Source organism: Ammodytes marinus (genome assembly GCF_949987685.1).
Source record: "Ammodytes marinus genome assembly, chromosome: 16".
Classification (NCBI taxonomy): domain Eukaryota; kingdom Metazoa; phylum Chordata; class Actinopteri; order Uranoscopiformes; family Ammodytidae; genus Ammodytes; species Ammodytes marinus.
In genome coordinates, this window is record NC_137220.1 from 15,670,710 (window position 1) to 15,787,981 (window position 117,272).

At 41.0% G+C, this 117,272-nt stretch overlaps 2 protein-coding genes across 2 annotated transcripts; both read right to left on the reverse strand.

The window, feature by feature from the left end:
• Positions 1-4,430: 4,430 nt before the first annotated feature.
• On the reverse strand, positions 4,431-18,744 carry sec14l1 (SEC14-like lipid binding 1). The gene is made up of 16 exons (XM_080043368.1): positions 18,606-18,744; positions 18,153-18,261; positions 15,655-15,804; positions 15,314-15,445; positions 14,907-15,035; positions 13,162-13,381; positions 11,526-11,635; positions 11,078-11,267; positions 9,774-9,862; positions 9,613-9,683; positions 9,349-9,520; positions 8,393-8,527; positions 8,076-8,210; positions 7,586-7,837; positions 6,508-6,686; positions 4,431-5,482 (listed from the first exon to the last, which is right to left on the reverse strand). Exons 2-16 carry the CDS (start codon positions 18,213-18,215, stop codon positions 5,377-5,379), a joined length of 2,133 nt encoding a protein of 710 aa, XP_079899494.1. The 5' UTR covers positions 18,216-18,261; positions 18,606-18,744; the 3' UTR covers positions 4,431-5,376.
• Positions 18,745-38,198: 19,454 nt separating this feature from the next.
• Positions 38,199-98,140, reverse strand: mgat5b (alpha-1,6-mannosylglycoprotein 6-beta-N-acetylglucosaminyltransferase B; the record flags this gene model as incomplete). Its single annotated transcript, XM_080044497.1, has 17 exons — positions 38,199-38,397; positions 39,796-40,058; positions 44,784-44,858; positions 48,496-48,612; positions 48,739-48,885; positions 49,044-49,199; positions 52,176-52,306; positions 53,387-53,520; positions 55,595-55,729; positions 66,572-66,735; positions 69,967-70,131; positions 73,652-73,819; positions 75,215-75,288; positions 76,685-76,806; positions 80,274-80,418; positions 96,203-96,306; positions 98,103-98,140. 17 exons carry the CDS (start codon positions 98,138-98,140, stop codon positions 38,199-38,201), a joined length of 2,337 nt encoding a protein of 778 aa, XP_079900623.1.
• Between the last annotated feature and the right edge of the window lie 19,132 nt (positions 98,141-117,272).

Below are 117,272 nucleotides of genomic sequence, written 5' to 3' on the forward strand. Positions count from 1 at the left end.
CTGTGCACAAAGAAGCTAATTCAAAACCCACTCTCTCTGTCTGCTGGCTTTCATAACTATGTTGACTTAGATGCATGCAATGTTTTTTTTCGAATTAATTGGTCAAACTTGTCTTCAAATAATTAATCTTGTGAGATCACCGAAAATAGCCTATACTCTTTGAAGTTGGCAAAGCTTGCATGGTGTTCCGTCCAAAATAAGGCATGGATAAATGTGTTTCCACTGTAACATTTAAGGAGGGCAGGTCAATACTGACCCGCACACTTCTGTGCTCATTCGGAGGGAGAGCAATGTAAATGTCAAGCGTGCAAGTCAGCGAGCCAAGTAAACACCAGAGAAATAATACCACGCCTGATGTCCGGAAACCGATGAAAACAAAGGAACGACTTAAACGGAGCCTTGCCAGTTGGCTGTGCAAATGAGGGCAGTGCTTCGAAATTGGCCCAAATTGAAGATAGATTGATGGTCTTGTTGCGGGTAAAATCAATATTAGAAGATATAAGGGCTATAGTGTGAAGCATCAGAGATAAATAGACGTGACTGCATCTATTTGTTTGTGGACACATTAATCAGGCCCTGTAGTACATCAAGTCAGAAAATGAATTTCAACCAAGCCGATATGAGATTAGTTAAATAGACAGGTCCACAACTCAGATGGAGGAGGTGGAGGAGGAGGCATTAAAAACATCTACTGTTATTCCAGGGTTTCACACATCTAACATGGTACACGCAGACTATGCCGCGGACAAAGTTTCTCTGATACAGTGGGTCAAGCCTCCTAAAAATAATTTAGTGCACACTAATCTTGAGCTCTCCTTTTCAATTAGTGGGAAGGTCAGCATTGTCAGAAGGAAGCAAATGAAACACAGGCTCCGGTTTTAATGAGGATTTCCACTCCAGCGAGACTCTCTTCAACCTTATGCCTGATAAGATTTTCTCACTGTGTTCAAATCAAGTTAGGGAACAAAAAAAGGAAAAAAGTAAATTAAGCACAAGGGGGTTTGATAGTCTGAGTGCATGGATGGAAAGATATAATTTGGCTTTGACCCTTACTATTTTTGGGTGATTTAACCATGGCCTTTGAGAAAGGGCTCCATTTCTCAACTCATTCAATTGGATGCAAAGGAGCAGACAAGGGAAAGTGGCACCTCACTGATATCTTTCGCCATTTACGAGATGTCAATACACAAATAGAATGCCAACGAGCCCCATGCCTGCCTTTGGTATTTCTGAGAAGGTGAATCATCATATTCCCCAGTGAAGGCCGGGATGTTTCTATCTGTATTTGAGATGTCTGAGAATACTCCAACAGCATATTATTATCAATGCACTATAGTCCCCCTTTGCCTCTTTCACCGGAAGAATTATGAGATCAAAGTGTTCCCAGTTGCAGTTGTATTGAATTTCAATTTGACTGCGTCTCAAGACTCGAGGCACATCAGCGGTCAGCCCAGCCGCTCGTGGGGGGAGGGGGGCTTAAAGAGAGAGCAGTTTCGTACGGGGAAATAACTTTGATTCAATCTTCAGGCCTGTTTCTATGGGGAGACAAGTTCCGGATCATTTTGGCCGTAATAATACTGTATCTGTGATGCTCACCAAAGAGCAACAGTGACAAGTTATCAAGATGTTACAAATGCAGGGGAAAGATGATAGCCTCTCTTCTCCTGAGAGATTGCCTCATGAATGACTTAACATGAACGATAGCGGTGCAAATGTTGAGTCCATAAACAAGTCATTTCTCTTTCATTATAGGTACTTCATAACAGAACTTTGACTGTTCAGATAGTTGGAGATATTATCCATACAATTAAGAACCAAATGGGATCCCAAAACGCTTTCATTAAACTGAGAAACATTGAGTGTTCAGGTTTAAAGGGGTTTGTTTTCCATTTTGTTTGTCAAAAAAAAAGTGGAGACAAAGAACATCCCATAGAAAGAGGTCGCTAAAGAATCATAACAATGTCGGCCTTTCATCAAGCTCTATAACAAGGTCACAATTTCAAATAACTCAAAATGTTTGTTAAACATTATACCTGCCCCATGCTAATGTGAGCATTTACCTTAAAACATCTTCAGGCACTGCAGTAGTAGCAAGGGGCCAAGCTCAGTTTCAGTTTATTTCGATCAAAACATATTCACAACATTACTTACATAAGTTAAAAAAATAAAATAATAAAAAACACACAAAATAACACAAAGTTGTCATCTTAATTTATATATTAATTTCTTATAAATAGTATTGATCAAAAAGGTGTAGGCTGAAGCCTTAGCTTATTGCGCCTACCCTTTTTACATTATGTTTATTTATTCATTTTTCGTTGGTCCCTCAGGATCTTATTTAATTATTATATATATATACAGTACAGGCCAAAAGTTTGGACACGCTCAATGCGTTTCCTTTATTTTTATGACTAGTTACAATGTAGATTCTCACTGAAGGCATCAAAACTTTGAATGAACACATGTGGAATTCTTTGCTAAACCATTTCAGGTGACTCCCTAATGAAGTTCATTGAGAGAGCACCAAGGGTTTGTAGCGCTGTCAAAAAAGCAAAGGGTGCCTACTTTGAGGAATCTAAAATATAAGACCTATTTAAGAGTCATTTCACACTTTTTTGTTAAGTACATAATTCCATATGTCCCTTCAAAGTTTTGATGCCTTCAGTGAGAATCTACAACGTAAATAGTCGTGAAAATAAAGAAAACGCATTGAATGAAAAGGTGTGTCCAAACTTTTGGCCTGTACTGTATATATATATATATATTATATATTTGTTTTTAATAATTTGTTTGATAGTTATTGTAAATATTATTGCTATAATGAATTCCTGTATATGTTAAACATATTACATGTAAAGTTATGACACAAGACAAAATACATCCACAATACATATTCACAGTGCCATTCATGCCTCACTTTTATATTTGTTAAGTATCTTCTTTTTCAATATTTTTTTTAAATCTTTGTACCGTGTCACACGTTTTAATTTCTTCATCCAAGACATTCCACATGTTAACGCCTTTTACCAATATACATCTTTGTTTTACATTTGTTCTTATATTTATCTTGGTAAACATGCACATTCCCCTTAGTTCATACTTGCTCTGTCTAATCTGAAACAACTTCTGGATACAGTCTGGAACTATCCTGCTTTTGACTTTGTACATTATTTGCATTGTTTTGAACTCCACTAAGTCTCTAAATTTTAGTGCGTTTGAGTTTATAAATAATGTATTGGTTGTTTCAAGATATTCTGCTCTATTAATGATTCTGATTGCCCTCTTTTGTAAAATAAAAATAGGGTTGGTAACAGTTTTATACGCGTTTCCCCATATTTCCACACAGTATGTAATGTATGGTAATACATTACATACTGTGTGGAAATATGGGGAAACACGTACAAGCTGGCTTTGTTTAGACCAATTATGTTGTCAATGTTTCGGCCAATGCAATATCCATACCAATCGCAAATGCCAAACTCACCCATATATTTCTATATACAGTGTATCACAATATAAAGTACACTTTTAATGAAACCAAAACTCCTCTTGGTGGCTGTGGGTCAACTAGCTGTTGTAGCCATCATAAATTGGTCTTCCCAACAGATGGATACATTATATTGAGATTCATTATTCAGGAGTATTGGATTAACTTTCCTACTATGTTACCTGTATAGTAGACCTTGTTTTTCAAGTACTGTGAATGCCAGTCAAATAATTCAGCCTTAAATCCCATATCTGCTCAAGAAGAAGCAGTTTAATTGGCAAATTAGGTGTAACTGGAGAAAGAATTGCTGCTATTTATGTGGACAATATGTGTGTCTTAGGAGGCCAAGTTGAGTAATTCAGTTAATCAGCTTCAGGCAAAGTCAGTGCATTTCCTCAGGCCTGAAATGCCAGCATGAAGTCAGGCTCCCCATACTCAATCCACCTGACTTCAAATTGTCCTGGGTTGAGCAGCAACATGAAACAAGTATGCAAACCAAAAAAAAAATAGATAAATAAATAATAGAGAATTAAATTAAGCTTCTGCTGAAGGCATCTGATAAGTTGATGGAAATTAAAGTTTTATGTAAATCAGTTTGTCTGCCTGGCACCGTTCCAGATCACAGGGGAGCGGAGATATATATGCATTCAAATGAGTTGCCTCTGAATACTCAGCAGCTATGGCTAACAAACCCCAAAAAACAAACATTAACATGAAATCTGGAGAGAGTGCCCTGCATATTATGATGGAGATTTACGACTATCTGCTCAGTCCTATAACATTCCTCCCATTGCTGTAAAAATGAGTCCAAAACCCAATCTCTACAAATATTCTAAACCACTACCCCATATTGTTTTCCTCGAAATTCAGAACAAAGAAACACACTGAAGTTACATCAATATTAATTTCTTGTGATAAATCCTTTATTATAACAATTCTCCATTTCGATTTTCGGGGAGCGTACAAAGTGTGGATGTGAATACTACATGCCGAGTGCACTGCAGGGCAGAGAGCAGCTCCACTCACAGAGCACACTGACATCTTGTGGACAAAAGGAGCCACATCGGGGACAGAGGGGCACTGTGCAAAATACTGCTGTACTTTCAGTCTCATTACAGATTTTGTTTGAGGGGGTCTGTCTGCATTTATTGATCCAGTTGATGCTACGCTTTGCTGTCACTTATGGACACACATCTGCCGTAAGTAAAAGTCATACATATTTGACATGTGTTTAACTGTACAGTACAGTATCATTATTTAAACAAACAAAAAAAACAAACAACAACTTATAACTCAGTCATCTTTCACACACATGAAACAATGTCAATCATTCACTAGAAACAATTAATTAAACTTTACTTATCCACTTAAATAATAACAATGACCATTATCTCCTTGCCATCCATTTTCAGATCAAATTGTACTTGAAATGTGTGAGCAAAAGAACCCTCTTTTTGAAGACCTAAGGCATGGGCTGTGTTTGGAAAGCCATACTAACGTCCTACTCATACTCATTTTGACGTCAATTTAAGTATGTGAAGGTTGTGTATGCGAGTTTGCGTAGGCAAGAGATTCCCGGATGAGTACTAACTTCCATGAATATTTTGTGTATGGATGGACAGGTTACTTTTCTTACTCAACCACCCCACAATGCATTGTATCCTTTCAAACGGCATGGAAGTTTTTTTTTTTAATTTTTTATTGCTTCTGTATACTTCAGTGTAAACAGTCAGACGAACCTCGCATACACAATCGATCGTTAAGTAGACAGTATGGAGTATATACATGTTGAGTATGTAGGTGGGAGGACGTCAGTATGGCTTTTCGAACACAGCCATGGTCTAAGTAAAATGTCATGGTCACTGCCTTTTACATGTGCTGGGCAGATGCTACCTTGATATAGTAGAGCTGGCTTGTGATTGGCTAGAGGTATTGGTGGCAGAGCTGAGCTGGGAGAAACCGCTATGACTAGACTCCAGACTGGTCATGGAGCCCCTAGAAATGACAGAAAAGAAGAAGACAGTAAGGAAAAAGCTTATTCTCAGACACGATTCTAGCTCTAGAATATAAACATAATGTACAAGATAATGGCATAAAAAGGACAAATATGTAAAACAAAAAGGAGACTTATTCAGATATTTCCCAACATTGGTTTTTCAAGGTAAGACATGACAGGCAAAACAAACCCTGCTTTCTGAATCGCATACTTTCTACTATATACAGTAGTATGTAGAAAAAAGATTTAGGATGTCCCGATTCTTGTGGCCAGATTTAGGATGGTTAGAAGTACCCGGATGTCCTACTTCATCCGGCCAAGATTGTTAGTGTTGAAAACTGCATCCTATTTGGGCGATTCTGACCCACAATCCGGTGCGCACGTGAAGTGACGTCACATCGACGAAGCCTCCATATGAAAACAAACGGGGATGCGCCGGATATAAAAGCAACAGGCAAGATCAAGGCGCAATGTTATGATGAAATAAAAGAGTAAAAGTATGTCACAATAGTATGCCTACTGGCTACTGCATCCTAACTAGATTATTTTTATCGTCAGATGTAGTATGTAGAATAGAAAAAAGAAAGAGTATGCGATTCGGAACGCAGGGTAAATCCCAACACCAATCTACATCAACTAAATTTCCCATAATAATTTTTTGCACTATTCTGAAGGTAATTACAGAAGGATTAGTTCATATCTTGTTGTCTAATTTATGATACATTTTGTTCTTAAAAACCATGCCAAAAATGCTATTTTAATACCTAAATATATCTAGTATTTCTGAAAAAAAAATTGTACTACAAAAAGAAATTGTGTTTCAATGTAAGCAAATCAACTGGCAATGTTTCATTAAGAAATCTATAAGTTAAACATTTTACTGCATTCAACCTGCAGTGTCTTGGCTTCAGTAAACCCACACAAGAGCGGTGCTAAAGACTGCTGCAGCATCATAGAGCAAAAACAAGACACAACCAAAAGAAAACCAAAAAAAAAAAAAGCTCAGTGGAATAAATGTACTGACCTGAAGTCGTGGGAGGCCAGCACCTCGGTGTAGTACATGATCTTACACTTGTGTGAGGGGACCTGCAGCGAGGCCAGCACGTCATCCACACGGGGCAGGCTGGAGGCGGTGCAGGCTGGGGAGCTGTGGAAGCGCCACTGGAGGATGTAGAAGCCGGGCCAGCGCGTCACATGGGAGCCCTGTTTGAACAACGGGTAATACAAAGCTGCAGGGTTAATATTAGGCTGGGGGGATTATGGACAATGGAGCCGCTTCAATTACAATTTAAGTTAAAGGTGCCCTATGTCATTTTGGGAAATTGGACATTTTGTGAGGTATATTAATGTTACTGAATCAACAAACTTTGTTCACGGGAAAATCGGATTCCCGGAACACTCTTTGAAGGTAGAAAGCTACCTTAAACGTTACCGTTTCACTGTCATTGTTTACAGCAGTAGGGCCCACAGTGTGGTTTACAAACACATTGTAGTTGTACATTGGGTTCCAGGTGCCTCAAAATAATGTTATTTTGATTTCTGATTATAGAGTTATTACTAAGAATTCCACATGGAGAAAATGTGTTTTGTTAACTAACTGCAGGCTTTGCAAATGTAAACAAATCCAACTCACCTGAAATGGCATAATGCACTTTTAATTTATAAAAAATATTTTACTAAACATGTCATTCTTAGTATTGAACAGTTAAATCACTGTAAATCAAAACTTAGTTATCTTGAATGCACCTGGAACCAAAAGTTAGACTAGAATGTTTGTAAACAAAACTGTGGGCCTTGCTGTTGTAGCAGCAACAACAACAACAACATCATCAACAACAACAACAACAACAACAACAACAACAACAACAACAACAACAACAACAACAACAACAACAACAACAACAACAACAACAACAGTAACTTCTCAGCTTAGTTTTGTACTTCAAACTGTTTCAACAGGGATCCAATTTTCCTGTGAAGAAAGTTTGTTTATTACTTTATGAGAATATACGTTGGAAAACTGTAGTCGTCATATTACACAGTGCACCTTTAAGTTGAAAAAAAAATCAATAGAAAACCTTGGCAATCTATTCTTCTCTAACCTGTACGCTCTCTCCCTCCCTGCAGGTGAAGGCTTTCTCCACCATGCTGTAGTCCTGGCCCAGCGTCCAGTTCCTGTCTATCAGCTGTGCGTTGACGGCCCCTGGGGAAGGGATTCCGTGGGCTCCCAGAGTGTCTTTCCTAGGGAGCGACGGTGCCCTCTTGGAATGGTAGAGGTTGAAAATCACATCTCCTTTGGACACGTCAAAGTCCCAGGTGATGACGGAGGACGCCTCTGGGATTTCTATCAGCATCTGAAAAAAGGACGTTATATATAACAATGTGAGACACGGGAAAAGCAGACAGTCGACAATTCATTTAACATTTCTATTTTGCAGTATAGATATCTTCCAGCTGGTGGCGCCCAAATCCAAAGTATAATGTCCAGCATAAAATGAAAATGAAAAAAAAAAATAATAATAAAAAAAAGCTTCTTTGTTCTCTCATTGTTTGACCAATTGGGATGCTTTTTGAGAAGCTTATACCGCGCACCTCATAGGGGGCTCCCTTGAAGATACTGGCGCTCTTATAGATGGAGTCCGTCAACAGGCGGTTTTCCTCACTCTCCAGCTCCTCTGCTGTCCTGTACAGAGATTTGGGCACCGTGCCTCCCTCGGGGACCTCACACTGGAGAGCGCAGGGAAAGAAAAACATCAAACTCAAACCAATGTCAACAAGATATATCTCACATTTATATGCATTATTATAGGTTAATGTCTCATTGGAATTGTATGGGAGCATGAGGTGGCCATTGCACAGTTTCCAATTCCATTATTTTCTCAGAATTCAATGAACATGTAGGTCATCACCATGCAGTTCCCTCCCAAGAAGTCAGGAATGATTTCTCTGTCGATGTAGTCCACCAGTCCCCCTGGACCCTGGTAGTCGTTCCCAGCATAAACCAGGAACTTCTTACGAGTGTTCTCATCAATCAGTGGGCTGATCTAAAAAACAAAAAGGCACAGAGAGTCCTCAGAGAGCACCCAGGCATCAAAGAGCAGGTTCAAATATATTAGAAACTCTGAAAAAATAATAATAAAAAAAAAGAAGTCACTTCATGAATATCTGAATTATTCATGTTTGAGAAAAATAAACAGGTCTGGCTTGTTAATGAATGCATCTGTATTTGTACTCTTATTTACATTTTATGGTCTATCTAATTTAATTTTAATTGTGGTCATTAAACCGATCACATCTAAAAAACAGCCCATCATTAAAATCTAATCTAATTAATGGTGTGCTGCTTTTATTACTTTTATCACAAAGTAAACCAATGTATATTGCTGAAGCAATAATCCAATGTCCCTCATGAGGGTCTACATACTGCATGGCTATAATCATCTTTGTTCTTAATTTCTTCTTTATTATTTGCTCATATTCACTTACGTTGCACACACCTAATAGGAATTGATACCAGTGGGACTCTATCTCATGTAATTTCCCAATTGCACTTAAGGTGTATTTTCATCTTGTATTTTATCTTGAGGTTGTTATGTGGTAACTATAACTGTGTACCGCTGTCCTGTCTTGGCCAGGTCTCTCTTGCAAAAGAGATTTTGTATCTCAATGGTAAATGTTAAATGGACTCCACTTACATAGCGCTTTCCCTGGTTTTGCACAGACCCAAAGTGCTTTACATTGTTTTGTACACATTCAGCTATTCATTTCACACACAAATGTATACATCGATAGCAGCAGCTACCAAGCTAACAATCGGGAGCAATTTGAGGTTAATAATGGCGTCCCTGCTTGTGTTTATCCTCACCAGAGTCCAGAGCACTGGGAAGACTCTGGGCGCCCTCAGTATGAGCAGACGTCCCAGTGTCTCAGGGTAGTTGGCCTCCACCACCTCAATGATTCTCAGCAGAGCCTTAACGCCCGGCCTCCATAGGTGACGCATGGTCAGGCCCTCCAGATCCACCAGGCAAGTCCAGCAACTGACGGACACACATTACCATAGGCGTTACATGACATGTATTATATGTGAACTTTCATTGCGTCAATCCTTATTGGTTAATAGTTAAGGCACCTTATGGGTCGACCGAAGACTCTGGTGTTTTCTTCACAGCGCCTCAGTCCCTCCTCGTTGATTGACAGGACCTGTGTCACGATCATAAAGTTGTAACATTACCGTGACTGATGATATTAAAAAAAAGGCATACATTTTGTGCGTGTATTTATTTATCTAACCTGTTTCAGTAGCGTCTCTTCTCCGGAGGCTCGCACCAAGCCCTTAGTGTCCATTTGCCCCAGACGCAAGACATAAAGAGGACGGCCAGCTAAACCATACGTCACACACAGATACAGAACACACACACACACACACACACACACACACACACACAAAGGGACCGTTACTACACTTAGGACCCCCCGGTGATATGTGCAATGCTGGTTATTTACCGCTCCAGCAGGTATTCATTTAGCATGGGTTGGTTTCCTGTGTTCAGTTCCTTACTCTTAGCTTGCAGATCAGCTGAGCAGTAAAAAGCGATGACTCAATTTTTAACATGACATGGGAGCTACCCAGACTTCAGAGTCAATCATTAACAGAACATCTCAACCTGTGTAGACTACTAAAGGAGAAAACTTGAAAATAGTTCAGACAACATTTCTCGCTTCACATTTATTAAAAGGTCATGCAAAAATACCTTTACTAATACTTTTTTATGGTGTTAACCCATTGATGACTATGGCCATCTAGGATGCATGTCCTTAATGCCTGAGGGCTTTCTGAAAAACTACAACGAATTGTCAACATCTACCAAAACCTTAATATCTAAGCCTGTGTAGCACATAGAAACATGAAATAAAATACATTTAAAAGGTAAGGTTCACAGGATTTATTTGAACATGCTCCCTTAGCGCTTAAAAACTAACACATTTTTCTAAAAATCATCAAAATTAGATGGAAAAAATTAATATAAAATATTTAAAAATAATGTGCTAAATGAGGTTATAATCCTGCTTCCTTTAAGCATGGATTGTAGTGACTGAGTGTGCAGTGGAAAGAGAAAGATAGAGGAAGGAAGAGATTTATTTTATAATTTAGTTCAGTTATCACTGGCACCATAAATCCGACTTCCCAGTACAACTGGAACGCAGACTGACTCCCGCTGTCGGGAGCAGATCAGCTGGTCCAAACGGCTGTATACTACGGAGATGAAAATGAAACTGAAACTTAACTATCGCCTGGCTGGGCTGAATTTGAGTCGGAGCAGCAAAATATAGCCTTTTAGGCAGGAAAAGAGGCGATGTAGCCATGGCACTGTGAGAAATATAAAGAACTTTCTGGACACTACACCATGGAAAACAGTTTCTAAAAGAAACCCAAATAAAGAAAAAATGTATCTGAAAATTAGCTTAATATGTGACCTTTAATAATAGTACACTTTTGCTATGGACCAATCGAAGCACAGCATCAGCACACTGTGGTATACAGTGAAAATGATATATGTAAAAGAGGTTGCTAGCTGGTGTTATCACCACGGTACCTCGGTCGTGATGGTGCCAGCCTCCAGTGTAATAGTCCTGAAGCAGTTGAGGGCACTCCCATGTGTCTAACAGGAAGTCCACCTGGTGCTGCTTCCTCCAGGTTAGAGACTGACACAGCAGCTCCTTGGCCTTGTCTAGGTTGAAATCTCTGGCCCTCAGGAAGCGCAGCACGTGCTGATCCTTTGGAATCTGCATTGAAAAGCATTGGGTCAACACTCTGACGCAACGCTCAGAGTTAAAGCATCCAATAAATGCAAAGACAATTCTTAACCTTTTAGCCAAAGGGATGCTTAGTGTTGTAATCTACAGTAGATGTGAGCGGCTAAACTGACTTCAGGTGTAAAATAGGATCAGTGCCGTTAAGTTGTTTCGTTAATCAATGTATATATTTTTACATAATTGCACAAACTGCTTTTATCAAACAAAGTGTGATTGTATACATGCTACCTTTCCCTTGTGGTTTTCTTGGAGCCACTGGCGCAGTCGAATGAGACAGCTCTCCTGCATAGGCGTTAAATCTCCTAGGTAACGCCTGATGTAGTCAGCATCCAACTTGTCTACAAGCCAAAAAGACATGTAAAGATAGCACATTTTGTATCAGACATAAGGAGCTGCACACGATAGAGCATTTTCAACATGAGCAAAAATAATAAGAATAATGTTGTTTCTGCCATTAAGTTTCAACATTTGGAGCCATTGTTCTTATAAAGAGTGGCAAAGAGGGGATTGAAGAATGGCTGGTGTGAAACACAATAGTGGTGCAAGAAAGAAACAGTATTTTCAATTGCTGGGGACATGCTTTTGAAATACTACCGTATTGTCCGCACTATAAGCCGCATTGGACTATAAGCCACAGGTGTTATAATGTTTAATTACCATATGTAAGAGTTCGTGCACAGAGGGGATTGTCGGGAAAGAGATGGTTGCTTGAGGAAGCTCCCATTTATTAACATTTCAACAAACAAGTTGCATAACGTATTCAAGTGTTACCATTTAGTGCAATAGTAGCTACTAGGGATGGGCACGAGTGTTTTCGCTACTTGTGTGATCGCTTGCATTCCTCGAGTATCAAGGGCAGAAAATAATATAAAATGATTGTCCTACAATTTAAATACGTACATATAAATAACTCACCAAAGCAGATAGTTGTATATCCATCCTATATCCAATGCTCACTCCGTGTCCGTGAATAATTAACACGACTAATTCCTCATTAACGGAACGTTACACCGGTCGGTTTTTTAATCTTATCCCCATATTCCCTATTGAAGGCGTCTTAACTGTTGTTGGCTCGGAGCGAATGTGCCTGAAGCAAGCCTTGCTTCTTCTTTACTTTTCTTTCCAAGCGGAGAGCACCTTGTATGCTCACCTGGAGTCTACTCAATACTAACTGAGAGTAACAGGTGTCATCTCCCCTTTTTATAAACGTAACTTTATCATCTGCTGTGAAATAATTGGACAGTTATATTCTTGAAAATGTTCTGGAGAAGAAAGGAGAGACCGTGTTCAGCTCTGCTGTGCTGTGGAGAACACAGGCTGCGCTGCGGTGGCAAGGAGGTGGCAGTTATTTGCAGTTGCTGTTTGACACAACGCTCAGTTTATTGCACTTGCATAAAAATATTTAATTTTGTTTAACTTTATTTTATCCGTTTTGTACACGAATATAACATTTTAAGATAGGGGAAAAAAACGATTTTCCTCATCCACCAATCAAGTTCATTTGAAACGAGGAGTACTCGAGTACTCCATTACTAACGCCCATCCCTAGTAGCTACAGAACATATACTGTGCTGTGTAATAACAGGGTCAAAAAATGGGGAAAAAGTTGCGGCTTATAGTCCGAAAATTACGGTACATGTAGAACCTTTATATCAATACTGACTTTACTGTTATTTGCATTTTTAAAAAAAGGGCATAACTGGAAAGCCTGAGCTTATTTTTCACGCTCTTTACAGTGAATGTATCTACTATGAACGAGTCAACATATCAGGAATAGTACTCAATGACACACATCTTCGAATTTAATCCCTGCACACTTTTGTATCTTGTGTTTGCTGACATTGACTAAAGAGTAAGCACTGACCATCAGGAGAGCCAGCCACTAGCTCCGTTGGAGAGGCCGGTTCTTTGTCGTCCAGCCCGTTTTTAGGAGCATTCACTGGGATGGCTCTGGCAGGAGAGGTGGGTAGCTGGCGGAGCCTGGCCGGGGCACTGCCACAGACAACAGGGGGGGTCCAACGAGGTAGGTAAGTTACTCCTTCATCCTCCAGCTCTTGCAGGTAAAACTCAATAAGTTCTTTACCCTGCAACACGGGGAGTGAGACAAGACCAAGCGGTCAATGTGATCGTCCAGTACTCCACATGGCAAATACATGTGAGAGCTACTAATCACTAAAAAGGAGCACTATTTAGTTTCAGGGGAGGGTCATTTGTTTACTAGGGCTGTCAAGCGATTAAAAAAATCAATCTAATTAATTACAGGCTCTGTGATTAATTAATATAAATTAATCGCATACTTATATGACACTTGTATGCCTGTTTATAAACAACTGTATAGGCTCTCTCTCTCTCTCTCTCTCAACTACTAGCGCCGGAAAAAAAACAAGGAGGCTAAATGACGACACAGGTGTGCATAGCCTATGCCGACTCATTCAACATCGTCCTACTCATAGCCAAAAATATTGACCGACACTGACACTGACACACACACACACACACACACACAAAGGAGGAAAAAAGACAGGCATATGCTAGGAAGAGTGATAGGGGGCGGGTGTCCGTTTGCTGTAGACGATCGCAGCTAGCAAACAAAATTGAGACACAGAGGAAGATTGAGAGTTGTTTTGAACCTACATTGTTAATTAGGCACCCACTAAATCAATGCACAGACACTGCGGAGAATAACACAAGACGTATTCCTATACCTTCTTGCTTATTTGCCCAGAGCAGCCCATAAAACGTCCATAGAGCCCTCTCTATGCTTCTTTCTTCACTCTTTAATCCCGTGCGGGCCGTGTCCGCAAACTACAGGTGCAGCTCCACTATCGTCTCACCTCTTTTGCACCGGGTCAAAGGGCAATATAGAAGTGCGATTAATCTGCGTTAATTTTTTTAATCGCGTACATTTTTCTGTGATTAATTAATTGAAATGAACGCGTTAATTTGACAGCCTTATTGTTTACATCTGCAGATCCTGGAGTAAGTTTACAAAACACATTTTCTCGACATGCCTCTTGTATTGAATAATTATATAATCATGAATCAAAACAACATTATGTGAGGCATCATATGTCAGCCTGGCATTTGAAAGAACACATTGTTCTTCTGACTTGGGGCTTAACCATTACAAAACCTTGAGCAGCTTTCTCACACTGAAGATGAGAAAATAGGCCTACAATACCTGTACTTTATCCAGTCTGTATCAATGGTAAGTGTACTGTATACAAAGAGTGACACGGATGACCTTGCGAGGCAGACAAGGCTGCAGACATTTTCCAGAGGCCTTTCAAAGTGTCTGGTCTCCTGGAATCTACAGTAAATGTGAGCGGCTAAACTGACTTCCTCCTGTAAACAAAACTGTGGGCCCTGCTGCTGTAAACAACAACATTGAAACAGTAACTATCCAGGTAGCTTTCTAACTTCCAACTGTGTTTCAGGGATCCTATTTTTCCTGTGAGTATGAGTTTGTTTATTCAGTTATGGGAATATACCTTAGAAAATGTTCACTTCTCTGACACACAAAAAGTTACACAGTGATCCTTTAACTAAACAATTCTAGGTCGATTTGTCTTCTAATATACGAGTAAAAGTTAACTGAAAGATGCAAACCTTTTTAATGCTGCTAGCATACTGTTTCATGGCTATCTTCTCTGCACTGCTCTCAAAGCCAAAAAAGGACTTAATATCCAGACTGGCTGTCTGTTCGAAGCACGTCCAGTCCTCATTCTCTGGATGAACCTATGAAAAAAAACAACTGTTAAAAAATTATCATAATCACATGTTCAGAGTACATTGTAATTATCTAACTACAGAGACCAGTTTTAACCAAGTGGTACACTATGAGTGGATCACACATGGAATCAACAATTCATGCACTCGTGAGTTTTTTTACTGGTACTGTATGTCTTCTATTTTTCTATTGCAAAAGACATTGTAAAAGTGTTTTTACAGAAACAATAAAGCAAGGACAACCACACGGACACAACAACACTCTCACTTCAGGCCTGTCTGCTCACCGTGTAATAGCAACACTCATTGACAATGACTCTGCTGGAGAAGGTCTCGTTGCGGACTTCAATGCGGAGCGTCCTGTCTCTGCGATTCAGAGTGTTCTTGTGGATAAAGTACAGGTAGTCCACACCAGCCATCTACACACAGGAGAACACAATAAAAAAAATCTGACGGAATATACACAAATATTTCACGTCAATCATAATATAGTCTCTAAAAATCATGCAACGGAACCTAATCCAGCATCAACACAAAATACCATATAAAAAGTTGCTGCTCTCTGCAAACATTCCTTATGTTGTTCCTTAAACACATGATTATGACTATGATTGTTTGGAGAGGTTACCCGCTTAAGAAGCCGCGGGGCATCGACGTCGATGGTGCAGCGTCTCTCAGTAAACAGCATGGAGCCGTCCTTGCTTTGGCTCTCGCTGACGATCTCACTGTCCACAAACACTGGGATGAGATGGCACTTTGGGAACCTCCTCTGATAGGCCTGAGAAAATAAGGAAATAAATCACATGGGAAAGAAAGAAATGTATTAAAGAAAATCCTTGAAAAATAGATGCAATTGCCCATTCTCTAGGTTCAAAAGGAGCTGTACTGTTTTAGTCCTTTTATGATGATTTTCTAATTTCTTTTGTACAACATTGGTATTCCTGGCTCGGCTCGTTCTGTTCAAACTCAAGGTTTTACTTTGCGTTTGTCATTCCCACAGTGGAGCTGCTCTCACATTTGACAAGAAAGCTGATTTGAAAAAGGACCCATTACAACCAAGGTCACCTGTACTTTCTGCACAAGTAAACAGTGCTGTATGATTAAGTTAAAAAAAAAGTTGAATAAAAAAAGTACAGCATGTGATTTACAGCTAAACATCTTTTATGTGCCAGGTTAGGATGCACTAAACAGTTGGCGGCCATAACACTTCACTTTATAGAATAAATCATTAAATGTGATTTTGTTTTTCTTCACAGCAGCAGGCTGTGTGCATGGCCAGCTTTTTACAGTCACTGATTGCTTTGGGTTTTACTGGCCACTGCACGAAGGCGTGAACATCTGCCCCAGCCGCTTTCTACTGGGCCTCACCTGTCAATATTGATTGAGTTGGCTGTTTCAGGATGTTCTAAAATAACCCTCAGTTTATGTAACTAGGAGGAGCATTGTCTGCTATTACGTGTTGTTGTGGAGTTGAATGGCCCCAAATACTTAATTTAAATTCAGAAAACAATATTTTCCACCATTATACTTTGCATTATCAAGGCCATAACAGTTTAAGGACTGTGGCCTCGGAGCGAAAAACATGCTTTATTTCCTTAGTCGCTACTGAGTAAGTCTGATTCAACTGTTGTCAGAGGTTTACAGGTGGCTTAGTTTATCTACTTTTTGCATTTCTATTACATAAAGATGCTAGAAAGCCACAAAGACATGTCAGTTAAACATTCGGTAATATCCGCGACACTGTAATAATACTGTCAGCTGGAGTAATAACCTGCAGTAAGTCAATGGCAGGATCAGCCATGGAGACCTAATGAGAAAGCCCAGCGATAAATGTTAAGCAGAGGAGATGGCAGACTATGCACACTGGATCCTGTCCTTTAGTTTATGTGACCGAAGCCAGCATCTTTCCATGGGAGCAGTAATTTACTCTACACCAAAAAAAGGCTTATTTTTGAGACCCTTTTCAATAGTGTGCAGTGGTGCGAGAGGGGTTTTAGAAAAATGTCTCATGGTAAAATTAAGCTTGTTTAAGTGTTTCATATGTGACACTGGAGTTTGTAGTCCGCAAACTACAGCAGCGTCAAGGACTTTAACCCAATGCAGCCCTTAGGATATTGCGTAAGTCTTTGGCTTAATATGTAACTGCAGAAAACAAGACAAAGGGGGAAACATGTTTATCATAAGGTGAATAAATCATCTGAAAACTGGGTTCTCTGTTACTAATTGTAAGGCATTTGAAACTCTTTAAAAACCAAAAATCTAGATGTTGGATAAATCATAAGAACCGATCATTCTGTAATAACTTTCAGATCGTGCTAACAGGTTTAGTAAAATAAGCACCTGAATATAAATGTTGGAAGAAGACATTATTATGGAAGCAAACTGTAAAACAAATATCCTCATCCACCATATTATAATGGCATTTGCAATAACAGGATGCTACACAAGAGGACTTATAAAGAGCTGCAGTGATGTGTGCATCTTTTTCAAAAATATGTTCTTCAAAATGATATCCAACATTTAGGTCAGTTGAAGAGGCAAAACATGTAAAAGGGGTCAGCCTGGCCGTGGAAAGAACACATTGTTCTTCTGACTAGGGGCTTAGCAATTATAAAACCTTGATTGAGCAGCTTTCTCGCACTGAATAAGATGACTGTCTTTACTGCAGCATTAAGAGAAAATAGGCCTATAATAGCGGCCCTGTACCTGTAGGCTACTTCATCCAGTCTGTATCAATGGTAAGTGTACTGTATACACAGAGTGACACGGATGACCCTGCGAGGCAGACAAGGCTGCAGACTTGTTTCAGAGGCCTTTCAAAGTGTCTGGTCTCCTGTGAATCGCCATAAGTGAGAGACCTCGCAGCTGTTTGTTTGCTCTTTTCTTAACTGTTTCCACTTCTAACATACAGAATAGGCTATAATGTAAAGAGTGCAGGAGTCAATAGGCTACAGCATTGGCTGGCTGGAGAGGAGCATAACACTACAGTTATGCAACATCCAGTAATCACGCTCACGTCCACAGCTGTCTTATATCTTCTCACGTGACGTAACACAAACTCTGGATCACCTCTTGTCTCCAAAAGAACATTGGGTACAAAACACACTAAAAAGCTAGGCTACTTACCGCCATGATTATCTCAAAGGAATGCTTGTAGACCCGAACGGGGGACTGGTATTCCTGCACCATGGCTGACACTCAGTCAGGACACACACACACTAACAGCTGACAATCTCTGTTGGATAACAACAAAATACACTGACATGACACGGCTATATCAAAGGTTGAAACAGGCATGACAGCACTTTACATGGGCTATTGTGCTGCGTGATTGTATCAGCTTAGTAGCATTTATGGAGGGGGGGTCAGGGTGAGGACAAAAACTTTCGCACGAGATTATGTGGTGTGGGGTGAAAGTGCATATCCCATAACTATAGCTAAGTAAGCTACAGCAAAGAAGAACAACAATAACTTTAAAGTAGCATTATGTCACAATATCGAGTATTTAGAGGGATACAATCAGGCCCAAGTTGGTGACAAACGGCCTGAACAGCGGAACAGAAAGAAAAAGACACGAACCTGATTTATAGCCGTCTTAAATCCCGGTCAGTCAGTCTACAACGTGTGACTGAAGCTGTCAAAGTATCGGTGTATCACCCATATACATGAGCGGGGAAAGTAAGCTATAGTTTGGAGAATTGTAAAACGACAAAACCAAAAAAACTTCGGCTGTCGACAGTCTGTTAACTCCGCCTCTTTCGGACAAACAGGAAGTCCGTTTTTCATACAGTCAATTGGTTCTGTCATCGGACGTTTTATTTTGAAAGGGTCAAGCACACTACTTTGTAACATTTTCTGTCCCAGAAGTGTATCCTACAGCAATTGTAAGCTAAGTAAATTAGCTTTTAAAAGTAGGCTCATATATGGCGTGAATGACAATACAATTTTAGAGTTTTAATATTGGCTAATTAGCCTACTGTTTACATTATAGGCTAAATTGACAACATTGGTAGGCTATATCAGACCTCCAAGGTGACCATGCAACCTCACTAATCCAGAATAAATTGTTAACCATTAAATACATTATCATTTTTAGGTTCCTGAAAGTAATCCCTTAATATAGAATATTATTTATAATATTATTGTGGTACCAATCATGTTATTTTATTTTCAATAATTTGTCCCAGCAGCATTTTACATGGGCAGAGGACATAGTTTAGCTACATTCAAATAAAAAAAAAAGTAGTCATAAAAAATATCTGTGAAAACGGAATAACTCTTTTAAATCAAGATTTTCTGTTATAGTTAATATGCTGTTGTAGGTCGTTGGTTTACAGTGCCCTTCAAAAAAATAAAGTAGACTATGCAGCAAGGTTTAGCTTTCCATGTTTACAATTCACTGAAGATAGAAGTCTTCTTTGTTTTTGGACACTACACCCTAAAAACAGTTTGTGGTATAAACCTAAATGATATAACTTTGAAACTGAAAATGATTATAGTATGGGATCTTTAATCCTGGCTTTTATAATGTCTCTTCACTGCATAACATAAGCAGTTTCAGGGAGATGCAGCTGGTCCTGCATTGAGACTCCTGAAGCAGCATCTGGAGAGTGAAACATCTGGCATCCTACAAATGGTACTGGAGTCTAGCAGGGGACATCTTGAGATTGAGGGGGGGGGGGGGGCAGTGGAGTTCAGATAAGCACTTTTCTTCACTAAGAATAATGCTGCCTTGAAACAATTAACAACTGTCTATGCACAATTTGGGGATAAGAAATTGCGGCACCTTTATGGAACTATACTACACAGTCATGATGGCCCACCACAATCAAATTCAAACACCTTGGATATTATAGTTGCAGAAAAGGAATGTGTTATATTGGACTGTGGGTCAAAATGTCTGCCTTTTTTTTGTCGTTTGGTTGTTTTCACCCAGGCTACAAAAATGTTGGGCTGTCATTTTCCATTTCATACACTAATACTGATCAAGGAACTAAACAAGCCTTACTTGACTCTTTTATGGCATGATGATAGCAGGGCTTGCTTGCTTTGAAATTCATATCCCGATTCCTGACATACGTATACCCCACACTGCTGCTGCCTAGTCGAAAAGGATACCACAGTGACTCATCTATTTTGTCCTGATTCAAATAATCACCTATACACTCTCAATTGTAAGTGGTAATTGTAGTCCGGCCAAGGGAAATGGGAACATTGCAGCTTACTACGCCTTCATCCCTTAGAGAAAGCCTTCTAGGGCACTAATTAGCCCTGAGTAATGACTGAAGCATCATTGGATGCATTTTTATCTCCCGAACGCTGGCCTAGGCTTCACGCACACCTCAGGTACTGTTTGGCCAGAAGCCTTATGCAGCCATAGAGCTTTTTGTATTCATGCATAGAGAGCATAAATGAATCTCATTTTCATCAGCTGTGTATAAAGTTATGAAAGAATAATGTGCACAGAACGTAGGATCGGCTAAATTAAATTCCACAACATTACAAGCAAACAAATAAAAAATAACTACTTCCAGTTAATCGTCTTTATAGATAAAATGTCCATGAATATTAACCAAAATCTAGAAGTATTCGTATTGACCCTTAAAATGAATTGGAGAAAAGGGAGGAAGCAATACAGATGAGGTTGCTTGTTGTGGCCGTGTAGCCTGACTCATTACCGTCTCATTTGGCTCCATTTTTTGCTGCACTCCTCTGCTTCTCTAGGGAATTCACCTGAGGGACGAAGTCAATTTAAATTCCAACAGAGGCCATCCATGAGAGAAAAAAATAAGAAAAAAATAGACTGAGCTTTGGGGCATTTTGAAAGGATATGCAGGCGAAATCTGAATATATTCACAAGGTGCAGAGTTCAGCACAATGTATGAGAGCATTTCAAATTCAGATAAATTGCCCTGTGACCCATTCATACCCAACTTTTCCTCACCCTGTAAAATTGAATTGTGTGTGCGTGTGTGTGTGTGTGTTTGACTACTGAATACATTTTAGGAAAGATCCTTACCAGAGGTACTTTTACTCCTTTTGCAAAGGAAAGTATGATTCATTATCAAATTAATATATTTTTTTATAAAAAAAAGGATATTTATATATAGAAAATAGAAATTGTGATTGGATTCAAACTGTAGTCACATGTTTCAAATAAACAACCACATATGATAGCAAATTCTTTTGATGCTGTTCTTCGGTAAATCAGCAATAACCAATGAACCGCCCTGAGTCAGCTATAGCAGTAAAAACAAGCAAATGAAATAGTTAGCTAATAGATAAATGTTCTAAACTATCAAAGTATATGAACAAAAAGGTACGAATACAGGTAGCTTGACATAAGAATTGAAACAAAGTTGAAATATTTAGCTAAATCAAAACACGACAAAGGAAAGTTTTACACATATTTTATTGATGACAAATCAAAGACAATATTTTTTCATGGGGACAGGGCATTTAAAACTTGAAGTAATCTGTCACTCAATTGCAAAAGCGGTTCAACTCAATTTCACTGAGGCCCCGACTGCTTGATTATGTTTTCAATCAATTTGAACTAGTGCAACATTCTCAGGGCACTTTTCCTTCTATGTCTTAACCTTCCTCTCGTGTTAGGGTCGCCACCGACCCGTTTTGGTTTTCAAATGCATAAAAGAACCACTTGCATTTTGTTTATTGCATCAAAATTTCTTGACTTTGTCAGGAACCTCTATTTCAACAAAATAAATTTTTTTTAAAATGTTTCACTTAATTATAAAATGCTCTGATGGAAATTATAACACTGGTGGTGTTAGGGTCGTTTTCGACCCGGTTATAGAATAAGATGTAAAAAACAATAACTAGAGCCAAAACTGAAATCATAAGTGCACTGTCAGCCAACACAATGACAGTCAGCTCCTCTCCCAATCATGTGAGCTCTGGGGGGGGGTTCTCATTTTGACTTTGTTTGCCCTTATACCTGCATAAAAGCGAAACAAACAGACGGGCATATCCAGACATGTGAGGTCAATTCAGTATAGAGTTGGTGACTTGCAGAATGCACATCTCCAATTTGCAGTATTAAAAAATTAGGAGATATACAGTGAGCCAAGTTCTGGATCATGTTTTTGGTGAAAATGGCCACCTGATTCTAAAAATAAGAGGTGTCAGGTCTGCCGAAGCACTAAGGACAGAAAGATAAACGGATTGTGCTTTACCTGCAATAAATATCTCTGCAAAGAACACTTAAAGTGTTGCTTTTTGTCACACATATGTACACACACACATACACATGCACACAGAGACTTTTACTCTGTTTCTTTTTACTAGTTTTGGAGCTGGTAATTGATTTCGATTGGTTTGATTTGTTGATTGGTTGTTGTTTATTTGACCTTACAAATCTATATGTTGTGTTGTGACTTGTTCTGGTTTTCATTGTGTGTTTGTATAATGCTGAAATAAAAGTTTTTTTGCTCTTTTCTGAAATAAATATTTATGGGTCGTAATTGACCGGTAACACCATAGATGTTAAAAAGGTCAATAATATTAATATGAAAAAAGAAATAAAACAAATTTTGTTAAGAAATGTGTTCTCATACCCCTCAGTAATAATCAGGTAACACAACAACCAAATATTTATATATATGATTCTCTTAAGGTTCATTTTACCATTTTCTAAACTGAAATTGAGGCGCATACTGACAAAAAAAAGGCCCAGCCGCCTACACCAAAAATATTAAAAACAATATTTTCATGGATACGGGATCCTAACAAGGTAACCAAGAGATGAGAAACAAAAAGGATGATAGATAATTGTTTTTAGTGTTTTTCACAGCTGATTTCAGACACGGGTCGAAACCGACCCGCTAACACCATGGATGGTCGCAGAAAGTTAACACAGGAGGAAGGTTAAAGTGACATCTTTCACTGTGTTATTGTTGGATTATAGGCTAACATTTACTCATGAACAGATGTATGATCAAAATGCTGAAGGCGTCCTCCATGCAAATTATAGCAAAACACGCATTTACCCACTATTTATTCACTATTTCATTTTCTCTCTCACAAAGGGGGTGTGTTGTTCGTCAACAGTCCACTTGGGGTCCTCAGTCTGTTACCAATAACGGGCCAATATAAAACACATCAACAGGACATTGACTGTAATGTCAAAGCAGCTTAGGGGTTGAAATGTCGGTGAAAGGGGATTTCACAAAATAAAATGACATTGGCACATGAACATCATTTCAGAAAGCCATGCACTGCAGTGTAAGTATACCAAAGAGCTATTCTGGATCTCAGCTGGTGTGAAGGCTAAAGTAACCAAAATGAATATATGTGTACAATGTATATGTTTGACTAACCCCATTGAAATCGAATCGAAAGCTTTTTAATTGCAGGGTTCAGAAAGCAGAACGGGGCTCCTTTCAGTTTAACAAGCGTTCTGTGCGAGCATACCTGCACCTGAGGGATTTGTTATTGGAGTGGGAAGAAATAGTGCAACTGTTAAATGCAATTGGTGTAATACAAATGTAATGGCTGGGATATCATCTTTGTATTTTGATTTTATTCTTTTTAACCGCAAAATCATTTTGTGCCCTGGCTTTCTCCACCCACACTAACCCGGGGAATAAGCACTATTCCTTTTGCTCAGCACGTTCTTATCTTCAAGCAGAGGGAAACAAGCAAGGAAGGGCTAAACATACCAACAACAGGAGGGGAGTTTTGGCTTGGATTGATAAAAATAGATGTTATTGTTGTTTCCCCATTAAGACTGGATCTGCTGCATAGATTGAAGTCCGTCCTAGATCAATGTACTGATATTTATATATTTTATATTATGTTCATTATAAAAATAAGTACTTTGTAAAAAATAATCGGTGTTACTTAATCAGTATGCGTATGTATCTTGAAAAAATAAGCATTAGTGCCACCTCGTGTTGACACCTTTAAGTCTTTTTTTCAGCGCCAAGCCCTTTGTATATCAGCACGGTCACACTTTGACCAATAACTGTGGCTCTCAAGTGCACATGCAAGGGGTAATGAAATACATCTCATCCATCCACTGTATAAAATAATGAAAAAATAAATAAACCCACATCAAACCGAGTAAGGATAAAATTACAAACAGGGAAGCGAAATGAGATGTAATTTATGAAATGCCATGCCTCTCATCTTAGAAGAGAGAGATATTCTTGAAGTGCAAACTCGTTCAAAGAAACATCAAGCAGAGTGGGGAGAATTAGCCTTCTGAAAAATCACTGCAAGACAGAGAATCACATTATTGCCTGGGAGCTGCACGGGTAAAATAATTATATCTGAGGGGCGACACATTTCAACATTGAATTGAAAAGGATATGGAAGACAGGGAACAAGACAGTGAAACAAGATGAAGGAGGAAACCAGCTATCCCACAATACTGTCCTGACAAAAAAATACAGCAAAAGCCATGTTCATGCTACTTCCAGTTAGGCAGGCATTTTTGCCTGGGATTTCATTTTTTTGCAGAAAGGATTTCAGAGCATGCCAAAACTGTCAAGGTGTAGGAAAATATACAAATAAAGCTCCCCAGTTTTTCCACACAGAGATAATGTGCTATAATAGGCACATGGCTATCAGAGCAATGTTGTCAGAGTTGGAAGCTTGGAAAGCTGTTAGCAATATCTATCTATTATGGTTCTGTCTACTGTTAAGAAGACGTATTGCAATGCTACCCACTTTGAGGCACAATGTGACAAATTGGTCTCCCCACAATCTGCTCTGAATCAATCATAATGAGTCATGCTTCCATTGCCCTTTTCGTATTCAAATGAGGGAGGATGTGAGCGTGCAGAGTACTGACTGGGCAGCTGGAGAAAGAAGAACCAATTCAAGCTATTCTTAAAAGGACTCGTTTGGTAGCATCATCTTGGCTAGACTCTGTTGCTACATACTTTATTCAGTGTATGACAGTTATTTGATGCAGGTTTTCAGCTCGTTATGATGGGATATGCCGTGTATGCATGTTGGATTTACCAGGTGTCTAGGTTTTTTTCGGGATCCCAAGAGTTATATTATAAACTGAAAAAAATTACCTTTGTTTGGAAGTTGTGGAAAGGAAATAAGAATCGTTATAAGACAACTACATGTACACTGTTTCAACATTAATTCTTTTGTATGAACAGATGCCAGAGAGTATGGAATCCGATTCGATGCGATTCCAGCTGTTGACTGTCTCAGCGTATATGCCAAGCTTGGCAGGTGAAGATAAGATATTTCAGTCGAGGTTTTTTCTTTTGTTGTGATGGAGGTGACATGTAATTAGTGAGCTCTGACAAGCCAAGCAACACCCGTGTCCGTCTGTTCAAATGAGATCAATTAAGGCCATTCTAAATGGGAGACTACTGCAGGGGGATGTGACAGTTAAATGCCTAACCGCTTTATTTGTTCAACCCGAGGCCATATGAGCACCAAGCTCTGTTTGATATCACACACAAAAACACACCTCTGCTCCATTTTACCAAGTGGTGGACAATCATGACAACATGTGATGTTGTCATGATTGTACATTTATGCGATTTAATATTATTAAGATGTCATTTTATAAACATTATTTTTTGTGAAATAAGTGTCACTTCAAAATGTGTTCCCTTTGTCTTGTTGGAACCCGAGTCCTACGTTCATCATTTGCCTTTATTTAGCAAAAGTGTACTTTTGAATACTTAAATACTTTTTAAAAAAGCAAATCCTCTGGTACTTTAACTTGAGTAAATATTTGACTGTGCAACATTCACTTGTAGTTGAGTAATATTTGACCAGGAGTATCTACACCTTGACTGGGTTTGAGTACTTTGTCCAACACTGATTTTACCTTCACCCTCTTTTCCAATAATTATACAACCATTACGAGGATCTAGCAGCATGTGGAAACAATTCCACTTAATTACAACCTGCTCATGCATATGGCTTAAGTGAAAAAATAACTGTGGCAGCCACATTTAATTTTTTTCTAAATAGCTGATTTATGCCCAGCACGCAGATCATTCCAACAATCAGTAGGTCAGATAATTAATTCTCACAGAAAACAGAGACAAGTCAGACTGGCAAAGTTTCCCCTTAAATACCTACTTCACCAGTGGGAATATGAAGGTGTATTGAACTCTGAGATCCTATGTAGTATAAATGTGCAAACATTTTTGAAATCGGTTCATCCTAGCCTGAGAAAAGGCAGAAAGAATGTTTTATGGTATCACTGTCTAACCCTACATTTTACTAATGTGACATCACTTCAGTAAAAATGTAGGGTTAGGATTAACAGGAAAGCTGGGCCAAGGGAAGACTGAGGAAAAACTGAGGGAAGAAAAACCTCATTCATTACATTATAATAGCGATTTTATAATGATAGAACGCAGGGTCTGGGTACTATCGTATAATTCCTTTTTTCATTGATATCAAAATTAAAAAAATGTAAAACTTCTGTTGGTTTCAAACCAATTACGGACTGAATTGTTTTTTGTCTGAATCGAAAAACGAACATAACTGCCCAAAGTGCTCCGTTTTTCGTTTTTGCCGATACCTTTGATCGATTTTCGATTTGAATTGAAGAAGGAAATTACTGCCAGCTGATTCCTTTTTTGATTTTGTGCTCAAAACGAAAAACCAAGTCACGTGGTGTCAAACAGGAAGGAGGTCCTGTGTCGATACCGTGGTCAAATTGTGTCCGTCAAAATAAAAGTCTTTGCAACGCTAGCTGATGTCGGAAAAGATGTTGTTTAAAATAAAATAAAGCATAACTAAAAATACAGTTTTATATATAAATATTTTGATATAGATAGGCTTCTGTTATAAATAGTTATAAAATTTTATTTTGTTGGCTTTAGTCTATTCATTTTAATTGTTTAAAAAAATTAGAGGAGAGGAGAGGATTTTTTTTTTATTATTATAGGCCTACTGCAGTGCTTACCTTTGTGCATATAGGCTATATGTTGACCCTGACTGACAGAAAAGTATTCAATTGAACACACACACAAACACAATTATGCCTAAACATTTACAGTCATATGAAAAAGTTTGGGAACCCCTCTCAGCCGGCATTATAATTGACTCTGCTTTCACAAAAAAAATATAAAAGTGGTATGTCTTTAATTTACCAGGAACCGCTAAGTACTGGGATGTTTTCCAAACAAAGATTTTTTGAAAGGCAGTATTTGGTTGTATGAAATAAAATAAAATGTGAAAAACTGGCTGCGCAAAAATGTGGGTACCCTTGTGGTTTTGTTGATTTTAATGCCTGTAACAGCATGTAAAACTGATGACTTTAAACACAAAGTTGGTTGGATTATGTTGTTAAGCCTTGAACCTCATAGAAATGTCTGTTTAATCATGAGAAAATGTATTTTAGGTGCCTAAATGCAAGTTGCACTTCTCTTTGACTCTCTGCTGAAGTGAGACAGAATGGGATCATCAAAACAGCTCCCAAAAGATCTGAAAAACAAAGATTGTTCATTGTCATGGTTTAGGGGAAGGCTACAAGAAGCTTTCCCAAAGGTTTCAATTGTCAATTTCGACTGTAGGGAAATAAAACACGTCTCATTTGCAGTTATTGTCGGTTTAGAAACTAAAAAATTACAAATGTTCCAACTCAAATAATATTTGAATAATAGCCTCCACTTTCAGTATGATCATCTATAACACTGTCCATGATGTGTTTATACTAGGGCTGTCAAGCGATTAAAAAAAATAATCTAATTAATTACAGGCTCTGTGATTAATTAATCTAAATTAATCACATACTTATATGACACTTTATGCCTGTTTATAAACAGCTGTATAGCCTACTACTGTTTGTTTCTCTCTCTCTTTCTCTCTCTCTCTCTCTCTCTCTCGCGCGAGCTCGCTCTCCGTCTCTCGTAACTTCTGTCTCCTCCCCTCAGCCAGCTTTATAGGCTACATGAACTAGCGCCGAATTTTCTCAAAAAAACAAGCAGACAAATGACGACTTTCCATCTCCCACAACAGACAGCGCTGCACTGCCACCATTGCGTAGCCTACTTATAGGCAAAAATATTGACACACACACACATACACACACACACTCGTTTAAGTGCGAGACAGCTAGCAAACAAAATTGGAGGAAGATTGAGAGATAGGCCTACTGTTTTGAACCTATAGCCTACATTGTTGCACCCACTAAATCAATAATGCACGGACACTGCGGAGAATTAAGTAAGATGTCTTCCTACCTTCATGTTTATTTGCCGAAGCATCCCATAAACCGTCCATAGAGCCCTCGAGTCGGCCCCTTTCCCCTGCTTCACTCTTTACATTTCTCCCTTTTACCCGCGCGCCCGGCCCGGCAACATGGACATATAAAAGCTACAGGTGCAGCGCCGCACCACTTTTGCACCGGATCAAAGGGCATTATAGAAGTGCGATTAATCTGCGTTAATTTTTTTAATCGCGTTAATTTTTCTGTGATTAATTAATCGAAATTAACGCGTTAATTTGACAGCCCTAGTTTATACATTATAAATAAAGAGCGAATATAACAAATATTTTTACACCACTAATAAAAACATTTTTATATAGGGGCCAGTAAAAATTTACTTCGGGCAAGTAGAATTCAGACCCACTTGCCCGGTCGGGCAAAAAAACCTTAGCGTTGAGCCCTGAAAATTCTGTCTCTTTTAAGCGTAGAATTACTTCTTTAAACGCAAGTAAAGATAAGCATAAATGCATCAACTCAAATGACATAGAGCATCAAAATAACATTTCAGTAACACCATATTACTCCAGACTGAATAATTGTATAACCTGGTGAACTACTCATTGTATTCACTGTATATCATTACTGCTTTACTGTTGTTAAACCATTATGAATTATACCTAGGCCTGCCTTAACCAAATATAACTCTTCTTTAACCCATAGTCAGCACCAGACCTGTATTATTCTCACAATACTCTCAAAGAAACTAAAGCAAAAGCATTTAATTAAACATGGGCTCTTGTACAATTCTCAAAACACCTCTACTGCTCCTTTACTGTCGTGACGGGGAGGGATCATGGGAGGGATGCGTCAACGACTATGGGCATTAGCATGCTAGCGGGGATTAGCTCGGCCGTTCGTCAATATAATAATTTTTTCTACATACTATATAGTAGAAAGTATGCGATTCGGAACGCAACCATGGTTTTCTGCACAAACAACAAACAGGAAGTCAGGGGAATTGATTAGCCGAGCGATGAATCATTCATCAAAGATCGTCTCTCCCCTTCTAACAAGTGAGCGGTGGCACTCGTCTCAAGCGTTTCGGGGGGGGGAAGAAAAAACATCTTTAATGGTGGATAAACATCTTAATGATTTACCACACAGGATGTTCATTTTTGGCAAAGGGCCATGTGCCGCCTACGGGACGTCAACATGTGAAGAAGCCGGGCGATAAGCTGTCAGAGAAAACATCTTCCCAAACGCTCCAGAATGAATGAATGCAAACATACTGTGTACAGGCTGCTCATTTCTAGATTTACATGTAATCATTTTGATGATCAAGAGCTAAAACATTCCACTTTGAGTCATCGTCCTCCAAATGGCAATGACGAGTGACTTTATAGCTACAGAGTGGGTCAGTGCCCCAAACCAAATAAAGAGAAGGATAGATTGACATTTTTAGTCCCAAAAAGGTATTTTTTTTCTTAATATGACCTTAATAACATAGTCAGATGGTGGCATGCCCATTTCCTTTTTTTGGTTTCTACTGTTAAAAGCAAGTTATTAGTTAGCCGGGCACGCTGGCATTTGCAGCTTTTGTTTAGAGCAGATGAATTCCATCAATTCCGTACACCTTTTTCCTTTTATTTCTGATCTTGTAAATGTTAAACGAAAAAGCCTATAGAACGGGAAAGCCCAATCTTGATAGGATTGCTTTGCCAAGTAACCGTTCTTAAAGGTGAAGTAAGCGGAATGGTCAGTTTACCTAACTTCCTGTCACTGACTGCAGTTAGCAGTCCCCTCCCTCGTCCCTACGTCACCACATTAATGCCCTGCGGTCTTCAAGCAGCGAGTTATCTAGCATCATCTCAGATCCGTACGATGTACGATAAAACATGATAAAAACCATCAAAACAGACATTGGGAAGGATATTTACATGCTCTGCCATCATAGGCGCATAAACCATCACCCATCTGTCGCCCTGCGCGTGCACCGGCAGTGAGACGTGCCAGTTTGTAGCATTCTCTCTTCCGATTGGATATTAGTTGTGGGATCCCAGAAAAGTTTATTTGCCAATTACATGCAGAGCGGGCGACAGAGATCGGAGTTATGAAACACGCACAATATATAAGTGATCACTGTATGAATATAGAGCGATTCAACACATACGTATATTAACATAATGTATAATTTACTTCACCTTTAAGCTACGATTGGATCTCCGTTTGAGAAAGGGGTTGGGTCGAATGGTCAGAACTTGAAGACTGATTTTCGGAGCAAATTTAACCGTGGCTTCCAATAAAGCAACAATAAGTAACTTTTCCACCTTAATAAAACATTGTCAAGGTTAGTCTAATAATCCAATATGAGTGAACAGGGAGAAGGCTGTCTGAGCCATTCGCACAGAGCGGCCTGCTTTTAGCAGTAACTTTGGCAGCGGGATGCGGCCTGAGAATGTGCGGTGCTTTATGGCACTACCAGCCTTCGTTCACACGCCAGCCTTCAAAATTCCTACCCAGTGTCTCTTTAAACGTATAGGTATTTCAGTTGTCGCTCCAGTGTGACCTTCGAAGTGTAAGAAGAATACTCAATACAATTTTTCATTACTTAATCTGCAGTTGATCGTCGAGAACCATACTGTAGAGAAACCTGCACACACACATTCCGTGCCCCCCCCCAACCCCCAACCAGTCTTCCTCCCCTTTGCAGCCCCCTCGCCTCCTGCATCAATCAATCCATACTCCACTAAATAACTCATAAGAATACGCTGTCGAAAAAAAAGAACTGCACAGTGCCTTTGATCTCTCCCCAAAACTTTTTACATCAGGGCCCTAACGACACTGATCCAAGAAAACATGTTTCTTTATGAATCCTGTTTGAGAGCTTTTGTACTGTATACCCTCAGTATGGCGTTTGTAGAGGCTCCCTTTGAAGTTGCCCGCGAAAGCCCTTGATAAAAAATGTCATACACACAACATCCTTTTCCCTTTTCCATCATCTCTCTCTCCCACTTCACCCTAACCATTCTTTAAAAAGCCTCAGCTCCTCACTTCCTGATCCATGTGCATTGATTCTTTTTTTCCTTCTTCTCTACTTTCCAATCATTTGTCTTCTCATCTCTAACCTCCCCTACCTCCATTTTTCATCGCAGAACGGCTGGCCTTTTTCCCCACTTCTCTCCCCCGTGTGACCAATTCATCTCGGTCCTTCTGGATCACTTCTATAACGGCTTCACATTCCGCTCCGACAACAGGGTCACCAGGGCGGATGGACTGATAAGGGATGTGGCTATCTCTCTCTCTCTCTCATCCCCCTCTACTACCTTATTTGTCAGGACTGAAGCTATGCAGTCACCGAGCCTCTCTCCCTAGCTGCCAGTACTTTCCTTGGATTGGTTCGTATATACTGTATATATATATATATATTTCTGTGCTTCAGTAATGGAGTGGCCTTTTTCAGTTGTACTGAGGGGCTGACAGTGAGACAGCTGTGACAGATGCAGCCTGGATTGTCTGAGGCTCCAGCTGGCAGTGGGAGCCATGGGATGACTCAGTAAATGAGAATAAGTTCAGAGTGGCATCCCATGGCTATACGCATTACTGAGGGAAATACAGATATGTCCAATATGAAGCACTATGGAGGCAGTGCATTGAGGCCATATGTGTGCGGAAGGCAGCCAATATACACTGTGTATATGAACCTGAACACATGTGAAAATGGATTCCCCAGGACTCATAAGAACATTGAGAATGTTTCATAAACATTTCAAAGTATGTGGGACGTTTAAAGTAGAAAGAATCTGCTTCTAATTCAATATTCTACAAGATATGTACAACACTGACCAGTGGGTGTTTGTGTACGGCGGTTTAATTGTTGAAAATAAGCCTACAGCCTTATTTTCAACAATTACACAGATAGTGGTATCATCCTTCCATCTAATTTTATGTTTGAAAGGAAATAGGTGTGTTTCAGAAATATCAAACTATTCTTTAGCTCTGCATTAACTGAACAGGTGGATAAAACCTCCATTGAGTTAAAAAAAAAAGTATGCCTATAATGCCCAACAAAGATAGATTGAGTTAATAATTTGATTTTGAGCAATCTATGAATTGGCACATATAAGAATGACAGAGCGAGCAGAAGTGTGTGTGTGTGTGTGTGTGTGTGTGTGTGTGTGTGTGTGTGTGTGTGTGTGTGTGTGTGTGTCTGTGTGTATGTATTGGTTATTTTCTGAGGGTGTACAGCTGAGATATCAATGTGCGATAAGATACATGCTCTGTTTGCGCTGCCCCCTCACACCAACCTAGCTGTGATGCCTCTGGTTCTGTTAAACTGAAGCAGCATTCACAGCGGTCGACTGGAGAGCCCTATCGTACGGCGGCAGAGATCTCTGTGAGTGGTGAGCAATGTGTTACCTCAGGTGCTACATACAACTTACAAATAACACATACAAAAAGAAATAAAAAAAGAGCAAGCACACGAACATCTTGTAAGTTTCTATGTCACTTATTCACTTTGTTTAGGCCAATCAAAGTATTACAAACAGTGAATGTTATAGATAAAGTATTAAAGGCCTACTTCACTGGTGGGAATATGAAGGTGTATTAAATTCTGAGATCCTATGTAGTATAAATGTGCAAAACAAATTTAAATTGGTTCATCCTAGCCTGAGAAAAGGCAGAGTGTTTTATGGTCTCACTGTAACCCTACATTTCAAATGTAGGGTTAGACAGTGAGACCATAAAACACTCTATCTGCCTTTTCTCAGGCTAGGATGAACCAATTTATTTATTCTTTGCACATTTATACTAGCCTGGCATTCCCAGACCTGCCACTAGGCGCTGGCAAATTAAATTTGCTGCGCGTGTTGGTCTGGACACGCTCCGTTGAAGCTTCATCAAGAAAACCAGAAATCTGGCTATGGTTTCAATTGGTTCTATCTAATATGGGCGCGCCAGAGCCCTTTATATGGTATTCTGGGGAGGACATAACCGGATGACGACAGTGACGTGCATGCGACGTCGAAGCCGTGATAGTAAACATCAAAGATGGCTGCGGATATGTTGTGTGAGTTTGTGACTGCTTTGGCCTCGACACTTTACTTAACAATTTGGAAGACGGCACTCAAATCTTTCATTAGCAAGTAAGTGGAATGTTCTGTTTTGCCGACCGACAACGGCAAACGTTTAATTTAACAGTTTAACAGCTGTTCGCTAAACGAAAGGGGCTTACGTCACCTTGTGCATCGCTCTGATTGGTTGTAGTGCTATCCAACTGCGTGCAGTGGCATTTGAAATGCACGAGTAGGAGCCGCCCCTTGAGTTGGAAATTACTATTGATCGTGGCCAGACCCTCTATCGTTCAAGATATCAGGGTCTGGATTTCCAGGCTACATTTATACTACATAGGATCTCAGAATTCAATACACCTTCATATTCCCACCGGTGAAGTAGGCCTTTAAGCCTCAAATTGACTTGCAAACACTAAAGAAGAGTGAAAAGAGAAAAAATGGATTCTGCATAATGAGCTATTGTAATGAAGTGTTTTAAAGTGACACGAAAAACAAGAGTAATCAGTTATCTTGAACAGGTAGAGGAAAAGGAGGAATGAAATAGAGAATCATCTTCTCTTCATTATTTCTGATAAATAAACGATTTTTATTAGATTGCATAGTTTCAAAAAAATAAAATAAAAAGTATCCTGGATACACATCACTAGCCTGGTGCACCACAGTTCACGCATTAAAAGGTCCCTCAAATTGAGGGACTTATACGTCTTCCACTCATAACCGCTTCCAGTCATAACTGGCACACTCCATTAAATAAAGGCTACTCGAGTGTTGGTTTTTCAGACACCTATTATTATGGAGAAAAAGCAAGGCAATACAGTATGCATACACCCGCACGAACACACACAGAGCAGGGCACAGAGTCATTACGTGTGATGTATTTATCTTTGTGGGAGGCAGCGTCGGGGGGGCAGTGAGTGTGAAGGCAGAAGGCTATAGTCTCCACTCTGTCAGCCATAACAAAGAGGCACATACACAAGAGCGAGCGGAAGAGAGAATTGAAAAGATTAGAAAGTTGTATCAAATATACTGCATTATTAAAATGTAAAGAGAAGTTCTCAGTTAAAAAAAAAGAATAAAAGAGAGAGAGAGAGAGAGAGAGAGAGAGAGAGAGAGAAAGACAGAGAAAGAAAGAGAGAGAGAGCACCAGAATGTAAGGGAGAGGTGAGGGCATTGGAGAGGAGGCGATTGTGAGGCAGGAGGAATGAAGATTCCTGCGGTGACGAGAGAAAAGTAATTAATCTTAGTCGGCATGACCCCTCTCTTTAGAAAAGGCGGCCCGCCATGCCATATATCACAGTGTCATTGCCACCGTCTCTTTCACCTGCAACGGAAACAAACTTTAACTTATTAACGGGTTAAAGTGTTCTTAGAAACAAATAACAGATGCAGGTGAACTCGGTCTACCTACCCCTCCCTCCCTCCCTCCCTCCCTCCATCCCTTGAGGGACTACTTCTTGTTGTGTATGTTCTTTATCCCCAAAGTTAGTTCACTAAAAAAAACTGTAGCAAACCAGTTTGTAGTCTGCATGTCTCTCGGTCAAGTCTTACACAAGTCAAAGTCAAAAATATATTTGGTAGTCTGAATCCAGCATAATGGATTCCAGCCAAATGTTCACCAAAGGGAACATGAATGTCTGTAGCAAATTTCATGGTGATACATCCAGAAGTTACCAAGACACTTAACTGCCAACTACAAAAGCGGCAGAGTAAAAGTCATGGGCTCAACACAGGTATATGGATTCATCTTCTGGGAACCACAAAAGTCCCTAGCTATACAATTTCATGGAAACCCATCCAATAAGACTGTCCCATCTGCATGTGTATGCACTGGACCGACTTAGCAACAATGCTATCATGCCTGAAACAAATCTATTGGTACACTCCTCCCTACAGTAAGACAGGAGAGAGACATCTCAGAGAATAAGTGTAAAACTAATTTGATGATAATTGCTTAATCTGCCTACCGAGAGAGGGATCCTATTGGCACATCGTAAAACAAAGGACTTTTGCACATATCCCAATAAGTAGTAATAAGGCAACTGTTTTCTTTTGCCAAGCAACTTTTGCCACAGCTAATTACATAGAAAGGGGTTGTTTAAGAAACTTCTCTTCCACTTAAATTCACTCTTGCTACCTGCTAAAATAGTCACCACTGAGCAGTTTCTCTGGAACAAAGAGTCCCAAGGTATCCGTCTTGTAAGGACCAAATCCACAGACTGCCATTAAAAAACACTTCTAACTGCAGGATTTGAACCATCCTTGAGGGGTACATACCAGCAGAATCTCCCACTTTGTTACTTTTGAAGTGTTTTGCCATAAAAAAAGGAAACGAATGATACTTAGAAAGTGGTTAAAGCAGAACAAGTTTTATAAAAAATTCAAAAAACTGAAGATATGTATTATTCTTGTTCTTTATAACTATAAGTCTGAGAGGTTATTGTTCTGCAATTGAACTCTTTCCATAAAAGCCTCAAATCCTTTGTGACTGACGCGCTATACCCCATTAAAAAAAAAAAATCCTTTGGTTTCAGAGGAACACGTGAAAGTTCAATATTAATTCAGAGATTATAATAATATATTTATTTAATTAGGAGAAGAGACATAGGCATAGTGTGCAGTGCTCCTCACTATCAGCCAGAGACAAGAGCACCATCATTAAATGAAAAATAGAAAATTCCAACTTTCCTTTTGAGGATGTCTCATTAAATTTGGTCTTATCTGTATAGTGAAGGGCTTTCGGCTTCAGTGGAGCAGCAGCTCTCATATTAATGCCTTTGGAGACATTGCAGACAGTTCTGCGCCGATGCCGATATGTAAAGGTGTTTTAAAATAGCTCTGAATAGTCAGCTTAACTAAATGTTTTCATTCATGAGACCCACGCAAATACAACCAAATTAGTTCATATAACATGGGAAATGTAACTGTAAAGGTTTTGATCATTAAATGTATCTGAATATTACAAATAGCTCAGACAATGTGATGAAACACAACGCAAACTTCGATATGTGTGTCCATCTGCAGTGAGCAGAGTCAGTACTGGGCTTAATGTTGAGGAGGAAAGCAATAATTAATTGGGTACATGCATAGGTCATGAAGGAAATGCTTTAGCTTGGCACATTAAAAACCACAATGCAGATTTCATGCACTCCCTCTATGTTTCAAATATCTGTACACCATGCTGCGAGGCTTTAAAATGAACCCATTGTGCTCTACATCTATAGGACTAAAGATGTCAAGTCTGCTGTCCTTTTACCCTGATGCAGTTCCCATTTTCTTTCAATTCTATCTCATTACAACGCTCGAATGCACGATTGTACAGTGACAGTTCATGTTTTTTTTGTTTTGCCTCTCATTACTGGCCATGGAGATATATCTTTCTTATAGTTTTATTTTATGAGATGGGGGGGGGGGCACAGTTTCTAAAAGGACAACCAGGGCTGATGTGAGGCTTCAGCAGTCTGGTTTAGAAAATGTACTAGGATTAATGGTATCTCATGCATGATTTAACACAATCCATTCATTAATACATCAGCTATTTCTATCATCATAATCTTTGAGTTATTACTGATGATCATGTCTTATTCATTGGGTAAGTCAGTTAAAGACACAGGCCAAACAACTGACCAGTCACACCAATACACGTGTGTTTTGTTAAATACCAAGTGTTGAAATCATGATGAACTAAGCACAATTTTTTTCATGACCAAAAAAAATATGAATATGCGATTTGTAACGCATTGTAAGTTTTGAAAGTGTCCTCTCTCCTTTATTTAACTTGCCTAAGCCTCATATTAGCTCAAGCTAAAGTTTTGAAGAGGACTGTGGATTTTATTCCCCCATAACTAACAGTACAAGTTGTATGGAAGAGGAACAATAACATAAACCAATAATGTTTCAATATACATGTGGGCATGTGAGTTTTGTCGTAAGTTGTAATTTAAACCCTTTCGCCCATACAATGCCACTTCATTGATAAGCGATTTACAAAAATAGTGCTGTGACTTTATCTGCTGCTGCCACGCATCAGTCACTGTGCAGTTATTGCAATGTATACAATTATCTGCTTTAGTTAGAGCTAAACAAGAGCCAAATGAATTAAAACAAAACATAGTACCTTACACACTTCTGGAAACACAAACACTACTTTTAGACTGCTTAAAAAGTAATGAGTCTGAGCCAGCACTGTTTGCATATAAATCACAGAAGTAATTAGGATATTTCCCCACACTTAGCTTTGTGAAATTGACCATTAAAGATTGATGGTATTTTAAAGTTGAAAAGTCCTATTTAAAAAAGGAAAGAAAATCATTTAGAATAATTTCAACACACTCCCAGTCATACATAATAGCACCATCTTTTCCCCCTCTGTGTTTTATTAAACATGTGTACAAATATATTCATTACAGGACATGTAAAATTGTACATCTCAAACTGGCTTTTGGTGCATCTAGTACAAATATCCAAACTCCACTATGATACAGTGGGTATTCACACAACACAGAGTAAACACACTTTGTGATTTCCAAGCATTTGCAACTGTTTTCATAATCAAGCTTTTGATTGCTCGGAGTTCTTCACCAAGCTCACACATTCGTCAAATGATCATACTCACCATCAAATTTCCACAGAACTTTTGTAAAGCATTGTCGCCCCCAATGCAGCTATGTAAACCTTCAGAGTGAGGCCTTCAAACCCACCTGATTCAAAGTACAATCATGCAGTTCCCTGAGAGGTAATACCATCTTACCTACTTTTTTGGCAGCCAGTCCTTGGTCAGAAGTAAGGGAGGCAAAGTCACTGTTTACGTATTAAAGAACTGTTCACCACACACACACACACACACACACACACACACACACACACACCCTCTCTCCCTTTAGAAAAATAAGTCTTGTGGGAACTTGCCAAGTATTAGAAAAATAGTCTCTTTTCTTCAGGTCATAGGCAATCCTTGCACAGTGCCACTTGGCCTTTACGATAGTCCCTACAGGGGCAAAGGCGCTGGTGTTTGCCACTGGAGCCGGCACAGCTGAACAGCAGTGGATCCTGCTGCAGGCCGCATTCAGCATGCTCTGCTGAGAAGGCCGGGAAGAGGTGGTTCACCTCAGACTCCAGGCCCACACACTGGAAGTCCAGCCTGGAAACACAAGGACAGAGGAGGAGGAGACATGGTTAAAGGAATAATTCAAAATGTTTTCATTTTCAAGCTTTTTGCCTCACTTTCCGGCACAAGACAAAGCGACAGAAACTGTTCCTGTAAGTGTGTGTGCACTTTTAATATAGAAATAGGCAAAGATCGCTCATCCAGGCTAGCTTAGCTCAAACACTGGTAGTCAAGGGGAGCAAGTCAAAAGATGAACTTTGCAACCTCACTAAATGCTCCAGGGTACTTGTCGAGACTTGTCTAGTTACCATACTATATTTTTTACACGTTTTGTCATTTTAGAATTAAATACATACTGCAAAGAAACCAGGAACTGCCGTGATGGCTAGTTTCCTTCCAGTATGTTTTTGATTCTAAAATGACAAAGTGTAAACATATATAGCGCAACATAACGTGGTCAATAAACAAGTCCCAACAAGCACACAGGAGAGTCAAGTGATGTTGTAAAGTTTATCTTTTGACTTCCATGTTTTGAGTTAAGCTAACTTAGATGATTGACCTACGCCCAGTGCTAAATCGCACAGTTACAGGAATGGTTTGTCACCTTTTCTTGAGACGTAGAGTGATTCAAAAAGCTAGACATTTAAAATGTTGAACTATTCCCTTTAAGCAGGAAACTACAATGACTGTTTAGTTATATGCACATATCAATTATCATCCAACCAACATAACACTTACATATTTGATACGACTGTTGGCAAGAGTGCAAAAGGGTATTAACAATTATTCCACTCATATATTTAATATTCTTGCTTCAGTGCCCCACAGCTTCTGGGACCTTGAGGAATTAAAGATAAATATTACAGGAAAATGGTGAGCGCGTGCCTCCTTTACTTTTTGCTGCTGCATGATTTCAAAAGTAAAAGTGCAAATGAGACATGACATATGACAGTCAGTCACAGTTATGTTGCTGCAGGATAAGCTCCTCTTATTTTTCCAAGATGGTCCTGACAAGAAATTTCACATAATCATCAATAGTGAGGATGGTGCATTGGGTAGGAACCCAAGTGGTTTTATTTTGTTTAAAAGGTATTATCCTTAAAAGGTTGAGTCAGCGATTCTGGAGAATGCTTGTTCAGTGAATATATCCTCACAATCTGCTACCTGTCCGTAAGGGGCCCAACATAGCTATAGCAACCTGCCCATTTACTGTATATAGTAGGCTGTGTATTAAGAATGGAGATTTTTTTTTCAGTTCGCACACTGTACTGTTCAGGCCGATTACTTTTTTTTGACAACAAGCATTCCTCTAGAATCACTGACTCCACCTTTAAATAAAATAAAAACAGCATATGTTTTATCAGGTTGTTATTAGGAGACACACTGCATCTTCACTAAACACATTATCCCCAGAGAAGGAACCAATCTTACGCGCTGAAGGCCTCCTTTATATTGATGAAACGATACAAGGCGGGTTCACAGACTAGCCCCGCCTTCTGACACGCCCCTACACAGGACTGGCCCTCCCTGGAAGCCAGCAGCCGCAGTGCGCTGAGCGGGGGCCAGGAGGTGGGGGCGCTGCTGGCGTTGGAGGCCCAGCCCAGGAGGGTGGAGTTAGGCAGGAGGACGAAAGGGTTGAGCCAGGTGCCAGACGAGTTGGCCGGAGGAAATGGAGCTTCGGGGGAACAAAAGTCCTGCAGGTGGTGAAGATAGTTTTCAAAGTTCAAGGTTCTTCATTGTTATCTTTGTAAAAAAAAATACTGTTTCTACCATTAGACATACTGTATGGAGCAACATTAAAAAGTTATAGTAGTATCAAAGTAAAAAAAAGTTTTGTTTTTGTTTTTCGACATCAGACTAAAATGAAAAGACCAACAAAAACCCAACCAGTTATGAATAATAAATATATATGTGTGTGTGTGTGTGTGTGTGTGTGTGTGTGTGTGTGTGTGTGTGTGTGTTCAGATTCCGATGGCCTGGGGGAAGAAGCTGTTGCATTGAATGACCCAGATCAGAATTTATTATCTGCGTTATATTTGAAAACACTTTGAGCCGTCAGCATAAATAAAAAACACCACACTCCCAATGACAAATTACACATTTTACGCTCCAGCACATACAGCTTCTTGAAGAATGATTCAGGATACAATGAAATCACCATTACGACATAAAGGTTGCTCATCACAACTGACAAGTCGTTGTCAATCATCCAGGAAATAATATTACGAATGCAGTTATGCCACCCAACCAATAATAAATGAGGTGTGGAGGCAGAGGTACTGTATAGGCTCCGGTGAAAGCCCTGATTAGATTGCCCCTCCAGCTGGGGCTATTCATAAGACCTAGGTAATAACATTTCTCCTGACATGTCCCACTGGCCTCCAGACCGGTTTATTAAAACAGGCGGCTAGTGCCCGCAGGCAATAACCAGGCTGAGAATGTGTCCCTTTCTGCCACACTACCATTCGCACAAACACACACAGACACAGGCAAGCTTATCAGGAATACACAGAGGTATGTAATAAGGGCAGAGAGGTGAGTGGAGATGCTTCTATCTGTACTATTTTATTTTATCCATGTGCATGTATTTGGTTTTGCATGTAGGGCTTGTGAGAAAGTCCCACATTCTTATTCTCATTCACACTAGGTTTGAATTCCCTTTATAAATCATTGCATGTTTTTAAATATTGCATGTGATGCATGACTATACCAGAATGGATTTTTTGAATGTGTTGGCTTAAACTTGACTCCCTTTTAGTGAAGTTGCTGCATTCCCAGATCTACATTTTCTTTTTTGAAATCCACAAATCTTCTTTAATGCAGACACACGCACACACACACACACACACACACACACACACACACACACACACACACACACACACACACACACACACACACACACACACACACACACACACACACACACACACACACACACACACACACACACACACACACACACACACACACACACACACATTAAATAAATCATAGGTGGCAAAGTCTGGTTTTGTTTATGTGTTTGTTTTTGATGCGTTGTGGCAGTGACCCACTGGGAGAGATGAGTTACTCCCAGTAAGCCAAAACAGTGTGACAGAGAGCCAGCATGCACCATGCCAAAAGCAAAGGCTTTTTCTACTGCGACTTGTCAACATATCTTCTGTGGCTTCAAATGTTTTTTACACACAGACATTCCTTTGATGGTGACAACAGTAGGTTTAATGTCTATCCATCCAATCAAATGCCTCCCATTTATCTTGTCAAGTTGGATCATATATGTTATTGTTGTTCCACTTCTATACGCCGAACCCACAACCTCTTGCAGATGACTGTCCTCACTAATTGTCTAATAAAAAAATAATACAAACGAATGACTGCACCACTGTGTTTTGTTTGTTTGAAAAAAAGCAATACATTCCACCTGTATTATCTCTGGAGTTAAATGAGAAATGCCAGCCACATTCTCAAATTTTTTTAGTTGAATGTTTTATCTCCAATTGCAGGTACACAATAAATCAAATGGAACAGGTAAAAGTTTAGAATGTGTTGAATGCATTATTGGTGTTTTTTCTGTGGCTATCATATAGTCACCCAGACAATGGTTGAAGGGGAAGTGACTGCATTTCTAAAAAGTATATTGTATGCGCTGCGGGTCACAAAGGAACTAGATCTCTGCCAGAGGATCGATGTGAGGGAAAGTTGGGAAAGTTAAGAGAGACTCGAGAAGTTAGAAATAAAAATTGTAGAGGTCTGAAAGCAGGAAAGAGAAAGGTGGAAGAGAAAAAGGAAAAGGAAGCAGAGTCTGACCCTGTACAGCCGGGCAGTCATGTGTTTGCAAGTGTTTGTGTGTGTGTCTGACAGCGGGAGAAGAGATGGTGTCAGAGCAAAGCAAGCACAGGATCATACGATTCCTTTCCTTTATATACTATATACATTATCTCACACACACACACACACACACGCACACACACACCATAGGATGATAACATATATCTAAAAATTACTGCAATTATTACTGAATAATAATTCCCATTTTAATTTGAGAAAAAGGTTGGACATCAAGTCTAAGTCTTTATGTATGAGCGTTATTTTTCTTTCATCACTGTCCTCGAGGACCATCGTTGACAATAAATGAGTCACCGTGCTAGTCTACTAAACTTGCAGCTGGCGCCTGGTGCAGAGAATGTAATGGCTGACACTGGCAGCGAAGCCGAGGAATAAATAGTGTGGCCAAGCAAACTAAGAAACCCCTGAAAAGGGAAGTTCTTAAATAGAAGTTCGGTATACTTGTTGAATTTAGAAGATAAGGAACTTGTGCTGTTCTAAAAATCAAATGGCATTTTAATTAAGTTATATAATCTCAGTAATTTATTTATCAAACATGTCAGGGTAGACAAAAACCAGACGTTTAGCTGTGGCTGAAAGAATTCCTTCAGTAACTTGATCACAAAAAAATCATTGATACAAATTCTTTGATTCAAGGCTACGTTTCCACACAATCATATACAGTGGCTGCCAGGCATGTGCACACTACATACAAGGTTTGGCCTCCTGTAAAGAAGCTTTTATTTATGGTGTTTTTGCGCACCGCCTGTCCAGCAAAACAACAGATATATTGATTGAATCAACATCAGTAGATTGTTGCTTCCAGGAGATGCCCTCGACTCTCCATCCCGGCTTCCTGACGCAGCGGCACACACAGTGTGGAAGAATGCACACACGGCCAATTGAACAAACATGCACGCAAAAGTCAGAGGGAAGATTTTACTTTGAGTCAGGCATCAGGTATGTGGCCAAACAAAGTATAAAGATAGTTTAATGTTGGTATATGATGCCTTTACAAATTGCTTGAGACAATTCAGCAGCTAGAGGCCATATGCTTTAACTGCTTGATGATTATTACTGTGGGATAACCTGCTTATGCTGTGCACACACCTGACTCTCGTTGGCCATTGTAGGCCGTGGACAGAACATTGACACTCCTTTTGGCTCAAGTGAGGTGTCAATTAAAAAGTAAGGTTTTAGCAGACATTTACAAACAGAGATTCCGTCGATGTTTACTTGAGACCGTGAGTTATGAGGGAAATATGTTAAATAATCAACACATTTGCAATCTCATTTACTGTCTGTGGGGTTTTATGGACGTGATAACATGTTTTGGACTAAAAGTATTATTCTGGATTGTATAGCGAAGACCATTTTTGTGTTAATATTATCGATCTGTGGATTTCTATGAGACTTCATGGGCGACTTACTTCAACTTTGTGACCTTTTGTTTCTTGGTTGGTGGGTCTGACAGAAGTGTTGAACATAGCAGTTGTATGAACAGCATACTTGCATATTAAACCAGCTAGACGGGCCGCAGGCTGATTGGCCGACTAATCAATAGAGCACTCGAGTACTAAAATAAACGATAGTTGCAGCCCTACTTTGAGCAAGGGGACATTAAGTATCTGTATGGGTTGACTGATACAGTGTGGTTTAGATGATGTGTATCTGTTGCTAGGGATGGACAAATGACAAATGCTTTTGAATCAATTGAGCGAATGCAGAGGGTTGGTTCAGGAACAAGGATCCAAAATGCAACAACAAGCTCCTCCAAAATCTGTTCAGGCTTCAAAGCAGACAATTAATTTCCCCTCCTGTCAGCAAACAAGCCAAGATGCCTCACAATGAAGGCTAGGCTAATGAGCAGAGGTGAACACGCGCATCCTTTTGTCTTCCTTTCTAGTGCTCCCATGTATTGCTTCAGGACCTCATTCAAATATTGTGTTCACTGCCTTCAAGACACATTCTGACAGATTAAGTGGTTGGAAAAAGTTGATGTTTGTCAGGTGTTGTTACACCTGAGGTAGCATGGTCCAGACTAGAAATAGCCCAAGGAAGCAAACCAGTAGGCCGAGAACGGCTATGCATTTACTGGTTGCAAACAAAACGCAGTAACACTGTATACAGCTTAATGGGAATTACTTTAACTTAGAAGCAAATTAAAGGTGGAGTCAGCAATTCTGGATTTGGTATGTAAACAAAGGATATGTAAACAAAGGGGGCCCTTAGCTAGCAACATGCCTGTTTACAGAACCTATAGGCTGTGTATTAACACAGGAGTTTTTTTTCAGGGCAAACACAGTACGGACAGGTAGCGCATCATGATATTCACTGATTTTAACAAAAAAAAAAGTTCTTGACAACAAGTATTCTCCATGATGCCTGACTACACCTTTACGTATCTTTCTTAAGGAAATTTATTTTGGCACTTCGATTGATACAAGAAATACTTCACTTCAAGAAACATCACAAACCCTGTCCAACCTAATCGGCAGGGAGTCAACATAATGCATGTTCAAATAACTTCCATCCCCTTATTATAACCCTTACCAGCATTCCTGCTGATGCAATGCAGTGTTAAGACCCACCTGGTTCTGAATGTAGGCATGAACTCTTTCAAGCATCCCCTCGCAGGTGTACTCGAAGGGCAGGTACGGCTCCACCTGCAAGCACAGATGTGCACACAGATGAAGAAACAGTGGGTTAGCTGCAGAGAGCGTGTGTTTGTGTGTGTGAGTGTGAGCGTCCACAGAACCAAACCATTGTAATTACAGGAACTGAGCATTTGATGGTAAATCAAAGTTGACATATTCATTAGCGTAATTGTGAAAGGCTCATGCCACAAGCCCCCACATTAAAATCAATTACCTAATACATCACAGGTGACAACTTTGAAAAATTGATTTCATTATTTTTAGTGATAACTACATCAATATGTCAAACAATGGATTAAGCAGACGCCGGATCACTGGTCATCCGGGGCCAAGGAGGCGGATTGTCTGAGCGCATTCGGGGTCCCTTGGGTGCAGTTATCAGTGTCACCTTACAGGCTTGTCACCAAATTGTCTGACTTCTGATGGTGGCCAATGGATTTTAATTCACAGAGAGAGCACTGAATCAATAGCTTCTCGTCTTCTTTCGAGTGTTTTATGCAAACAGCACAGCTGATGTGCGAACAGCAGCGTAGAGGAAAACACACTTTGGCCGCCAGTGAAGAAAGATTAATGCAGGTTCTGCCTTTGGAGTTCCATATTAAATCACTGCACTTACAGAGCTATTGTGTTTTGATTATATCAATGAATTGGAAAAATATTAGCATATAGGATAAATTTTTTCAGGATTCATAATGCAGAATCCTCCTCTGAATATCTCCCATGGAAGCTCAAGTGAGATCTCATTGTTTACTATCAGGCCAATGAAGCACTCGGGCTTTTCAAATGATGAATGGTTCCTTTTATCATTGTGTTCCTTTTAGCTCTCTTTTTATTACTTTATTTCATTGGAGTTTAATGAAATGTATCTGGCACTTCATCAGCTATTCTGCAATGCAATTTGCCTTTTAGGCATCTTAATATGATAGAATCGGAGAGAGAGATAGAAAGAAAAAAAACCCTGCTATGTAGAGGGTGATTTGAATTCAGAAGCTGAATTTTTTTTTTAAATGAATGTGAAATTTATATACCTAAAGAGATTGATTTGCTTGGCCATAAAAACATGTGAGCAACACTCATTATTTGCTGCCTTTATCGATGATATACAATGAAACTTCATCCGCGGTCCTGTGTTGAGTTATGCTGGGGGCAGCCTTGTCCAAAAAGTGGCCAACCAAACAACCCAGCTGGCGGGTAAGATCGGGCAGGTGTTAGACATTTTAGTGCGTCTCTATCAGTTGCCTATTTACCCTCATTTCCATCCTGCACTGTTGCCATGGTGCCATTAAAATATGAGGCAGAATGTGTCTAACACTGCAGGCTGCCAGCTCTCCAGCTCACCGACAACAACATTTTACATGTCTGTAAAGTTTATGAAATAATGCTCAACAAAAGACTTGACTCTGTAATAACTTCTGAACCCACTTGTTTTACTAGTTCACTCCCTGAACCCAATGCCTCCAACTTAACTTGGCGGCGTTCCCTAGTGAGTAATGTAAATTATTAAATAACATAATTTGAGAAATTGGTAACACCTCACAATAAGGGTACATTTCCTAATTGATAGTTAATTATTTGTTAATGCTATTAAGTTAGTCAATGCTTAATTAATGCTTATTAAGCATTGACTCAGCATTAACTAACAGTTAATGAACCCTCACTGTGTTACTGAGAAATTTGAATGATTCAAGGACATAAGAAATCACATTATAACAAACTATGGACATTACAATGTCCACCTGTGTGTAGGGGAGAACTGGGTTATATGTCACATGAGTTGGTTGTCACAATTGTTATATCTCGGAACCAGAAGGCGCTGTCTGTGAAATTTTGGTATTTAAATATCCAGAATTGGGATCAGAGGTCACCGTCTTCCTTGGAGTTAGACTGATGAATTTGAGGTGAGAGGACTGTTTGTGTTTTTCATGTCAAATTGAAAATATTTAGCTCGTCAGTATTTTTTCTAAAAAAGTGTGAAGGGTAAGCTATAGTTTAGATTGTTGTGAGCAAGCTAATTAGTTGTCAGATGGCTGTTGGCCTTGATGCTAGCAAGAAATTCAAGTTGGGGTTGGTCGTCACATTTTTTGGCAGGTTGGTTGTCACATGTTTTCCAAAGGCTGCAGCCAGAAAAGGAACCCAATAACTAAAGAAATTGTGACACCCCAGAGAAGGAAAGAATAGAGCAGGAAAAGGCAGCTAACATGCAAAAGAAAAAAGGGCAACAAAATCAAAACAACCCAGTGCATCCCAAACTAGACCAGCTGCCAAGGCTACTGCACCCCAGTGCACTCCACTGATGATTAATTTATTCTTTATTACAATAAGTAAGAAAAAGTGAGGGGTACACATTTCAAGCCAACACTTAAGCTTCAATGTAATGTAGGAATGACTATTGAAAGATGTATAGGTGATGAGCAATTCTCACTAGAGTAAAAAGTGTGCCAACTAGCCCCGGTCAAACGTCCACGTTGATCCTAGTAATGGACGACAGAAGAGGACAGTCCTTCAAAGGTTTTCATACAGACCAAACTGAGCCACGGATGATACTATCACTTCGGCAAAACACACAATGCACTCAACCACTTAGATGTGAGAATGCCTTAATTGATTACGGCGTTGTGTTTATTACCATCATTCCATCAAAACGTGTCACTAGACTCGGCGATATCGGACCACATAGGGTCTATCCATTCAATGTCGGTTCATCCTGGCTGCTTCCACCTGCGTCCACACTTTCTGCTAAGCTAAGCTAACCGGCTGCTAGAGATAGCTTCATACTGACATACGTTCAGAAATAAGAGTGGTATAAATCTTCTCATCATACTCTTAGTATTGAAGCAAATAATTGCATTTTCAAAAATGCCACTTTGTCTCTTAAAACAGAGTCTACACATCCTGAGTGTTTCAGAACTACGAACAAGCCATGTGAGCTTGTGGCAAAATGAATTAATTTCAACCACTATTTCAAACGACTCATGATAAGTACATTTTAGAAACTGTCTGAATCAAATACGCGTCACATGACCAAATCTTTTAAATGTAAGGGTAAACTTGCCCAGTCAGCCTAGTTGATCAGTATGGTTTTTCATTCCCTCAGGATCTGCACATTTTAATTTGAGTAAGTACCAGTGCCACAACAGGTCATTCATTTAGTCTCTGTCAGCAGGAAACATAATGTCTATTTAACACACCTGGCAGGTAGAAGGCCCAATGCATCACAGCGCTGTGAGGCTTGGCAGCAGCTAGTTGTTGTCCTGTGACAGATTGAGCTCAGCGTGATTGATTAATATGATCTGCGGACAGATAATGCATCCTGCCAGTGGGCCTGGCCTCTGGAAGGCCGCCATGTAAACCCAGGTGTGGGCACAGTTTACCAAGTGAGCCGCTCAATATCACAAGCAATTAGCAGCGCACAGAGCAGAGAGGGGTGCCAGCTAAGCCTTTTCTCTGTTATGTCAGATGGCATGATTAAGAGCTCTATTCAAAAAAGGGAGAGAGCTTTTAAAGTGGGTCAAACCAGACTATGAAGTGTGTAAGACCAAATGATTTCTATTATTATGCAGTGTCAAGTCAAGTGTACTGTGGTAGACTATAATATCAGAAGGTCATTTTTTTGAATGACTGGGTAAACACCATAAACATAACGTACATTAGTCTCCATGATCTCACGGATGGTTGCATTAAACTCTTCAGGGTTGTTGAAGTCAACGGTGAAGACATGCGGCCTGCCAATATACTGCTCTGCATACGGATGCTGAGAGGTCACCTGAGGGATTTCAAGAGTTGATACTAGAGTTAGTCTTGTGTGCTCAGTGCAAAATGTTTTGTGTATCATGCAAAGCCTAAAAGGTCGATCAACCTCATGGCTGAGACAAAAGACAAGTGCATGTACCTCCCTGGAGGTGGGCTTCCCTTTAAAGAAGTCATGATTGAGAGAGCTGTGAGGGGGATTAAACTTGGGTTGTAGGAAAATGCAGCCATTGGCTATGGCCTCCAAAGGGGCGGGACCTTCGTAGGGGAAGCCAAATCCAATGAACAGCTGAAAAAGAAAAGAAAGGGGAGGAATTCAGTGTATATGCTGAACTGCTCACATCCAGGTCAACACTTGTAGAATACATATTTAAACAATTCAGAAGCTTAAATATTTTCACACTTGAACACTTTCTAAGCTCATGACAACCTCAGTAATGTTCCCACCTTGGCCTTTCTGAGGAGCTGCTGCAGCTCGTGCTGAGGCAGCAGGCCGTGGTTCTTCACAAAGGCAGGGACCTCCGGGGGACGCTGCGTGGCATAGTACACCGTCCCGTGGATCTCCATGTAGTGATGCAGAATGGCCAGGAACTTTTCCTTTCCCTTTGAGACATGCAGGCAAAATGGGTTAAGCACACACTTTGATCATTTATCACATTACATTACATGTCATATAGAAGACATTTTTATCCAAAGCAATTTACAACTGGAGCACACATACATACACAGATAGCAGCAGCTACCACACAGGGTGCAAGTTCAGTACTGGTAGGCACACATTCATACACCGATAGCAAAAACGGCTAAACCTTGGGTTGTCTTCATTTGAATTCAAATGCAAATTTTTATTCAGCCTATCACATATCCTTATTGGCTAGTTACAGCCTCTGACTGTTCACTTTGACCCTGTTTCCACCTGGGATTACGATGTGGTTTTAGTGATCCGAACACAAGTGGACAGCAGCAGTCCGTGTGATCACACTTGGCAGTACACATGTGTCTTCTGTGTCTCGTTGTAATCTGATTCCATTTACCGGCTCTATATATAAATCAACACGTAAATCATTTCCGTTTGTGTTTCAGAATCAGAACAAGGTTTATTGCAGAATTGGTGTTTTAAAACAGGTATTGCCTTGGTAATATAACTGGTCATACCATTCACAGAGCAATAATGCCACACATTGTGATAGTCTTCAAGGACATTTCTTTTGAACATTATTTTTAGTTCATTTTACCAACACAGGTAAAAACATTTTCCATAATCGACAATAATTACACAAACAAATATATACATACAGGATATACATACATACGTACTCATACCTATAGGTACACACATACATGCATACTGCATATAGCCTACGTACAAATGTATATACTGTACACATACATGCATACACATACAGTACATGCATCCTTCCAGAGCTGTCGCGTTCGTCACATATTTAAAGTGCACACAATAGTATTATGGACATATGCTGCCAGTACCAATTCAACTAAATATGAGCCAACATTGAAGCAGCATGGTGATTTAATTCAAAGTTCAGTTCTTAGGAGCGGACTGCATTTCCATTAACCTAATTCTCTCATTCGCCTGCACAGACAGCATATCTCAGGATGCCAGCAAGGCTTTTATTAGCTTCTTTCTTGTGTCACTTTGAACTATATTTACCTGACTCATTGAGGTTTCTCATGGTGCACCGAAACCCTTTCAGCCAGTAGAATGAAGTGAATAGATTCATCTGTATTACAAAAGAACCGGTCGTGCATGGGCAGAGGAGAAAAGCCCAAAGGTGTCAAAGGGAAAGCAAAAGTATCACCTCAGAGTAAAAGTATTGGTTAGTGGAAATGAGGCCAGCAGAAAAAATAAGCTCTGTCTGCTCTTCTCAGAAGTGACTGATTTTTTTTAGTTACTGGAAACTATCCCGTACCTGTGAAGTTATGACAGATTTAAATGATATACGATTGATATGATTCTGTGGAATTTTCATAAATCATTCATTAACATTAGGACTTTAAGGCATAAATAATGTATAAATGCCATCCGAGTGCTATTCCTCTTTTTTTTATTATCTTGGGACATTTTAATGTCTTCATGTAAAATATTTGACGGACTCTTCCAAAAAATCTCTGTTGAGAATTACCGGATTGGAAAGTTTGAAAAACTAACTTTGTTTCATTTATTTGAATCTTGATAGCATCATATTGTTATTTAATATATTGTTATTGCAGTGTAAGATTGTCAGTTATGGACCAACATCTAGTGTTGGGAAATATTTCACATATTTGGAGTCACTATAGACAAGTTATCGATATCTTCAAATGTAGAATCATATTTGCAGTTTATACAGTATATACTGTATATAAGCATTCCAACATAACTGAAGTGAAATATATTTTTCTAGGCAAGAAAAAGTTTTGAGAAAAGTTTTGGTTTCAAGGTTTGGAGAATGGATAATGCCAGTGAGGCAGGTATACTCACTTGAAGCTGTGTGGATCCATCAATGATGCATCATGAGGAATACAGAATAGTGCAGGGTGAGGAGAGAAGTATGAGGAAGAGGAAAGTTGGCAGAGAAAGTTAGCAGAGAACGTCAGATGCAGAGGAAAAGAGAGACTGAGGTTTTATTCATTTTTTTCTCTCATAGGACCTTTACAGCCCCAACAACACCTCTCATATAAACCTCAAAACCGAGGTGAAAGAAGAGACTATACTCCCACCGGGGGGAGGTTATTCCTTGTCTGTGGAGACCCCAGCGTTCCAAACTGAAATCTTTACAAGTTCAGAAATGTTGTTCTGAGTAACAGTCAATGTTACGGCAGTGTAAGAACAAAGCTGCAGTCATACATCAAAATTGAACCAAAACCTTTGGGGGAGGCAAGCACACTTCAAAGTTACAGCTGGAGTGAGAAACCTCGCCAGTTAGCTGGAGGGGGAAAATATTCTCTAAACAACAGCAATTGTTTTCTCTGCCTTCACACTTCAGGCCGATTTCCCTTAAGGAACAACTTGTTTGTAGGCGTTTCACAGGGTATATGCTTTGATGTGATGTTATGCAAAAAAGAACAAGTAAGGTTCAAATGTTCCCCGAAGTTCATATTTGTTGTAGATCCCGAGTAAAAGATGGACAGATGCAGAAAGGACTTGATGATAAAATTCATTCAATAATTCTATGTGTCAGCCATCTGTCATGTGCAGTCTGACACTGTGAGCCGTCCAGATGTAGCTTTTGCATGATTTGTGAATGTTTCCAAGAAAACAAAGCAAGTCCTGTCACTCTGGTTAAACAGATATGTAATAACATTCTTAAAAATAAATAAAAAACAACCATAAAGTGAAATCAACAAAACAATGTAAATGATAACCTTTATCATGGTCTGATTTATTGCAGGCTGTTTAGTAGTAAGTTGGTTAAACCAATAACTTACTTTATTAATTTGCAGCTTCATGTATGTAGCTGAAATGATGCTTATCTAAGATGGCTGAGATGCTTTTTAGAAAAACTTCAGAACTTTCAGTCATTTTACTATGGATAAAGCTGTTGAGTTTTGAACGGAGCCTTATTGTGCCATACTGACCTTCCACATGCTGGTCTCTTTGCCGTACACCACAGCCATATCGGAAACCTTGTTCCTCTGAATTTTGAGCTTCACCGTCTCATTCAGCTCCTCCGTCACAAAGCCCATAAAAGAGTTGTCTGGAGTGTGGGCTGCACAAGCAAGGACAAATAAAAGGAAGTGGTGATAAAACATTATAATTACAACAGCATGTCTCGTGAAAAGAGAAAAAAAGAAAAATGTGATTAAACGCAAAAGTAGCTTCTCTGAAAATGCAGACTGCTTTACATGTATTGCATATTGTATGTACATTAGACAACAACAGAACACAATGAGCACTGTGGGAATTGTGTTGAGCGGAAATTCATCAAATTATTATTCCAGTCATTGATTGGGCACAGTATGGTGAAACACATTTTGCTCTGCTGGTAAGTAGGCCACTGCCAGCTTCATCATTTAAATAAACAATGTAATGTATTAGCATTCATACCGGCTTATTGGTTGACTTTAATTGCTTACCAATCAGGTGAAGCAACACTGCCTTCTTAGTCATTATCACTTTGAATGCACAACCAGTCGATTCAACGTTTAAAACACCTGCTGACTCACTAGCTGGCACCAAAAAGTACTATCGATTACTTAGTAATTTATTGCCCGCAGCACGTGGAAAAATAGCACTTGCACTTGGACATGTGTGAGAATGCACACGTGCAGTATCTATATAGGCTTACCTTAGTAGCACTTAAGTTTGCTGTCATTTTTTATAATGCACAATCTTCATTAGGTATTCATTTTCTTTACATTTGTGAATTCTTTCTTCATGTTATGTGTTGTTGTTCATAATAAATGGCTGAATGTTGCACATCTGTCAGCGGAAATGTATTTTCTTTTAAATGGTATTTCTTTACCTTTAATCATTCAGTTATCATGTTTTCTTATCTGCACAGTCGTAATACTATTTTGCATGGTGCACATTAAAGTGGCATTTACATTAACATTAGCTTGGTAATTTTCAAGAAGAATGATAGGCTAAACCTTATTGTTTACTTTTGGGCTTGTTTTCTTGCTTATAGACTTGTCGAAATGAACACTTCCATTTAAAAGTTGTGGAAATGAGTCGCTACGTGCATCGCTAATCATTACTATGGTTTTGATCAGTCACAGACACAGGTTTACACATGCCCACACATACTTGGTGAAGGGGGCTAAAAGAGAAATGAAAGGCCACATACGGAACATGGTCATGTACTGCTGGCCGTGGAGGTTCCAGAAGCCCCAGTTTGTCATGTAGCCGTGGGTTGTGGCGTACTGCTCGTGGTTGTAAGCAGGCTCGGTGCCAAATGTGTCAATCACTCGAATGAGGCACCTGGGACAGAACAATAAGCTGATGTTAGAACAAAGTGGTTCTTCAAATACTGTTGTACAGTCTCTCCTGAATAAGTGGGAAATGGAAAAAGAAATGTGGGGGGGGGGGGGGAAACTCTCGACAGCGATGGGAAAAGCTTAGTCTCTGTCAATTTGAGTCATGAAAGCGCATCTCGGCACCATAACTATCTTGTTGTGAGACTCTTTGGTTTGTAAAGCTGTCAGTGGTGACTGATAACCACGTTCCTCTGCCAGTCCCCCCCCCCCCCCCTCCCCCGCTCACTGAGAACAGTTTACACACAGGCCTCAGGGTGACACGTCTGAGGCTAACATCACAGCATCCATTCTATCCGGGCTTCCTCTTCCTGAAGTTCATTCCTTCGTTCCAATACCAATACTTCCCTGCAATTTAGTATGCTAGAAAAATATTTAGGATGTCCCAATTCTTGTGGTCGGATTAAGCATGCTCAAAAATACCCGGATGCCCTACTACATCCGGTCGAGATTTTTAGTGTTGAAATCAGCATGCTCTGACCCACAATCTACTGTGTGCCGGAAGTGACGTCACATCAACGGAGCCTCCATATAAAAGCAACCATGGATGCGACGGATATATAAGCAAGAGACAAAATCAAGGCGCCATGTTGTGGTGATATAAACAAGTTAAAGTATGTCCCAATTGTGTGCATACTGCATGCTTACTACATAATTTTTATGATCAGCTGTAGTATGTGGAATAGAAAAAAGAGAGTATGCGATTTGGAATGCAGCCCATGACACAATCTGTACAGGCTGCAAAGAATTTGAGCTAAAAACATAGACCAACCACTGTTCTCCCAAACACATTTCAAGGAGATGCCATCTCTATTGCCGTGTGTGAGTCCCTTTGGATGAACCGGGGAACGCTTCAAATTCTCTCTGATAAACATGAAGGCAACACGTCAATAGGGAAAATAGCAAATTCCTTCTAACGGCATCAACATTTAAACATCTTGGAACATGTTTAAATGTCCTTTTAGATCAGACTCAGACAGAAGACTATGGTGGAAAGGGCAGTATTATTTAGCTGCTTGAGAGAAGACAAAGACAAGGACATCAGCAGTTTATCAGTTGTTATTTACACAGGGAAGTCAAAAATCAATTGATGTAATCCAATTTGAAAAGATTTATCTGGGTGGAGAAAGGAAATCAAAGTATTGGTTTGTCACTTTGTGGCAGCCGAGGAGCGCTGGTTTCGGTCAGCTGACCTAGCTTGGCCCAACGCCGACTGGAAACAGTGGAGGCGCTCAACCGCTCCACTGACAAAGGGGCTTGTTTTAGACAATTCAAAATGTAGGAAAATTGGGGATGGATCAGTGTGAAACGTGTGCGCCTGCTGCTGCTCAATTATATTTAATGAATTGTTAAATAAAGAACAGCTGGCGCACAGACGGACACGCTTTAACAGCATCACACTGCTAAAATGGGAAGATTTTGCTCTATTTTAATCTTTTCCTTTTTTCCCCAGATATCTCAGATATTCTCTTAATGCATTGTTTTATTTGTTTGGGGGTGGGGGGGGGAGTACCAAATGCATTCCCACAAAAACAACAGCACTTAGAGACACCCTTAACATTGGATCATAGTTGGTACCTTGAGCAATTACAAATACATGAGTTGCATTTTTATCATAGCACATAGCTATGCCCTTGTGTAGTGTGACCCATTTTAAACATACAATCTACTCCAATGCTCCTCATGTTAATGTATGATGCAGAGTTGTGATGCTGCGAGAAAAAAAAAAAAAGTGACCCAGAGGCCTGTACCAGCTTGATTGATCACTGTGTGTAAAGAAGGCCAAATTGGATGTCAGCAAAGGGAGAATTTAGCTGATGCACAGTGAAGTTACCCACCCGTTACATCAGCCAGGTCAATATAGCCAATAGTGAAGTATTTAATAAGAAAGGCAAATTAGCGTTAACAAAAAAACAAAACACTGCATTTAGAGCTTGGTAAAGAATCAGACATGACACATTTTGACCAGCGAGCGAGCAAGCGAGACAGAGAGCCAGAGACAGACAGAGATGAAGACTGACTTGTGTTGCGTCCTCAGTGATAGACCCATGTGCTGCTTCATCTGCTGCAGGCCGTGGTAGTCGGTGTAGATGATGTCAAAGGGCAGAGGTCCCGTCAGAGGGCAGCTTCCTCTTCCCGATGGGACACCCAGAAACCTGTTGGCAAAAGGGCAAAGTGTGTTGAGTTAGCATCAAACTGAGTCATACAGTGTGCATGATGGCATCCCAAATTCATTGTAAGCCTTTTGAGGAGATCAGGCACAAAAACCTAAAAAAAGGTATATAGAGTCAGCGAATCAGTGAATATCTCCTCTTGATCCGCTACCTGCCCATAAGTTGTATGCGCTATACATACCCTTTTGTGTACATACCAGTGTACAGAGCCTTAACACAGAACATTTTCAGCATGCAAACGGTACAGGATCAGGAGGGAATATTCACTGATTTTGACAAAATAATTTAGACAACAAGCGTTGACTTCGCTTTTGTGAATACAAATATTTGAATAACCATCTCACAAAATATGATTCATGTGTGTAATGTTATGGGTTCCTGAACAGCATCTCAGGTATGCGCGTGTACTGTTCACCTGAAAGCTTGGTAGACAGACCTTCAGTCCAATAGAATTAAAACGGCATGTGATATGATGAGTCTACAAACTTTTTAACACATTATGACAGTGACGCAGCAGTTCTGAAGTGTTACGTTGTACTAAAGAAAATATCATTTAAAGGCCACAAATGTACAGTATAGGGGTCCAGCAGAACCAAGCTTCAATACAAATCCCAGAAATATGGGGGGGGGGGGGGGGGATATGAGTAGAGACTGTTGCCAGAGTCATGAGCCGTGACCCTTGTACTTGCAGGGTTGCAGTCAACTAAAAGTCTCAGCTTTTTTTCCATTGTTGCTGCACTATTGTTGCCTCTGATCGGACAGATGGGCTTTCCGAGAGGAATCCTCTCACTGCAGCACTAATTCATATGTGTGACCATCATTGTCGTCACTGAGATAACAGATCTTTCACTGTAACTTTAAAAAACTAAAAGTCTACCGAAACGCTTTCTTTCAGTAGTACTTTATAGTACATGCCTGCCTACATTTCATAGCTGTCCTGTGCAATAATTCCCATTTCTCTGAAGATGTGTGTAAGCATGTGTAACTGGTTGCATTTATGGGTTGAGTAATGTTGGGAGAGAGACAGGGAGTGCAGACAGGGAGAAAGTAGAGAGCCCAATTGCACTGTGAAGCACATCAGTTCTTTCTTTGCGTAAGCGACCGCAGAGCCATTCAACAGAACAATACAGACACATCTCGCAATGGGTAGTCGAACAATTTGTCTGCACATCTTGCTTCGTCTCAACCAGGAAACACACACATTATCTGAGACAGGCAGCATGTTCGCTTTAACCACACATCTTTGGCAGACACAGACGGATGGATGCTTCCAAGCTTTATTTCTGCTGAATCTATCTCCGTCATGTTATCCATCCAGGCAATGGAGAAATGATGGCTTGAAGAGTGACACGATTTCCCTTTGCATTTGCTTTTCTCTTTTCAGGGTTTTTTGCTTGTAGCAGAGGTGCTACAAGCATGGATCAAATAAAATGTCCGCCTGTCTCTCAGTTGGTAAACATTACCATACTACACCTGCTTAACATCAACATAGTAGCATTATCATAGTGATATTTGTAATTATGTCAGGTAGAGCCAGAATGAATAGGTAAATTTAAATAAAGTGAGAGAGGAAATGTGGCTATGTCCACATATCACTCCATTGCTCACTTTTGTGTCTCTAAAAGGTAAAGCCCTGCATTGAGGGAATTAGTATACGGTGTAAATGCCATGGACACTACTTATTTTGTTCCATTGTGTAATGTCACCTATAGATTACAACAAGGCTGTTGTTTGTATTAATCCAGATAGTGTTTTTCTTGTATCGTTTTCCATAAACAATTATTCTTTATATATTGTAATGAGATTTCAAGGCAGTGTTACATTGAGAGAATAATTTGCCCCTTGTTTCTTTGTTCGGCGTAACCAAAGCCAAGCCTGGCTCAATCAGTTTTAATAAAGAATCATCAGACTGAAAAAATAAGACATTAGTAAATCCAGACAAGCGCAGTTCCAGAAGAACCGTATGATACCAGAAACAGCAAAGACAGTAGAAAAGGTGTTGTCTGCTTTGACAAAAGCACAGTGCAGCTTCAGAGTAAAATACCTTCCGTTGGGATCAAGGTAGAGCTTTGTGATTCTGATTTCATTACAAGATAAATAGTTTCAAACTTCAGCTGTTCTTAGAATCAAAACAGTCTTAGTATGTCCAGATGTGTAACATACTCTTGTCTATTCGTATACTAAATACAGTTTGCTGTATATCAGTATAATGTGACGTTCAGGACATTATATTCAGCACAGAGGGGCCAATGACACATCTATTGGCAACTTAAAACCATCCAATCTACCAGTCATTTTAAGATGTTAGGTTTTTCTATGGCTTTGACAGAAAATGTAATTAAGACGTGGTGAATGTAACCTGAGTTTTCAGTTCAATTCCCACCTTCATTTACTGCTTACTCGTGCATTTTGAAAGCGATAACATTAACGGAGCAATTACCCATAATAGGATATGGACTGGATATTAAATATCTATGAATTACAAAATTAAATGTTTCAGTGAAAAAAGGTAGTTTGGGTTAAACAAGAGCACTGCCTTGAAGGTTCCCTTTCAATATGAAGGACGGCATCATACATTTAAAAGAACAGTGACAACAAAAGAATCTCTGTATAACTTGGTGGAGAAAATACTTTCTTCTCTCTGCCATAATTGGTTGGAAAATATGAGAGCTTTTTGTTTTGTTTTTTTAATTGCAGCTGTAGTCACTGACCCATAACCTTACACTCTCAGCCTCTCTGCTTATACCTGGTTAAGAAACACCTCGAGCACAACAACACAACCATCCACGCACGCACGCACGCACGCACGCACGCACACACACACGCACACACACACGCGCACACGCGCACACGCGCACACGCGCAACAAAAGCCAATCGATCTGTCTTTGGACAGTGAACGCTTTTAGTGAGCAGCACTGCAAACACACACGGCGGTTTGGGATAATGAGCGTGTCCGCCCACGGTGCTGCGATCACTGAAAAGCTAAACACACCCATTCACTGCTCACACAAATAAGGGCGCTGTTCACCTTGGCTGCATTTCAGTGAGAGTCAGTGATTCTAGAGAAAGCGTGTTATCAAAATATTTTTTACATACTACATACAAGGTTTACATTTATTTTTTTCACAGCACATAGTACTGACCGGTAGTGGATTTTGAGGAGGAATTCCCTGATTTTTTTGACAAAGTGATTCTCCAGCATTCTCCAGAATCGCTGATCTCAACTTCAAATACTGGCAAGCAATACTTTAAAAGACATTAAACGGGATTTATACATATTACGAAATAGTTTTAAAGTAGAGAAGAACATAAAGGCAGTAAGATAAAAAAAATTAAAAAACTCACCTAGAAATATTAGAATTCACCCTATTTTATGGACATGCCATATTTTACACCATACATTTTCCCTACAATCTATCCAAGATTTATTGAGATGTTTCTGTCTGAACCAACTGACCAGTATTGCACACCACCAGCAAGGCTAAACAGTACATTTCATATTAGAACAGCTCTCATGAGGGGTGTATGTGTGCGTTGAAGTTATGGCCCTTATTGGACCACACAGTTTAATGCTGACGTGCATGAATGTGAGAGCAGATGTATATACGGGGACTGAGTGCAGGATGTGTACGTGACTGCGCTCCTCACAGACCCTCTGAGGCTCATGCTGTTCGGCGGCCTAATTAGATATATGCAAATGTAGGCAAACTTTAAAAGAAAGAGTAAAAGGATTAAAGTGCATTAAAGAGCGTGCAGTGTGCAAATAGAAGTAGACACATACAGTACGGTAACACGCAAGCGCACACACACACACACACACACACACACACACACACACACACACACACACACACACACACACACACACACACACACACACACACACACACACACACACACACACACACACACACACACACACACACACACACACACACACACACACACACACACACACACACACACACACACACACACACACACACACAGGATAAGGCTGTCATTATTGTATCTTTTCATCAATAAGTGAAGCCAATGCCTGATTTAGCTCACTTGATTTTCAATTCCATTGTCATCAATAAATGTCTAGAAAACACGGAGAATAATCATACTCCTGTGAAATGGTGACAGCAAATTTAGTTTAGTTTACTCCTCTCTGCAGCAGAAACAGGCATCCATGTCCATGCTACGACACACAGAGCTACTCAGATATTCAAAGTGCAGTTGTTCCACAATCTATCACAAAAGGCCATAGTCAGAATGTGTCACTTTGTACAACTTTGTGTTTCGAAATGTATTTTTAAAAGCTTTTTTAGATGACACTGGAGTTGGCACAGAGGCATACGCTACATCAGGCTCTGTCTACACAGACAAGATGAATTCATCTTTTATTCAATGAAAAGATTAAAATCAGGTCAGCCTTATCGTCTTCGACACACTTGTGCAAACACATTATGAAAGTGAGCCCTGCAGAAGAAAAAAAAATCATCTGTGCCTTAATGACCTGCATCAAGAAATAAGTTGCAGTCTGCATATAAAGATAGACTGCTAATGGACAACTGAAGGTGCAAAACTTGTGTTTATTTTCAATAACCACCATTGGTTGCTATTGTTGTACTTTCACAGCCTGTGGCACCATGGCATCTCACCAGTTTGGGGAGAGGGTGAGATAAAGCCAGAGATAAAAAAAAGAAAGAAAACGAGTGTAGAGACTCAGTAGTCACACTGCACTACCTTTTTCTTAAAGGAAAGGCGTATATGTCCAGTGGTGAGGGGAATGGGCTGAGGTAGATTTCCAGGCATATATGGGGTGGGGGGGGGGGGGCTGGGTTCATAGAGTTTACAGAGGGCACGCAGCATGAGGGGAATGACATGGGCAGGGAGGAGAGATGAGCTGCCACTGTTGTAAAGCAGAGGGAGCAGGGTCTGGCATAGTAATGGACCACTTGAGACTGCAGGGTAGCAGGAGGAGACAAAAACCTCAGATGTTGGCACAGTAACGATCAGATACAGCCCATGCGTGCCCCTTTGATGTGCAGAATTCACCTCAAATTCCACGTTGAGATAGCAGGGGAAAATGATCCCCTTTCACAAAAGGCAAAACACTCCTACTACTTTTTGTTGAACAGCTGTTTTAAATGCATAAGGAGTAACCAGGGCTAATTATGTTCAGCTTTTATTAATAAAAAAAAAAAAATCAAATCTGGTCAAAACTGTAGTTCTGGTACTGGTTTGTGGGAATGTTCAGCATACAAACCTTCTAAGAACCAAACTGCGATGGAATACATCACATTTTATAATAGTGTTGCTACTGGCTTTACTTTGCGAGCATACTACATGGCATCCAAGCACGACTGGTGCAGCGTATTTATTCAGCTCGTCATGGGGATTATGTTTCCATTATGTCTCATGAAGCCGTTTTTATTTTTTAAATGGCAGTCACAAAATTTGAGTTGGTGTGTTTGGCCACGGTAACCCTTGGTTCTGGACCAGCAAAGAGTCAGTGCAGCTCTGGGACCAGTTTTCTGTTCTTTGCTCATTTTACTAAACTGTGGTAAACACAGTCCTGATGCTGCAGAAGATATGACACTTTTGGGTTTGTGAGGAAATCAAATTTGAGTGAAAATCGCAAAAGAAAATGGCTCTCAGGATCAAAATTAAGGGATAGCACAATGCAAAACAAACGCACTACAATGTTAGTGAATGTCAACAAACAGCTCTAGTAAACAAAAGGAATACAAACAGCAAAGGACCCTAAACGTGCCCGTAGCATTAGCCTCAGTTTCAATACACACCTTATTTTTAACTATGTTGCCGTTTTGCTTTTCATCTTAAAAAGCATAGGAATATGGCACATCAATCAGAAGGCTGCAGGGTGAGACACTGCATTAGCACAGCCTGAGACTGGCAGTGTAATAAGGCTCTTTGTTGGAGCTTTCAAGTGTATTATTTGCACTGTTCACAATGTCCTTTCCCTGCACGTGCCTGTCATAACTCCCATGGCTGTACGTTTGTAGGGACAGAGAGGTTGAAATGACCTGGTGACTGTGTCAATGTGCTCTGTCAAGTGCTCCACGGAGGCCCCGCAACACATGATTGGTATAGAACGGCCATCGGCAAAGTGTCTGCGCATGGCAGCACTGACTTCCTGCATGTCAAACCAGAGACTAGAGAAAGAGTGAGAGCCTGAGGGACGGTACTATGTTACAAACTGTGAGATTATATCAGAGACATGCAAAGAGACTGTGAATGGAGTGTAGAATGTATTGGCATTTTTCATAGCAGACTTGGTAGAAATGGAATATAATATTCAAAAGTGTGTTATAATTAGTGTACGATTGATTGGGAATAAAAGTTGTGTTTCTTTAATTTCCTTAGAATGAGCCTTTTGTATCTTCATAGGAGCAGGGTGCCATGTTGCACTGTCATGTTTCAACAGTAGCACAGAATGGATAAAAGGGCTACACGCGTTTTTATATATAGTGGGTGTCCTGAGGAAATGCACCTTTTGAAAGTTCTATAGAACAAATAAATACCTAAATACATCTTCACCTCATCACTTGATATTGTGGAATGACTAGAGGCAGTGGTAGATGATGCCATCTTTAGTAACTAGCTTCTTGTCCTTGAAAGAGCCTATGTGCCTAATAGTTTGAAAGGGAGGGGTTACCAAGGGGAGCGTTATAGTCTAGAACTTTCACCACTAGATGTCAAGAAATATTCTGATATTACACACAGCAAAATCTACTACCACATCCCTCTCACACTGCTGACAGAGCGTTACCCCTCTTTATCATCTGCTCCTCAGGTGTTGAGACGCCATGCACTGTTGTTGACTAATTCCCCGTGCCATGCTGGGCGGAGATCAGGGGAGATCCCCGAGCGCAAGTGACAGCTGTCTTTGGCGCTCTGCTAAGTGCCTAGGGCGCTCCCAGCCTCGGTGCAAACAAGTGCCTGTGTGACTGTCATGAGATGGTGTCACAACAGATTCAGTCTTCAACTCAGTTACAGTGAACCCAGATAGAAGGCGCGCCAGAGACTGCTTATTTTTTTCGATTATTTATGTCTTTCCCTAAACATGGATCTGCCTTTTACCCTTCATGACTGAGCGTCCTGTCGACAAGGATCAGGTCTGAAATACATATTTCAATGTCTGCTCTGCCTTTTTATTAACACCATATCTAGACAACCATTGTTCAACCATTTGCATGATCAAGATTATGTAGAAAACCTACAATTCTGAAGCTCTTGTCCACTCTTTGTGCAATGGATCAGTTCCTTGTGCCGTGACGCGTGATGCCTCATATGTAGAGGTTGTAAAATGTAAATAGCTTTTTGTGTATAGGATGTACAGCCATCCTTTTCCCCCCTTTTCCTTTTCCCGTATTTTAAATGTGTGCACTATTTTTGCAATAATTATCTAAATTAGTTCAACATTTGTTTTTTCTTTGTTTATGGTTTATGCCATTATAACTTTGTTATACTAACTATACAGGCTCGCAAAGTAAAAACAGTAGCAACACTATTATAAAATGTGATTATATATTGTATATGTGTATTCCATCGCAGTTTGGTTCTTAGCAGGTTTGTATGCTGAACATTCCCACAAACCAGTACTAGAAGATACATTTAGGAGCTATTCTTACTTCTAGCCATGGTTGTGCTTAGAGATGCAAGACTTGCAAAGTATGTAAGAAATTAAGCCCATAGTGAGAAAAAATGCAAAAAATAAAATGCAGACAGAGTTGACAGGGTTAAAAGATGCGAACCAATTAAGGAGTTGTGGTGTAGTGAATTTCACAGCCTGTGATCATAGATTAACAAGAGCCTCCAGCCATGCTAGAGGCTTTGTGAGGCTGTACTAAGGCACAGCGGCGCATTGAGCTGCATGCCAATGTCAGCATGCAGACATGCTGATGCTGGGCAGGAGGAATGTTTAGCATGTTCACCATGTTTAGCACACCAACATTTGCCAATTTGCAGCTAGCACAGTGTCAGAGAGATGTATATAGGTTCCAAATGTAATGGCAATACATCCAGAAGTTGAGATATTTAAAAAAGAAACACAGATGTGAACGGCAAAATAGGTCAAATCTAAATCATTATATACATTGTATGGAAACCTTAAGTGTCTGCACAACATGTTGTGCCATTCCTGGTAGTCTGGTAATCTGGTAGGCATTTCAATGTGCTGCTGTTGGCATTAAAAGAAACATCAATGGACGACCAAAGTCAGCAAGCTTCATCCTCTAGGGACCATGATTGTGGTGAAAAGAACGTATGGCTATTCATGCAAAAGTTGACATGTTTCAGTGCGGACCAAACAACCAGCAACATCTAAAATAAGACCAAATATAAGACCAAAATCCAGAGCTGCTGCTGCCACAATGAAAAACTACACCCATGTTACTGTAACATCTGTTTCATCTGCTGTGTTTCAATGTGCCTGTTATTTGTAAAACACTTGATACACCTTGTTTGAGCAATACATAAACAGCACCTACATTTATTTAAATGTTCCATCTTGGTTAAAGTTGAGGGACGAATACTTGCAATTGTATAATGATCACAACTACAACACGCCCAGGCATGTGTTATCAGTGCAACTCTTAAGAATATTTTGCAGTGTGGCGAGAGAGACAAAAATAACAGGGATGTCTTTGTTCAGCGACAGGGCCTCGAGAGGAAGAATAACCTGGACAACTTGCTGTAAAGAGAAAAAGACTGAAGTCTGGAGGAGGCATGTGTGAGCATACCTGACTGGTGAAAGCGCCGGGACAGCAGAGTGAAGGCACCAGCCAAAGCGACTTCTCAACACAGCCACCAGAGAGCGTAAATGTTGCCAATTAAGAGGCAATCATAATGACGCAAATGCAACAGCTTGACTCTAAAGCTCCCGGTGAGACTAATGGGTCCATCGCAGGAAGAGGCTAAACATATCAACAATCCGGTCCACATAAGGAAACACAGCAGGGCCAATCAAGTGGTATTATCTGGGGTCCTTTCAAAAAAGCCCCAGTGTGAATGTCAAGATTAAGAAATGTTAACAGACACAAGCCTGTGGGCAATCTGTAGGAGCCACACACAAGACACATACAAAGCTTTCAATTTAACAGCGTGTGGGAGGTTTAGAGTGGGAGAGAAATATTCCCCTTTTTTGTTGGTCATTAACAGTCATAGAAAAGGGAATTTATGAACATGTTATGTTTGGCATTGGTCATCAAATGGCCAATTCAAAACAGCCATGAAAAAGACAGTAATATGTACACTCGGCTGTGTATATTGGAGCTGCAGGCAAAGACGGGATGCGGTCGGAACCACTTGTCCTCAATTTCAGTCTCCCGTTGTATTTTTTCTCTGAGCCTGAACAATTACTAAACGGAGAACAACATCAGCCCTAAGGGAACACAGGTGCACATATATAAATCTACAGATACTGAAAATATATTTACTGTGTCTCTCCATTCAAGCACAAACACGTGGAACATATTCAGCTGTCTAAAAGATTTCTAACGGTGTTCCCAATGGAGACGGACTCCCAGCGATTCAATACACCGTGACACCAATTACCGGGCTAAATAATAGCGGGGCCAGTCCAAGCATTCCCATAATGCGGCAGCCTCCCCACCTCACCGATCTCCCCTAGTTCTGCTCTTATCAAAAGCAGCTTTTCTTCACAGCCTGAAAACTAAGATCAAAGGGGGCAGCGCTGCTAACCCATCAATGCCCTCACATATTCCACGTCGGCAATGGATGCAGAGCTCAAAACAGCAATTGCACGTCGTCATCATCATGGCACATCAGTTTGTCTAATGCTACGGCCCCACACCAGCCCCGGTGGCAGAAAAGAAAATATCGACAGCAAATCTAATATTGACTTGTACACGGTAATTTTCCTGACCAGCCAGCTTGAAGCATAGAGAAGATCACAGTGCAAAGGAAAGAGAACTCTTCTGCCGGCGAGACAATAATCTTATAGTTTTTTTACAGATTTAACCATCTCGCCCGTCTGACTGGAAGGCACGCTCTGTGTTTCAATGTGTACATGATAACGTGTGTGTGTGTGTGTGTGTGTGTGTGTGTGTCCACTTATTATAGTGATAACAAGCACAGAGCCCGTTATCACTCTAGAGTTAGTGAGCTGTGGCAGGAGGTGCACAAACTGTGGAGATTCTGTCAAGCCCTCAGGCTGATACGGCACTCAGCAGCAAGGACAGATAGCTTATATCTGTGTGTGTGGGCAAAGGTGATCGAAAACAGTGTGTGGGCAACTGGCGCTGCCAATGGACTGCTCATCACTCGTGGGAGCATGCGGAATGGACAACAACAAAGAATTTTCAGTCAACAAATTTGCTGGAAAAGAACGGTTAAAAGGTTTGCAGACCCAAAGAAATCTCCCATTAGAGTCAGTTATTTTGGAGAACGCTTGTTGGCAAAATCACTTTTTTCAAATCAGTGAATCATGATCGGCTACCAGTTCATACTTTGTGTGCGTTTAAAAGAAATGCAGTGTTAATACACAACATAGGCTCTGTAAACGGGTATGTTGCTAGCTATGGTGGGCCCCAATTGGTTAAAATACCCTTTGACACAACCTAGACTGTGTATTAACACCAGATAATTATTTCAGCGCACACACAGTACACAGACAGGTAGCAGAATCGCTGACTCCACCTTTAAATGTGGGTGGAAGCAACGACATCACCACAAAAAAGCTGAGAAATTACACAATGACGTATGCAGCAGCTCTGCCCACAGCTTGAAAAATAAAAACAACAGGATAACATTGAGTGCAATGAGTGAGTCACCTTCCTGAACTTACCCGTGCAGCCCTTTGAGAGACATGGTGATCTGGAGGTTGTGTCCCAGCACATGGAGGGTCGTGAGGATGTCAGCCCACTGCACCATCTCACCCAGAGGCCCCCCCTTCAGCACCTTGCCACTAAAGACGTCGTTGTCTGTCAGAAAGCCCACGTGAACTAGAATCTGAACGCAGATAAGGAAAAATAAAAAAAAAAGAGTACAAGAGTCAAGGCAGGGGAAGAGCAATTCTGTGATAGTGATTCTGGAGAATGCTTGTTGTCAATATCATTTTGTGTGCTCAACAACAATGAAAAATCCAGTGTTAATACACAGCCTAGGCCTTCAGCCTGCTAGCTAAAGTGGACCCCTTTGTTTACATACCATTTGTTTACACATCCATTTACAGAGTCTAGGCTGTGTATAACAACACCATGTTTTTTTCTCTCCATCGCATACACAGTAGAAGATTGTGAGTGGATATTCACAGATTTTGACCAAAAGTTATTTTTGACAACAATGGCTCCCCAGAATCGCTGACTCAACCTTTAATCCCTGTCTGGTGAATAATTTCGATTTAATTTTGTGAGAGCAATTTTCACCAAGGCTTCAAAAGGGACCCATACGTGAATACATTTGGATATTTTGACACGGCTCGTAACATTTTTCAAACGTAATCGAGCACATTCGCACTAGAGCAACTCCACGTTTGCACAATATACTGTGTGGGGAGTTGAAATGAAAATTGACCTGCTGAGGGGCTAATTGATATGCAGATTGATACACAAGCGCTATAATTGCTGATGGGGAAGAAAGGATGGAAAGGCATTTTTGAGGCTATGAAATATGTAATGAAATTAGTCTTTTCAGCAGATGGCAGCATTAGTTTTTTTTCTAAATTACTTTGTCTTGGGAAAAAAAAATCAACTGGACCACACGTTTATTATTTCTGCCCAGGGCTGTGAAAGATGCCATCTCTCCAACTCTTACAGTGGAGAGATCTTTTGGACGGATAAAACTGACAAGAATCAATTTACATTTGCATATTCATGGCCTCGGAATACATTTCTAAATAACATTGATGAGATTAATAGACCGTACAGAAGCAGATAAATGTTTCATTTCATATCGACAGGGTCTAGTTTAAAAAGATGTGTTGAGATGGAAAGCCTAAGTAGCTGTTTCTCACTTCTGAGACCAATCGATTCAAAAGTGCATCTCCCACACTGTTGACACAATGGATGTCCCCCACTATGTGTGTGAGCCAGAAAGCAGTTTAGTCTGCAGCACTATCCATCCATTACCCCGCATGGCAGATGTTAAACTCACCGCCCCAACGACAATGCCATATTGTGTGGAGGAGGGGGAAGGCTTAATTCACGGAGTAAAGTTTTGAATTTGGACTTTTGTTGTGCACACACTTTGACAGGTTTAAAGAGCAAAGTAAAGAAGTGTTGAAATTGTTGAAACAGTATCTTAAAACAAGTAGAGGAAAGGGAAAGGCTCAAATGAAATGTTTGTATAGTCAAATTATTCTTGGAATGAATAAAAAAAGGAAGTTTTGTTCTCTGGAATAGCCTGTCCCTATTTGTGTGTGATGGACAGCAGTTGGCAGGCCGCGTATCCGAGTCACAAAAGGTGACATTACTGCTTCATGCAAATATGACAAAGGACATGTGATTTACAGGGAAAAACAAACAAACATAAAATTTAATTTGGACTGAGGTGGAGGTGCATGCAGCATATTGCCCTCATAATGACATCCTAGACACAATTCATGTTCAAACAGATTGAATATGTCCATCACAATTCTTATGATTCATAACTTAAACATCACATAGATACCAACTAGCAAAACAAGAGAAAGTCAAGATGTTCTATGAAACATCTGTATTCTGTACAATGATGCTAATTTCCATTTTCAAAGCAAGACTTAGTGTTTGAGCGACGGAAGCCGAGCCTGCAGGGTCTATTTAATGGACCGCAAGCATTGCTGTCAAACACACCAATACAATAAACAAAGCCCTTTCCCCAGTGGGGAAGAAGCAAGCAGGTGTAGGAGTGTAATGCTATTTACAGAACGCGCTCAGATTTATCTTGCTGAAAAAAACTGGCCGATGAAAGAAAAACTGTTTAATCCACAGGGCAAAACGCCAGGTAACTGTCAGCTCGTTTACGTAAGGCAAAACACTACAAATGAATTGATTCAATTCCTATGGTTTCATGAGACCATGAGTCGCTTTTGAAGTGTCAAGCGTCTTTTCAGCCACAGAGGGAGATCTGGAACACTGTCCACATCTTCTGAAAAAATGTAAACGGTTAAATGGTGTAGTGAAACTGAGTTCTACAATACAACTCTCAGCCACTCCACTATGTGAAGAAAAAAAACATACATATAGTAGCTCTGTGATATTTTGATTCAATACTTCATATGGACATCATCATACATACAAACAACATACATTTTTCTTTTTACCAATGATTAACACCAGCAATTTGGAATTATACTATACTATAGTGAAGAAGATACCAACACTAAAACCACCATAGACTCATAATCTCTGGGGTTCTGAAACAAAGGGAATCCACTGATTGCTTGCATTACCGACTGTGCCGACCACAACACAAGGGGATGGAAGTGTGACAGGAACACCGAGTTGGCATAATGGAGGATAAAGGATGTTCCGCAAGATAGTTAGTTATGGCGTATTTTAAAAGGTTTAACATATACGTTAGGAGGGATCTAATGTAGTTCCATCAGACTATTGTTCCAGCAGGGAACGCTCCTTGGCACGTTTGGTTAATGACCCTGTTAATGTCTGCGGCACAACTGCACTAAAGCCAATCAATGCATGCCTAGGGGTATACCTCCATCATTATCTGCTTATTGCTCTTAATTGACATGTGTAGCCAAAGTCAAATGGGTAGCACTTGACACTAAGTCTACATTAGCTAAGCGTAACAGTTAGTTCATGCTTCGTTAATGTTTATTAAGCATTAACTAAGCATAAATTAATAGTTAATGTACCATTGATGAAGTGTTACCGGGTCTGATAAAATGTCACAGCTGTTCTGTTGAGATGGCAGCCTCACATGGGGGGCATCTAACAATTATCCAAACAATTATGTGCCTAAAGTTTTCCCTTTGATTCCCCTAACAGATGGATTTACATCACATCTGAGGAATTTGTTTTCCAGAGTTTGAGAAAAACACAAACAAAAAAGGAAAAAATGTGTTGAAACTGAGAAAAGTATTTTTTTTCCTGTCTATCATCTGCATTCAGTCACTTCAGAAAGATGAATCCACACCACAGACTTGTTCCCTTGAGCTACACTTTTATCGTCCTGTGCGTGTGTGTGTGTGTGCGTGTGTGTATGCGTGTGTGTGTCTGTGTTGTGTGCATGCCTCATATTCACCCTTTTCTGCTCTCTCCAGTGTTTGCGGAGCTTGTCATCCAGCCGTCGTGCAGCGGTGGCCCACTGCGCTGCCAGCATGCGCATGCGTTTCTTCATGAAGTCCAGCGACTCCTTCCCGCTGCCCATCTGCTCCAACAGGGGCCCAATGTCAGACTGGAAAACAGCCTGGACAGGACAACGGGAGCAAAGAAAAAATGTCACATACTCAGTTCAGGAATATTTCAGCTTTACACCTGATGCAAAAGGCGAATATCTGGATATCGCAAAGGAGATTTGCAAACTTTGCAGGAGAGTTGTATCGGTGAAGGAATCACAAACCACAAACCTGCATGAACTATTGCGTTTCCACCACCGCCACCCAACAAATTATTTTCTTAAGTCAGTGTTTGCAAGAGCTGCTTTTGACGTTCATCAGACTGATAGTTGTCTTGTTTATATTTAATAGCAATGTCTACTCTTTTCAAGCAATGGCTCCCCTTTAAAAGTCATGTGCTGCTTTTAAAGTAACATTAGGCAGAGACCGATTTCATGTTCTTGTCCTGTTCAGAAGAGTAGCACAATGTGCACCACAGTGTTAGATATAGTCTGCTTAACAAAGTTAGTGATGATCACGAAGTTGACATGGAAAACTATTTTTTTTTAAACCCGTCTCTCTCTGTTCGCGTGTCTTTGTCTCTTTACTGCACACTCCCTATGCAAAACACACCACGATAGAATCAGCTATACAACATGTAAATAAAAACTACTGTCGACCGTCCCTTCAATCACAACCCTAGTGGAATACTTGAAAAGGTTATAAAGAACAGATGTAAGGCCTTTGTTGCAAATGCAGCTATTGTGGTTGGTTGAGACCGTAGGGAAAACACATTATGTCATATGCTGTTATCGGCTAGTGCCCTGGGGCAAGGGCTCTCAGACGTGTTGCCCAAAGGAATTCCTGGATTATCCTCATAAAGATTTTACTAGGGCTGTCAAATTAACGCGTTAATTTCGATTAATTAATCACAGTTAATTAACGCGATTAAAAAAATTAACGCAGATTAATCGCACTTCTATAATGCCCTTTGACCCGGTGCAAAAGTGGTGCGCAGCTTGCTTACACGGCCCGCACGGGTAAAAGGGAGAAAAGTAAAGAGAGAAGGGGCCCGAGGGCTCTATGGACGGTTTATGGGATGCTTTGGGCAAATAAGTATGAAGGTAGGAAGACATCTTACTTTATTCTCCGCAGTGTCTGTGCATTATTGATTTAGTGGGTGCAACAATAGGTTCAAAACAGTATCTCTCAATTTTCCTCCGTGTGTCTCAATTTTGTTTGCTAGCTGTCTCGTCTCCGCATAAACGGACACCCGCCGTGCGTGTGTATGTGTGTGTGTGTGTGTGTGTGTGTGTGTGTGTGTGTGTGTGTGTGTGTGTGTGTGTCAATATTTTTGCCTACGAGTACGACGATGGTGAATGAATCGGCTCAGTTGTGGGAGATAGAAAGTCGTCATTTAGTCTTCTTGTTTTTTTGAGAAAATTCGGCGCTAGTTCCTAATTTTTTTCATGTAGAAACCTGACTGAGGGGAGGAGACAGAAGTTACGAGAGACGGAGAGCAAGAGAGAGAGAGAGAGAGAGAGAGAGAGAGAGAAACAAACTGTAGTAGGCTATACAGCTGTTTATAAACAGGCATAAAAGTGTCATAAAAGAATGCGATTAATTTAGATTAATTAATCACAGAGCCTGTAATTAATTAGATTAATTGTTTTAATCGCTTGACAGCCCTAGATTTTACATCTCCTCCTCTAACTCTAATCACATCATCAGCTCAATATCAGTGTGAGAGGATGAATCAATGGAGTAACTGCATGGGGGGGCACAGAGGACTTGTTCTAATACAGTAGAGAAACTGATGCACACAAACTATCAAACCAATATGCACTATAAAAAGGAGCTGGGATTCCCTCTGATCCTCCCAAAGACAAGAATCAATATGCAGCGCCCGCACTGTATACTCTCAAGAATGCAGGTGAATTATTTCTCTCAAGAGCAACTTGTGTACAGCACAGCAAAATGCAGAGTACCCATGGGATATGTCTTGGTGAGAACAGGATGGCAATTAGAGCAGAAGGTAAGATGAGTCTTGCTGGCACTGCAGTACTTTGCTGTGGAGGACACCGACTGGGAGGAGGTGACAGGTGTGGTAGACCTTGAGGAGTTATTGTAAGCACAGTGCATCATATGTCGGAGATTGAATTATAATAATGATACAGGAAGGCAAACAGAAATGGCACATGGGAAAGAACCAACGACCCTGTGAGACAAGGTGTAGCCTTAAAGGCCTACTTCACCGGTTGGAACATGAAGGTGTATTGAACTCGGAGATCCTATTTAGTATAAATGTGCAAAAAAAATTAAATCGGATCATCTTAGCCTGAGAAAAGACAGAAAGAGTGTTTTATGGTCTCACTGTCTAACCCTACAGTTTCCTTCTTGTGACATCACAGTAAGGGTTAGGATTAACAGGACAGCTGGGCCAAGGGAAGACTAAGGGAAGACTGAGGGAAGAAAAACCTCATTCATTATATTATAATAGTTATTTTATAATGATAGAACGCTGGTTCCGTATGGGTGAAGTATTCCTTTAAAGATCTCTCTCTTTTTTTCTGGGTTCCTTTGTTATGATCCTGCTTGGGCCTCAAGCCCTTGTGTTGTTTTTCCCTTTTACCCTTGTCTATGTGCTGGTCTAATTGCAGGGTTGGAGTCAGGTGTGCTGGAGTCAATCACCAGCATTCACAGCTGCCATCAATCATCAATCAACTGCTCTTCATATACCCGGCCCTACCTTCCAGACACTGCCAGATGGTAGATTCTGTTTCCACACAGTCAGTCCTCTCTCTAAGCTAACCTGTTTGCAGCTCCGCTTTTTGCATTTTTCCTGGCTAACTCCTGTTTTTTCTGCCACAGCTCTCCCGGCCTGACTCCAACCACCAGCTCCAGCCCTCGCCCGCCAGCACTTCCTCCCGGACCCCTCTGCCTGCCTGTTCTAGCCTGCTCACACTCAGCTCCCTGGACTTGCCCCGTTGCTCTCTCCCTGGAGCCCCATGACAGCCAGCCTCCCCCCAGATCACGGTCCTAACCCCCTGCTGGTTACTTCCAAAATAAATCTTCTTAAAACTGATACTGTCTCCGCGCCTGTGTCCTCCTGATCCTGCCGTTACATCCTTGTCATTGCTAAATAGATTGAAAACCTTTGTTGATATGTGAACAAACTGTTTTATATACATATTTTTTTTAACAAAATCCTGTCACACTCAGGTATGAAACCAAACAGAAATCTCAAGTGATGCGACAATGACACGCTCCTTCAGCCTCAGTACTATGACAGTGGCAATGGTTTTACCTCTGTTAAACTGTCACCCTTCTTTCCATTTATATTGATTGATTTACATTATTTTGTCATGAATAAACAATATGCCCTTGCCCAAAAAGGCTTGCATGACACTATTATTAACACAAAAAAGAGCAGACACCGGAAGTAGTGGACAATACTAACAAAATAAACCATCATGACACTTCTTCCAGGACTTTCTTCCGCAACAAAAAGACAAAAACTTTTCCTAAATCAAAAAGTATCAAAGTAGTATCTATTTCCCCCCTTTGTTTGGAATTTTAAACGAAATAAACTATACAAAAAAGTGGTGTTACCCGTCTCTTGGGCGGAGGTATGAGGGAGGGTGTAGCAGTCAGGTTCCTCCAGGGCAGTGGGGGGCAGAACCACTCCACCTCACTCAGGTAGACCAGGAAGGAGCAATCAGAGCCGTTCACGCCATAAAAGGCGTAGCAGGGGTCCGAGGTCCAACGGTCCCGCATCCACTGGAAGGCAAAGAAGAAAAAAAAGCCTTCAGGGAAATACTTAGTTATTAGCAAACTATTGCATTTACAAAAGGTGGAGTCAAGCAATTCTGGAGATTGCTTCATGTCAAAATCATTGACAAAAGCAGTGAAAAACTCCTCACGATCTAGTCTCTGTAAACAGGCAAGTTTCTAGCTGTGGTGGGCCCCTTTATCTACATAACCTTTGTTTACATACCGGTTTTCAGAGCCGAGGCTATGTATTAACACCAGATTTTTTTTCTTTAGGGCACACGCAGTAAGGACACCAACTCTACCTTTAAAAAGGAGGTGTAATTACAGGCTGGATTAAAGGTTATCCCATGTGTCCACTCATCATTGGAACAGCCAATTGGGCACTTGGCTGTCATTCTTATTCAATCAACTTCAATTTGATGTCCCTGGTCCTCTATTATAAAGACACAGACATAGATAAAAAAAACTTTTAAAAAGCCAATTATTCTACTAGTGCAGTGTCGGTCAGACGTGCTCTGTTACGGTAGCCGCTGGCTTGACTAGGAGTTTGCGGTTTTTCTACAGAACCGCTGATACAAGCAACTTCACACTGCAAGGCACTCCCTTGGTTCCTCAGCAACACACCCACCAGGTGTGAAGACAATACAATGAGAGGTTGACAATATAATCAATGTACAGACACATATACAAACAGAGACGTCTTCCTCTGGTCAGATGTCTTTTGGCTTAAGCTGACTAAATGAACGTTTGTTGCACTGAGGCCAAGTTCCCCACATAATTGACAGAGTTATGGGTTTCTTCCAAGAGGATAGAGTGGAGTGTCTTCTATGTTTTTGCTGACAGCACTTAAAGTACACTGTTTTCTATTAAAAAGTGCCTGAAGTTGTTCAGTAATGGCAAAACAGGTGGCCTGTTCAGCCCTCACTTACCCAAACTTACTCCAATTACAAATGTGTACTGTGCATTGATATTGTGTGACTCACTTGCATATTTATGGAGGCTTACATAAACATGATAGAACAAACCACAGCGCACCTTGCACATGTGTGCGAAGTGAAAGTGCATATTTCTTGCACATTGTATCTTAAAGCCTTGAAGGTTTCTGACATTTCAGCACACTTTGCAGTACAGACTGTTATTGGCTACAGCTACTAAAGGCTGTAATTCATACAAGCTATGGACACATTGTGTTTTTAAATCCCTACTTTGTTGCTTTGTTGTTTTCTTTGCTTTCAACCTTGAACAATATGTTGCCCCAAACAACCAAATTATCCACCAGGAGCCTTCATGCATTCTCTTATCTTATTATATAAAATGCATGTGATTTACCCAGGGAGGAGAAAGGATTATTTTCTCTCCAAGGGGAAATTATTTGGACTTAAGTGAGAGACGAAGACTTACATCCATCTTGCTGGCACAGTTGGGATAACGGGGATCTTTAGGAATCTCGCACTGTCCTAATGTTCCATCCCTAACTGGAGAAAAAGAAAAATACAGGGTATTTACCAATTCAAAGTATCAACGTTTTTTAGTGTATGTACTCAGTGTGTGTAGTGTAAAAAGTAGCCTTTTTTATTTCTCTCCATGTGTAGTACATGCAATGGCAATAACAATAAGGCTATCTTGAATTCTTGAACCAGTTTTGTATTTAAAATTGGCGAATATATCAGATTGTATGTAAGGTTGCATTTTGAAATTCTACACCCAGCATTCACTTTGTGTATAAATAGACTACAGTGGATCTTGTAGGTCTTAATAGCATTCCGCCTGTGCACGCAGACTGTTTGTCTTCTGCATTAAAAGCATATATCCTGTTGCCTTTGGGAAGAGCAGAAATAAATTAGAGAGGAGAGGTAGCTAACAAGCTCCTCTAAAAGCTTGCCCTCCCCTGCTGATTGGCCCAGTCTTTGTTCCTCTTCATCAGATGTACTATAGATAGATTGCATTAGTGTGATTCATAAAAATCATACTCCCCTCCCCTCTCTCCCATCTTCCCCTTCTTGACTGAATCCCTCTCTCTTCTTTTCCTCTCTTTCTGCCCTGTACTTCCTTCCTTCCTTTCTCCCTCCGCTTCTCCTTGACGCGTGGCACTAGCCTAGCCAATTAATAAAGGAGCAGTTGAAGTGCCTCGACCAGCATCCTTGCAAGTGTTTAAAGAGCACAATCACAGACTAAATTATTGCCAGCCATTGTAGTCTGATTAGCATGATAACGGAACTCTCACGATTTGGAAACGTGCTACTGCATTCCACTGTCAAAACTAAGCCACGTCAAGATTAGCCCTTATTTGAACCAGCAGACATCATGACAACATACAAATGGTCCGACACGTTTTAATGAGACAGTGAGTTGAATAAGCTTTCAGTGCAACGCAGCGGATACAGGCTGGGAGGAATTGAATTGCGAATTAAATCGTGCTTGCCAATACAGAAATTGAGAATGAAGGCTAATACAAGAGAGCCGACAGGCCTGGATCTAACTATAGATCATACTGTTTTAAACATTCTGTCGTTATGTGGTTATTATGATATGGCTGCAACAATGGAACAATGGTGCTGCCCCCCACGACCCCCCACACACAAACAGTGGCATGCTATTTGAACGGTTAACGTGCCATGGATAATGTCTGTCATGTTCTATATGATCAACCAGAAAGTGCAGCCGAAGTAAAAATACACGAATTGTGCATTCAAGTGTTGGACTGCATCAAGGCTTTCGGGGGCAGAGAGGAAAAGTGTTTTGAGATTGGATGGATTTAAAATGGATAGAAGGGGGCAGGTTGGTTTGAACAGGTATATTCAGTATTCTCCAGGTGTGTGTGGTTGGTGTGTGTGTGTGTGTGTGCGTGTGTGCGTGTGTTTGTGTTCGTACCTCTGGTGTTGGCCACTGGTTCAGTTTTCAAAGTTTTTAGGATCTGCTCCACCCTCACTGCCATGTCAGACATGTTCTGGGCGATGGCCTGAATCCGCTCCACAAGCCCAATAGGCTGTATCCTGATCATGCACCACACACACACACACACACACACACACACACACACACACACACACACACACACACACACACACACACACACACACACACACACACACACACACACACACACACACACACACACACACACACACACACACACACACACACACACACACACACACACACACACACACACACACACACACGAGAAGATACATTTCTAAAAATATTGCAGGAACAACCGTCCTGCAATGACCCAAATTCCATCTAAACTGAAATCAGGTGCCTTCAAAATAAAGAGGACACTATATTAATTTGATAGCTTTCTCCCATCCAGCAGTATTTGTTGTTTTTCCACCCTTCACAGCTCTAATTTGTGGAAGAAAGGCTAATTGTCTAGAACTTGAGGCATGAAATCAAAATATCTTCTAAAACACCGACAGATCATTTATTGGTTGAGATAGAAAAAAAAAGATAAAGAAAAGGTTACTCAGAATATTAAAGAGCTTCTCCAGGGGAAAAACAAAAGACAATCAGGGTTGTTAAGCAAATGTGTTTGACTGCACTCGACCTCTGTGACCTAAAAGCTGTCGGCAGAATAAGCTGGAACCAAAATTAAAAATACAACGGAGAAGAAGAATAAAAAACAGGGGAGATGAAGACAGTAGGGTTTGCAGCTTATATTATAGTGCAGTGTTATACTGCCAATATACTTTGAAAATCTGTAACATCTCTGGAGAATTATTTGATCAACTTATTTTCAAACTGTTTGTTGTCGAACAGTATTTTGATTATTTTACACGAGGAAAGCTTGTAAATGCTTACTTATACTGAGCACTTCTGGTAAAACTAACTACTGTATGTTTGCAGTAACTGCCGGATCCCATTAAACCGATAGAAGGCAGGCCAACGCCACACGTTAGCAGATCCAAAGTAAATCTCTGAATGACTTCAGTGGTGTGTGTGCTGCCTATGTAACAACCCACCAAACAGATACTGATGGACCGGCTGTATCATTGCCCTGTTTTGCACGAAAACAAACACTCAAATTAATAATTCTAATGAGTTTCTCTTGTTATGAGGATTCATACTGCTCATTATATTGAATATGTAATCTCAGGGAACAAATGATTAGAGCAGTAACCCAGATTTTTCCTTGAGGCAGCATGTATTTCTACGTGTGTGCCTGTAGAAAAGCAATTTAACTGAGCTCATATGCATAAGTTAACATAACCCCAATATAATTTTTTTCCACGTAGTGCTTAGGAGGCAAGTGGTAGGCAAACCTTAACGTCTATCCTTCAGATTGACGGTCAGGTCCTTTTATAGCCAATTACACAAAAGAGACTGACCTACAACGAGTACAACAAACACACACACACACACACACACACACACACACTGCAATGGCACAAAAGCTTTTACTTATTCAAGCAGACAGTTGTGGTCTCTCACAGCCATTTTTACACTGCAGGGACCCCAGATATAGCCTGGCTCCGCACCGGCTACCTACTTCCGCCCAAATTTAATTTTCCCTTCAGTAGTCAGTCTGGGGCTGGGGTGTATTAGTGGGATCCTGCTCGAACAGATTTCTGAGTGTCCAATCAGCGAACAGACGAAGTGGCTGAGAACAATGACGTCGAAGTCGCGCTCCAGTTTTAGTTGAATGCTGCGTTCTTTATACTCGGAACTCGGAAATGTCCGACTTGGTAGTTCCGAGTTCCGACCTGTCTGTGTTCCAGCGCATCTGCTCGGGAAAGTATGGATGCCTACAACCTTTCTCATCCAAATACGTCACGACCAAATGTTATGCGATTGGTTGGCTGATCCAGAGTGGCACTGGGCAGATCCAATAGTTTTAAACTTCAACAGACACCCGCCTCCAAGTGAGTAAACGTTTGCCAAATAGAGCAGTTCCAGACCTTCTGTACAAATGAAATGAAGTACGATGGTCAGGTAGCACCAGGCTACCCCATATATGCTCCAAGCTGTTGAAGAGCAAGATGACAACCTAATTGCTTTTACCAGTATACCAGTTGGGCAAAGTTGTTCCTGCTTGTTGATCACACGCTATCCTCCCCGACACTGCGCCATACAGATCGAGTCAGGTAAAATGAAGCCAAGAAGTATAAAATTAGATATTTATTTTTTATTAAACTATTTGGCCGTTGTCATTGTAACATTTTCAGTTTAGTCCTAGCGAGGCCAATTAAATGATTGTTAGAGCTATATGACCGAGCATATCCACAGGGCAGCTTGTAGGGAGTATTTAATTCTGTACGAAGGTGCAGATAAAATAATTATATGCCGAGTTTTGGCCAGAGTACAATAAATATTTTCCCTCCTGGCCATTAAAATCAGGAATCAGGTCAGATGGGGTGATATTCCTATTCTGTCATTGTTCATTATTTGCAGTCCGTAGCAGTTAGGGGTGGCCAGACATATTGCAAATTGCTTATACTGTTACCATGCCTTTTAATATATTTTCAGAGGGGATATCATTATTGTGTGTGGCAGTGCAGGCTCTACTGAGCTCTTTAAGAAGAGATATTTCCTGGGCTGTAGAGAAGAGAGAGATGAGCATCCCCTCCTCAAACCCTGAGCAGGTGCGGCCGGGTATGAGAAAAGGTCTGTTGCCAGGCAACCGCAGAGCACCCCCAACCTCGGCTTGCTAGTTTAACTTGTCCAGGAAGACTATGTATCTATAGTATTTCATTTCTCGAGCTGCCTAGGGAGAGGGATTAGCTTTGTTCTAACACATATCTTCTTTCACACCAGGTTTCCAGGGCACAAGTCCCTTCTCACAGTGTGGGCCTGCTCTACTGGAATGCCCCACGGGCTCTACACTTGGCACCCTTATTTTATTCACACTATCTCTCCGGTCCTTTACAGCCTCTAGGTTTTTATATATGCCAATGAAATTCACCTTCGGCAAACAAGTTGAGCAGAAGAATGAGTAGTTCTGCCAACCACCTCAAGTTAAGACGCTGCGTCTTTGAGCTGCTGCTTTCGCCCAGCTTACTTTCAGTATCTTTCTAGGAGTATGCATTTAATCCACAGCAGTAAACACCTCCAACACAATACCAAACATTTTGTAATTTCATCAGCAAAATTAAAATGTTCTACCGGAGTCATATGGCTCAAACTCAACTTTTAAATCACTGCGGTAGTAGAAACATCATGTTTTGCTCCATGGCCCCATACACAGACATTATTGACATAGAAATGTCCTCCGAATACACACCAACTTGACTTCCAGTACAATAAATTACATAACATTTATGGCAGAAACTTTTTTTCCAAAGCAACTTCCAATAGGTGCATTAAACCATAAGCCTTATGTAAGTTACTTTCTGAGTTTTTTTTATTTTACAATGATTTAAGAAAGAGAGGAACACACTCCTTTCCTAATGTTTCTGCTGGTGATGTGCTTTATCAAATATAAAAACACACATGATATGCCTTAAAAACCAAGAGTGTGTACCTGTCCAGGGCTGAGCTGAGCTCATCCAGTCTGTGGCTGTCTGTGGTGTTACCCAGTTTGGACATAGCATCCATCCTCTTCATGATGACCTCCAGCGTGTCACTGATTTTCCTCAGCACCCAACGAGTGTCTTGGTCACCGATCACTAAAAAACACACAGCCATGGGCAGATATAGCTTGGAAAATATTACTAAAGTAAATCATGGAGACAGAATAAAGAATTAAGGAGGGAGAAAGTCAGTGGTAAATTAGAAATAAGTGCTCAATTGTGAATTTGACATTTTTATGACATGGTACGTAAAGTCACTTTTTCTACAGTACAATCATTTTATATTCACCGCTGTATTACAGACTTAAGCACTGAGTCACAGATTAACCCACTTACTTCATGTCCCATTTTACTGTCGGTCTACTTTAAAAACATCCCTTCAGGTCTACCTTCCATTTCCTTTTGCCCTTCATTACTAAAGCAGCAGTTTGCCGGTGGGGGGGGGGGGGGGGGGGGGGGGTTCACAGCAAATCCAAGAAACGGGCAAATGAGTCAAGACAGTATTGGTTTTGTCTTTCTGCTTGGCTCAAATCATAACGACCTGACTGGGGCTAAACCAGAATGATACAGTAAGCGAAAACCTGGTCAGTTAACGAGCTCGAAGCTTCAGACAAATAGGTCAAGGCGGGCCGCAGACTGCATCTCTCCAGTGAATCCAAGTCCTGACCTGCACCGTTTCCTTTGATCACACCTAAGCAGTGCGCTCAATACCAGGGCTCCATTAATAACATGTACTTGCATAACAGTTTTTAAAATCACCAAAGCTTTCACCTGCCATGAATATAAAACACTATTTTTGGCAGCAGAAAAATACGTTGTTTTGATGATCAAAGACTTGGGAGTGAATTTTTTGGTTTGAACCACTGAGAGAGAAATAATGGAACACCAACAGCAGCCTCATATTGTTCTAGGGGACCGTGAGTGAAAACAAAGCCTCACCTCTAGGCGTTCCCATATCACTTACATTAGGTTTGAGAAACTGCAATGTGTGCATACTCACTTCTCCTTGCAGAGTTTATGTATGGCTGCCCAGGCCAAAGTCACCAAGATGTGATTAGATTGTATTACATCACAAGTAAATACAATAAGGACCAAGAAAGAAATCTTCCCCTTCTCTCGTTCTGTGTGAATTTTTGGTGTGTGTGTGTGTGTGTGTGTGTGTGTGTGTGTGTGTGTGTGTGTGTGTGTGTGTGTGTGTGTGTGTGTGTGTGTGTGTGTGTGTGTGTGTGTGTGTGTGTGTGTGTGTGTGTGTGTGTGTGTGTGTGTGTGTGTGTGTGTGTGTGTGTGTGTATATATATATATATATTAGGGCTGTCAAATTAACGCGTTAATTTCGATTAATTAATCACAGAAAAATTAACGCGATTAAAAGAATTTACGCAGATTAATCGCACTTCTATAATGCCCTTTGACCTGGTGCAAAAGTGATGCGGAGCTGCACCTGTAGCTTGCCTGGCCGGGCGCGGGGGTTAAACGGAGAAAGGTAAAGAGAGAAGCAGGGGAAAGGGGCCGACTCGAGGGCTCTATGGACGGTTTATGGGATGCATGAAGGTAGGAAGACATCTTACTTAATTCTCCGCAGTGTCCGTGCATTATTGATTTAGTGGGTGCAACAATGTTCAAAACAGTAGGCCTATCTCTCAATCTTCCTCCAATTTTGTTTGCTAGCTGTCTAGCACCCGCCCCGTGTGTGTGTGTGTGTGTGTGTGTGTGTGTCAATATTTTTTCCTATGAGTAGGCTACAAAATGGTGGCAGTGCAGCGCTGTCTGTTGTGGGAGATGGAAAGTCGTAATTTTGTCTGCTTGTTTTTTTGAGAAAATTCGGCGCTAGTTCATGTATAAAGCTGGCTGAGGGGAGGAGACAGAAGTTACGAGAGACGGAGAGTGAGCGCGCGCGAGAGAGACAGAGAAACAAACTGTAGTAGGCTATACAGCTGTTTACAAACAGGTATAAAAGTGTCATATAAGTATGCAATTAATTTAGATTAATTAATCACAGAGCCTGTAATTAATTAGATTATTTTTTTTAATCGCTTGACAGCCCTAATATATATATAAAGGAAGGGGAGTACGTATCTGAAACAAGAATTACAGAAATTGTATTAATGACAACCCAGATATTCCCTTTAATCCCTCCCGCTTATTTACCTGTACATACTTTTCTGTTTTGCACAGTTTCAGTCATTTGTTGGAAATAGGCCTATATTCAGCCAAAGTGGCCTAAAGAGATTTTCCTCTGAATAATTCAGCAGTTGGACAACAAATGTTCCTTCCAGAGACTAAATGAATTGTCATTCAGACTTGCAGTTTTATAGAAACAGTTTATCAATAGGTCCGAGGACAGGATAGGGATGTAGGAAGGACTGCAGAGCGCGTAACAGCAGGGAAATACAACTATTTTGTTAGTGAATCACACATAATCTGCCAACTATATGAAGCATGTTGCATGACCAAAACCTAGGGCACCAAAATATATATACATATATAATATATATACATATATACTATTCGATGTACATTTGTGAGTTTGGGTCAGAATTTTTGTTAAGTTGAAGAGACTCTTTGAGCTGCAGTGCACTGACTGGACTAAATCTAAACGAAGCCTCCTGGCTAACGTGGGAAGAACTCCCATTTCTTCACAGTGGCTCCTGGCTCACATTGTGCACGTTAATCACCATTACTGAGCAGTGAACGCTCCTCCTACACAGTACATTTATAGGCCGTGAGTCTTATATATGTTTGCAATCAACTGTTCATCAGGCTGCTTTTTACTTTTGCTTCCTGCTGCCTCTTGGGAAACGTTGGGCTAATGTGTTTTATGCAAAGCACAGGCCGTTGTGCCAACAGTGCTCCAACTGCAGTTGATGGTATCTGTTTTGCTAATGTAGGGCCTCCTCGGTGTCGTTCCTCATCCTCTGGTTAATAAAGGGGCCGATTTAGCAGCAGCTAATCTCCTTTAACGACTCAATTGCGGAAGTGCCACTACACAAAATCGATTAGGGCTGCAACTAACGATTATTTTGATAATCGATTAATCTGTCGATTATTTTCTCGATTAATCGATTATTAATCGATTAGTGTTTTGGTCCGTAAAATGTCAGAAAATGGTGAAAAATGTTGAACAATTTTCCAAAGCCCATGTTGACGTCCTCAAATGTATTGTTATGTCCAAAACACACAGATATTTCAGTTTACTGTCATAATAGGATTAAAGAAACCAGAAAATATTCACATTTGAGAAGCTGTAATCAGAGAATTTGGAAATGTTTTATTAAAAAATTACTTGAAACGATTAATCGATTATCAAAATAGTTGTCGATTATTTTAATAATCGATTAATAATCGATTTGTCGATTAATCGTTGCAGCTCTAAAATCGATATTATGAACAAATTCCAAATTAGATCACCATTTGTACTGTAGCCGGCTGTGTGCGCGCTGTGTAACACTAGCAGAGCAGCTATAAACAACAGCCCTTAGAGGGAATAGCTGGCTTAATGGCATTGCCATGCAGAAAACAGCCCACTGAAATCTTACAACTGAAGTTCTCTAACCAAAAGGAAGAATGCAAAATAATGTTGGATACAGCTGTATTGAGGACCTAATGTCCTCTCACACTGGGTTTTTGGGAAGACGACACACTGCTTGGTCAACTTCAAAACAGCTGTTTAGTCACCGCGCCTCTACCTGTCGTATTGTCTATTGTGTTATTGCAGTGTATTGTTACACGGCTTTTGTCTTTTAATCTTGACTGCTTGTTTCTGAATTCCCCGTTTTACTGAGCCAAAGAACTTTACGTGACTGCCTGATTAGCCTCAAAAAGGTTCACAGAGAACGCTTTCATGCATACCGTACAGGTCATCCTTCAGGTTAGAGTCCCCTCACCTCAACCAATTACGTGTCGACATGTCAAAGAAATGATGACAGGTCGAAGGCAAAACGTGTTAGATGCCATTAACTGCGGATATGGCATTTCTCAAAACTGAATTCACTGACACTTCTCAAACAACACAACTGACTGGATATCTTTTGGAGTAATCCTAGATTCAGAATCAGCGAGTCCCTTCAGTTGTAGCCAAAGATTTACATGTTTAAACAGCGATTCTCTATCCTACCGATTTAAATATGGCCCCAGACGAGTCATTATACAAGCAAGATAGAGAGCCAGTGCATCTCAGTGTGTGGTTATAGAAACTGTTCGACATTATCTCAGAGGGAAGGGCTCTGAACATCGTGTCTCACAACACTGGGCTAATTTTACCTCCCGCAACTCCAGTATTCAGATGCTTTGGTCTAGGCACAAAGTATGTCGCATCACTTCAATGGAAGATGGCAGGAAGTGATTTCTGGAGAATGCTTGTTGTCAAAATCACTTTGTCTGAAATAAGTGAATATCTCCTCTTGATCCGCTACCTCTAAAAAACATCCTGTGTTAATACTAGGCTCTGTAAACAGGCATGTTGCAAGCTACAGGGGCCCCTTTTATTTTCATAATAGTTTACAGAGCCTAGGCTGAGTATAAACACCAGATTTTACTTTAATAACCTCTTACCTTTTGTTGCTTGAATTAACCTTTTTATTCATATTAAAAGGACAATGGAGGCAGAAGTTGTCAGGAAGGCGAGCTCATGAGCCCTCAGCCACAAATGCAGATGCATGTATAAAAATGCCAAATGCACAACATAATGATGGGTGCAAGAAAGAAAGAAAGAAAGAAAGTTGCCAGCATTTCTGCAGGAAAGGTAATAATTGACCCAAGTGCACCAGAACCTAAAGCTCCCACGCTAAAGTGAACATACGACAATCTACTCCTCAGCATGGCCATTCCCAATACAACAAACACTGCATGTTGTCGCTCTCCACTGTTAGACATGTTTTGGAAACATTTCATTGTTGGCTTAGGAGGGATACATGTGGATAGCACAACATTTAACACAATTAAAACCTTTAATTGAAGTGTTGTTGTTTTCTATCCTCATCTTGTTCCCTACCACAGGTGGATATCAAAAAGTACAACATTTGAAGGAAGGTGTTGGTCAAGTGGGACATTTTTTTCCAATGCTAACATTTGCAAAAATCAGCAGATACATCAGCTGCCGCTTCATAGCATCACATAACGTTATTTCCCAACACAATGGAAATAGTGTTTGCCCATTTAATCATTTATGCATTAAAACAAAATTGATTGTAGCATTGCATCATGTTTGATTTATGAAATAAAAAAAATGTATATTTTGCCTCCCAATTGGCAAAGTTGAGGGCTAAATAAAAAAGGTATCCTATCATGTCTGATATGCATGCTAGCTGGCTACTTCTCTAGTGAAGGAGCTCAGGGTCAGACCTCTCCATCTCATTTGTCACCAGGAGAAACTCAGACACACACACACACACACACACACAGACACACACACACACACACTTCCCAGTCCTCCGACCCCTAATTCAAATATTCATTATCATTACAGAAAAAGGCTGATTGAGATCGAGTTTCTCTCTTCTCTTTGGCACCTGTGGGAGAGCTGCCAGATCCAAAAGCTATTAGAGCTGAACACCTCTGTCACTCTTCCTCTGTGCAGCTCCAGCCTCTCAACAGCCTGGAAAAGGGAAAAAGTACCTGCACCATTTCATATTACTTTTTTAATAAAACGTCGCTCTCTGTTGCCTCAATTAGAACCAGTATCCGTCTCTTTTCCTAGTTATCTCCTCTGACTTTCCCCACAGTATATGCAATGGTAAAGGCACACGTTTAGTTAGAAGCATGGTGATGTTTTTTCCCCATACTTCACACACCGAAACACTGCAGCCTTATGTTCGATGATTTAGGACAGATCAGTTGAACGAGTTTGGCAGTGTACCTTAACAACTGTAAGCAGCTTTGTTGTGTTTACTTTAATTGTGGCCGTAACCACCAACTTTCTCATTTCTGTGATCATAAAAAAGACCTAAGAAGGTATAAATGCAAAGAAATATCAAATACACAGGAAAGGAATTTTAAAGTTAAGTAAGATATATAATTTCAGTTAAGTTGCTGTATTTTTGCCCATTTCCCCAATATAAAATGTGTGTTTTTTCAAGTAAAATTTACAAAATGAGGGGGAGGGGAGAGCTGAACTAAGCCTACATGTTGCAACAAAACATATGGAGGGTAGGTTTTCTTATTTATGTAGAGAACAGCCGTTTTCAGTTTTGTGTGAATAATAATGTGATAATCCTCAGAAATGTGCTACTATTTTGAAACATGATCCCTGATAGGTGGTGCTTCTTATTTCAGCGAAAACAACGAAGGCACACCTGACAAATTAAAATGTGAGGAAAGGCCGACTCAGACAAAGCTCAGCGACTGCTAACATAACCTTTTCAAAATAAATAACAAAACCAACAAGGCTGTCGCAGCATATAATACCTTTCCAGGAAGGCAGCAAATTCTATTCTCTTTCATGCTCTCACGACTCGGATTGTGCTGAAACATAAAAACATGTCGAGCATTTGCATAAACACATTTTCTGTTTTCACACAGAGAAAATTCTTGCATGAATGCAAAAGAAAGAACAAGAATAGAAAATGCTGTCTACACCAAGCCTGGAAGTGAACTTTCTGACCCAGTTTGCAGCTCTTCCTACATAGCTGACAACACCTGAACACTGCACATCTGCATCCAGAACAGGCAAATTAAACTTGGCCGAATGTTATACAATGGTGGTGGAGCACAGGATGTCGTTAAATGTGTTTCTGTGCATTAAATAAGTTGAAAAATTATAGTTTTTCTGTGTGCACGGGTAAGTCGAAGGCCACACTCAAGATAAAAATAAAGCTTGTAATGTTGCTGCAGCTTATCAACAGAAACTGTCGCAATCAAAACTGTGGTACTTCATCTCCCCCCCGCCTCTTCCCCCAGGAGACGATTTAATCAACTAATCTGTTTACACTACACCAACACTTCTTCAAAACAAAATTAAACCAACATATTCTCAACAGTCCATTCCATAACAGACTAATAAACTGCAGTGGTGACAACATTTTATCCAAAAAATTACATATTTTTTATACACTAATACACTATACTATAATATAGAATAATATGCCAAAAACAACAAGACCACAACAAGTGCCATGTATCACAAAGTGCCATGCTCGGCCTCATAGTAATACCTATCAAATAGGGGTGTAACGGTACACTAAAGTCACGGTTCGGTACGTACCTCGGTTTTGAAGTCACGGTACGGTACAGTACGGTACGGTTCATAGTTAACGGAGAATGAACAGCTTTAGCTGTCAGTAACTAGCTGACAGTAACATATATTTATTTTGAATTGTTTTAGTTTTACAGTCTCTAGTGTTTTCTCTCTGATGATGGCGTTTCCTCAGCGCACTTCCTGTTTTTAATGAATTTCTTATTTTGGGGTATGGATGGGTGGGAGGGGGAATGTTTTTGCATGTATGCATATCTCTGGGTGGGGGGTGTGGGGGGGAGTTGTATTAAGCACTTTGTGTTACATTTGATTCTATGAAAAGTGCTATATAAATAAAGTTTGATTGATTGATATAAATAAAATGCATAACAAATATAAAAATACTGCTGCAATTCTCCAATAAATAAAATACTTATTAAATACTAGTGTAGGTGCAGCATAAACTAAAATTGCAATGAAAAAAATATAGTGTTAATGCTCAGCAGGCTCTGTAAGCTGGTGTAAACAAAGGGTATGTCATATTTAAGGGTCTTTTTGACTTAAAAAAAATAAAATATTGCTGCAGCTCTCTTAAACTCTAAAGAGCTCTTATATATAAAAATTATAAAATAAAAGTGCTACTGCAGCATTAATTAAATGACAGATTGTTTATATTCAGTATAAAAAAGAAAATAATGTCTGGGTTTTGCCCAGCTCGTTTTTCTTCACAGTAATGGTGAGAGTAGCCAAACACCTGATGGTGCCTTTTCAAATGCGCATGCATGTTCGACGTGTTGCCTCCTACATAAGCGATTGCGGTGAAACAATAACCTGTGTGCCGACATTGTTCCACACGTCTATCACTGTTTTCATAATTCACCTGGAATCCGAAGTTATCCCTCAAACGGGATTTGAATGACAGGGGGGCGCCAGCGCGCTCCGGTTTCCTGTTGTCTTTCGCCATGCCCATGCAGTTCGCTCTGTTTGATAGCACTGTATAACATTTTGATTTGCACTACTCATAGACAGTAAAAGAGGGGGAACGCTGCTACTACAACTGCTAAAGGCTGTAACATACTCCGCGAGAAGAAAGAACAAAGTTCTCGGTGACAGAGCTGCGAGAAGAAAATGACGTCATTTTCTTCTCTCAGCTCTTGTTTAGCTGTTCTCGCAGCTTGTTCTCGACACATCACCCGTGCCGAACTTTCTTCTCGCAGCTTGTCCGAAAACTATTGTGTGATTGGTCAGTCTGAAGTCAATGAGGAAAGCGAAGTGAAATCAGCTGGCGCTACTGAGTCAAATTTCCATGGTAACAATGCGCCGCGGTGAGGAGTTCGGCAGTTGAGTTCTCGTGAAGTATGTAATGTCAGACCAGAAAGAACTTCTCGCAGCTCTGTCACCGAGAACTTTGTTCTTTCTTCTCGCGGAGTATGTTACAGCCTTAATAGTGATGCAAACGGAACACTAGAGCGGAGAGGTGTGTATCTCTTGCTCTGACTGCAGTTGGGAGGGACTGCTGCGTGAGGACTCGGCCGCCTGTCAGTGCTCTGGGAACGGGGGAGTGGCCGTTGAGCACCCGCTGCTCGTTTAGAAGTGTTAAGAGCAATACATGCTTTAGCGACAGCACAGGGTCTCCAAAAGTCACCAATAACACCAGAAAAAGTAGCAAGATTGGTCGCTGGTCGCTTTAAAAAAAAAGAGTCGCCAGAGGGATCTGAAAAGTCGCTGAATATTGCGGCTAAGTTGCTAACACTGCCTGACCCTCATGCTCACCATGGAGCTAATAGACTCAATCGCTGGCTGCTACTGCGCACGTGCGAGCCGAGCCGGAGGCTAAATGGTCCGGGGGGAACTCCGACGACAAGTTTTAAGTTCCACACCGCAAAACAAGCCTGTACATTCGCCATATAATAACGTTATGTACGCCACGAACGGACCGCGGTCCACCTCTGTAACACCAAATACGTGCCTGTACCGTCACGGTACGGTACAAATACGTGTACCGTTACACCCCTACTATCAAATCATGCATCAGATAAAAAAAATGCTGAACGCCACAAAGCCATAAACAAAAGCAAATCGAGATGCAGAAAAGGTGTTTATTACATTTTCAGAATTACAACTATTCTATGACTATGCGCCAAATGTTAGAGCTTTTAATGAGAGTATTATCACTCTGTCACTTCCGGTTGTGTCATTTCTGCGCACTGTATTGCATAAAAAGCATGCCGATTTCAACAATAAAAGTCCAGACTGGATGTAGCAGGGCAGGGTTTTTTTTAAGCATGCTGCACTTGACCACAAGTTGGGACATCCTAAATCTTTTTCTACAATACGAAATAGCAGGTAAGTATGGGTATTGGAACACAGGGTGAGCTTTGTAAACTCTTAGTCACACCGATATATTGACAGACAAATCACCAAAACATTAAGTCCCAGTTAATCTTAACTACCGGTGAAGCTTTTGTCAAGCAGTGTTACATTCCCATGTATTTTCTAATGTGCTCTTGTGTATGCTGCCTCTAGATCCTTGGCTCCACCCTCAAGGGGCTGCATGCTTAAAAGAGGAGCTGCATGGCAGTTGCTCTCCTCTCTCTGCTCTCGGCTCTGCTACCAGTTCCATGTGCTGCTCTCCACTGAACGCTGTCTGCTGTGGCCCGCTGTCGTCAGCCACCTGGTTATATTACTGCTGTCAACTGCTTAGCAGTTCTGTCCTGTCAAATCTTGATTTGGTGTTGAGCCGGTAAGCCATGTAGGGGAGGCCTGCCATTTTGTTTATCCCCACTTTTTCTCCTGTTTTTGAGGGCGGTGAGCATTTGTATTTTTATTTACATTTGGAGAGAACCTTTTTTGTTTGAAGCCAGGGAACCCTTTTTTTGTTTGTTTTATTGGCCTATGGTCTCCCTGAAGAAAGAGTGCTTGGCAATAAACACCTTTACTTTTGAACACCTGACTCCTCTATTTCTGTGATCTAGTATATGTTACTCCCCTTACCTCTAGACCATTTAGGGGACGTAACATAATTGGGGGCTCGTCCGGGATATTAACAACTTTCCCACTACCAGATCCATTTGTTTTGGAGTAAAAAAAAAAATGGTAAAAATGGCCACCGGTATTTTTGATGTATATACCTTTCTGAGCAGTCCTACTTGGGAGGAACTTGACACTTTAAGAAAGGATGATTTGTTGTGTATAGCAGCCCACTTTCAGTTAAATGCCACCAAACAAATGCTTAAAGAAGAGTTGAAATCTTTGGTAGCAACCACATTGGTGGAGGAGGGATTGCTGTTTTACCATGTTCTCCAGTTCCCTCTGACAGATCCAGCGCAGCTGACCCACTCAAATCTGCTGGAGGTGAGGGAGAAGTGGGTGGCGAGAGTGGAAGTCCAAAAAAGGTTGTAACGTCTGGTATCTCTCCACTCAGTCCCAGTGCTTTTTGGCTCGCTTAAAAATGGAGACTGAGGATAGACGGCAGGCTCGCCAAGCAGAGTTTGAGCTTCGTAGATTAGAGCTTAATGCTGAGACTGAGAAAGCTCTTAGACTTAGGGAGCTAGAATGTGACGAGAAGGTTAAACTGCGGGAGCTGGAGCTTCACGGCAGACTGGCTCTGCCCCATTAGCTGCTGATTCATCATTTTCCGCTGCAGAACCATGTTCATTTGATGTGAGTAAAAACATTAAGGTGGTACCTTCATTCAGAGAGTCAGAAGTAGATACTTACTTTAATGTGTTTGAGCGTAATGCTGCTGCGTTGCACTGGCCCAAAGAAGTCTGGCCTTTGCTGCTTCAATGTGAGCTTGTCGGAAAAGCTCAGAAGGTTTGCTCAACCTTATCTTTAGAGGATAGCCTACAGTATGATATTGTTTAAAGTACTATCCTGCGTGCCTATGAACTTGTGCCTGAGGCATATAGGCAACGTTTTCGAAGCCACAAGAGAACCACAAATCAGACCTTTGTTGAGTTTGCTAGAGAGAAGACAACACTCTTTGATAGATGGTGTGCATCAACTAAAGTTTCGGACTTTGGACTGTTGGAAGAGTTCAAAAATGGTTTGCCTGACAGAATCTCTGTGCACCTGAATGAGCAGAAGGTGTCCACTCTGAAGGATGCAGGAGTAGTAGCTGACGAGTTTGCCATAACCCATAAAAGTAACTTCATTGTCAAGCGTGAGTTCTCATCAGCCCAAGAGTCCTTCAAGCGAAATGATGATTCACCTACTCCGTCTAGAAACACATTCTCCACTACACAGTCGCCAAGACCACATTCCTTGGGGCCAAAGGCTGAGTGGGAATGCTTTTACTGTCACAAGCCTGGTCATGGTATTGCTGAATGCAGAGCAAAACGCAGGTCTGAGGAAAGAAAACCAAAAAGGATGGGGTTGATCAAAACTGTCCAGCCTCAAGGTCTGGAAGGAAGGCTCTCAAAAAGAGGAACCTGACCCATGCTTTGAACCTTTCATATTTGATGGCATTGTCTCTTTAACAGGAAAGCGGGAAGATGAGCGGCCGGTGAAGATTCTGAGAGATACTGGTGGATCCCGGTCATTGCTCTTGTCAGACGTCCTACCCTTGAGTAAAAAGTCTTCCTGCCGGGCCAGAAGCCTGGTACAGGGGGTTGGAATGGGCTCTGTTTCAGCTCCATTACATAATGTGCACGTAAGGTCAAAGTTGGTCAGTGGTGTTTTTGCTGTGGTTGCATGGCCCTCCCTCCCCATCAAAGGTATAGATTTCATTATGGGAAATGACATTGCTGGGGGGAAAGTGAGTCCTGTGCCTGAAATGATAGAGGTTCCTGAGTCCAAAGTGGATGAACGGTTTGAGATCTGTCCAAATGTTTTCTCCGCTAGTGTGCCAACCTGGGCTCAATCTCGCCGGATGCAGGAGGAACTGGACCTGAGTGATACGATAATGGCATCTGTTCTGGCTGGTGAGGAAGAGGACCCCATCGATCCTAAGGAGGCTCCAGTGGTGGAAAAGGCCACCCGAAAAGAGGATGCCCCCATGATGGCTGCTTTGAAGCGCCCGCTGACACGCTGAGGCGCTTGTGGTAGCTAAAAAATCAGACAGCTCTCTTGTTATATACTTCTCATCCATTTCTACAGCAGGGGAACTGCAGAGCCCATATTTCCTAGCGGATGAGGTTCTGATGCGAAAGTGGAGTCCCCATACAGCGAAATCTGTAAGTGGAACAGATGGTTTAACTGGGGAGTGGAGCACCGTCACGCAAATTGTCATCCCTTCTGCTTATCGGCAACATGTACTGTCCCTGGCACACGACCACCCATGGTCTGGACACTTAGGTGTTACAAAAACCTATGACAGGGTCCGTAGACACTTCTTCTGGTCGAGTTTAAAAGGGGACGTGGCCCAGGCCCAGTGCCTGCAAAATCTGTCAGATTGCAGAGAAACCAAACCAGCCAGATCATTACCCAGGATGAAACTCACCCCTTTCCTTTCCAGGGGTTGGTAATGTAGATTTGTGTCGCAATTAATTTGATTACCGGTGGGGGGTTATTTTTCTGTGTGGGGGTGTTACATTCCCATGTATTTTCTAATGTGCTCTTGTGTATGCTGCCTCTAGATCCCTGGCTCCACCCTCCTCTGCTCCACTACCTCTGCTGCTCCTAAACGAGGCACACCTGGAGACCTAATCAAGGGGCTGCATGCTTAAAAGAGGAGCTGCATGGCAGTTGCTCTCCTCTCTCTGCTCTGCTACCAGTTCCATGTGCTGCTCTCCACTGAACGCTGTCTGCTGTGGCCCGCTGTCGTCTGCCACCTGGTTATATTACTGCTGTCAACTGCTTAGCAGTTCTGTCCTGTCAAATCTCGATTCGGTGTTGAGCCGGTAAGCCATGTAGGGGAGGCCTGCCATTTTGTTTATCCCCCCTTTTTCTCCTGTTTTTGATTGTGGCTAGGGAGGTGAGCATTTGTATTTTTATTTACATTTAGAGAGAACCTTTTTTGTTTGAAGCCAGGGAACCCTTTTTTGTTTGTTTTATTGGCCTATGGTCTCCCTGAAGAAAGAGTGCTTGGCAATAAACACCTTCTGTTTCAAGCTGACTATCTCACTTCCCATTCAAAGTACTGAAGTTAACAGCTTTGATAGAAGTGCAAATGCAACCACACCCTTGATGGGAGCGATATGTTATGTGAAACTCATTTGCATGCATCACGAACAGGGCTGCCCGCTGATCTGTGAAATAAAAAGGTTCTGTCAGTGTCTGTGAAAGGATGGCAGTGAACACGCTGCTTTTTTACACCTGATGCTCTGCTGCGTCACTCGGTGATGGATTCAAACTTTGAGGGGAAAAGGCAGGGTTTCTTTCATATTTGAATCCTGCAGACTTTCAGTTCAGCCACCAAAATTAAAAAAACTGTTTCTTTTTTTGAGGATCGAAATACTATGCTGAATATTTTTCCTTCATTTGGAGGTGGAAGGCTAAAAAATAAATATATACATTTTTTTAAAAGAACCTCAGGTGGCTTGTAGTAGCCAGAATCAAAAAAGAGAAACCAATGTGTGGTTTCAACAACAAGAAGGGGTTCAAGATTTAAGAAAAACAACTGCCCTTTTTTCAGAAATGCAATACCATGCTGAATATTATATTATACTCCATCACTTAGATGGTGACGGCTAAAAAAGAAATAAAAGAAGGACCTCAGGTAGTGGAGCTTGCAGGTAGCAACAGAACAGTAAGCCTGGTTCTGATTGGTGGTAAAACCCCCAAAGCATCCAAGGCCCGTTTGCTGCCTTTGTGACAAAGCCTCATTTAGACCCCTGTGGTAAAATGACACACTGGAAGGTTGCATTCAAAGAGCTTATTAGAACGCTACAGTACAACCTCTGGAGCCTTTAAGATATCAGATCAAATGGCCTTCGCCTTTCATGCTTTCTTCTTTGGTAGAAATAGTCTCCCCACCACACCACACCCCACCCCACCCCACCCCATCCCCCCATCCCTTTCTACACCATTAATTTCCTGTACCTTCAAAGAGAAGTAATGAAGAACATTCATGCATTTTACATTTGGATATAGCATGGTTTGGTTTCCATGTGCAACTCAGCGGCATTCCTGGTCCCTGGCTCAATGAGTCAAACACAAGTACTTTTGAAGCAGGTTTAAGTGTAAAAAAGACAACGCAAAGGAGGGGGACAGGAAGGCAGAGAGCACCAGAAATCAGGACAATAATGACATGTTGTTTCACCACACTCTTACACACACACGTATGTGCGTACATTAAAGTCCTGCAGCGCTCCACAGTATCCAGTAGCAGGATGGGTTGTTTAAAGTAAGTGCTATTAAGGTGTTGCTCCACTGAAAAATTCATCTAAATTTGTTCATCATGCTTATAGGCTACTCCTTGGCCCAAGCAAGCACATGTATGCTCACATAAAGGTGAGGATTTACATAGCCTGACTCTCCCTGGGTAGCGGCGAAGTAGTGTTTAATGAGCTTTGAGGCCAGATAACTTCCCTTGAAAGCACCCTATATGAGTGCTTAATTAATCAGAAAGCTCTCCTGCCTTCCTCCCCCTCTCCCTTTACTATTTCATTCACTCTCAAACAACTCTGCAAATACCATTTCATAAAAAGGTTTTGAGATTCTTGAAATTGTCTCCCAAGACGACAACTGATGCACTGCACTACAATTATTTGATGGTGTATCATTTCAATGCAAGTCAACTAGAGATCAGCTAAATGTTTCACAACAACTACAAAGCTACACAGTACTAACAACCGGTGTCAGTGGATGGGTTGTGGTAGATAGCAGCATTGCTTCTCCCAGTGCCAGCTGGCAACCGTCACAGAGGATGAAGAAGCACGCGCAGTGTCAACATTGTGTCAGGCAAAGATAGAAAGGTGAGGGACAATAGTCCAAAAAGCTAACACTGATTCTGCCAAATGGCCAGTGCTGTGGTGGTTTATATGCTGAGGCACATAGCGCAAACAAAGAGTATGTGCCGAGTAAGACCAAGTTTCTCTCAGGGAGGGTGTCTGAAATGGTTTGGATTTTGTCTGCTGTGGACTTGATACTAAATTTGGAGTGAGCATTAGGATTTTTAAGACATCATATGAGTCGGAAGGAAGTTGTCATTCCGCTGGTTACAAAAGGAAACCAAAACAACAACAATTATAAACAAAACAATACCAGACTTACAGCTGTCACTAAAAGACTAATGCATCACTGTCCCTTGATTTCATCACATTCAACATTTGGAATAGACTGGCCTGTCCTGAAAACATGATATAGAATTAGTATTAATAATGTCACATTAAAATCTTCACTCCCGGAGATACTCATACTTGCCACAACTGACTTCAGCCTGTTTGAGTTTACAGTAGAATTCCAGTTACATCCTCTACATGCTCAATCGTGTGTCTGCTGTAATTGGCCCATTTGAATACATACAGGGTCAGCATAAATACATGAAGATTCACAAAACGGTAAGGTAAAATTTCGGTTCCACACATTTTCAGCCAGGAGTGCTAATACTAAAAATTAGTTTGAGAGTGAGTCAGGACAAGACAATAGGGGGCACTGAGCATGTTAAAAAAAAGAAAGTGAGCAGGTCTGTCAGCCCCTTGGCGCCAATCAAGAAAGCCCCGCCGAGCTCTCAGCATGTTCCCAACCAGTTCATTGCCAGCGCAGGGCACAGCCGTCATCAGTCAGGGGCGGCGGAGCAGCTACCGACATGTAACCGTACAGGCTTACCTTCTGATCGCGGCGTGAAGGGGGAATCTCCGGGTCTCTGGCCCCCCAGGGAGGTCATTAGAAAGAACAGGCTGAAGAAGCCCACGCCCCCCACCACAAAGATCCTGCAGGACAGACACACAAAGACAAGAGTGACGGTAGGGGTCACAGGAGCATGGCAAGGTAAAGGGCTAATGAGACGGACAGAAAAATATAACGAAATAGGGAACTGTGTGCTAGAGACAGTTTGCTTCAAGACCAGCTCTCTGAAATAACATCACTCCAAATCCTTTGCAATGTTTTATAGAGCGTAGACTTATTTTCCAAACTTCATATGGGACCAAACGACCCATAGTAAAAAACAAAACAGTGTTTCTCGCTTGACTGTCATCTCAAATGAACCATTACATGGATGGGTTTATACTGCATCACACAGAGCTCAGTGAGCCAACAACCCCAAACAAAAGCATTAAATTACAGCCCAATGGTTGCATTTTAGAGAAAGAGGGATAGAGCTGCAGTGAACACACACAGCAAGCATTTCTCAAGTCCTCAAGCTTTGGAAGCAAATGCGCTAAGGCCCACCAGTTCACGAGTTTCATAGAGGGAAACTGAAAGACAGATTGTCACACTTCATTATTTACACTTGCAGCAGTCTTTTTTGAATTCTTATGGAGCAGAAAAGTGACAACAGAGTGGCTGCAAACACTCTGCTCAGGGGTGATTTTAGCCCCTTGTTAGGGCTGCCTCAGCAAATCTAATCTATTGAGAGCTAAGGAGCCATGCTACTCACAGCCTCATGAAAACTGTAGCGCTAGAATCAAGACACCTAGACCATCGATTCCCAATCCCCGGTCCCTGGACTGGTGCCGGTCATTGGACCCGTTAGTAGAGCCTTAAAATATTTCCAGAATATTTTAATTTTTTTAAGAAAGTAAAAAAAAAAAAGATAGTACGAGGGAATCTTCCCCAATGTATTTTGGTAAAAAAAAATATATATATATATATATAATAATAGTGAAAGTACCCTGTTTCTATTTAGGGATGAGTGCACGCACACGCATTTATACATGTCAAGCAAGTAAGGGGGACTGACAATTGAATGGACCTTTTCAGGGGCCAGCCATTTGTTTGTTTGCGCGGGCCTGCCCAATGCAATTGGGCTCTTAAAATCAGCTTTCACAATTGGCAACCAGGCCGTGGATTATTGCCGGTCCTTGGAACAAAAAAGGTTGGGAACCCTTGACCTAGACAAGTAATATTCTGAGCCATTTTCAGAAAATGGTGCTTGCCATCCATTAGTCAAAATTGCAGAACTCCAATTTTCCTAATGTATTGATACTGCATATTGGGAAACATGTTTGTTCATAGAGTGATATCTGATTGCAATGTCCCCCATTATGGTAAACAACTAGGATTTGGTATCTGAACTATGATTCTGCTGTGAGACCTCTTCCCTTTGTACCGTCCATTGAACTGTACAGTTATCAAAAGGAAACAGTTAAATATCAGGGAACTTTACGCCGTGGAGAGTGACTGAATATACTGGTAAAGAGCACCATCCCTATACCTGGTGATCATTCATGTCTTAATGCCAATGAGACCTTGAGTTTGTGTACAACCTACAGTCTCTGGACAAACTTGGAAGTTTTAATGAGGCACCAGGTGTTGGTGCTAAAACCTTTAGCTGTGTAAGCAAACGTTGATTAACGTTGTTCCAATTAGTGCCAAACTTGACTTCCAACGACTACAGAAAACAACCACTGTGACATCATGTTATGCATTCAGTGTTTGCATGGCGACTCATCTTGCAGTTTCTTTATTGCTTTCAGTGAATTTCGTAGGAAAACAGCCAAAGAAATGTAGTCTACTGTTGCCATTGGGCATGTCGGTAAGTAGTCAAAACAAAAAGGTTTCTTACCTGAACGGTTTGAAAGTGAGAAGACATCTCCTCACCATAATGAAAAGGTCGGGACTGGATGCAGTCACTTTCTGCACACGTAGAAAGCGCCGGGTATCCTTAACATTGTGTAGGTCTGCGTGACATCCCACATCATCATAACTTTGAGTCAAAGGGGTTTATCCTGCAGCAGCGGGTCCTCCTTCCTATTACGCGGAAGGATTTAGAAGAAGAAAAACTGACTGACAATCCTTTAAACCAGTTCTGTTTCTATCCCCAACAACACTTGTCAAAGTGGGAAATAGCTGAGAACATTAAACCGGACTGCCGAGTTCCTTGACACCCTCTGAGTGGACGGAGCAGACGAGACTGACTCGCTGTGCTCAGTGCACTAGTTGCTCCATCGCTGCGTCTCGTTTACTCATAGCGCCCTCTAATGACGTAGCCCCTCACCGGGCGAAATTCGACGTACTTTCTATGTAGGCTGCACAAGAATTAGGCCTATAGAAAAAAGAAAAAACGTCTCAATCTCGTATACGCAAGGACGTTTAACATGGTATTAGGCTATATTAAAAATATATTCAAAATGAGGGACGACGCTGAAGTTGGCAGCTGATTCGCAGCAGCCGATTCGGCAGTTAAGGGAAAGTTAAGGGATTCTTAAGGAGCAGCGGAGCGACTGATTCTCCGTTGTTTAACCTCCTAAATCGCCGCGGTAAAGCCACATTAATTAGTCTAGATTATCTAAGAGAGTCTAACCATTCTTTAAAAACAGTTTACAATTGATGTAACCTTTATTACGTTTGTTTAAAAGAAAGAGAGGGGAGATTTCACTGCTTTTTTTGCATCTGGACCACATTAGAACAGGTCCTGATTGAAAACCACTGCACCTAGACTCTTCGAATCTGGACTAGAATATCACAGAGAGGCTATACATTATGGAAAACATAGTTTCTGATTTGTGAAACTTTTATTCTATTTGTGAAAATGCAAAGAATGCACATTTTAATGGTTTTTTGGGGTCCTGACTGCATTAGAACTGGTCCTGATTGAAAACCACTGCACCTACACTCTTCAAATCTGGACTAGATTATCACAGTGAGGCTATACATTATAGAAAACATAGTTTCTGATTTGTGAAACTTTTTTTCTATCTGTGAAAATGCAATAAAGGCACATGTCAACGCTTTTTTGGGGTCCAGACCGCATTAGAACTGGTCCTGATTGAAAACCACTGCACCTAGACTCTTCAAATCTGGACTAGAATATCACAGAGAGGCTATACATTATGGAAAACATAGTTTCTGATTTGTGAAACTTTTTTTCTATTTGTGAAAATGCAATAAAGACACATTTCAAGTTTTTTTTGGGGTCCAGACTGCATTAGAACTGGTCCTGATTGAAAACCACTGCACGTAGACTCTTCAAATCTGGACTAGAATATCACAGAGAGGCTATACATTCTAGAAAACTTAGTTTCTGATTTGTGAAACTTTTATTCTATTTGTGAAAATGCAAAGAATGCACATTTTAATTGTTTTTAGGGGTCTAGGCCGCATTAGAACTGGTCCTGATTGAAAACCACTTTACCTAGACTCTTCAAATCTGGACTAGAATATCACAGAGAGGCTATACATTATAGAAAACATAGTTTCTGATTTGTGAAACTTTTACCCTATCTGTGAAAATGCAATAAAGGCACATGTCAAAGCTTTTTTGGGGTCCAGACCGCATTAGAACTGGTCCTGATTGAAAACCACTGCACCTAGACTCTTCAAATCTGGACTAGAATATCACAGTGAGGCTATAGATTATAGAAAACATAGTTTCTGATTTGTGAAACTTTTTTTCTATTTGTGAAAATGCAAAGAATGAACATTTTAATGGTTTTTAGGGGTCTAGGCCACATTAGAACTGGTCCTGATTGAAAACCACTGCACCTAGACTCTTCAAATCTGGACTAGATTATCACAGTGATGCTATAGATTATAGAACACATAGTTTCTGATTTGTGAAACTTTTTTTCTATTTGTGAAAATGCAATAAAGGCACATGTCAACGCTTTTTTGGAGTCTAGACTGCATTAGAACTGGTCCTGATTGAAAACCACTACACCTAGACTCAACAAGAGAAAGAGCAGGCTGCAGCCTTCACAATCGACAGAGGCATTTGTTTGGATGCCAAATCAGGAACTCTTTTTTTTTTGACGTCGGCGAGACAGGCCGCCCTCAGGGCGTGCTTGTCCCAGTTTCGTTTGGGGGCCAGAGTGACCTGGAGATTCAGCCTCGACTCTTTGGGTTAATGGCAGCCACGGTGCACATTGTGTCCATGGCCCTTCTGAACATGCGCCCAGTGCAGCGTTGCCTCCTGAGCCTGGGTCTTTGTCCACAGAGAGATCTGCATGCCAGAGTGTTGGTTTCACGCAGACTGCGCATAGCTCTCCGCTGGTGGGAGGAACCAGCCAATTTAGCACGGGGCAATGCACTGGGGCCGGTGTTGCGTCGCCAGGTGGTGTCCGCCGACGCCTCCCTGGTAGGCTGGGGAGCCGTACACAAGGGTCAAGGCATCAGTGGCCAATGGCACGGACCGTGGTTGACACAGCACATCAATCAGTTGGAATTGCAGGCTATCCATTTAGCTCTTTTGTACTTCCTGCCAGAGCTGGAAAACCGCCATATACTGGTAAGAACAGACAGAACAGCGGCAGCGGCATACATAAACAGGCAGGGGGGCCTGGGTTCCCCGCGCCTTTGCAGATTGGCTCAGATAATATGGGAGTGGGCGTATCCACGATTCAAGTCCCTCAGGGCGATGCACATCCCGGGTCCAAGGTTTTTCCTGCATAGAGAAATTTTTGGCGCCCCCCAAAGAGGATTTACCGAGCGCCAAAGGAAAATCACCAGCGCCAAAATGATACAATTTGAGAATAAATATAGCCATTTAAAACCTCTCCAAATTCAGACCAATTTAAGTCATCCTTTTGAGGGACTAGGCAATAACTTCAATTTCGATTACTATTACGGCTTCCGTCAATCATGAAAACAAAATAATCATAATTAAACTGTCATTGTTCCGCACGCCGGGGCATGCAAGCTGCAGGCTGTTAAATGCAGCAAACCCTTTCAGCCTTGCGCTCCGCTCGGCCCCTCCCTCACATGATAGTTTAGCTATCGGCTGGTCCAGAGAGTAGGAGGGAGATGTTGCGCATTGCTGGGTGTTTTGAAAAACTTCGGAGGACGGCAGTAAGTCAGCCTTTGTTCGAGAGGAAAGGTAAAACTAATGGTGTTGTCTGAAAACACTTCAGACTCACAACAGACTAAAATAAGGTGCAAGATATGTCACCAGGGCCGGTTGTAGCCAGGGGCCAGGGTGGGCCGTGCCCCCCCAAATGTGGGCTGTGCCCCCCCTATCAAATTTTTTTTTTTTTTTTTTTTTTTTTTTTTTTTTTTTAGGTGGACGTCCAGACCCACTAGGCCCGAGGCATAAGCGAAATGAGCGGTTGCTTAGGGTCCCCACTGCCAGGCCCCCCTCCCCCCCAATTTTTTTTTTATTTTTATTTTTTTTTAGTTTGTATGTTTGATACCAACATCATATTATGTAAATGTAAATTATCATACAATAAAAGGAATACAATGGTTTGGTAGATTAATAGCTTAATGATTGAATCAGTTCATCTGGGAGGTAATCCGAGGTTAACTGATCACGTCACGTTCAAGTCCATGGCATGCACAGTGTGTATTGAGTTTATTTAAAAATATTTGAAAATGGGGCTGCCCTCAGTTGCCCATGCACTGTGTATAGTCTATAGCCTATTTGAGCCTCGTCTGTGGAAAAAATTATAACTGGACAACAGAGTTCTTCTGCTTCGTTCCTCTCACTGCATTAAATGAATTCATTATATTACAGAAAAATATGTCCCGTAAAAGAAAAAGAGCACCAAGCCCATCCCAGAGGACCCTGCATAATATTTTATTTCTAATTTATATTTCTATGGAAAATCCATGTGTCTTTCTTCAATAGCTTCTAATTCATCCGACCCAGTGTCTCCAAATTATTTGTTCACACAAAATTCCTCAGATTTAGCCTCTTAATTTTCCTCTCAAAGTGCACCAAATTCATGCATTTCACTTTAAAAAGGTAAAAAAAAATCTCCCGGGGGGGCATACCCCCGGATCCCCCTAGCAGGGTTGTGACCTCGGCTGGCTACTATTTTCACCTAGCTGGACATCGCAATAGTGGACTTTTTATCTATATAGTGTGTAGTATATAGCTCTGGACTACCACAATCCAGGTTGCCCAGTCCCAAAGCTTCCTCTTCTATCAGCTCAGGCTGCCTACAGTTAATACTAAAATAATAATAATAAAAAAGATACATTATGTTGAATATAATGTATATTATTATATGTTATTCATAAACATTTTCGAAAAAAAATATCCAAGAATCAAATCTCCCACACAACACTCAAAGTTTGTTTGCATATTGTGTTCTACACAATTCATAGTAAATGCGCCAAAAAGAAGACGCAGAGATCTTACATCGGCAAAAAATTTCTGCTCGCGCGCATCTTCGGTCTCCCTGCCCAGTGTGCCCACCCAAAATTTCTGCAGGCCCACCCAAGTCTGACTTTCTAGAACCGGGCCTGTATGTCACACGCGGACACGTGAGTCACGTGACATACGCGACCGCCAGAGAGAGAGAGGAAAGGCATATGCATATGTCTGCACCTCAAAACATCCCGACCAATTTGTTAATTCACTTAAAGTCGAATCAAAGTGGTCTATGACCAAGCAATAAAGGAACAAAAAAACACAGGAGTTTAAAGCTCCTTGACTCCTGCCACCACAACCAGGCCCGCCGACACAAATGGCTGGGCCCCTGAAAACCTCCAGTCAATGGGCCCCCCTTACTCATACTTTACTTGTATCAATGTGTGTGTGTGTGTGTGTGTGTGTGTGTGTGTGTGTGTGTGTGTGTGTGTGTGTGTGTGTGTGCGCTCATCCCTAAATAAACACATACATGTATTTGTAGAGAGACTGACTATCTTATCAACCAGGGACGTGCAGCGAGAGTTTGGGGAGCAGGAGCTCAAGTGAGAAAAAGGACTCTTTTGTGATTATTATACTGTATATGTTTTTTAAAATAGTAGTACATTTCTGACTTACTTACCAATTTATTGTAATACCCTAAAACTCACACAATCGCTTAATATTCAACAGATTTTTACAAAATAACATTGGTTTTCTTGAGTATTCACTATGTTTATCACAGGAGCAGGCAACAACAAAGGACACTATTACAGATATGGCCTATGCCGCGGGCCGCCCCTGAGGTGCAGTAAAGAACAGGTCAGACATCCTTATGGTGTGAGTCGTGTCACCTGGGCTTGGTCTATGCAGTATGTTCAGTATGTGACATGAAACTCATGGAACATTTTTCAAATCGTACCTGGCTGCTGGTGTCAACCTGAAGACATAGGTCAAACACTTTAGGTGTCATTGTCCCCAAAGGGAAATTCTTTAACACAAAAATGTACGTTAAGACATATTTAAACCTGTTTGGAAAACAACAGAGTAATAACCCTGTTTACTTTATAAGAATGAAGAAGAACAACAAAATGAACACCTGTTTTCTGTTTTACCTGAGGGGGCCAAAGACGTTTCACAATTCATAGAATAAAACCCAGACACAAATAGCAGGACCACTCAGGTAAAATAATCCATATGCCAAAACTGTACAACAATATATAAAACCACCTTTTGTAACCATATGGCACACAAAAAAGGAAAGGAAATTCATGCATAATTGAATTAAAGAACTACACTTATCTGATATGGACACACCTGAATCATCAAGGAAATCATTTTACTGTAACTCAAACTTTAAAAAGCTCTTCAAGACTAGATTATTTTTTGAGAGTTCAAAATGAAGGGCTGAAAGATTCTACAATTCCTGGAAGAACAAATTGATATTCATTTTGTGATGTTATCAGTCAGTAAGCTCCATGGTAACACAGCGATTGACAGGCTAACCTAAATGCTCTGTAGCTGGACAGAAACTGCCCTCTCCCAACCCCACAACCCTCTTAAAATACAATAACGTTTTGCCTTTACTGTTGCACAGTCGCGAACACAAAAAAGGTTGGTCTGCGTACTGTCCCCCCAAAGGCCCATTCTGAGCCAGGAAAAACCCTGGGGTCAGGTGAACCTTGCGGCGGATCGGCTCTCCAGAGGGGGACCCCTCCCCGGGGAATGGAGACTGCATCCGGAGGTCGTGAGCGATATCTGGGAGTGCTTTGGTACAGCCACAGCCGATCTCTTCGCCTCGAGGGAGACAGCTCACCGTCCCCTCTTTTTCTCCATGAAAAGGGGCGATCTTCCCTTGGGCACGGATGCTATGGCACAACAGTGGCCACAAGGCCTCCTGTATGCCTTCCCTCCCTTCACCCTCCATCATACACTTCTACAGAGAGTTCAGGTGGAAGAGGTGAGCCTCATCCTGGTGGCCCCCAACTGGCCCCAGATGATCTGGTTCTCAGCGATTGCACCCCTCCTTCAGGGACACCCGTGGGAGCTCCCGGGTCGGCGGGACCTCCTCATACTCCTCTCCCAGGTCCACGGGACTCTCTTTCATCCTTTTCCCCAGGGTCTCCGGCTTTGGGCCTGGCCCCTGAGAGGGCCGGGTTTCTAGCTATGGGGTTGGCTCAGTCTGTGGTCAGGGTTTTTCCTGCATAGAGAAATTTTCGGCGCCCCCCAAAGAGGATTTAACCAGCGCCAAAGGAAAATCACCAGCGCCAAAATGATAACATTTGAGAATAAATATAGCCATTTAAAACCTCTCTAAATTCAGCCCAATTTAAGTCATCCTTTTGAGGGACTAGTTTAACTTCAATTTCAATTTCGATTACATTTACGGCCTCCCTCAATCATGAAAACAAAATAATCGTAATTTAACTGTCATTGTTCCGCACACCGGGGCATGCAGGCTTTTAAATGCAGCGAACCCTTTCAGCCGTGAGCTCCGCTCGGCCCTGTCCTCACCTGATAGTTATCTTTCAGCTGGTTCAGAGAGTAGGAGGCGCATTGCCGGGAAAAACTTACTGCCGTCCTTCGAAAGACTTCGAAGGACGGCAGTAAGTCGAGAAGAAAGGTAAAACTAATTGTGTTTTCGGAAAATAGTTCAGACTCACAACAGACTAAAATAATGTGCAAGATATGTCACACGCGGACACTCAAGTCACATGACATATAGGCCCAGGGCAGACGGACTGGGGGGAAAAGTGATACCGTTGTGGGGGGGCCCAAGGCAGAGGGGGGCCCATAAAAAAAAATACATGTTTTTTTTTTTGTTTTTTGTTTTTTTAACAAGCTAAATGTGGGGCCCCGATCTTTGAAGGCCCTGAACAATGCCATTCCAAAAAAAAAATGTACTGGCTTGTGATAGGCCCCTGACCCTTGCAAGGAGATCAGGGGCCTGCGCATAAGGCATGTATGCGGGAGAGTAAGCAGGAGCAAGCCAACATTGAATTGAACTGGTGGCGAAAATAAACGCAGCGATGTTTCTATGGGGATATTTAGCTGTACAGAAATAAGTGCTGGCACAGTTTAAGACTCCACATCACTGTGGCAACACAAACTATCTATCAGCTCAGACAGTGCAAATAAAAGTCTGATGAATACATGAGAGTGATGGCCCCTGCAAGTTTCAGTAAGTTTAAAGAAGTGCCACACTGTTACTGTCTTTGAAATGCATTTAGACATTTTAAGGGGAAAACACATTGTATTTATTATTTCAACTATTGAGTTAGGCCAACAAGATTTTTTTTCTGAATTTTCAAAGCTGCTTTATTTTTATGTTTTAAATTGGGAAAGACATGTTCCAAAACGACCTGTATTTAAAAAGAAATCAAGCAAGTAGGCTAATAATAACCATTAATGAATTATAGGCTATTGCATCACAGTAGGCCTATTGTCCACAATAATCACAGCCCCCCATCCATAAAGGAACTTTAAAAAGTTGAATTTGCACTTGATGTGCCTACACAAGTGGTCTATTATTTGTATTTAGTGTGTCTGCATAGTATTGCACCAAAACAGTAGAAGTTTTCTTTAATTGTGTTTTGTACTGTCTGTAAAATTATACCTGCACATAGCAAACAGAATTGCACAACTGTATTCAAATAAACAGTTGTTAATTTCTATAGTGCACATTGGCATCTTTGCGCTCGGCGCCGCACCTCCTGTGAACCTGGCCAGTGACCACCTTAACTAAGACATGTTCTGGGGTAATCACCGGTAAAAGTAATGATTTGGTCATTCATCAGATGAAATATTGTGGAGTTGTCTGGCTCAGAGAGCCATGTGTATTGTAAGACCGCTTTTCAGGGGGCCCATCAGGACTTTTTGTATAGGGGCCCAGAATTTGGTGCTACGCCCCTGTATAGGCCTATGCGACCGCGAGAGAAAGAAAAAAAAATGCATATGCGACCATGTCTGCGCCTCAAAACATCCTTGACCAATTTGTTAATTCACTTTTAGTCGAATCAAAGTGGTCTATGACCAAGCAATAAAGGAACAAAAAAACACAGGAGTTTAAAGCTCCTTGACTCCTGCCACCACAACCAGGCCCGCCGACACAAATGCCTGGGCCCCTGAAAACCTCCTGTCAATGGGCCCCCCTTACTCATACATTACTTGTATTAATGTGTGTGTGTGCGCTCATCCCTAAATAAACACATACATGTATTTGTAGAGAGACTAACTATCTTATCAACTAGGGACGTGCAGCGAGAGTTTGGGGAGCAGGAGCTCAAGTGAGAAAAAGGACTCTTTTGTGATTATTATACTGTATATGTTTTTTAAAATAGTAGCACATTTCTGACTTACTTACCAATTTATTTTAATACCCTAAAACTCACGCAATTGCTTAATATTCAACAGATTTTTACAAAATAACATTGGTTTTCTTGAGTATTCACTATGTTTATCACAGGAGCAGGCAACAACAAAGGACACTATTACAGATATTGCCTATGCTGCGGGCCGCCCCTGAGGTGCAGTAAAGAACTGGTCAGACATCCTTATGGTGTGACACCTGGGTCTGGTTGTCTATGCAGTATGTTCAGTATGTGACATGAAACTCATGGAACATTTTTCAAATTGTACCTGGCTGCTGGCGTCAACCTGAAGACATAGGTCAAAGACTTTGGACCTTATTGTCCCCTAAGGGAAATTCTTTATCTCAAAAATGTACGTTAAGACATTTAAACCTGTTTGTAGACTAAACAACAAAGTAATTACCTTGTCAACTTTATAAGAATGTTTTCTGTTTTACCTGAGGGGTCCAAATACTTTTCACAATTCATAGAATAACACCCAGACACAAGTAGCAGGACGACTCAGGTAAAATAATCCAGACACAACTGTACAACAATATATCAAAACCAAATTTTGTGACCATATGGCACAACAAGTAAAGGAAATTAATGCATAATTGTATTAAAGAACTCCATTTATCTGATATGGAGACACCTGAATTTATCAAAGAAATAATTTTACTGTAACTCAAACTTAAAAAAGCTCTTCAAGACTAGATTATTTTGAGAGTTCAAATTAAATGGATGCTGCGCTGAAAGATTCTACAATTCCTGGGAGAACAAATTGATATGTATTTTGTGATTAACACATTACTACAACTAGGTGGGAAGCCAACAAGGCATATACTGTATAAGGGGTCAAATTATAAGTTATACAAGTTCCCTGGCCAGCCTCCATTCCCCCTCAGCTCAGTTTTGTGGTACCCAGTCCACCTGCCCTGGGTAAGAGTGGGGGAGTACATCATGTTATGATGTTTAAAAGGCATAGCTAATCTCTAGCGAATACTTGGCGAATGTTTGTTTATGTTTATACTAACCACGTTAATATTTGTCTCTCAGAGCCAGTGCCCCGCCTAGCCTGTTCCCCGAAATGTCAAAATCGTAAATATAAACAGCTAATGGCTCTGAGCCAGGCTTTTTAAAATTGGTGTTAGTGACTTTTTTCAGCGTGCCGTGCACACAGGACGGACATAAAGTGGAGGGTAGCAGTGGAGTAGATATTGGCATTTTACCCAAGTTACAATATTTTAAATGTTTGTTCTGTCGTTATGGTTGTGCAAGTTTTAAATGGTTATAGTGAATATTTCTGTTAAAAATTATTTTAGGCTCAGTTAGGTTCTTGGCCTCTGAAGACCATGGGCCACCCAAGGGTTGGGCCCGAGAAAGCTTTCCCACTTTCTACCCCTTATGGGCGGCCCTGATCACAACAGTCAACACTGTACAATATCCAGCCAGCTCCTTGAGACATAAATAAATGATGCCCTCACATCCCTGTTAGCAAAATACGTCCCCTATCAACACCATTTGCAACGGGTTATTTTTAATTTGACATATTTGTTTTATTCAATTATTAAAAATATGTTTCACTTATTTAGCCTATTTCTATGTTCATTGTTTTCAGTTCAATTAGGCCTATGTTTAAAGTCCAAAGTCATGGTGTGAATAGAAACAACCTTGTTAAAAGTTAAATAAATGGACTGAGGTGTCTGCCCCCTTGGTGCCACTTACCCTGCCGGGTGCCATGTGAGATTTGCCCCAGTTTTGTTTTTGCTTTTGTTTTTTATGTATTTGTAGCTTGTTTTCTTGATTATTTTGTCTTGTTTGTTTGTTCTTTATTTTTGTTGTGTGTCTTTCTTGCCTGTTTATGTGAGGGAGGGGGAGGGGGGTGGGGGTTGTGTGGGTATTGTATGTGTCTGCTTGTTTTTTTTTTGTCCATATATGTAAAATCGTAAAACCACAAAAAATAAAAAATAAAAAAAGTTAAATAAATGCATGATGTTCTTAAATCAATGATTAACTGTCTTTAATAATCGTGATTACACAATGTCAATCAAAATAATCATGATTATGATTTTTTCATAATCGAGCAGCCCTTCCTTCTTGCAATTTCCATGGTTTAGATCAATTAGAAACAGTCATTATTAGTATTTTGACTTCATATCTACAGGTTCTTTATTGTGATGTTATCAGTCAGTAAGCTCCATGGTAACACAGCGATTGACAGGCTAACCTAAATGCTCTGTAGCTGGACAGAAACTGCCCTCTCCCAACCCCACACCCCTCTTAAAATACAATAACGTTTTGCCTTTACTGTTGCACATAGTCGCGAACCCCAAAAAAAGTTGGTCCGCATACTGACCCCCCCAAAGGCCCATTCTGAGCCAGGAAAAACCCTGGTGGTTAGCACTCTACAAGGAGCCCGGGCTCCATCAACGAGGGCGGCATACGCTCATCGTTGGGGAGGGTTTCAATCATAGTGCAATTCGAGACAGGTGGATCCCCTCGCCTGCACGGCCCATGACATTCTCCAGTTCCTCCAGGAAATGTTGGAGGTGGGAAAATCTCCCTTGACATTGAGGGGAATAGTGTCAGCCATAAAGGCAGCCCGTGTTGGACCTCGGAAGCTGGCAGAAGGCTGTTGCAACCTTATTGCTCAGTTTCTTAGAGGTGCTCGTAGGGTTACTCCACATCGCAGAAGGCCAGCTGTCCCCCCATGGGATTTGGAGGTGGTGCTGTCGGCCTTGCAGAATGAGCCATTCGAGCCCCTGGATAGAACTAGGCTACAATGGCTTTCTCTCAAGACTGCGTTTTTGCTCGCAATTGTGTCTGCTAAGAGAATGGAAGAGCTGCATGCTCTTTCAGTGCATGAGGGCTGCTGCCGCTTCTTGCCAGGTGGTGCCGGGGTGGTGCTGCGCCCGAACCCTGCATTCCACCCTCAAGTCTGGTCTGAGTCCCACGCCGGTCGATCTATTGAGCTGCACCCTTTCCACCCTCCTCAGGAAGGTGAAGGGTGGAGTAGGCGGTCACTACTGTGCCCAATCAGGGCCCTAACAGTGTATCTGCATCGGACACGTGGCCATAGGACAACGGGCCAGCTCTTTGTCTGTTACAAGCCTAACCGTCTTGGACAGCCAGTCTCCAAGGCCAGGCTTGCCCACTGGGTTGTGGATGGTATCCAGCAGGCATATGAGAGGGCAACCAAGCCGACCCCAGTAGGGGTGCGGGCTCACTCCACACGGGGCATTGCTACGTCATGGGCCCTATGGCGAGGGGCCCCTCTATCTGAGATTTGTACGGCGGCCTCTTGGTCGACCCTGTCAACTTTTATCCAGTTCTACTGCATGAATGTGGCAGCCAGCACCCCATTCTCGCAGCGAGTGCTGGGCTCAATGCAGCAGGACGGTGCGCGTTTGGGCTAGGCCATCTACCCATTCATGGCTGGCTTTAGGGTCTTGCAGGGCCAGCGGGCCAGCTTAGCCTTTGTAGCGTCTGGCGCCTTGGCGATGGGTGTGTACATAATGTATAATTGTAAATAGTTCCTTTATACTGGGCACATGGGTGAACACTCTGGTGGTGGTGACGTGTCATTCGAACTCAACTGCCTTTTTTTATTTAGGCTCCCGCAGGAGCAGCTGGGTCTGCTTGGTTTCCTCGCAGTGTGCCTTACAGAAGTCCCCATACATATGAAATATGTAGGGTGGAGAGATAGTCTTGACACGATAGAGAACGGTTGGTTACGTTGTAACTCAGGTTCTCTGAGTGGAGAGACTATCTCTCCAGCCAAGATGCCGCTCAGAAACGCGTTCCAATCAAGGTTCAAACTAGGGCTGGGCGATATGACGATATCATATCGTGGACGATATGAAAGTGTCTACCGGGAGAGATTTGGCCATACCGTTTATATCGCGGAGAAAAAAAGTTAATGTGGCGGGAGCATATATGGGGCGGGAGGCAGCTGTCCCTCCGAGTCCCTACAGTTACACTGCAGTTACACCGCCGCGCCACACGGGGGCTCTGCAGCAGAGTTCTGGGCTGCAATACAGCTTCTCTACCCGCAACAGAAGAAGCCTCATCTGTTGCTCTAGCTGTCTAGCTCATGGTCTAGCTTCGGTGCGGCGTCACTAAAGTTAACAAACCAACTCCGTGTCACGGTGGCAGAGCAGCTTTTAACGGTCAAAAATGTCATCGGGCAAAGGAAACTTGCTTGCTGCTTCAGCGTGCTGTTGCTGTGACGCAGAGTTGGCTTGTTTTAAGCCGCAAACTACATGGGTTAGCTCTCGTGAGCTAGCTGGCTAATAATGACATCTTTAGCCTACTCGGGGCTTCACCCCCGTGCTGTTATTGTTGGAGATAGTCAGCAAGGCTGGTTTTATGTAACTTTAAAACATGTCAACAGGGTGGGAAATTAGCACCCGCCACCCGCCAATGGCGGGTATTTTTTCAAATTGGCGGGTGACTTTGCCATGTCTACCCGCCACAGTGGCGGGTGGATTTTTTCAAAATATACTACAACGTGTTCACGGTTTCAAGCGCTGTGTACAGAAACATAGAAGCTCTCCCGGGCTTTGGGCTTTGCCTCGGATAATTAGTTTTCGTCACACAAACGTGGCAGCCGCCCATTGGTGTACAGGTGTATGACGTAACCAAGCAAACCTTTGATTGGTCCAAGACTCTCCCAGAGCATCATGGGAAATCATTTGCCGCGAGCATCGAAGCTAACCTTCTTAATACATCCATGAAGCTAACGATAACAACGGATCAAAGTCGATTATAGATATAGATTATAGATAGGAAAAAAGATTTAATGTAAATAATATGTGCGCGCATGTGTCTCTAAACGCTCCAACTGCTCCAACCGCTCCTCTAGTCTTTTTGGTAGCGCCCCTCGTCTCTGACATGCAGCGTGTGTGTGTGCCTGTGTGTGTTTGTCTGTGTGTGTGCAGTAGCATTACGGCCGAGTCTAAGCTGAACTGTGGCGCAAAACAAACGTCCCCCCCCCCCCCCCCCCCATGAATTATAGCGTCTGCTATGGGGATATTTAGGATTCGGGTACGGTGACGTTGAAGAGATAGAAGTGTTTAAAACTTGGAAACTTATAGTCACGTGGCGACCGGTGGCCGCACACACCCGGTCTATCAACACATGAGACATCGTAGAGAAAAGTCAAATTAATGCATGAGAGTGAAGGGCCAAGCACGTTAACTTTACAGACACTGCTACTGTCTTTGCACTTTGGAGGAATGCATTTATTTTCATGGGGGGAAAAAGGTTTTTTTTATTAAATTTTTTTTTGCTATAATAATCTATAATTTGCCAATCTCCAATTTTAATAATGAAAAAGAATGTAGGCCTATTAGAGCAATTCAATATATGCTAGTGCATTTTCTTTTATAAATTTGATTTCTGGAAAAAGGTGGCAGGTAAAAAATAAAAGTGTCTGGTAAAATTTGGCATCCACCCGCCACTGTGGCAGGTGGGCAAAAAAGTTAATTTCCCACCCTGCATGTTAAACTTGAAAATATTATTTGTGTTGAAGCTGGAGTTAAAGTATTACCAGACATTTGCTCATTAGTTAATTTTGACAGCTTTTTTAAATGAAGATGAGCAAATACTGCAGGAAAATTCAAGTCTTTAATTATTTTGATATAGGCTACTATCAATTGGAAAATGTAGGCTCTTTGGTTGATGCTGTCATTTTTATTTTGCGCTGACTGACTAAAGCCAGACTGGTGTGGTATTTTGCACCAGTTTTTCTTTTGTATGGAAATTTAAGTTCCAAGGAAAAATGAAAATGATCTAATGTGATTAAAGTTCAGTACGGTTATTGTAATCCATTGAATTTTAAGGAAAAATACTATATCGTGATATACAGTCATATGAAAAAGTTTGGGAACCCCTCTCAGCCGGCATTATAATTGACTCTGCTTTCACAAAAAAAATATAAAAGTGTTATGTCTTTCATTTACCAGGAACAGTTAAGTACTGGGATGTTTTCCAAACAAATATTTTTTGAAAAGCAGTATTTGGTTGTATGAAATAAGATAAAATGTGAAAAACTGGCTGTGCAAAAATATGGGTACCCTTGTGGTTTTGTTGATTTTAATGCATGTAACAGCATGTAAAACTGATGACTTTAAACACAAAGTTGGTTGGATTATGTTGTTAAGCCTTGAACCTCATATAATTGTCTGTTTAATCATGAGAAAATATATTTTAGGTGCCTAAATGCAAGTTGCACTTCTCTTTGACTCTCTGCTGAAGTGAGACAGAATGGGATCATCAAAACAGCTCCCAAAAGATCTGAAAAACAGAGATTGTTCATTGTCATGGTTTAGGGGAAGGCTACAAGAAGCTTTCCCAAAGGTTTCAATTGTCAATTTCTACTGTAAGGAACGTTGTCAGGGAATGGAAGGACACAGGCATAGTGGCAGTTAAACCTAGGCATGGCAGACCAAGAAAAAAACAGGAGCGGCATAGGTGGAGGATTGTGAGAATGGTTGCACACAACCCACAGATCACCTCCAAAGACCTGCAAGAACATCTGGCTGCAGATTGTGCATCTGTACATCGTTCAACAATTCAGCGCAATTTGCACCAAAACATCTGCTTTTTATAAAGACCAAATAACTTAATTTTTGTCTCATCAGTCCAAAGCATTTTCTTCCAATATGAAGCTGGCTTGTTAAAATGAGCTTTTGCATACTCCATGCAACTGTATCTGTGGCGTGGGCGCAGAAAGGGCTTTCTTCTCATCACCCGGCCATACAGATGTTTTGGTGCAAATTGCACTGAATTGTAGAACCATGTACAGATACACAATCTGCAGCCAGATGTTCTTGCGGGTCTTTGGAGGTGATCTTTGGGTTGTGTGCAACCATTCTCACAATCCGCCGCATATGCCGCTCTTGTACTTTTCTTGGTCTGCTAGACCTGGGTTTAATTGCAACTGTGCCTGTGTCCTTCCATTCCCTGACAACGTTCCTTACAGTAGAAATTGACAATTGAAACCTTTGGGAAAGCTTCTTGTAGCCTTCCCCTAAACCATGACGATGAATAATCTTTGTTTTTAAGATCTTTTGGGAGCTGTTTTGATGATCCCATTCTGTCTCACTTCAGCAGAGAGTCAAAGAGAAGTGCAACTTGCATTTAGGCACCTAAAATACATTTTCTCATGATTAAACAGACCTTTATATGAGGTTCAAGGCTTAACAACATAATCCAACCAACTTTGTGTTTAAAATCATCAGTTTTACATGCTGTTACAGGCATTAAAATCAGCAAGACCACAAGGGTTCCCATATTTTTGCACAGCCAGTTTTTGACATTTTATTTTATTTCATACAACCAAATACTGCTTTTCAAAAAATCTTTGTTTGGAAAACATCCCAGTACTTAGCTGTTCCTGGTAAATTAAAGACATACCACTTTTATATTTTTTTTGTGAAAGCAGAGTCAATTATAATGCCGGCTGAGAGGGGTTCCCAAACTTTTTCATATGATTGTATATCCATATCGTGATATAAAATTACCTATATCGTGATATAAGATTTGGTCCATATCGCCCAGCCCTAGTTCAAACCGAAGAGGCCACACATGCGTGTAGCTTATATAGCCACGGCTGGCCAATCATGCGTGGCCGCCACGGCTGGCCAATCTTGCATGGCCGCCACAAGTGATGTGTCTTAAAGAGTATCCACGTCAACTATGTAAGGTGGAGAGATAGTCTCTCCACTCAGAGAACCTGGGTTACAACGTAACCAACCGTTCCAAAAAAACAAGCTTCAATCAGGACCAGTTATAATGCGGTCTGGACCCCTAAACACCATTAAAATGTGCATTATTTGCATTTTCACAGATAGGGTAAAAGTTTCACAAATCAGAATCTATGTTTTCTATAATGTATAGCCTCACTGTGATATTCTAGTCCAGATTTGAAGAGTCTAGATGCAGTGGTTTTCAATCAGGACCAGTTCTAACGCGGCCTAGACCCCTAAAAACCATTAACATGTGCATTCTTTGTATTTTTACAAATAGAAAAAAAGTTTCACAAATCAGAAACTATGTTTTCTATAATCTATAGCCTCACTGTGATATTCTAGTCCAGATTTGAAGAGTCTAGGTGCAGTGGTTTTCAATCAGGACCAGTTCTAATGCGGTCTGGACCCCAAAAAAACCTTGAAATGTATCTTTATTGCATGTTCACAAATGGAAAAAAGGTTTCACAAATCATAAACTATGTTTTCTATAATCTATACCCTCACTGTGATACTCTAGTCCAGATTTGAAGAGTCTAGGTGCAGTGGTTTTCAATCAGGACCAGTTCTAATGCGGTCTAGACCCCAAAAAAGCGTTGACATGTGCCTTTATTGCATTTTCACAGATAGGGTAAAAGTTTCACAAATCAGAAACTATGTTTTCTATAATCTATAGCCTCACTGTGATATTCTAGTCCAGATTTGAAGAGTCTAGGTGCAGTGGTTTTCAATCAGGACCAGTTCTAATGCAGTCTGGACCCCAAAAAAACCTTGAAATGTATCTTTATTGTATTTTCACAAATAGAAAAAAAGTTTCACAAATCAGAAACTATGTTTTCTATAATGTATAGCCTCACTATGATAATCTAGTCGAGATTTGAAGAGTCTAGGTGCAGTGGTTTTCAATCAGGACCAGTTCTAATGCGGTCTGGACCCCAAAAAAACATTAAAATGTGCATTCTTTGCATTTTCACAAATAGAATAAAAGTTTCACAAATCAGAAACTATGTTTTCCATAATGTATAGCCTCTCTGTGATATTCTAGTCCAGATTTGAAGAGTCTAGGTGCAGTGGTTTTCAATCAGGACCAGTTCTAATGCGGTCTAGACCCCAAAAAAGCGTTGACATGTGCCTTTATTTCATCTTCACAAATAGAGAAAAAGTTTCACAAATCAAAAACTATGTTTTCTATAATGTATAGCCTCACTGTGATATTCTAGTCCAGATTTGAAGAGTCTAGGTGCAGTGGTTTTCAATCAGGACCAGTTCTAATGCAGTCTGGACCCCAAAAAAACCTTGAAATGTGCCTTTATTTCATTTTCACAAATAGAAAAAAAGTTTCACAAGTCGAAAACTAGGTTTTCTATAATCTATAGCCTCACTGTGATAATCTAGTCCAGATTTGAAGAGTCTAGGTGCAATGGTTTTCAATCAGGACCAATTCTAATCCGGCCTAGACCCCTAAAATCAATTAAAATGTGCATTCTTTGCATTTTCACAAATAGAATAAAAGTTTCACAAATCAGAAACTAAATTTTCCATAATCTAGCCGATAGCTAAACTATCATGTGAGGGAGGGGCCGAGCGGAGCGCAAGGCTGAAAGGGTTTGCTGCATTTAACAGCCTGCAGCTTGCATGCCCCGGCGTGCGGAACAATGACAGTTTAATTATGATTATTTTGTTTTCATGATTGACGGAAGCCGTAATAGTAATCGAAATTGAAGTTATTGCCTAGTCCCTCAAAAGGATGACTTAAATTGGTCTGAATTTGGAGAGGTTTTAAATGGCTATATTTATTCTCAAATTGTATCATTTTGGCGCTGGTGATTTTCCTTTGGCGCTCGGTAAATCCTCTTTGGGGGGCGCCAAAAATTTCTCTATGCAGGAAAAACCTTGGACCCGGGATGTGCATCGCCCTGAGGGACTTGAATCGTGGATACGCCCACTCCCATATTATCTGAGCCAATCTGCAAAGGCGCGGGGAACCCAGGCCCCCCTGCCTGTTTATGTATGCCGCTGCCGCTGTTCTGTCTGTTCTTACCAGTATATGGCGGTTTTCCAGCTCTGGCAGGAAGTACAAAAGAGCTAAATGGATAGCCTGCAATTCCAACTGATTGATGTGCTGTGTCAACCACGGTCCGTGCCATTGGCCACTGATGCCTTGACCCTTGTGTACGGCTCCCCAGCCTACCAGGGAGGCGTCGGCGGACACCACCTGGCGACGCAACACCGGCCCCAGTGCATTGCCCCGTGCTAAATTGGCTGGTTCCTCCCACCAGCGGAGAGCTATGCGCAGTCTGCGTGAAACCAACACTCTGGCATGCAGATCTCTCTGTGGACAAAGACCCAGGCTCAGGAGGCAACGCTGCACTGGGCGCATGTTCAGAAGGGCCATGGACACAATGTGCACCGTGGCTGCCATTAACCCAAAGAGTCGAGGCTGAATCTCCAGGTCACTCTGGCCCCCAAACGAAACTGGGACAAGCACGCCCTGAGGGCGGCCTGTCTCGCCGACGTCAAAAAAAAAAGAGTTCCTGATTTGGCATCCAAACAAATGCCTCTGT

What these genes read in the sequence shown, in the direction of transcription:
- sec14l1 (XM_080043368.1), bottom strand. Translation starts at nt 18,215, where the DNA reads ATGGTGCAGGAATACCAGTCCCCCGTTCGGGTCTACAAGCATTCCTTT. An exon ending in AGTGGCTGGCTCTCCTGATG is followed by an intron (nt 11,636 to 13,161) that starts GTCAGTGCTTAC and finishes TTTGGCTTGTAG; the next exon opens with ACAAGTTGGATGCTGACTAC. An exon ending in TCTTGGGAGGGAACTGCATG is followed by an intron (nt 8,211 to 8,392) that starts GTGATGACCTAC and finishes TGCGCTCTCCAG; the next exon opens with TGTGAGGTCCCCGAGGGAGG.